Below are 144179 nucleotides of genomic sequence, written 5' to 3' on the forward strand. Positions count from 1 at the left end.
GTATATTGTGAATTGGGTTGAAGGCCAGGAAGGAGAACTATTAGGCAACAGCTTAATTTCCATTACTGTGAGAAGTACACCTTGACCTTAACTTTAACTCTGCCCAAACAATATTCCCAAGTTGTACTCCTCTTAGATGGAATTACAGTGATGAGACATGAAATTCAGGCCAACAATTTGGAAAGCTCATCACAGACCCAAAGTAACCCAGCAAAATATTACCTGTAAGCAACATACAATTCTTCTGAAACAAGAGGTGATAAGTCAACTATTTCCTTTGTATTAACTTGAACACTATTGTAACTGTCTTTACAGATTAAGATTTGACAGTTTGTCTCCAAGTGGGCCTCTTGAGGTCAAAACATAGGGAGAAATACAAAATAGAAGACGAGATTGATAGACAATGGCCTTGAACGTCAATTTATAACATTTGGAGTAAATTCTGCAATATATTTGCATATAACCTATGCATATTCTTCCATATACATTAAATCCTCTCAATTACTTGTAAGATCCTGTGCAGACTGTTACCTAAATGGGTATTGTATTGTTTAGGCAATAAGACAATAAGGTCTGTACATGTTTAAGTACAATTACCACTTCAAGTATTTCTAGTCCATAGTTGATTATATGCATGAATCTGGAATCCAGGTATGTGGGCTGACTGTAGTGCCATTTTATTCTACCAAGAAAGTTGGGCACACAATTTCAGGTGTTAGTTTTGAGTCTGAAAACTAGAAGCGATGTACAATCAAATAGAACCAATGAGACAAAAAGCCAATTGTGTACCCACAAGTAGGGCAGCACATTTCAGTGACACAAATGGCAAGCCTGCTGGCCATGATGATGTGGAAGCTGTCCCATAGTTTTAACAAGGCCAGATATTACCCTGTTGTCTAATGGCATTTGGAGCTGTTTGATTTAGTCTGTTATAATAATCAACGTTCAGTGAGTAAAGCTATTGCCTTGAGGATTAGAAGTATATGCCTCACCCATGGTGCATTAGTATATAGTTCCGAGGTGTTGTTCAGACAGGGGACCAAATTGGAAGCAGCCTTGGGCATACTAACAAGTCCAAATAGGTCTTGTCACCCAGCATTCCAGGCTCTCTGTGAAGTATGTCTCTGGTCTCCCTAACTGGTCTCTGGAAAGGACCAACAAAAGCGCTCCTTTTCAGGCCTGCACTGTGGCTCACTAGGATAAGGCTCCACCTGCGGCTACGGCTTCCCCTATGAGCGCCGGTTCATGCCCTGGCTGCTCGTCTTCTAATCCAGCTCTCTGCTTATCTGACAAAACTGTGGAAGAGGGCCCAAGTGCTTGGCCCCCTGCAACTGCATGGGAGACCCGGAAGGAGCTCCTGGCTCTGGATGGGCTCGGCTCTGGCCATTGTGGCTATTTGGGCACTGAACCAACGCGTGGAAGGCCTTTCTCTGTCTCTCCCTGTCTATGTCTATGTCTCTCAAACTCTTAAAATGTTTATTTTCATGATTTCCAACTTTATTCTAGCTGCTGACATTTTTATCCCTTTGAAATAAATTCTGGACAGCGACTTCAATACAGATAATACATAGAAGTCAAGTCTTTGGTCTCAGCTCCTGTTTCCAAAAATGTGAAACTTTAAGATCACTTAACTTCTGAGTCTCACTTATTTTTAATCTTTGAATGGAATAAGACCTGCCTTACTTCACATGGCGGTTGTAAGAATCAAGTAAGTCATTCATGTGAAAAGACTTTGAAGATTAAAAATATCATACATATCTGAAATATCATTAGGGCATGAAAATGTAAGCACTCAAGGGGACACACATTTGAAGGAATAAATGGCTTTCAAGCCAGGAGTATTTCACAAGTGGCCAAGGACATAGTCTTGGTAGTTTACAGAATGACCTGGCGGGCGCCGCGGCTCAATAGGCTAATCCTCCACCTAGCGGCGCTGGCACACCGGGTTCTAGTCCCGGTCGGGGCTCCAGATTCTGTCCCAGTTGCCCCTCTTCCAGGCCAGCTCTCTGCTGTGGCCAGGGAGTGCAGTGGAGGATGGCCCAAGTGCTTGGGCCCTGCACCCCATGGGAGACCAGGAGAAGCACCTGGCTCCTGCCATCAGATCAGCGCGGTGCGACAGCCGCAGCACGCCAGCCATGGCGGCCATTGGAGGGTGAACCAACGGCAAAAGGAAGACCTTTCTGTTTCTCTCTTTCACTATCCACTCTGCCTGTCAAAAAAAAAAAAAAAAAAAAAAAGAATGACCTCTTGGTAAGGGTTCTCTTTATGAACAAGGACTTGGCATTTTTCATGTTTGGGGATCATTGTGCGTGCTTTTTGCCATTTGTAAGGGGAGAGCTGGGCATTGGTCATCCTCCTCCTGGAATTTTCTTCCTTTTACTTAATTCTATGTCCCCCTTTCCACATTCTCGTCATGTTCCCTGTTAGGGCCCATGCCATTTCTCAGACTGCCTCAAGTACATCACGTGTAACATTGTAGTATCAGGGTTCTCCAGAGAGACAAACCCAGCAGGATGTAGACGAATACATAGGAGTACTTCAGAAGACTTGTGGAAAATGGAATTGAGATTTTCAAAAAATTCAGCATATGTGTGTTTTTAATGTTTTCCACGAACTTTTAAAACCTGTTATTTTGGGGGCAGAGACAGCTCCCATCTGCTGGTTCCCACCCCAAATGTTGTCAACAGTCCAACAGCAAGAAGCCATGAACTGGGAAGTCAATTGAGGCCTCTGGTGTAGTTGACGAGAATTCAAATATCTGAGCCATTACTATTATAATGGTCTGCATTAACAGGAAGCTGCAGTCAGAAGCCAAATGGGGCACCTAAACCAGGCACTTTGTTATGGGGTGCAGGCATCTTAACTGCTAGTTTAAACACCCACCCTGCATGAGCTTTTTGAAGAGGTGATTTATTTGGCAAATTGAGTCACATAACTGAGGTTTACAACCCCACATTAATGCTCTTTGCAAGCTCATATACCTGTGATTCCAAGTCTAAAGGCCCCTCAGAACCAGGAAAGCCAGTGGTAGGATAGAAGATATTTTAAGTCTACAAGATAGAGGAAAGGATAGGCATTTGGGGGCAGCAGCTTACTACCACTTGGGACTCCTACATTCCATGTCGACTCTAATTCTCCACTTTCCATCCAGCTTCCTGTTAATACACCTGGGAAGTAGCTGATCACGTCACAGGTGCTTCAGTTCCTGCCACCCACATGGGAGACCATGATGAGGTTCCTGGCTCTGGGCTTCAGTATGGCCCCATCCAGGCTGTTTGTCATTTGTGGAGTTGGACAGTGCATGGTGTTCTCCTCTCTGCCTTTCATATAGGTCTCCAAGAATGATTCTGAAGTCACCTTTGGAACTAGAAAGGTGGTTGAGAAGCAAAGCAGAAAGGGAGAAGGGGATGAATAGGACTTCCCTTTTTATCCAGGTAATCACCTTATTTGATGGTGCATGTCCACATTGGGTGAAGGAACACATTCCTTGCTCAGTCTACTTATTCAAATGTTAATCTCTTTGACAAACACCCTCATAGCCACACCCAGAAATAATGCTTTCCCAGCTACCTGGGTATCCTTTAACTCAGTCAATATGGTATCCAAAATTAGCTATGGGCAAGACTGGGAATGATCACACTCATGGTTTTGTTAGCACAATCTGTCTTTGTGCCCATAGTCTCAACACTGAATTCTAATGAGTGTGTATATCTCCTTCGAGCTGTTCTACATGGTGCACTCTCAACATCATACCACAGTAAATCAGCTAAGGTGGTAAAGTTCCATTGGAATCTGTGTCACATTTCAAGTAGAAAAATCAAGAGCAATGTGTACAAAGAGGGAGGCTATCCCAAATAAACGTCTATCAGGAGAGGAGAGAAATAACGACCAAGGTGGGTTTTTATCTGTGGATCATGGCAAAACTTTGTGTTATGGCTTGCTTTGGCTTTAAGCCTGGCCCACCTCCACTGCTACCTTGCAATGGAACACGATAATGAGAGGCAAAACCCTATAGGAAATTCCACAAATGAGAAAGCAAATGTCCCACACTACAGGGACAGCCCTGGTGACTCCGGATGTTACACTTCTATGTCCTGTCACTAAGCCTCTGATAGATTTGCAGACATTTTAATACTCATAGCAATAACCCAAATTATGCCTAAGGAGTGACTGTGGCAACAGTGTTTCTCTTTCCATTTTGCCCCATAATTGTGGTTCATGTGATACTGTGGCCATAAGTCTATCCTTGGAATCAGCAAAAAAACAACCATTTCTTAGTTCTGAAGCAAGCACAATGACTGATTGAAGTAGGTATAAAAATCACTTTCTGCTTTATGATGTGTGGATTAATGAAAGTATTAAAACCATTCTAATGATAGATAAGGAAATTATTTCCACTGTAGCTTAAAGAAATAAAATGGCTCCATCTTAAATTAAACAGGTCTAAAACTTTGCAAGCTCATCAAAAGTGCATGGGCAACAAAGAGGTACAAGTTTATAACCCATTCTAGAGCACCTTAATTTCCTAACATCCATCATTTTTCTGCTTCATTACTGTTGGCGTGCTTCTCAGAAGCTGCTGGGAAAACTAATCTTTGCAGAAAATAAATATGACTGAGGCTACTGTCTAAGAAAAAGAATTCCGAGGATTCCCCCCATTGTGTTAACACGCTGCACTGTTAGTTTTATTTCGTTGACACTGCTGCCTTTGAAACAGCTGTGTCCTAAGCTTAAGTGGCATGATTGCAGCCCTAAGACTAAATCTACACATTGATAAGAACCCAGCCATTACTATCCGAGGTCATCCGAGGTCATGCTTGGTACACATGGTCCCCTGAGTTTTAGTACAGTTTTGTTCAGAGAGGCAGCATAGGATTTTTCCTGTGGAAAATAAGGAGTGATGTCAGAATATGCTTACCGGGTACTTCCCATGTACTGCTTTTTCTCTGAGCCCTTCATCTTATTTCAGTCACAGTTGTGGACTCCAGGTCACCAGACTTTGGGCAGTTTTCTTCATTGTCAGCTTCAGGTCCTAGGCTTCATAATCCTTGCTTAATGAAGTTGAGTCCTAGTGAAGTAGGCAGGCGTACAGGTTAAAATAGATTAGGTTTGTGAGCTGGAAGACCACACCTTTGCCGTACCCCTGTGTGACCTCACGCCCTACCTGATACCTTCACCACGCCCCTGTGTGACCTCATGCCCCTACCTGGTCACACCTGGGTGCCCACCAGCCAAATCAGATTAATTAACCACTCCCCTTTGGAAATGGGTTAAAAGCCTGGAATATGGTGTGTCCAGGCCCTCCTCTCTTTTCCCTGTCCTCTTGCCAGGAGGGGGCTTGCTGTAAGCCCTGCACCTCCAGGGCACATGGCCTTTGGGCCACCTGCCCTAGGCTTCCTGGCCTAGATGCTTCTCCACGTGGCTGGTTTCTGGTGCTCAGTATGAACCCAGATTTACCTCTTTTAAATAAAGCTCTCTCTCTCCTATGCACCTTTTGCACTAAAAGCCTAAAATACACCATGCTGCCTTGTTTATCTGTGCCAGTATTTAGAGTTATTCTCTAAATATTAGACAAGAACCCTCTCAAGCTTATTAATATTGGGGTTTAAAAAACATGGCGATATCGTATGGCACCCCAAATCCCCATAGCATACCAGATGGCGCTTCTGGGGAACTTTAAAGGGCCACATTTTCGTATAGATTTTAGGGGGTCATCTCCAATTTCACTAGATTTTACCAGGACACTGACAAGAACCAAATTGGCATTCATGAGCCCACAATGCACAAGTCCAATGAACGGCCATGGACCTACAGTTCAACAATGGGCCAGGACTGGAGGATTGTATGCCCTCACAGTTGTTCACTCTAACAATTCTGAAAGCCATTGTGCTGCACCTCATCTCAACAGTGAGTTTTCCTCTTCATTTCTCCTTTCCCTTAAATCCACTCTATGAAGTTGCTTTCATAAGCAAACTACCTTCTTGCAATTGTTTTTCTCCCCCTTCATTGTTTAGCTTTAAATAAAGACAAAACTTCTGTTCTTCAGTGATGGTAATTAGAAGTCACTGGTACAGATGTTCTCTTCCCTTGCTCCTCACTAATTAGTTATAGAAGCATTTGGCACTCAGCCACGGAATGACCTCACAAATCTTTTCAGTATCCTGTCCAAGTAGGTTTGTCGCTGGTTTTTATTTGGTACCTGTTAGCCTTCTTTGCCTTAGGTCTCCTACCAAGGAAGGGATACAAGGTCAACATGGAGCTCTGTCTCCCTTCTTAGAATCAGTTGTTCTGTAAGTGCTTAAGAACTAAGGACACTGACCCCCACTAATAAATGTAATTCTCGTGTATGTCCCAGAATGGCTACCAGACATGGGTAAGGCTTCTCCTTAACTCAGTTTACTTCATAAGTTGTCAGTCACTGATATTGAGTATTCAAATTTCTGCTTCAAGGTATCCACTTTTTAAGTCCATTGGTATTTCAGACTTCCAACAACCTCTAAAGCAACGTGCTTATACAATCACACACACAATTTGTTCCTTGACTAAGATCAACCTCTATTACTTCTGATCTCAGAGAACATATGTTTTAGAGACCAATATTGTTTATTTATAGATTTTTCTCCCAGTTGCTCATTTAATACCAAGTTTTTGGCCTGAATTTAATGAAGTTAGGATAATGAAATGCTAATCCAACTCCATCTGTTTTCTTCTTCCAGCTCTGAAGCAATGGAGTAGTGTTCTAACTCAAGTTAGATTATCTTTACCCCAACTTACTACTTAGTCTGTCTGCATTTTAATTCATTCTGCCTAAATTTGTTGTATGCAAGAGTAAATTGATAGCATCTTGTCTTTATCACTTGTTTCTACCCCAAATCCTTTCTGATGACTTCAAATTGCTAACTACAGAAACCCACTCAGGTATTTTGATGTATGCACAAACCAGGGGATGGAAAATACTTAACACCTCAATGAGAAACTGATCAATGGGAAAGACCTAGCAGGAAATAGCCTCTTCTCAGCCCTTTGGGGGAAATTCTTCTAAATTTTACATGATGCTTCAAAAGATCTGTAATGGGGTTAAGACACAGTTGTGATAAATTCAGTTTATTCATCATTCTTGAACTAGATTAGATTTCCCCCTTCAATTTTTCTCTTGGGAATTCTGATCTCCAATTTTTTGCAGTCACTTCTCAAAACTAATTGCATAAAAGTCAGATCCTCAGGCTCTGCTTTTGAGGGGGACCAAATTTAACGTAGTTTGAAAAGTGACCTACAAAGCAGAACCCTGAAAAAGAATTCTGGAACAAGATCACTCAGTTTAGCAACAGTAAGTTTCCTCCATGCTGGTGTTAAATGAAGAGGTAACACACTTCACATCTAAAAGCATTTTGACAACTAGGATTGTCACTAGTGGCAAAATTGCAATGATGAAGCATGGTCTGAAGAAATATTTGCCTGTATTGTATGGTGAGATTTACAGCATACGTGGACAACTGAATTGTTACAAGTTTGATTGACAGCTTTAGAAGACATGAAAAAAATACAACATACTCAAAGTTAGTCAGCATTAACTCAATGCATAACTTGAGAATGCCTTTATGGAAGTGTTTACCTAGACCCTAAATTCCTCTAACAGTTTGACAGTGCTGAGTATTGTTAATTTTGCAGTTGAATCCTAACTACAAAGTTGAACAAATTACAGCCTCAAATATATGTTATGATAATCATAATTATGGGAGGAAACAAATACAACCCTGAGACTTCAGAAAGGGACATTTGACCATATAAACCTAAGTAAGTTCTCATATTCCCCTAAGCCCTTATGTCCAGAAGGAGCACCAACAACCTTTTTAAGAAGCTTTGAAATGTAGTCCATGTTCTCCGAGTCATATCTAACAAACTCATGTTTTCAACTTTGGTCCTATCTTCTCTAACCACACCAACCCGTATCACATCTCAGCAGTGTCCAAGTACAAACAGTACATAACAATTTATACCTCGTCCTCCCAAATATTGAACATGTATGATTTATTGTTAAAACTGCACGACCCTGGGTCAGAACAAATGTGAGGGTATTTCATCAGTGAAGCTAGAGCATCATGGCTAGTGGGCTGTCTACAGGTGCGGGGCGGGGGGATTTTTCCAAGTTGACTGAAAAGACGGCCGTATCTGCTTTAGCAAGGGCATTGCAAGGCCACCTCTCATATATGTATTATATCCCATTTCTTTCCTATGGTACCTGTGATTGTTTACCAGAAAAAAAAATACACACTAGAGAAAGTAGCTTGCTCATTACTACCATTGGTTGTTAGCAAACTATCTGAATTATTACCAGTGCTCTTGCATAGGATCCTGGAGGGCAGGCTTGTGGTAGTCATAGTTCTGGCCCACATTCATCTCCCAGTAGGTTCAGTGGGTTCAATGACCCACCCTAGAATCTAACATAATGGGGATATAGCCCTCCCTCGGCAGCACCCTATTAGTTGTTTAGCCTATGAAATAAGGGCTCATCTCCTTCCCTGTTCCAGTATTTCACAGGACAGCCACACTTAGACACAAGGCCTCATTTCAGGTTATGGTTTCTGAAGGGAATTTTGTCTCCCACTAATGTCTTGATGCACTATAGGAGTCTAGACTCATTTTTAAGTCATCTGATGAAACCATAGGGAAAAAAAACATAGTCCCCAAATTTGACATTATTATTCACTTATCACTTCACAGGGCTGTTTTGCGTGTAAATTTGCTTCAAAATGAATTCATGATAAAATCCAGAGGAAAAAATACTTAGAAGCAAGCTTGTTGCTTTTGAAAAATATTTTAGTCACAAAGCCAAGTTTAATTTATTGGTTAGTTTTGCCAGTAGGTCAATTTGTGTGAATAATCATGTTCATTAAATTTCTGCAAGAAATATTCACAAGAAACCCAGATGTTCATTCAAGGTACCTGTATATACCTGGCTATGGTTGCTCAAACTGCGTACTGGCAAGTTAGACATTCTGTGCCAAGAATGACCCAGGATATTAACCGACTGGTAAACACCATCTGCTTACGAAGTCCCCTTAACAAAGCAACACCATGGTATCTGGTGATCTGGTTCAACTGCTACTGCCTATGTGAAAGCTTTTTTCACATGCTGATCTATTAGCATGAGGCAATAGTGACCAAATGCCACTGCAGTGTTACATTAAAATTGTATCCCCTGGTTACAGTAAAACAACCAAATCCGTTTGCCAGGAGTGGAAGGCATTCTGGGAGGCAAGACCGTTTTAAAACCAATATGGGGGGGGGGGGGTGTAATGCTGTGACACAGCAGGTTAAACTGCTGCCTGCAGCACCAGCTTCCCATATGAGCTCTAGTTCAAGTCCAGCTCCTGCATTTGCAATCCGGCTTCCTGGTGAAGTGCCTGGGAAAGCAGTGGAGGATGGTCCAAGTACTTGGGCCTCTGCACTCATGTGGGAGACCTGGAAGAAGCTTCTGGCTCTGAATCAGCTTAGCTGTGGACATTTTGGCAGTTTGGGGAATGAAACAGCAGATATATATAGCTCTGCCTTTCAAATCTTTAAAATATATATATTGTCCCAGGACTAATATACTAATATATATATATATATATACATACATACATACATATATATATATATATGTACTTGTCCTGGGACAAGTTCAACACCCTACCTTCTGTCAAAGTGCACCCTCAGTAGGAAGTAAGACCCCTATGTCTTTACAGAGAATACATGAACATTTCAAGTGGTTTCTTAGGTGTGCTGGGAAACACTCATCTTTGTCCCATAGATTCCAGGGTCAGGTATTCTACATATGGTGATGACAATGGTGTTACAGAAACCTGGGGTGGACGAACTCCCTTTGTTCAAACGGGTACCGGAGACAGTGGAGGATCCAAGCAGTTCATTAACACCAGTGGGCTTCATTCCAAGAACTGAGCAACAATCCCAAGTTTCTACAATATTTAGAGGTTCATCAGCATCATACCTTAACTGTTACAGCACTAAGTTTAAATTGCAGCCTACATGTCTTAGGGCCACGCTGCCAATGGTTGGTGGGTCCAGTATGTTTGTAAAAGATAAAGAGGGCATATTTGTTAGGACAGATGTAAGACTGGAGTTGACAGAAGTTAGGACATCTTCCCTCCCTGGGCAAGGCCAACAGTGGGCAGCTGTTTCACTGGTTAATTGCGAGCAGCCACTGCTCAAGGTTTGTGTTGGGGCAGGGAGGTCTGCTTTTGTCTCTGCCTGAGGCCCGTATTTCCTCTACAATGGCATCTAATGACTGTGGGGTTAAGTCTAATAATTTTGACCAATCCTCAGTGTCAATTCAAGCTGGTGCATTAAGCTGCGCCTTTCAAAGTCAACAGTTATTCTCTCTTGTTTCAACAGTACTGCTGCATTAGTCTTTTGGAGATTAATGGTTTGTTAGAACTTAAGTATTTTCATGTACTGGACTTAGTAAGCACACAGGTGGATCCGATTAGCCCTAGGGATGTCCTTTCTGATGTTGTGCCTGTTCCCTGCTAAAGAGGATCAACAGGAACCCAGTCACCCATCCCGGATATCTGTGCAACTGTCAACATGGGAAGAATCTCAGAACTCTGTAAAGAAATCCATGTTCAGAGCCAATTGGCGAACTTTCTCCTCTTCTATTCCTTTCGAGCACAATACAGAAGCTCATTCTACATGGCTTCTCGAAAAAAAAAAACACACACACACACACACACAGAATTCACATTTATTTACTTAGGGCTGACAAACTTCACAACACACTGTTAGGTTTGTGTCTTTTGTGTCTTCTTCCCCAATTTCTCCTCTCTATTCTTTGCGATTAATTCTCAGAGTAAGACACCTGAACATTATCCTTATTTTACACTATGATTCATGGGGTGAGAGTGGAAAGGTGGCTGTCAAGACTAAGACCAACAGCTTAATACCTTGTTACAACTCTGGCTACAAGTGACGTAAGTCTATCCCAAAACATTTTAAATGTACAATGTAACTCGTAAGACAAGTCAGTGAACGTATAGGCACTTATCCAGGGGATTGGATAGTTTTTTTGGTAATTGGCTCTGTTGCATCTTTCTGCTGTATTTTTTAAATGGTAGATCCATTTTGATTCTAGTTCCCAGTCATGACGGCCCTGCACATTGACAGATACACAGCCAAAGAGTTTCAGGTTCAGTAGATAAGGTCGTTTCAAATCATTCTAATTAAAGGCTTGGAAATGGATCTTACATAAGTCTGGGTGATGTCTACCCCAGAAAACAATCCTACATGAGGATGATGTCATGTTTAATTACATACTTCATGCCCTCCGATTTTATGCTCCAGCCCTTTTTCCTGCGTAAAACTTGTGCTCACATACTTTGCTCACCTAGAACTCAGAATTTTCATGTCTTTTCTGTTCTTGGTAAGCACACATCCCTTAATAAATTGACCATTTTTTATTTGCCTCTGTGTTCACACGACCTAGGTAGCTAACACCTACAAACCTAACCCCAGTGCTCTCTGAACTTCTCCATATCTTTATAGGACCATCACTCATAGCCATTCATTTTATCAATGTCCCTTAACTCCATCTGCTTCTGTGCATATGTGGGCATTCAAGCAGCAAGGGAGGCCCACTGAGGTCACAAGAACCCAGTGCCACAATTTGTCAGGGACCAGCAGGCTCCACAATAGACCGAGGCTGACTGCTCAATCCATCATATTACTAACAGGACACACCTTAGTGTGTGATGGAGAGACCGAGGGGAAGAGAGTGCCACGAATGTCAAGTACAGCATTGTTTATATTTTTATATTTATTGTAGAAGACTGAAGAATGATCCAGCTTTTCAGGCTCTCATGCAATGATTTTACTTTGATTACCAAGTGAAGTTAGTCTCTTTCCATTTTGCTGCTTGTCAGCTGTGCAGCAGGGGAAACTCGGCCATTCCAGAATAGATCAGGTAGTAGAATTTGCAGAACTTTTAAGTACTTAATTACATCTTAAAGTTACATTATTTGTGTTCCTTCTATTGTCATTTTATTATTTGTCTTTTCCTTCCCCCCCTTTAATCGTGTGCAAAAGTGGAAAATAAAAGCAACTATACAAATGTGTATATATACATATGGTATATATACTTATGTATAAATCCATCCTCCTGTGCTGGGGGGGAGGGGAAATCTAGATTCCTGACCTCACAGTATGTTTGGCTGGCACAAGACTCCAATTCTCATCGAGTATGTTCAGCAGCGCTATGGCCTATGGAAGTAAGGCAGATATATTCAGAGTGAACAATTTAAGAAAAAAATCATGCAAAGTTTCACTGACGTGGTTATGTCCGAGACAGGTAATGGAGACACCTATAGCTACCTGGGAGATAAGCAAGCGCCAGAAGCAACAGCACGCTTGGTGTCTTGTGAAAAAGCAGGATAGCAAATCAAGCTCCAGTAACCTAAGCATAACACCTAATGTGACAGACACACTCAGAAGCCTCATCCTAGATTTGCATAGGAGAAACATGATTCAATAAGTTAGCTAGTGCTATGCAACTACTAACCCCCAAACTTGTGCTTGAACCTGACATCCATTTGTTATTGTTCATGGATCTCCTGAACTCAACAGTAAAGCTGCTCTATGCTGGTTTGGCAACTACCAGCTGGGCTCACTCACTCATATGTCTGCAGTCTACTGGCAACGGAATATAGGGCTTGCAAATCTTGGATGGCACCTAATGAGATAACTTGGCTCTTATCTGAATCATTTTTCATCTTCCAGAAGACTAGTTAATCCTTTTCCTTGTGATGGAAGCATATATGCAAGAAAAATATGAGAGGCAGTTTTTAGACATGGCATAATGTCATATCTATCATTCTAGAGGCCAAAAAATCTTACAACAAAACAGAATAAGTGTAGTAAAATTCTCTACTTGATGCAAGGACTTACTAGTCTCATTGAAGATACACATTTTAAGGTGAGTAGCTAACTTTCACCATAAAGTATACATAAAGACACTCTGGCCACAGTGATTCACATCCCCACCTACCCAAAACACAAAGTACCCATCCACTCAAATCCCTCCTGAGCTCTAACTTAATCATGCATCACACTCAAAATCCACCATCTATTTCACATCCAATTATGGTCTTAGTTTGAACTGCTATAGGTCATACATGTTTTCTCTAATGTCTGGCCCCATTACATATTCAATGGGCAACAGGGGGAAAGTATCTACAGTATAGTCTCACATTAAAGAATGGAAAAGGTGGATGGTGCTGTGGTGTAGCTGTTAAAGCCGCCACCTGCAGTGCCGGCATCCCATATGGGCACCAGTTCAAGTAACGGCTGCTCCACTTCTGATTCAGCTCTCTGCTATGGTCTGAGAAAGCAGTGGAAGATGGCCCAAGTCCTTGGGCCACTGCACCCACATGGGAGATCTAGAGGAAGCTCCTGGCTTCAGATCTGCGTAGCTCTGGCCATTGCAGACAATTGGAGAGTGAACCAGCAAATAGAAGACCTCTTTCTCTATGTAACTCACTTTCAAACATTTTTTTAAAAAAGGGAAAGAATTTGAGGGACTCATTTCCTAATCCATACCAATTTTAGGATCATACTGTATAGATGTTGCAAGATGCATCTACTTTCAGGCTTGGAAGTACTACTTCAAGACTCATACAATGATAATATTTTTAAGTAGCACTCTGACCACAGAATCAGTACTTAAGGCATTTTGTTCTGGCTGAAAAGCCCAGCCCAGGGAAGCATTTCAGGCATGGAAAGCCAAGACACTGTGGCAAAAAATATCCCACATAAAGGACCACTGTGGGTGAAGTCCCAATGGAAAGAAACAACCAAATGAGGATGCACTTTTCTCTGAAGGGAAGAGTTCACTTCTACTTTGCTTATGGCCTTCTTGAGCTAATGGAAGCAAGAGGCTTCCATAGCCTAGGAAGTTCATGTCAAGAGCCTTGATGATCATGTCATTCTTAAGAGTATTAATTGTTAAACAAGAGTCACTGTGCACTAACTATCCAAGCAGGTATCTCTGTCCCCAAAGTTGTATCATGAGGGCTAATAGTAAAACTTGTTTAGGAATTAACTTCTGGCCGATGCTGCAGCTCACTAGGCTAATCCTCCGCCTGCGGCACCAGCACCCTGGGTTCTAGTCCCAGTTGGGGCACCGGATTCTGTCCTGGTTGCTCCTTTTCCAGTACGGCTCTCTGCTGTGGCCCAGGAAGGCAGTGAAGAATGGCCCAAGTGCTTGGGCCCTGCACCCACATGGGAGACCAGGAGGAAGCACCTGGCTCCTGGCTTTGGATCGGTGCACTGCGCCAGCTGTGGTGGCCATTTGGGGGGTGAACAAACCAAAGGAAGACCTCTAAAAAGAAAAGTTAAAAAAAATCAATTACTTCCTTGGAGCCAGCACTATGGTGCAGCAGGTTAATGCCCTGGCCTGCAGTGCAGGTATCCCATATGGGCAACCGGTTCAGGTTGCTCCATTTCCAGTCCAGCTCTCTGGTATGGCCTGGGAAAGCAGAAGATGGCCCAAGTCCTTAGGCCCTTGAACCCATGTGGGAGACCCAGAAGAAACTCCTGGCTTTGGATTGGTGCAGCTGCAGCCGTTGCTGCCAATTGGGGAGTAAACCAGCGGATGGAAGACCTCTCTATGCCTTTCCTCTCTGTGTAAGTCTTTCAAATAAATAGATCTTTATTAAGAAAAGAATCACTTCTTTTTAATGTATTAAGTGGAGGATATGTCTCTTAAGTTATGTCTAAAAGTTCACAAAAGATTGATCGAGTTTTTTGACAGGTAGAGTTATAGACAGTGAGAGACCGAGAAAGGTCTTCCTTCCACTTGTTCATTCCCTAAATGGCCACAATGGCCGGAACTGTGCCAATCTGAAGCCAGGATCCAGGTGCCTCTTCCTGGTCTCCCATGGGATGCAGGGCCCAAGCACTTGGGCCATCCTCCACTGCCCTCCCGGGCCACAGCAGAGAGCTGGACTGGAAGAGCAGTAACCGTGACTAAAACCCAGCGCCCGTATGGGATGCTGGTGCTGCAGGTGAAGGATTAAGCAAGTGAGCCACAACACCGGCCCTGTTCATTCAAGTTTTTTTTTTTTAAAGATTATTAAAGTCCAAGTTAGAGAGGTAGAGACAGAGAGGTCTTCCATCCAGTGGTTCACTCCCCAGAAGGTTGCAATGGCCAGAGCTGCACCAATCCGAAGCCAGGAGCCAGGAGCTTCTTCCATGTCTCCCACGTGGCTGCAGGGGCCCAAGGGCTTGGGCCACCTTCTACTGCTTTCCCAGGCCATAGAAGAGAGCTGGAACAAAGGGGAGCTGCCTGGACTAGAACCGGAGCCCATAGGGGATGCTGGTGCTTCAGGCCAGGGCGTTAACCAGCTGTGCCACAGCGCCGACCCCTCTTTGAGTTCTTTAAAGATAATAAAGTTTCTAAAAGGAAAGAAGTGGGGGAAGGAAGGAAGAAGGGGAAAAACGTTAAATAACCTTTGAGATGCAATAACTTTGAAGAACCCTTGTCTGGACTGTTGAACAGTTTTCTTCCTCAGATACATTGAACTCTTTACCTAGAGTAGAGCTAATCCTCTAAATTTGAAGCTAAATGAAAACAGATCTTGGTGAAGAGGGGTTGGAAGGCAGTCACAAAGGGAAAAGTTACTGTGTCCCTGATGTCATATTTATGATACACACAGTACTGCTTGACTGGGTCCAAAAACTTCCTGAACGTGGTATCCATTCATTATCCAGCTTGGCTGTGCTTTCTCAACTTTACCTTCCCTTGTTTGTCACATGTGAAGCGGGTATTGGACAATCTTGGTACAGTTTTTAGCTGACTTCAATCCATAGTAGTTCAAGATCAAGTCAGTTTCTCATATAGGCTAAGACAAAATGATTTGTATTTTGTTATTTGTTAAAACTTGGTTGAATTTTTTGTGGATCTGATATGAATTTACTCAACTCAAAAATGGCACTTCCTCACTATTTTGTGAATAAGCTTTTTTTGTTTAGCCTTTATCAGTTCCATGTTGGATGAGACAGGCTCCTGTGGGGAAGGCTCCCTTCAAATTCTTTGCAATCATTTATTCCAGATACAGGGGTATATTACTCAGTACTCTCCAGATTAATACAGTCAACAACAATAAAAAAAGAGGTGTATATTTTAAGAAATCTTACTATACATGATCACATCCAGAATCTGCAGGGTGGATCATCAAGCCAGAGACTCAGCAAAGATCCCATTTTTCATTCAAATCCCCTAGACTGCACACTGAAGAATTCTTGCTTGAGAAGGGTGTTTTGATCTAGTCATCGTTCATCTGAATACTTTTCCCTAAGTTAGGAGGGTCTCATCCCATCCTTATTAAAGAGCACTGAACTGAATGTTAATCACAATCAAAAATATCCTCACAGGAACGTGCAGAATAATGTTGACAATTATCCGGGCTCTTTGTTATTGTTTGCTAATTTGTCTGGGCCAGTCATAGGGAATTATATATTAAATCTTAACAAAGGACACTATAGCTATTCTCTTCGTTTCATGCCTGACTTCCAGACATTTCACTGAGAATCTTACAAGTGGCAAGCCAGCTATCAAACTATTGTCATCTCCCAGATGTTTATTGGTTATCCTATATTCCCCTCTGATTTTGGCTTGCCAATTCAAGAGTTTGCTCCTAAGAGCATTCTCCCATGTAAAGGAAGTCTCATAAGGTTGTTAGGTTTATCTTTTGTGCGCCAAGTTACTGCAAGTAGTCATTTTCCATGGTTTCACCACTGTACGAAAGTATCTTCCCAGCTACTTGTAAGAACTTCCCCGTATTTCCCTGTTTGTTGCTTGACTTCAAAGTCACTGGTACATATTAAGTTTTTGTCCTGACAGCATCTTGCATATTTTTAACCAGTTAATCTATCCATTAACTATGTTGTCTAACAAAGCTACCTCTATATGTGTCTTAAAATGTGATTACTGATTGAGTTTATTAGTTGGCTAGGCTGTTTTACCAATTTGGGTCAGACTGAAATATCTCATCTGGACTTAATGTGCTGTCTGGTCAGTGGGTGTGTCTGTTGGGGAGGTGTCAAAAGGAGGGAATCACTGAATAATCAGCAGGCAAGAAATACCTTCAAGAACAGAAGGCACAACTCAACGTGCACTCAACTTTGCTAAAAAAAAAAATTTAAAAAAAGATTAGAGGATTGGATTTTTAAACTTTTTAAACCTTGAGGTGATACGTTAGCTTCCATAGTTCCACTAAAATGTCCTAGAGAGACTAACAAGGAGAGAAGGCTTATTTTGGCTTACAGTTTGGAGGTTCACAGCCTTAGGTCAGGCAACCCTGTACATTTGGGTATGTGATGATGCTGGAGGATGGTGGAAGGAGAATCACATGGCAATCCAAGAAGCACACCTGCCACCACCCTCTACCCTCACCTTATAATGTCATGGTTCAATCATGGCTATGGCCCCAGCAACAAAAAACAACCTAATTATTTAAGTTTCCACTGTCGTACACCGATTTGGATTCAGCTCAATCCATTCACCTATTACTTCAGAAAACAACACCCAAATACAAGGACATCTGTGGGACACCTAGTTATTTTAGGACTTCTTTATTTGAAAGGCAGAGTTACAGAGGGTAAGAGACATAAACATTCCTTTAGCTGGTTCACTGCCCAGGTGCCCTCAATTGCTAGAGCTGAGCCAATCTCAAGTCAAGAGCTTCTGCCATGTCTCACACGTGGGTCATCTTCTGCTTTCCAGGTACGTTAACAGGGAGCTAGATCAGAAGTGGAGCAGCCAAGACTAACTGGTGCCCATATGGGATTTCAGAGCCGCAGGCTACAGCTTTACCCGCTACACCACAGGGCTTGCCCTCCCACCCTCCCACCCCGAAACTATTATTCTAATAGGTAAGCTAGTTGAAATGTTCTAGAGGATGTTAGGAAAAAGGCATGGATCATCTGTGTTTGCTAATGGACTTTACTGGGAGAAAAGATAAATTCACTTCAATAATAATTTTACACCTTGAAGCCTGGTGGCATGGGACTGAGGCAGTTCCCACAGAGGCTGGGCATGAGGGTGCTACCTCCCTGATGATTTTCAGTGGGATGATTTTCACATCCCTGGGTTGTAAAACTGGCATAAGGTTTCAGAAGCTTTAATATCTGGGTCCGGCGCCATGGCTCACTTGGATTAATCCTCTGCCTGTGGTGCCGGCATCCCATATGGGCACAGGGTTCTAGTCCCGGTTGCTCCTCTTCCAGTCAAGTTCTCCTGCTGTGGCCCGAAAGGGCAGTGGAGGATGACCTAAGTGCTTGGGCCCCTGCACCCGCATGGGAGACCAGGAAGAAGCACCTGGCTCCTGGCTTCGGATCAGCACAGTGCCAACCGTAGCAGCCGTTTGGGGAAGTGAACCAACGGAAAGACAACCTTTCCTCTGTCTCTAAAACTCTACCTGGAAAAAAAAAAAGGCAGCTTTAATATCTAAGAATTTAGTAGTTTGCTTTAGGAAATGCTTTAAGAAAAGGGTGCCAAGTACCTTAGCTCAGGAAAAAAGTTTGTCCAAATTTGAGGCAATTTGTAGCAAACACTAATGGCATTTAAGTCTGGGATAACTAGGCTACTCTTGAGACATAGGTGTGCTCTGCTCAGCTGTCCCTCATCTCTCCAGAGATTAGCTCAAGCTTTGTTCTCCTGTCAGATGCCGGAGAGTTGGAGTAGAAACACGAAAGGCCTCTTGAGGCCTAGGCTCAGAACTGGCACGTTATATTCTACTGTGTTCCATTAGCAAAATTGCAAAGTGATTTATGTTATAGGACTAAAGGGGAAGACCAGAACTCTACCTTTACAGTGGTTAAGAAACTATGGCTGTTACAAGTCACTTTTTGACAGGCAGAGTGGACAGTGAGAGAGAGAGACAGAGAGAAAGGTCTTCCTTTTGCCGTTGGTTCACCCTCCAATGGCCGCCGCGGCCAGCGCACCGCGCTGATCCGAAGGCAGGAGCCAGGTGCTTCTCCTGGTCTCCCATGGGGTGCAGGGCCCAAGTACTTGGGCCATTCTCCACTGCACTCCCTGGCCATAGCAGAGAGCTGGCCTGGAAGGGGGGCAACTGGGACAGAATCCAGCACCCCAACCGGGACTAGAACCCGGTGTGCCGGCGCCGCTAGGTGGAGGATTAGCCTATTGAGCTGTGGCGCCACAAGTCGCTTTCCATTTATTGTACATATGGACTGGGTAGGAAAATTGGAGCATATTGACATGTGATTGATCACCAATTCTTCTTGCAGACCTGTCTGAAAAATTTTATGTATACACACACAAAGTCCTTTGAAAACACACACTTGCCTATAATCTTGGAGGATGGATATTTACAGAGGCATATTCTAAAGTTTTTTTGTAACTGCTGCCATAGAAAACACTTAGTACTCCATGAAATATGTTATCAGGCACATTCTAATGGAGCTTAAGCTTCGAAAAACTAACGTGTCCCCTATGCTTATTGACACCTGGGGGTAGCTGAGTATTCAATATTGTACACAGTGCACAGGGCAGGCTGATTTATACTGCATCTACCCATGTCTGCCTTTTTTTACTCCGTTTGTGTTGTCACAAGTTCAACCCCTTTATATGGATGTCAGAAAGTTTGGAGGAGGGTAGATGCCTGTGGAATCTCTCAATTTGTTTGCATTCAAGACAGTCTCTTGAGGCATGCTTACTGGCATACTAAGTTATTGATACTCATTCAATACCTGTGAATAAAAGATATTAGACTTTGCCATCCATCAGAAAGTGTTCATGGCAAGTTACACAAAGTCTACGATGTTCCTCAAAATGTATTTGAACTTTTTTTTAAAGATTTACTTGAGCCGGCGCTGCGGCTCACTAGGCTAATCCTCCACCTTGCGGCGCCGGCACACTGGGTTCTAGTCCTGGTCGGGGCGCCGGATTCTGTCCCGGTTGCCCCTCTTCCAGGCCAGCTCTCTGCTGTGGCCAGGGAGTGCAGTGGAGGATGGCCCAAGTACTTGGGCCCTGCACCCCATGGGAGACCAGGATAAGTACCTGGCTCCTGCCAACGGATCAGCACTGTGCACCAGCCGCAGCGCGCCGGCCGTGGCAGCCATTGGAGGGTGAACCAACAGCAAAGGAAGACCTTTCTCTCTGTCTCTCTCTCTCACTGTCTACTCTGCCTGTCAAAAAAAAAAAAAAAAGATTTACTTGAAAGTCAGAGTTACACGAAGAGAAGGAGAGGCAGAGAGAGAAAGGGAGGTCTTCCACGCGCCAGTTCACTCCCCAGATGGCACCAATCCAAAGTCAGGAGCCAGGAGCTTCTTCCAGGTCTTCCACACAGGTGCAGGGGCCCAAAGACTTTGGCCGTCTTCTACTGCTTTCCCAGGCCATAGCAGAGAGCCGAACCAGAAGCAGAGAAGCTGGGACTCGAGAACCAGCACCAATATGGGATGCCAGTGCTTCAGGCGGCAGCTTCACCCTTTACACCACAGCACCAGCCCATGTGGGCTGTTATTTTGTAGGTGCCTTACCTGGGATCATCATTGCAGTCCTTCATTGAGTTCTTATAATGTATCAAGCACACATTGAGCCCTTCCTTCAAAGTCTGAGGTGTGCATTTTTCTAAAGATACTACTGAAATTAAAAGCAGCAACTTAAAGTAGGATAGAATTTGTCCAAATTCCCAGAGCTAGGAAAGACAGGATCTTTGCTGGGTCTAGGTCTATCACATCCACAGCTCAAGCTCTGTTCCTTTCATGTCTATTCCTCCAGGCAGGCAGGACAACTACTGTCTGAACCCTTCCAGGATTCTACCAGATCCAGCAACATGACAAGTTGCCTTTCTTAAAATACAAACTTGTCAGACTTACTCCTTAATTTCTTTACACAGAAGATAGACCTACTCACTATCTGATAGTCACTACTAAAGATGAGGGAAGGCAAATTGTTCCACACAACAGCATAGAAATCATTTATTACCATCCCTAGATGAAGTGAAGCTAGAAGTCTGCTGGAAATAGTTTGCCTATGGTGCTTGCCTATGTTTTTAACATGCTTCCCAACACTGTGCTGAACCTTGATTTATATCTAAAAATAACTTGGAGATTTACACTGACTTTTACAAATTCAGAAAAGGTGTATTTACCATGTCATTTATCAGAGTAAGTGACATAACAAAAGTAGAACCCTTGGGCCAGAATTTGGTAGTCATGTTTCCCAAGTGCCCAACTCATAACTCCAGAATTTGTAGTTCTATTCTTGAGCAATTTTCTGTGTAAATATTGATGCATATCTTATTATATAGTTAACAAATCATACGAAGTATTACATGCTTTAGAGATCGTTTCAGACAAACCTTATGAGGTTAGTATTAACCACACTTGAGTGTCCACTAAATGATTCACTTACATTTTTAAGTAGATAATCCATGTATTTAGTACGCGTTGTGGTACATGCTGTCAGTGACAAGAGGAGGCTCTAGTGTTACTGGGAAACCAAGTATGACATGTAATCAGTGACAAATATAGTTTGTACAAAGTTGGATGTTACAAGCTATTAAGTTTGTAGGGGACAATTTTTTCCAGGAAATCTCAAGTGCAAATACCATAAGGAAAGTGTTTACAGCTATTTAAGAAATAAAAAGTTCCACTTTCCTCCTTGATAAGGTTGTTTACCTCATGTGGTACAGCTGTGACGTTTCTGACAACCGATATGCACTCACTACACGATGCTTGTGAGTATTATGGACAAGCTAAGTATGCAGCTGATAAAGTCAGGGCGCTACCACCACAGGACAGAATCCAGCTGAGAAATCCATGCAGGTGCCCGAAACACTCATAGTAAAAACTTAGTTCTGGTGATGTAAGACAATCACTGGATACAGCTTTTTTCCAAAGTGTGCTTTCTTTTATCTGCCATGAAGGGCAATTTGGCAATTTACTTTCATGGATCAAAAGACTTATTTCTAAGTGAAAGGTAAACCAGAACAGTGGTATTTATGACATCCACAATCAGTGTTGCTTCACTTAGCCTTACTTGGAAATACTAACAGGTTAGAAATAGAAATAGCTACATTTTTCAATAACCAAGTATCATTTAACTTGCACTTACGGCTTATTTCTCTTATAGGAATAATTTCACATACTGCTGCTTTCAAGAGAATGGCTGCCTCTTTCCAACTTCTACCCTTCCACCATTTCCCCAAACTCTTTCCCTAATCAGTCTGTCCAATTATGTTTTTCCCCCTATACATTATTTCCTCTAACAGAATGTTGTATCTCTGAGCCAGGCAAGTGGTAAGTGATGTTGAAATTTATCTCCTTAAAGAGACTGAGCTGGGGCCAGTGTTGTGGTACAGGTGGTTAGGCTGCCACTTTCCACACCAGAATCCCATACAAGTGCCAATTCAAATCCTATCCACTTTCCTCCAGGTCCAGTTTCCTGCTAATGCTCCTGGTAAAGCTTTGAATGATGACTCAAGTACTTAGGCCCCTGACACCCACATATGAGATCTGATGAATTTCTTGGCTCCTGGGTCTAGCCTGGCTTATCCCTGGAGACTGCAACCCTGTTGGGAGTGAACTCAATCAAGATCTAATAAGTATTTAGAAAGGTTGTAGAGGATCAAGTTGTTTTTCTACATACTCATTATTCCTTGTCCTACACCAAAGAATAGTAATGGTTGGTTACCTCGTTTCTTCTGATTGTAACTCAGAATAAAAGTCCTAAGTAGAAGGGAGGTAAATTTGGATTTCTCCTCAGGAGACTGATACTTTCACTCCAGATGGATCTTGCACACTGTGCAGTTAGTATTAAGAGACTCAACATCCAAGGAAACACACATAACCTTGCTATAAACATCACCCTGGGCTGAATCTGAGTTCAGAATGCCTACACAGGCTCTATTGTTGAGTCTTTGGGACAGGAGATTGGATGAAGAATACTGAGGTTGCAGTTGACAGTCAATTGTGTTACCAAGCATCCTCAGAAACAGGTTCTGGAGGAACTATCACAGCCATTAAAAAGTTGGAGGGCAGGGCCAGCACTGTGGCACAGTGGGTTAAAGCACTGGCCTGAAGTGCCTGCATCCCATGTGGGCGCCGGTTCTAGTCCCGGCTGCTCCACTTCCGATCCAGCTCTCTGCTATGGCCTGGGATAGCAGTAGAAGATGGCCCAACTCCTTGGCCCCTGTGCCCATGTGGGAGACCCAGAAGAAGTTCCTGGCTCTGGATTGGCGCAGCTCCGGCCCTTGCAACCAACTGGGGAGTGAACCAGTAGATGGAAGACCTCTCTCTCTGCCTTTCCTCTTTGTAACTCTGACTTTCAAATAAAAAACAAAAAGGAGGGCTTACTGGATCTGAGAACAGCTTCAGGTTAAATGAGAATTATTCTTATGTAACAAATGTGCAGTCACTAACCTCAGTAAGTTCTGATATTTAAGAGGGAATGAACTTCCCATGTGCCTGGAAAAAACTGGGTTACAAAGTAGGAAAACCTTCCAAACAGTAGATGAATAGGTCTGGGCAGAAGTGTGTCACCTGTGTAAGTCACATGTGTCTAAGATCTTTCCTCATTACAGAAATAGGGTGTTAGGCTTATGCAAGGACTCTCTCATCCTCCTCTACCTAATGTGTGGCATTGAGAGTAGGAAGAGGGACATGCAAGTGACAGTGAATGTAGGAATAGTCAGTGAATGAACAAGAGGCAGGGTAAGAGGGGAGGAGGCAGAGGAGGGTAAGAAGGCTCAGAGAACACAGGCAAGAGGAAGGCAAGATAGGTGCAATTAGATTGAACTCAATGTCAACAATATGAAAGAACAGGAATAGAAGCTATGCTACAAGGTGATAACTTTCAGCTGGGAAGGTGGCATGTAGGCCAGGGGAGGGAGATTGCTACATCAAGTTCTGTTCTCAGGGTTGGGGACAAGATAGACCTAGGGATTCCTTTTGTTACATAAGTCAGTTATTTTTTTGTAACTTAATAGCAGTTTTCCACTTTCTCCCTCTTTCAGTTCTTCCAAGTTAGTCCATCAAGGGGCTAGTATTGTGGTGCAGCCTATTAAGCCACAGCCTGCAATGCCAGCATCCCACATGGTTACTGGTTAAAGTCCCAACAGTTCAAGTCCTAACTGTTCCCTCCTGTTCCAGCTCCCTGCTATCGCACCTGGGGAATTCAGTGGACAATGGTCCAAGTACTTGGGTCCCTAACCACAAGTTTGAGACCTTGATGGATCTTCAGGCTCCTGGCTTTGGCTTGATCCAGCCCCAGCCATTGTGGCGTGAACTGGCAGATCAGACATCTGTGTTACAAAGTCTTTAAAACAAGGTACATCAAACCTGGTCTTGAAGGCAGAACGGGGCTTAGCCAGGTATTCCAGTTTGACACATGCCGATTGTTGCTGGGAAATAAGGAATCAGCATGTGCAGCAAGTGAAGTGGATTGAGAGAACAGTCACACATCTACTTGTGTTCCCCCTTTCATTACCATCTATAAATGCTGTGTTCTTGGCAAGGTCTCAGACTGTTACCTTATCATACATGCATTCTTAGGATAGTAAAAAATGAAATACAAAGTGTTAACATAGCTCTTGGCGTTGCATACTACAGCAATCACAGAAGAACACAGTATATAATGAAACCAAAGTTAAATTCCTGATACTGATAAATATGAAGAGGCTTTGGCTTAGCATAGAAGCCATCTTCAGTTAAAATAGCCATTCAATGTCCCACCTTGTTACATAGTACATGCCATTTAAATGTCCTGTGTTTGTGTCCATCTGACAATGGAAGGGAGGCACACATTGACAGTTTAAGCTGGTACTTGTGATACCTCATCATGTATCCAAAGTCATGAGATGTAGTACTATCTCTACTGCCAAATTCACCTTCCTACTAATGCATATCTCAAGAGTCAACAGATAATGGCTCAAGTGCCTGGGCCCCTGACATCCATGTGATGATCCGGTTGGACTTCAGGTTGGCCCAACCTGCTACTGTGGGCATTTGAGGAGTGAGCCAGTAGATGGAAGATTTCTGCTTCCCCCACACTTCCCCTATTCTACTTTTCATGTAAGAATATTTTATCGAAATTAAGTAAGGTCTACCTGTACTTTGACAATCTGTCATAAGAAAGCAGTTTGCACAGAGGAAGGGAGAATATCTCTTGCCCCCTCCTTACAAAGATTGGATTGATCATGTGTGGTCCAGGTATGGAATGCCAGTCCCTACATAGAAGCTGAAGTTGCTTTGACTTGTTAACTGAAGCTGCAGGAGTATCTTTCACTCAAAGTAAACTTATCTAAATGCTGGAGATGGCAAAACAGAAGCATAGTCAAGTGTTCAGTATTGAGATCTAACTCACTTATGTGATTTACAAATATTTATCTGTCAGATTCACTTGAACTTACCTGTTTACATGTACAGGCATGCAGCCAGGACTCCAGAAATAACCTAGATCCTGAACATTGGAACTGTCCCGAACCTGCACTGCACATTTCTTTCCTTCCCTCATCTGTATAATCATTTTCTGTTACAGAACCCTCATCTACACATACTTCCCTCAACTATCATTATATGTAGAACTGCAGTATGTCTAATCAAACATACTTGCTACATCCAATTATTTAAGTCTTTATTCACAACTCCCAAGAGGTGTTACTGACTCAACTTGCATCAAAGCTCAATGGATAGGTCAACCTGCTAAGGCCACAATGAAAGTGACACTTGGAAGTACCAACAGTGTTTAACTAAAAAAATTAAATGGACAAGTTAAATCCTGGTTGTAGTGGAATCTATGCTATATGTTGTCAAGTAGCCCATTTCACAGCAATATTTCATGAACTCTAGTGTTTTGATAATTGTGTATCCATCATTGCCAGCCCATCTTAATAAAGCCAACACTATGTGCAAGTGAAGGCTGTATGTGCCCCCTCACTTGTTGGAAAAGGCAACAACTAGGTTTTCTAATGTGTTTTCCTTTCTTTTGCATGGCATTTCATCACATAGTTAAGCCTTTGAGGAAGAAGCCCCTTTTGGCACAAAAGGGATTCATTTTCTGTACCAATTTTCTGGAGTCAGAAAGGCTTATATCTAAGACATGACAGAAGGGGAGATAAGTCAGTGTGCCAAGTGGAAAGCTGGAACTGTGCCTGCAAGCCAAACAGCAGGAAACAAGGCTCTGTAGTGCAGAATAAGGGAGGGTTTTTATAAATACACACCCAGGATCAAGTCTTTTTCATAATTTACCATCAGTAAAACTCAAAACCAAGTTATTTAACATTGCAGAGGCCATATTCACTTTAGAAATAGTAATCCAGATTTTCAGGATAATTTCAGTAATACCCATAATATTTTGATTTCCTCACTTGTACTATCCAGTACCTCAACAGAAACTGATACTTACATTTGGCTTTTAAATGCATTTAACAAAAATCTTTTCTGGCTAATTGCCAGGTAACATGGGAAGGATGGTCACTCTTTAGTTGAACAGTAGCAATATTAGGGATAGTATTTGTTTGCATGCACACACAAACTAGATTTTTCCACTGATTGTAGTGACAAAGATTTTGAGAGCCAGCGTTAAAGGAGGAGAGGCAAAACGAGAGAGTCTATCTTCTGGTTCACACCCCAAATGACCACAGTGGTCAGGATCAAGCGGAAGCCTGTAATCCCACTTAGGTTTCCCACATGGGTGTAGGAGCCCAAACACTCAGGTCATCCTTATCTGCTTTCCCAGGCACATTAGCAGAGAACTGGATCAGAAACAGAGCATCCAGTGGCAGTTTAACTTGCTCTGTCACAATGCTGGCCTCTAAAATATTGCTTTGTCATGCCATTTCTATTTCCATTTTAATCTTTCTACCTCTACTATAAAGATTTTATAAATTCTGTCCATGTAAGCCCAGCCTACAATTTGTTTTTCACCATTATGTTTAATAAAAGCCTTTATTAAGTAGCTCAATATTTGTCAAGGCAAAACAATAGTAAAACACGCATTTACTGACTTGTTCATTTTCTCAGTGAACGATTTTTTGAGCTCAGAGTATCTTGCACTAGGGAGGATGCATACAAATGCAACCTCCATTCTTAGGGAGCTCACACAGGACTGCTTACCAGTATGGATTCCCAGGAATGGAGCCTGTTCCTTTACACATGTTGTGTTTATATCGCCAGAAGATGAAATATCAAGTGCTTTAGTATTTAATCATTGCTTGATGTGTCTACTCCATGCCATATGAAAACTTATTGCAAGAAAGGCCATGGAGGAGGGATGCTATGTGTGTATCCAAGTCTTCATAACACCTGCTTTGAAAATAGTCTTGTTCTAATGAGTTTCAGGTTGTTCAAAGCCAAGCATACACTACCCCCTCTATGACAGATCTGAGGAAACTCCCAAGTCTGGACTCCTGAGGTGGGGTTTAGTGCCAGCACACAAGACAACGCCAAGGATTCAGTGCCATCAACAATGTGAGCACATCTCTTCACAGAATGTTTAATTGTCCCTTCTGGCTGCAATGCAGAATGATAAATCCAGGAAGAGGGAAGATGTTTGCTTTAGTTGAATCAACTCAAGTTCTGCTATATTAAGAGGCTTGTCTGAGTCAAAATTAGCAAGTGAAACTTGATCAATAAATATTTCAACAGAATGTGAGGAAGCATTATGTGTTAACTGCTTTGAAACTTATCTAAATGTTGCTTTCATCATGGGGTGATTTGCTTTATTGGTTCTTTTTCCCAGTTTATAGATGGGTTTTAGTCCATCTTTACCAGATTTTTTACTTTGGGGGGATCAAGGTGCTTAGTTTATGTACATTACTGTTGTGATTAAAAATTGGAGATACTCCTGGAGTTGAATTAATTGAGGATGCTGAGCTCACCGTGGGCATCACCTCAACCAATTTGAGTCATTCACTTTTCTTCTAGTTGAGTCCCGAGTCACAGCACTCCATAGCACTTTTTCCAGGTTTGCGATCATTGAGGACAACAGTAGTCTTATTCATTATCATTGCATGTGTTCAGTTAGTGTGCTTAAGGAAGATGTCTCAAATATTTCCATTTCAACGCCACACATTTAAGGGCAGAAAAGTATTTGTAACTTATAGCCTGTGTGCATCGAAATTTGATTCTGACTTTAGCCTTCCCAGTTGTTTCACTCTTTGTCGTCTTCAGACAACAGCATGTTTTCAGTCATCCTATGAAGCTTTGAGGGAAAGTATTGGAGCACACCTAATTTTCTACCAGGAATATTGGGGAAAATAAAGACAAATCTGGTTTAAAACAGAAAAATAAAAAGACTATGAAGGCGGTATGACCTTCTGCTCACTGTCCTATGATTCTCTACAAAATACAGACAAGATTCCTGTCAGAGGATTCTCCCTTCTGCTGTTTACTCCATAGAAACAGCATTGACTTTTCTGTCTGGACGCAACTGCACTGAAACTTGTCTTCTGAGGCAAGATGTTCCAACCGAAGGGACAAAAAAATTGATTCTGGCATACTCAGCCCCAAACTTGACTGTTTCCCCATTTCTCATTTTCTAAAATTCAAATTCTTCTGAACTTGGAAGATAATCCTAAAAACCCTGAGGTCAAGTACATTGAAACGTTAACCCCAAGACTGCCTTCAGAGGTATGGATAGCCCATCTTCCTTGCAAGCTAAGATAAATGTTGATCTATAAGACAAGGACAAACCTAGTATTTAAGACAAGACACTTGAATAAGGCCTTGCTCCAAACCAATTCGGATGACACTTTGAGGTAACTCAAATCCAAGTTCAATATCTACAGTTTGGCATTGGGGAGATTTTTCATGGAATAAAGTTTCTTAACTAAGTAACATCTATCTGCTAACAGATGAGTGATAAGTAAACCAGAATTAACAAAAGATGCAACAGGAAATTAAACCATTGATGGTAGACCAAGACTCACTCTTCACTGCTTTATACCCCTGGTGTTTTCCACCCCAAAGCTTGTGCTTATGCTGAGACCCATCTATGGAAACCCCTGATATTCAGGTCCTATTGCACATGTGCCCACACCTACCCATTTTTAATGGAATGAACTCAGACTTCCTAATTTCCTACATCTTATCTCACAGGAATATTCATTCAACCAATATCTACCCATTCTCACCTTTATACCAGCCATGTTAGCCAGTGGCTGTACTTGTATCAAACAAAGGTATAAAGTTCCGACAGTCTACTCTCCAACTGTGTCATGTGTGTGTATAACACATGAAGACATTCCATTATTCACTTAAGTATATTTACACAAACCTAAGTGTATTACATTTACATATACACATAGGATTTTTGGACAGGCAGAGTTACAGTGAGACAGAAAGGTCTTCCCTCCGTTGGTCGACCCCCAAAACGGCTGCTAAGACCAGTGTGCTGCACCAATCCGAAGCTAGGAGCCAGGTGCCTCCTCCTGGTCTCCCGCACAGGTGCAGGCACCCAAGCACTTGGGCCATCCTCCACTGCCCTCCTGGGCCACAGCAGAGAGCTGGACTGGAAGGGGGCAACCAGGACTAGAACCTGGCGCCCATATGGGATGCCGGCACCGCAGGCAGATGATTAGCCAAGTGAGCCACGGTGCCAGCCCAGCATAGGCTATGTTGTTAGGAACATACTTTGAACAGAATGGACCATGAAATCAGATTTCTACTACTGCTAGTCTGTTCCGGTACTTCCATGAACTTCAGTTTTCTCCACTGAAAGATGCTTACCACCTCATGGTGAGCACCAAATTCAAGCATGTGAATAGCTTGATCTGTGTGTAAGATAAAGAATCAGTAACTAGATGCTAAAAATCTGATTTTTAGCAAGCTCAATTTTGCGATCTGACACTCAATTCACTGTTTTATCAAGATTACTTCAGCTTGTAATAATCCTAGGTGTTACCATCTGCCTTTCATTTCTTTGAGGGTTGTTCTCAAAGACCATGCACACAAGAACCCAGTGTTCGTAGTGAGACTTATTTAAGGAATATCTGTTCTCAGCTGGATCAGTCTCATGGTGGAAGAGTTCTGTATGGATGTATGACAATGTCAGATTATTCATGAAGTCAGAGAGTTCTTTGAAATTACTATCTTCTGCCTTAAAATACTTCCATCATTCAAGTCCTCTCTATAGATTTGTCTTCCATGACACCAAACATTATAGATAGATGTTACCTGTGGTCTGGGGATTCATAACGGGCAGTAATTACAGGTTAAGAAAATAAAACCAGAAGAAGTCGTTTTAAAGTTCTGAACAGATACAGTCAAAGGTTGGAACTAAACTAATTGCTTTCCTGATAAAGGTTTCAACAGTGGTTCTGAGATCTTTTATTTTAATGAGTATTTGCCAAGATTAGAGGTTTCTTACGATACTGCCATCTAGTTAACATGGAAAAAGGCTGAGGAGACTAAAACTAACAGCCTCAGGATTTGTTAAATCCAGTAGGGATAGAATACCAAGAATTACATTGCATTGCACAGGTAACTTGTTTGCCCTTCTCCAAGGCTACACCCAAGGGATCTTATTTTATGCATAGTGCAGAGACTCCAAGTGGATGAAATTTTCTCTATCAAGTTTCCTAATGAGAGGTGAAGCTTTCTGATCTCCATATCTGAGCTTCTACATATAATTCCACTTAGCCAGCAACTAATGAATCTCTACGACTTTCAGAAATGAAATTTGGGCCCTGTCAAGAGTTAATGAGTCAACCATTAAAAGGTGTTATCAAAAGCTCATTGCATCCTTTTCTATTGGGGAGTTAGGATGTGGATATTCAAAATGTTACTTTGTGTCACAGGCAGTAAGCATAGGCATGAACTGTGGAAACTAGTCCCAATATCAGTGGTTTTGACAGAAAGAGAAGCCTTCTAAAAGAACATCACATCATCCAGACCTAGTAGATGGTATCTGTTACTGTAAAATCTTGAAAGCTTAACAGTTTTAAAGTTGTTGTACTACCCAACACGTCCACAGTTTTTCTACGCCAAAGTTGGAGTCTAATTACACGCCCCTTGGAAATGGCCTGGTTTTAGTGACACTTTATAACCAATAGAATGTGAGAACTGACGAGTATGTCTCCTGAAGATAGGTGATAAAAGCTCTGACAGCTGCTGCCATAGCCCTCTCACCAGGCAAATATATCTGGAACCCTGTTCTGTATAAAATCGTGCTTACAACAGCTGCTAGGACCACATGGACAGACCATACAAAGACAGGATGACTTGCAGAGGCAGAGCCAACTCATCCCGACTTGTCAGCTCATATACCCAAACTTACAAATACAGAAACTTTCAAGATGGCTTCAGTTCCAGCTGCCACTTGTTCTTAATTGTGAAAGGAAAGCTTACCTTAGACGCAAAAGCTCTGAGAATGATTGCTGCACCTGCCATTAAGTATGGGGATTTCACAGAAAACAAAGTTATGGGGTCACTCGGGTTGTAGAAGAGGGCTCATTATGAGAGATGAGTCAAGAAAACTGGAAAGCCTCCTGATGGCAGACTCCAGAGACCTTGAGTGTGTGCTTTTAATGCTTAGCTTTTTGTGTTCATGTAAACCTCTGGGTTTCTTCAAAATGTCAGAGTAGCGGGAGAGCATAAAGGCAAGAAGTGCTGACCAGTAGTACAGTAAAAGCCCTCAAAGCAGAGAAGTGGTAGAAATAGATACAGAGATCATAGCCACACTTTTCAGGTGGGCCAAGGGCTCATGCCTTAGTCTCAATTCCTTACCCCTGCCTCCTCCACACCTAGAGTAGTTTATGAATACTGTAGCACATAGTGGGCTCCAGCAGCTATTTACAGGCGTGAAGTCATGCGTCGATAGAAGCATTTTGATTGAAACCAGGAACTTATTTGACTTTATTTCAAAAACTTACCCAGCATGTAAAAGTTGGCTAAACTCCAAGGGGCTAATTTCTATTAAAATTGGAATAATATCTGCCCCATTAGATTTCTGCAGGCACTGCATCTTAATTTTAAACTTCTCCCTTGTCAAGTGTAACAATTCTCTGGGCTTCTGTTACTCTGAACAGATTATTTGAAATGTAGTTGGCTGAATTATTTTCTGAATACTGACCAGTAGACTGATATTCCCATCTGAAATGGCCATAGACAATTCAGAAGTCAGCATTAAATAACATCTGTCCTTGTTCTAGACATCCCTTGCTTTCCACTGGTATATTTTCCCAAGTTTTCTGGGAAGAGGTTTTAACCAAAGCTAAACTTTGATGATAAACTAGTTCTTAGAGATCAGGTGAAAAGTATATACATTGCAAACTGTCAGGCACCACTTCTGCTCCCCACCCTCAAAAACATCTAACTCCTCCAACCAAACTTTGGTTTCGGTTACCCTATTGCTGGTTCTGTCTGAGTGCTTTAATAACTGGAAGGTTTTACTGTAAAATGTATACGTGTCATGAATTTAAAAGTCAGGCCCATACTTATCATCCTCGGTGCACCAACAGCCATGCTACAGCTCAAGAACACTTAAGCATGGTGCTAAGATACCACATTGACTATTTTAAGCTCCTGTTTGTAAACCATCTCTATTTCCTAACAGAAAAACATAGGCAACTTCCTTAGAATCACAGAGAATTCTAATCACAAGGGACACAGGACTCCAAGGTATTGACTTGGATGTTGTTTAAAGAAAAAGCTACTTAACAGTTTAGTCTTTCAAGACCTTAGTGCATATGGATTCAAAACAAAAGATAAGAGGGTGTAATTGCTATCGTTTTCTCCTGCTGAGGACGTCTTAAACTTGGAAATGGATACCCAGCTTCTCAAAGTTCCCTTAGTGAGCCTTCCTCAGTGATATCTCTGGTCAAGCATAACCCTTAGAAACTATTACAAAATCAATCTCAATTAAGATCCCAACCTAAATAACAGTTTCCCTTCTAGCCAGAATGAAACTTGTACTATGGCCAGCGCCTCGGCTCAATAGGCTAATCCTCCACCTAGCGGCGCCGGCACACAGGGTTCTAGTCCCAGTCGGGGCGCCAGATTCTGTCCCGGTTGCCCCTCTTCCAGGCCAGCTCTCTGCTGTGGCCAGGGAGTGCAGTGGAGGATGGCCCAAGTGCTTGGGCCCTGCACCCCATTGGAGACCAGGAGAAGCACCTGGCTCCTGGCTTCAGATCAGCGCCGGGTGCAGCGCGCCAGCCATGGCGGCCATTGGAGGGTGAACCAACAGCAAAAAGGAAGACCTTTCTCTTTATCCACTCTGTCAAAAAAAAAAAAAAAAAAAAAAAAAGGCAACTTGTACTCAGTGTTGGCTTGATACATTCTTTCAAACAAGGAAGAGCAAACAAGTTGTAGTCATTGCAGAAGCAGCTGTCTCAGGTCATTGGGGTGCAGAGTTTCTAAGACTTCTTTTTTTTAAGTAGTTTCTTCCTTTTCTCTTGCTTCCCTCCCCCCACCCTTTTCCTCCCACCCCTCCCTTTCCCACCCTCCCCTCCATTCCTCCTTCCCACTTCGTTTTTTGCAGCTTGATCCGATTTACACTTGGCAGGTCTGGAGATAGCTGGGACAGAGCCCAGATTTACTGACAGTGACTCGAAGAATTATAAGCTGATGGAAAAACACGAGCCAAACTCTAACCTGCACAAAAGGAGACAAGGTTTGACGCTACCTAAGACACCACCTGCTCCTGTGGACACAGCTCTACTGCTGTTCTGCTTTTCTGGCCATTATCTATGTGCCCCTGTTGTCAGCGGCCTCTGGCTAGGTATTGGTTCATCTCCTTACTAACACAAAGAAATTCAAAGTCGAGATGGAGATAAAAATCACCAAAGAACCAAGATTTACTAAAAGCCAAAGACCAGCAGCACACAAAAGTAAAGACAGACAAACTCCACAGAAAGAGAAAAATCTCACTCAACAAGACGCTGGCTTTCCTTTTATATGATCTGGGGCACAGAGCGTGGTGTTTGGGATGGGGCTTAATTGAATATTCAAAAGGGTGGGGTTTGGGGTGGGGCTTCATTATCACCTGTCTCCTTAACCTGTTTTGGAAATCTCAGAAGGGTCACAACATCAGGGGTATGATGAGATTTTGGTGTTGGTTATTATAATTTCATTATAATGAGATAACAAGAACTACAGGTCATGTGGAGAAACAACCAGCAGCTGTAGTAGATAGTTTTAGTAGGCACCGCTTCTTTTTTTTTATTTATATTTCATTTTATTTAATGAACATAAATTTCCAAAGTACAGCTTATGGATTACAGTAGCTTCCCCCCCCTCATAACTTCCCTCCCTCCCACAACACTCCCCTCTCCCACTCCCTCTCCCCTTCCATTCACATCAAGATTAATTTTCAATTATCTTTATATACAGAAGATCAATTTAGCATATATTAAGTAAAGATTTCAACAGTTTGCACCCACACAGAAACACAAAGTGTAAAATACTATTTGAGTACTGGTTATAGCATTCATTAAACACCTAAGAGTAACTGTGTATTAATTACAGAGTTCAACCAATAGTTTTAAGTAGAACATAAAAAATACTAAAAGGGTAAAGTATTAAGTTCTTTTTTTTCTTTTTTTTGTTATATAGTTTTTTTATTTAATAAATGTGAATTTACAAAGTGCAACTTTTGTATTGTTGCGGCTCCCCCCCCCCACCTCCCTCCCTCCCTCCCGTCGCCCTCCCCTCTCCCACTCCCTCTCCCACTCCCATCCCACCCTTCATTGAGTTTCATTTTCAATTACCTTCATATACTGAAGATCAACTTAGTATACACTAAGCAAGGATTTCAACAGGCTGCACTCACACAACCGCACAAGGTATAGGGTATTGTTCGACTAGTAGTGTTGTTTTTAAGTTTCAGAGTAAAACACATTAAGGACAGAGATCCTACATGGGGAGCATGTACCCAGTGACTCCCGTTGTTGATTTAACAATTGGCACTCTTATTTATGACGTCAGCAATCACCCGAGACTCTTGCTATGAGCTGTCTAGGCTATGGAAGCCCCTTGAGTTCACCGACTCTGAACTTGTTTAGTCCAGGCCGTATCACAGTGGAGGTTCCTTCCTCCCTTCGGAGAAAGGAGCCTCTCTCCTTGATGGCCTGTTCCTTCTGCTGGGGTCTTGTTCACCAGGATCTTTCATTGAGATTGTTTTTAGGCACCGCTTCTTAAGGACGACACCTGGCCCCTGAGGTTTGCACGGGAGTGGGTGGAGCTTGGGCAATGCCCACGAGGCTGCGGCCCGGGGCACACTGCGGGCAGTACAGGTACTGGCAATCCTCAGCTCCTGTTTGAAGCTACCTCCCTATTACATCAGAGATTCTGCTGCAGGTAAGTCCCAAGTATAAGAAACTGTCAGCTACAAATGTGTACTTGACATGAAACAAGTAAAATAATTTTTCCACTCAAACCCCTTCAGAAATCCATCCTGTAAAAGCTGGCTAAAAGGCCCCTCCATTGTAATAGAAAGATTGGAAAATTGATGCTTACTAATTGTAAGAAAATATTTAAGTGCAGTTCAGGGCAAATACTGAGCAAAGAGAGCCATTTAATAACTACCTTTGGTGAATTTTATTTATGCTAAGTAGCTAATATAAAATAGAGCCTCACCAGAATGCTAGAAACAATTATTTTAAAAGCATGGTTTTTTTTTTTTTTTTTTTTTTTTTTTTTTTTTTTTTTTTTACATAGAGTTATAGGCAGTGAGAGAGAGAGACAGAGAGGTCTTCCTTCCATTGGTTCATTCCCCAAGTGGCCGCTACGGCCGGCGCTGCACCGATCCGGAGCCAAGAGCCAGGTGCTTCCTCCTGGTCTCCCATGTGGGTACAGGGGCCCAAGCACTTGGGCCATCCTCCACTGCCTTCCCAGGCCACAGCAGAAAGCTGGACTGGAAGAGGAGCAACCGGGACAGAACCCGGTGCCCATATGGGATGCCGGTACTGCAGGCAGAGGATTAACCAAGTGAGCCACGGTGCCGGCCCCTAGAAGCATGGTATTTCTTAAACACAAGAAAGAGGAACTTTAATAGGTGAGAAAGAGACACCCTGGAGTGTCAGAACTGGAAATGGAATGAGCTGCTTATACTTCAGTACCATCACAGCACCTGTATTACATCAACTGCCCCTACAGAACATGGAAATCTCTGGAAAAGCTGTACAACTGGTTTCTGGAGAACAGTGAGAAAAATCAAACACTGGAGGCCATTTGACCTGTGAAGGAAGGAGATGGTACTGTGTGTTCTACAGATCCACAACCTTGGGTCACTTCACACTCCTGGGGTGTGTGTTTGTTGAAACTCATGTAGAAAACTCCAGGCTCCTGCAGGCTTGTTGGTTTAATGTGTTAAGAGGCTGCAGCTGAGATAATGGCAGGCAACTGCAAGACGAATCCTGTGGCAGAGAGAGCCACAGTGGGGCAATCCCCAAATGTATGCACGAACTCCTCTCATATCTATGGCTGATGCCAATGTTTCACGTCTCCCAAGGGCCGTGCAGGCTGCAATGATGGAGTAAAGGAAAGTCTGGAGTAGAAATTTCAATGGGTCACCATGGGAGAAGAAAGTTTGTAGTTTGAATTCTACCAGGTTAGCCAGGTATAGTAATCATCACCCTGTGCTTTTTATTGGAACTCTAGAAGGGCCAAGCCTTAGGAGTAAAAGCTAGGTCCCACAACTAAGGTTTCACATCGAAAATCTTAAGGAAAAAAAAACTAAAAAAATAGTCAACTGAATACTGCACAGGTTCAATGTGCTTACCCAGTACGCTAAGTGTTTACTGGAGTGGAAATGAATACTCTTCGGAGGAAGGAAACTGAGGTAAAGTGTACTATGGAGCATTCGTTCATTGTGTCCAGTAAACAAAGTTCACCAACTATGTGAAGAAACAGGACAACATTAGCCAAGATTAAGAGAAAAAGCAGTCAGCAGAAAAAGTGCCCGTGTGTCCCAGGTGGGATTAGAGAGCTGAAGAAGTAATCTCAAAGTGAAACTCAACATGTAACACGTTATTTTAAGAAACAAATGGAAATGATAGAATTGCAAGGTAAAATTAATTAATTCAGAAATAGTCATAACCATCAATTGGAGAAGTAAAATAAAGTAGTAATAAAAATACCAATAGAGGTGCCAGCGCCGTGGCTCACTTGGTTAATCCTCCACCTGCGGCACAGGCATCCCATATGGGTGGCTGGGTTCTAGTCCCAGTTGCTCCTCTTCCAGTCCAGCTCTCTGCTGTGGCCTGGGAAGGTGATGGAGGATGACCCAAGTGCTTGGGCACCTGCACCCCCATGGGAAACCAAGAGGAAGCACCTGGCTCCTGGCCTCGGATCGGTGCAGCGCCGGCCGTAGCAGCCATTTGGGGGGTGAACCAATGGAAGGTAGACTTTTTTCTCTCTCTCTCTCTCACGGTCTAACTCTGCCTGTCAAATAAAAAAAATAGAAATAACAATTTGTAAAAAGTGAAAAGACAATGAGCAGGGCATGAGTGATATGTGAACAATACCCAGTGTTTCAGCAGAGGTGTAACAGGACTCCTAAGAGCAGATGACAGAAAAAAAACTGGTGGCTTATTTATTTGTGGCTGTGATAATTGTCACTAATATTTACTGAAAATTTACCACCTTCTAGGCATTATGTTAAGCCCTTACATTACAAATCATCAATGTAGTTACCTTAACTCTATCACTTAAGTATTAGTAAACAACTGATTTTGTGTATGTGTAAATAGAACTCAAAGATCTTAACTGTCTTTCCTAAGTTCCCAAAGTGTTAGAGAAATCCAAATGCGGCCCCATAGATCTTAAATCGTTCTGATACCTACATGACTACTCCCAGCACATCTTACCTTTCACCTCTAGGTGTTCCATGAAATTTTTCGAATATTCTAAATCTGCCTCCCTCCTGTTTTGATAGAGATGTTCTATATCCTCTTCTAACGAACAGGAGAAAATGTTCCAGACATGATCATACCATAGTCATGTTTTCCATATTGAAAAAGGAGAGGGGTAATGTTTCTAAAACAGGTAATACAAGCCAGTGGAAGCAATTCTCTCTGATTTATTGAAAACTTGCTTACAATACGACCAGTGATGTGTTAGAATCAGTTCTTTATGGCTTGCAAGGATGTGCGTGTGTATTTTCCAGACCTGTGTTCAGTGACCCCAAGCTGGTAGCCTGAAGTTGGTGTGGAAGAGGACACGACAGAGATTAACAAACCCCATAAATCAGCGCTTTACCCTCCCCACCAGCACACCAGAGAGAATTGATAAACATTTGCCAGCATACTGCTGACATGTACCAACATGCCACGGAACCCTATTTCAGTGGCTTAAAATAAGACTTTATTCCCTAACAAAACCACTTGAGAAAGGTAAACTCAGTCTAGTTGCGATGCATGAATCTGGGGCATGCGATTTCATCAGTTTATTTTCTCTCTATATGCAGGCTTAACTTCTGTCTGCATTGCCCCATTCTCAGTCTCTTCCTTTATAATGAAAAGATGACTACAGAAATTATAGACAGGAAAAAGGGCATGTGCCTTTCTTAGTCTTCCAGATCACATCTTAAGACTGGTTTTTATCAGCTCCGATTTATTTCTCCCTCCACCTGTGCATGCAATTTTGTGGTCAAAGGAAAGAGTTAGGCTTCTCTTCAGAACTGGATGTGGTACTATCTCTACAGTGTGGCATTAGAGAAGCTATGGTTCATTAGAGAGGAAATAAGTGCATTTTTTAACAAGGGAATGGATTCTAACTTGTGTGGCTAAAATAATAACATATATATTCTAAACTCCTAAGCTACATGGATATTCCAGGTTAAACTATGGTGTACAATTGTAATCACACAATAATTCTCAAACCAATGCGTGCACTAAGGATGCTGATGACTTTCTATGATTATGGAGTTCTTTTGTTCTTGCTATGCATGTAATTATTTTAAGTTTACCAAAGGCCTTTGTCAGGAAATTAGTACCTTCCTTTCCAGTGAACTATTTCCCTAGGATTCCAACTGAATTCCTTAGCACCTAATCTTGTCTACAGTTGCTTAAGATAACTCACTGTGCCCCCTAACACTGTCCCCTAGCAGTGAGAATGAATGGCATTGCCCTGGTTAAAAGATTTAAAAAAAAAAAAAAGAAGGGGGAGAGTGTTAGAAATGTTATTTTTCTGATGTTGCTAGAGCATTAAAAGAAAAAGAAAAACCATGAGTTTAATCTTCTGTGGGTTTTTCAAGTGATCAGGGATTTAGCATAAGAAATATTAAATGGAATCTGAGACCTTGAGAAGAATGTGATTCTATGTTTTAGTCTTATTTAAAATGAATGAGGCTGCCAGTTTCCATTTCAGCAACTATATTTTATAAAGCTGTGCTTTGCAGGCTGATGGCTGATCCTGCTGCATACAAGGATTACTGGAGAGGTGCTGTTCAGCTTTCGGATCCCGGGAGAAGCCCCTGGAGACACAACTAAGCAGACAAGCAGAGACAGGTAAAACTCTGGCTTTCAACTTATTTTCCTCTTTTTCACTTTCCCCTGTTCTTTGAACAGGTTTATATCCCCGTCAAAAAATGCTTCCTTCTATCTTGGATGTGGTTTCCCTATCCTTGTGCCCAAAGTAAAGCTGGTCTACACATTTCCAGATCGGTGTAGGTGGAGAAGGGACTCTGTTGGTAACCACTGGTCACACCTCACAGTTAACAGAAAGGTTTGCATGTGCTCTGTGCTGCATCAAGAGATCCCATTTTCATGCAAGTATATAATGTACTTACAGAAAAGATTTATTTCTTCACTGGAAACACAAAATGATGGAGAGAAAAGGATCTTCTATCAAGTAGTTCACTCCTGGATTCACTGTAGCAGTCAGGGCTGGGTTGAGCCAAAGCCAGGATCCCGAGCTCCCACACAGGGAGCAGCCGAGTCTCCCACACAGGGGACAGGGACTCAAGTACTTGGCCAGCTTCCATTGCCTTCCCAGGCACATTAGCAAGACACTGGATTGGAAGCGGAACATCCAGGACTAGAACCAGCCTCTGAAGTGGGATGCCAGTTTTACAGGTGGAGGTTTAACCTGCTGTGCCACACCACCAGCCTCAGGGCAGTTTGATTTGTCTCAGGCCTTGTCTTTATTACTTTTTAGAGCACCCTCATGCATCTCTGTCCTTCTTATCTTCAAGTCACCTTCTCAACTCTCTATTACTCTAAATCCCATCTTTATGACTATCTCATTTGTTCATATGATCCCCATGTCCCATCAGAATTTCTTATTCACCCAAGTAACTATTGATCTTATATTAAGATCCACCTTATATCATATCCCCACTGTCCCAAACTATTTCCTCCATGTTTACTTGGCTCACCATTGAAGCTGTGTAGTACACATCAGCCACATAATCCAGTTCAATACATAACCATGAAACTACTTGTGTTCTTGTGTATTTTTTATTTTTATTTTTTACATGTTTATATTTAAAGCAGCTTTAACATTCCTAGAGCACCATGGCCACAGTTTTGTACTCCTCATATATCTAAGTTCATAGCAAAACTTGTTGCTGCAATGATCCCAACTCTCTCTTCAACTCCATAAGTAGTACCTAGGCTACCATATTTCTCCTAGCACTAATTTATTAATTTTCAGACTTAAGTGTGCTTCAGTATTATCTACAGGATTTGAAAAAAGAAAAAGACACTCTTAGAATCTACTTCTGAGTTTATAATTTAGAAGGTGTTAGATAGATTCAGATATTTTGTTTTTATGTTTATAAGAGCAATCCACATTATTCTGAGGCAGGTGATACAAAACCAAACTCTGAAAACTGTTGGTGAGGAAGTTTTGAATGATTGTTTCCAAAGCTTTTCCGAGGCATGAGACAATGCTATGGGCAGAAAAAAAAGGCATCTCACACAAGCAAAGCGTCCCCAACATTCATAGCCTTGACAAAAAGATCCTCTGCCTGAAGATGCTGAGTGGCCCTGGTTTCTCTGACAAGTTATTTTTCCAGGTTGAGGATTCAGCAGTGGAAAGCCATGCACATGTGTGTTGACAAGCTCTATGAGACCCTGAGGGTTTGCAAAGGACATCCATCAGCTAGGATACAAGGCTACTCATTTACCTAACAAACCATGTAGTAAGATTCTCTCATGTTTTATTTCTTACCAGTTGTTGTTAAATGAACATAAAAGCATGTGATCCTACCCACAGTCCAGCTTTTGTGAATGATCAGGGGTCATCTCCTGTAGCACCTTCCTCATGCTGATCCTGCAAATGGTTTAGCTGGGAAGCCTGGAGAAGAGATGTTTCAGTGGCTCATCCAGTGCCAACCAGCACCGCAGTGAGGAGTTTTCACGTGAGGCTCCAGTACCTGGGGTAGGGAAGCGCATGAGAAGCAGCTACAGCAGAATGACACAATAAGCCCTGTTCCATTTGAGGTTAAGGGAGTGGAGGTTCTAGCACCTAATCCATACAAAATAATGGCAACTAAATTTATTAAACCCTTTGCTTAAAGTTTTCACTCCATGCCTATTCTCACTTGAGCTTCCCAGTAATGTTAAATTGTTCATTTGAAAGATGAAGAAAACATATTTCATACAAAGTAAATGATTTGCTTGATATTTCAGAGTTTGTAGGTGACAAAAAGCAGATTCTAAGCAGGAAGGCTGATTTCAGAGATTACTCTGAACCACTAAAACCGTGTGCCACTACTTCACATGTTCGGGTTATCAGCTTAAACTCTACACAAGTATTGGGGTATAAGGTTATACCCCAATAAGCCCATTGTACTTTGAAAATGTGTTGAGCCTACTGAACATGGTAGCTGAGCAACACAGTACACTACAGAATGTCAGTTGCTCGTCATCTTGTGGCTGACTAGGAGCTGCAGCTCACTGCCACTGCTCTGCCTCACAAGACAGACTCATACTGAATACCATAGCCCAGATGAAGATCAAAATTTGAAGTACAGTGTCTACTGAAAGCATATTGCTTTAGTATCATTGTAAGGTTGAGAAATTATCAAAATTTGAAGTACAGTGTCTACTGAAAGCATATTGCTTTAGTATCATTGTAAGGTTGAGAAATTATAAGTTCATTTTTAAAGAATTATTTATTTGAAATGTGGAGTCAGAGAGAGAGAGAATTTTCCATCTACTAGTTTACTCCCTGAATGGCTATAATAGCCAGGGCTGGACCAAGAGGAAGCCAGGAGCCTGGAACTCCATCCATGTCTCCCAAGTAGGTGGCAGGGACACGAGTACTTGGGCCATATTTTGCTGCTTTTCCAGGCACATTAACAGGAACCTGGATTAGAATTGGACCAGCCAGTCCTCGAACCTGCACTCTTGTGGATCCTGGCATAACAGGCAGTGATGTAACCTGCTGCACCAAAATGTGAAGCCCTGTAATTGAATTTTTTAAGTTGTCATTTCTGAATATCGTGTAAGATGAACCTGCAGTTCAAGTTAAAATACGCATACGAGAGGCAAGTTAAAATTAAGGGCTTGCAGTGTTTTTAGGTAATACAAAATATGTATTTACCAAATAGAGTATAACATTTACTTTTAACCTACTGTAATTATATGGGACTGCAGAGTAGTACATGAAATCCTTCACTTGTAAATATTAGATGAAAAATTTCCATGATGAATAGGAAAATATGTTTTTGGCTGCTAGCCTGAATTAAGTGAATCATATTCACATATTTTATAGTAAATAGCATTTGTGCTAAAAATAATATGAAATTACCTATTCTACCATTCTCTGATATCTTATCTATACAATGGTTCTAGGAGTAGGAAATCAAACCATATATTTAAAAAGTGCCTTTAACTCTACCAAATCTTAAATTATTAAATTTTCTTGTGAAAAAATCATTGTACTAAAATTTAGCAACTGCTAATATGATTGAAGATATGGGAATCATATACATAAAAACAGACCTGAGATTCCTTTGCAAAGAATAAGACATAAGAATATATTTCCAACTCATTAGGAGAAGTAGGGAATAGGACTTAAGAAAAACAAAACTTCAGAATGGACTGTTACCAGAGAACTGCAAGGATAAGGCCACTGAAATTTTAATATTGACCATCCATTCAAGAAAATTTAGTAAACCAGAAGCTGGGATTCTGGGACTAGGACTTTTTTGGGATGCACTATTTACATGGGGAAAAAAAAGTCAAAGGGAGATTTTTTTTCATGCAACTGGAGTGTTTTAGAAAAGGGAAAAGGACTAGCTTCTATCAGTGGAAAGTTTGGAGGGCTGTCTTTTTATGCATGGAGGGAAACATTTCTCAGATCTGTCACACTTAGCATCAATTTGCCATCACTGAAGACATTGAAAGAGAAACTAGAACACCCAGAGGGGTTCCTGAAAGAGGGCTGTGCACACTGGAAAGTGGGGTGATGAGCACGGGTTCTTGAACCTGCTTACTTATCAGAATCATCTGGAAAATACTGAGACTTGAAAACATGAGACAGTCTGAGTCTCTTGCTGTGGAGAGAGCCTGAGAACTTGTGGTTGGGGCACGTAACCCTAGCTACTCTGCTACCGCCACCTGCCAGGACACCCACTGGACTGAGATCTCCTACGGGCTCATTCAGGTTTATGATTATCTAAAATAGTTTTGAAAATATGGACCTTGTATGGAGCACATAAACTGTGTGAAAGACTTGCCATTTGCATTTCATTATTTATGTTTTCAGATGTGTGTTGCATCCCATGGGTCTGATTCTCTTTTATAAATGACTAAAATTATATTTTGTGAGGTATTGTAGTGATGAAGTAGAAAATCCACAACACATCCTCCCCAATCCACATTTCCTTGCAGTCAAGAAGAGAGTCCCTGGTGGAATAATGGCATCTGGAATGCAGAAGGGAGGTGCCTCAGGAAGGTAGTACCACCTGTGCCAATTTTATAAGCTAGAATACCACAGACAGCATTTCATCGCCAGGCTCCCAAACCACCATGACTACTGAAGTGCCTCCTGTAGTACATGACTTAAAATAACTCAAGGAGCAGGAATAATGGGGTAAAGGGATACAAGAACAAAATTGGGGAAAAAGTATTTTCCAAATGGAATATTTGTCTTATTAAAGCCTTGGGCTCCTGCCAATCTTGAGCGCATAACTACACATAAAGCCAAACAGAAATTCCTCAAAAGAAGCTGGTTGAACAGGAGAAGATAGGAAATATAAAGCAAATGCTGTAATACAATCAGTCAGTATGACTGGTTTCTGACATGGGACAGTGCCCAGGATATTAATAGCTTAAATTTCTGATGCCTGCTGACCTGAAGAAAGATACAGCAGGCACATCGTTTATTTTTTCTTCCAGGATAGGATAAGAAAGAAAGTCATTTTTTTCCAATTCAAAGCAGCCTACATGTTGCTAAATTAAAATCATTTCTGGATAAGGTATACGTCACTCAGGTCTTCAATCTCTCCCTTCATTAGCAACAAATCAATATCCAGCACAGTTGCTTGCAGCTTTTTAAATATCAAACACAGCTGCTAGTGGATGCTGTCAGTAAGGCCAGTGAGGCAGGTACTATATTACCAGAACCATAAAAAGCCAGGGCAAGAGCCAATTATTGCATTGCAAGAGAGGGAGAGGGAGATGGAGGAAGAATATAATAGAATAAAATAGCCTTCTGGCTATAAAATAATACTATTGGGGTGGGAGTTTAGCACAGTAGACAAGTTCCCAGTTGAGACTCTCACAACCCATAGTGGAGTACCAACTTTCCAGTTCTTGTTCTGCTGTGGATCCCAGCTTCTTGCAAATGCATACCCTTGGGGGCAGCAGGTTGGGGCTCTAGGACTTGGGTCTATTCATATGGAAGACCCAGATAAAATCCCCAGCTCCTGGCTTTGGCCTGACCCAGCACTGGCTGTTGTTGACATTTAGACGGTCAACCAGCAGATGGGAGGTGGATCTCTTTCAGCCTTCAAGATAAATAAAAATAACTAAACAGATTATTTTTTAGAAATAAAACAATTATTGACACTGGAGATAGGGAACTTTCTGGAAATAACAATAGGGAACTTGTATTTTACAATTTTGCTCATTCAAGTATTTTGTGTTCTTCTGCAACAAGACAATAAATACCATAGGTGACTTCTGTGATGTGATACAGTAGTCCTTTCTGTAACTATGGGTTGGTATAGACATACTCTGATACAAAATATCTGAACTATCAAGAAGAAACACTTCAAATCTTGTCAATAAATGTAAATTCTATGGTTTAGAAGAAATTAGAAGGGAGACCAAGAAAGAGGCACGTGAGCATAGTTGTTTACAGAGAATGGAGAGAACAAGCATAAATACGGGCATGTATATTGTGTTTATATATGGTATGGAGGCATACTAAATGTGTTAATATGATTTTAGTTCTCTGCAATCCTAACTAAGAAAAGCCTGGTCTATGTGAGTGTGTAAAAGAAACTGGACATCCATGTGCGTGAGTGGTTCTTCACTCTTATCCCTCACTGTTTGAGCTTACACTATGATTGTAACTTGTATCCCAAATTAATTGAATTTTCATTTATTTTTAAAAATGATTATCTCACTAAGTATAAATCAGAGTAGTACAATACATTATTATATAAATGTTATAAAAATATACTATGCAAAAATACAAGGAAAAAGGCAATGAGAGTTAATTATTATTACCTTGTAAACTTCATTCTTTAAATAGTTTATCATTCAGAATAAAATAGAATATGGGAACCCGACTAAAGCAAGCCATTTGTCTGTCTAGTAGCAAGAGTCAAGGTCACTCAGTGTTACTCTTTTTACCTATATCTCTTTGTTCTTCCTGTTCAGGACCCCAGAAAATAGCCTGCAGATGGTAGCCTGCAGAAATTGAAAGAAATCAGAAATGATTTTTTGAAACAAATATTTTATATAAACCATGTTTTCTAGGATAAAGACAAGCAGATAAAATGGATTACACTGGAAAGATTTTAAGACAGATAAAAAGATAAGCAAGGAGCAATGTTTTGAAAGACAAGCTGTAAATTGGCAGGCAGGTATTCTGGACTTCCTCAAGCTCCTGGGTTTACGAATAATTGTACCACTAATTGCCACATAAGTCAGAGCAGTCAGGACAAAGAGCTACAGCAATAATTTAGAACCAATAGCAAGGATTTATGAAAATGAGATTTGTGCTTGAAAATCCTTCTAGAAAGTCTGAAGTATGAATACATTGCTAAAATCCAGCACCTCACAAGATTCCCTGATTGTATAAATTCAAGGAATACAGATAAGAAGTAAAAGGGGATACATTTTCTCTTTCAATTGCAGATGCTACCTCAGAATTAAAGAATACATTCTTAATTCTAAAAATAGTGATCTTTCTAGATAGGTCAAAGTAGTTAAATTAATAAAATACATATTTTAATTCATCCATGGCTAAGATGGGAATTGGGTCTCAATCAAGTTTAGATTTAATAATATATGGTCATCCTGCTTCCATCAGACATTGTTGTTGGTAACTTTCCCCAAATTTTGGTTTTCCAGTGTTGATATTTTTCATAACAAATGGGCCTATACAGGATTCATTGACTGACACTGGGTTTGGAATTAACTAAATGGTTTAGAATCAAAGGCAATTGTCCTTGTCTTAAGCCAAGTCTTGGCTGAAATCATCATTGTTTTAATCTAAGTTTTTTCAGAGGTGCCAAAGATACCAGCTGTTATGTTGGTCAATTCTCACCTGTCAGATTATAACCTGGAATTTGAGTAAATAACTTCCCATGAGCCAAAAATTTCAATTTCTTGGCAATGTGCCCGCCTATGGCTACACACAGTAATTTCTGCAAATACTTGGTCCTGATTCTGTAACTTCAAAATAGAAACTCACATTCATTGTGCATTTGTGGTGGACCAGACACAAACAAAAGGAATTCAAAGCGAAATATGACATAGCTAAATATGACATTGTCCATAGGTTGCTTACAGTCTGCTAAGGAGCAGTAGATATGGGGAGGAGGGGATTGCCACCTTATGTCATAACTGCATATTCAATTATGCAGTTTGAATATTTGAATGAGTAAAATTGGTATAGTATAATCCTATTCTATTCCAAAACGGATCCTCAAGGATGCATGATGTATAAGGACTTCAGTGATAGAAAAAGTAGCCTATAGAAATACTAGTTTCAATACTTCACACGGTGGAGTACTTATTTGTGCTAGTAACTATGCTAAGTTATTTCCATACATTATTACATTTTAAATCTCAAACAAATTTATCAGGTAGAGGTCATTACTATTTTCATTTTACTGGTAAGTTAAAGGGCAGTTTAGTGCAACTAAGTGGGAGCCCAACATTAAGAATTGGGCTACACGTTTTCTGTCGAATATGATAGGCTCTTCTCCCAGTGATGATGCGGGGTTGGGGTGGAGGCTGGAACAACTGGAAGCACCTGTGCTTAGTAGGGACTGGAACAAGAACTCAGCAAAGCAAGCAAGTGTAAATCCTCTAGAGTCAAGAAGAGATTAGATCAGAAAACACTGAGTCCCATAGTAAGATGCCTGGGCTTTTAAGTGGAAAGCAATTAAAGAAGACATTTAATAGAGAGATGCAATGTTCAGATTTGCATTTGAGTGAACATATCCCAGCAGAACTGAGGATAAGTAGATTAGAGATAGAGGAAACTAGCGATAGAGTTGGGACAGCAATGGCAGTGTAATGTAGAGTGAAAGCAGGACATAACTATTTAAAAGTAGAGTTGTGGGACATTTTGAAGAACTCAACCAAGATGATAAGTGAGATCAGGAATTTCTGATGCTTCTGTGGGGTCACAGGTAACTAAATAGATTGTATCACTTATTGACATATTGCATACAGTAAGAAGTTGGGAAGTTTTGGTATGTATTTTTTTGTTGTGTTGTGTTGTGTTTGTTTTGTCCATGTAAACTTGGAGGGATTCTTAGGCAGACATGAAAACATGCGTTGGCTTATGTGGGTCTAGGATTCAGCCGAGAGGGGACCCAGAATACACTGTGATAACATCTTTGAAAGAGTCGCGTTGGTGGCAAAGTGAAGAGGGAATTAAATCAAAATAGCAGGGTTTGATTTAGATGCCACAAATGTTGTGTTATTACATTATAAATGTCAGGATACAGTACCAGAATATTTATTGATAAATCTGCTTGCATTTTGACTAACAGTGATGATAATACACATGGGATTTAGATAAAAGAAACAATGTCCACTATGCTAGATTGATTTTTTTAATGGCTTCCATTTACCGAATTCTTGAAATGTGACTCTGTGACTCCTCAATTACCTTCAACGAATGAAGAATGTTTCTTCAACCTTTGAATCTGGAGTATCTTTGAATCATATGCCCCAATAGAATGTACAAGTTCTAAGCCTTGATCACAAGAGGGCTTGCATGCTTCTACTTTCTCTGTCTCTTGGAATTCACAACTGTCAGGGTAAGAAACCAACCCTAGTGGTAGGCATTTGGCCTGTCGCAGTCCTGCTTCAAAGAGCCTGGGTTTGGTATCTGTCTTCACTACTGACCAGCGTCTTCCTAATGGAGACCCTGGGGGCAGCAGTGGTAGCGCAAATGATTGGATTGTCTCATTCATGTAGGATACCTGGGTTGAGTGATCCGGCAGATGGGAGCTGGTGCACTTTCCACTCTAGCACTCTATCACTCTATTTCTCTGTACCCCTCAAAAAAAAAAAAAAAAAGAGCTTACCAATTAAAAAAATAACAAGCACTAATCTGCTGGAACGTGAAAAGTAACTTGAAGAGAAGCTCCACTTTTTTTTAGCCAAGGTCTTCCAGAACAACAAACAGCAGATACCACATGCAGAACTGGGTCCTATGGAACTTCTCACTAACCAGTAGAGTCATCAGCAAAATTTTGTTGTTTCAATAAACTGTATTTTGAAATATCTTGCTAACAATAGCCAAAAGCATCCTTTTAAACTTCAGATTATTTTTTAAAGTTTGCTGTAGGAATGCAAAGAAAAAAATAAGATCTGAAAATATTTCCATAATATTAGGTGTACAATTAAATGAAAATTTGACATTTGTGTTTTACTATGCATATAGTTATTTAAGTATGCCATTTATACTTATGTGGTTTAAGCCATGTAGAGGAAAATAATATCACCATCAAAAAGGGAGCTTTTATCCACAGTCTGATTCACTTGTCATTTAGCCAGGGTGATAACAGTGCAGGCTCCTGGAGCAGGCAGGTAGAAAGCTAAATCACACTCTACACCCTCATTAGATCATGACTCTGGGCAAGAATCCTTGCTCCCCATTTTCCTCTAAGCTCATGTAATTTTTTCTTTCTAAACATTTGGACAACTTTTTAAAGAAGAACAAATATATTCAGATACACTTTCATCCAAATAGAGAAAGATTCCATCCTGCATCCTCAATATTCTATCCTTCCAAAACTTACCTTTTTAAAGATTCTCACGGAAGTTATTAGATTCGCTACACTGGGATGTCTTTGAGGAAGAATCATGAAAGCAGGACTCAGGATTTCAGTCACTGCACAGCTTTAGGTTCTATGTTTTAGATCCATTTGGGCACATCTGACCAACTTGGAAAGGACTGTTTATTTATTTATTTTTTCAATAAAAGATCTGTGGCATAGTGGGTTGAACTGCTGCCTGTAGCACCAGCATCCTATATGGGCACTGATTCGAGTCTCGGCTACTTCACTTCCAATCCAGCTCTCTGCTAATATGCCTGGGAAAACAGCAGAGGATGGCCCAAGTACTTGGACCCCTGAACCCACATGGGAGACCTGAAAGAAGCTCCTGGTTCTTGGCTTTGGCCTGGTACAGCTCTGGCTATTGTAGTCATTTGAGGAGTGAACCAGAGAATGGAAGATTCTCTCTCTCTCTGCCTGTACCTCTTTGTAATTCCACCTTTCAAATAAATAAATATTTTTAAAAGAGATTTTCAAATTCAAATCAGTTTGCCAGGCTTTCTAGGCTGAGCTCAGCTGACCTATCCAATATGTATTTGAACTGCACTGAACTGTTACTGTCATATAAGCATGATCTATTCTTCATCACTACTCAGCCGGAACTGCAGAGTCTAGATCATTGATTCCTGTAACCTCACTTTCTGATGGAGGCCCCAGCCTCTTGAGATGGACAACCCCCTGTGATGAGGACACAGAGGGAATACTCTCCTCCACTCGTGTCACCATCATTCTATTGAACTGTCAGATTCCAGTCTCTCTGGGCTTGAGAATACTGTGTATTTCCTCATCTGCCTTTGTAATCCCAAGTCTGAATGATGCATTTCATAATGGTAAGCACAAATATACAGGGTCTTGGCACTCACAGGGCTTGTTCCTGTTTGTAAGATAGGATTAACTTTCCTAAAGGACATTTTTGTGTTGCCAGAGGGAATGGCAAGCTCCCACAGATGCTAACCTTAACACAATGAATTTCATGTGTCCAAGAACAGAAGCGAAGCCTTATCATTGAACTTCTACATTATAAGCAGGTACAACTGATTTGATCAAAAGCCCAAGACTTTACTATGCAATGCATATCTAAATCTGTTTTTTCTTATTCAAAAACATTTATCTGACAAATTAAAATTGTACATATTTAAAAGGGAATTACCACATTCAAATATTTACAAAGTCATTGTTCTTCACAAGGCAAAATGGCAGGTAATATCAAGTCTTAATAATTATTTTCAGAAATTAGAGAACTTGTACACTGAGGTTGGGAATTTTATAGGGTATGGCTGCCTTGGAAAGCAGCTGCGAAGTTCCTCAAACAGTTAAACATGGAGCTACCATATGATCCAACAACTCTTTCACTAAATATATATCCAAGAAAATTAAAAATTAATGTGTACACAAAAACTTGTACATAAATGTTCACAAAAGCATTCTTCATAAAAGTACAAATCTATAGCAACACAAATGTCCATCAACTGATGAATGGCTAAATAAAATGTGGGATATACATGTGATGAAATTTTATTTGGCAATAAAAACATGATGGGCTGATACATGCTACAATATGAATGAACCTTGAAAACATTAAGTGAAAATGAGAAGATATAAAAGGCCACATATAATATATACATGTGAAACACATATTTGTATGAACATACAATATTATATACATGAATATACATAAAATATCAATAATAGGCATATCTCTAGCCAGAAGTACATTACTGGGTAAGAGTGCAGAAAGAGCAGATTTGTTTGATGGCTAAGGAATGCAGAGCGTCTTTTCTTTGAACAATGAAAATATTCTGAAATTAATTATGAAGGATGCTTCATTGTGTGAATATATTAAAAGCCACTGCATTATACACTTCAAAGTGCATAATTTGAAAGTGTATAATTGTACAGTATATGTGCAATGTCTGCATAAACCTATTTTTGAAAATAAGGAAACAAAAGGAGTCTTAAATTTTCAGATTATTCACAGCAGTTTTCCCAAAAATATTGAAATGTCCTACAGAATTACCCTGATGGATATAATCAGATTAAGTTTATAAAACCTGTTACTCTTGCACAAAGCAAGGCCCTGCAGTGTGAGGAATGAGTGGAATACATTGCCACCTGGGATCCAGCAGGGTCTCTTTTTCTCAGAGAAATTCCATAAATCTGTCAGTCTTTGTCCCCACAGGACTTTCTGGAGTGCAGTAATACGCTGCTCCAGGAAGGTTTCTTACAACTACCTCTCTGGGAGTGAGCCTTTGATGGCTGCCCATCCACCTTTAATGACTCTTGACAGAGAATTAGAGAATTCAGCAAATACACAGACAACCCTGGGATCTAGGAAGACCCCACCACTGGCAAAACTGTGCTACCTGCAGCTTTTAGTGCTTTTTTAAAAGAATAATGTTTGGTTGCTGTACCCCCAGAGGATGGTGTCTCTTCCTCATCTAAATTTGCAGACTTAAAAAAAGGCTATGGACCTCAGGAAAGACGATGTGTGTGATCAGGCTGGGGAAGCCACAGTATGGAGAGAGTCTGGGCCTAAGGGAGGTGCTGTCACAACCCAGCCCATTCTGCTCACAGAGATTTAAATCTGTCCATCATTTTCATTCCTATGGAAATGAATAGATATTTATGGCTGTATGTTTCCAAGGAAAGTTTGGCTCCAGTTAATACTGAGTTTTAAATAGCAAATCTTGGCTTTGGTGCTTTATTGGAAATATCTCCAATTATTTTAATAAAATTTGTATTTTGAGCTGTCATGTGCTAGTAATGTGAAGAATACAAAATATAAAGACCTTGCATGCTTCAGGAAACTCTTCAACACAGATACAGTTAAATCTATGGATCCAGATCCATGGTGTATGTAGATCATCACTGCCTAGTACCGTGGTGCACTTAGCAGTCACTGATCACCAGAGAAAGTTCTCACGTTCTCTTCTCCAGTATCAAGCACATGTTCTGAACTTTTTGGGTATCCTTCTCACATAAAACCACCAGCTTTGTACTATACTCTGACATCTATGTGGGAAGAGGATGAGCAAGAGAGAGAGTATCAAAGGAATAGGGAAACTAAAGTTGTTTGGAGGTATACTAAGAAAATCGGAACTTAGAGTCCGATAAGCTGAACAGTAAAGCATCTTGAAGTCATCTTGAACTTTGCATCATCCCTTAGTAGAGGGATAATATAGAAATAGCCACTTTTTCCTGTAATTCTCATTTGTTTGATTTGAGAAATGGCCATCAAGATTGTATCACTGACAGTCTGGCCATGAAGATGAAGAAATATAAGATAAAGGAAAACATTGCAGATACAGGGCAGCCAATCAGAATAGCAACATGCACTCCTCAGTTCAGCTTTGTGTTGATCCTAACCAGGGGTATGATTCCTCAAGTGTGTGGTACCCTATCAGTGACTGTTTTCCTACACAGAACAGAAGTCGCCCTCCATTCCCACAGTTGCAAACCATAGAGTGATGAAGGCATGCTCTGAGCATCCCAAAGTGTGAATCATCCTGCCACTTTCTGCTCTCTTGTCATTTTCAGTGGGATTCAGGCAGTTGACCATCTTGGAACAGATTTCAGTTGTAAAGCTAAATTATATGAAATATGTATCCTAGAGTATTTGCAACTGCCTGTGAAGGAAATTTGGGAAAGTGGATTGGGAAACTGGAATGAAGTAGTTAAATCCTGCCAATTCGCATACTCCATGCTTCTAGAGAATACAAACTTTTTTTTTTTTTTTTGGACAGGCAGAGTGGACAGTGAGAGAGAGAGAGAGACAGAGAGAAAGGTCTTCCTTTGCCATTGGTTCACTCTCCAATGGCCACCGCGGCTGGCACACTGTGCTTATCTGAAGCCAGGAGCCAGGTGCTTCTCCTGGTCTCCCATGTGGGTGCAGGGCCCAAGGACTTGGGCCATCCTCCACTGCACTCCTGGGCCAGAGCAGAGAGCTGGACTGGAATAGGGGCAACCGGGACAGGATCCGGCACCCCGACCAAGACTAGAACCCGGTGTGCCGGCGCCGCAGGCGGAGGATTAGCCTATTGAGCCACGGCACTAGAGAATACAAACTTCTTAAAGGATTAATACATGAATGATAATAACATAAAAACAAAATGGTTTTTATCCCCTGTAAGACTTGTGCTATTATTAACTGCATTTCCATAAAAAAGACCAATCTGTTCCATGCAAATAGCATTCAGCTGTCCAAATGCACATGAACATATCATCCCCTTGTCCCACTGAAAGAGCCATGCCAAAATATGGCATAAATTGGGGTAGACAGAGAAACTTGTTAGACATCCCCATACGGTTTGATTACTTGGGCAGTGTATCTCTACCATCAGTTAAGAGTGTAATATGCTGCAAGAACATACCCTGGTTTAGGATGGCTATATCTGAACCTAATTTTAAGATGCAAATACAGTTTTCTATCAGCAGATAGCATGATTTATTATAAAATTTGCAAGTGATGTCTTTGAGATCCAGAGGCATATCTCACAGATGCTGTCTCTGTGATCATGAGTCTCTCTCCTATCAGTCAGTTTGCAATTTCCTTCAGTTTTTCCTTTTTCCAACTTAACTTTCCTATTCTTGTTTACCTTACTCCTACTAACTGAAAAAAACCCCTGAAATAATATGGTAAAAACTACATGCCTTTACAGTGACTTTCACTTAAGCAGAAGGAATCACTATGACAGCACCTGAGTTTTTTATGAGCATCCACTCATAGAGGTAGTGATGGTCTGGAGAATTTTATTAACAGAGATCCTGAAGCAGCATCTAAGTTCAGAGCAGGAAGTACATGGCAGTGAGGAAGGTACAAAGATCACTCTCTGTGGCTGCTGTATTACAACTTTAAGCTACATGTGAAAGGATCTTCTAATAGATTCCTCCGTTTCATCAGAGGGAAATATGAGAGCCACATGTTGTCATGGCTGCCACAGATGGAACACTTAAAAGGGTTGTTCACAAGCTTTCAAACCAAAAGAATTCTACTTCAAGGCAAGAGCTCAGTTTGCCATCATCAGAATTTATTCAATCATAGCACAAATCTTATCCTCAAAAAACAAAATTGTATTCTGTACCTTCCTTCTGCCACCCCTTAAAAAGCAGCCTTCTTTTAAGATGTGGGTCCAAGGGCTTTCTGCTTCAGTGTGAATCATAGGAGGAAATGTATGATATTAAGGAAGTTTTCCACGTGTGTTAAACCTGCCTGGAGTGATGTATTGAGGAAAATCTTAAGAGTGTGTGTGTGTGTCCTGCCTTAATCAATGGATTATCAGCAACTACCTTAGGAAAAAAATGGGGAGTGGGAAAACTGATGTCTTATATTTTTGATTGATGTGTAGTGAGACATCCAGAACTGCTTTTTACAAATTGTCTGACCTTGGTCATGTGACTGGACTGTGATCCGGGCTAGAAGACTATTTACTAAAATTCATAGGAATGAAGAGTATTTGGTGTTCTGTTAAACTTGATTTGAGCATAATTTCAGACTTACAAAAAGTTGTAAGACTTGCCCAATGAAGTTTCACATATACTTCACACAGATTTCTCAGATGTAACATATTCACTCTTATGTTTGTTTTTTTTTTATTATTGTTTGCAGTAATCTAAGGATTTCTCTCTCTCACTTGCTTTCTCTTTAGGCCTTCTTCCTCCCTACTTTCTCTTTCTTTCTTTCATGTCTATCTGCATGTCTATCAATACCTACACACACATGCACATTACATATATTGGATAAACTTAGTGACATTTTTACAAAATGTATCACCAAACTTACAAACGTTGTCATTTCTGGGAATCAATGGTAAGTTTAATAGGGCTTCCCTGCCCAAATGAATTGTGCTACTATATATATATATATATATATATATTTTAAAGGAAATTAGAAATCTTAATAAAAGATTAAAATATAAATTTTGTATTGTTCGAGAACATGTGAGGATATTTTTAGAGAATGTGGGAGGTTATTGTAATTTTTCTAAAGGAAAACAAAATGAACTGGGATTTAAAGGATGAGTAGGCATTGATTAGGAGGTGGTTGATAGGAAATACAAGAGTGGGCCACAAGGATGACACTACATCTGAGAGATTCTGATGGATGTAAGAGGCATAAAGCAGACTGAGGTTTGTCACAGCAAGCAAAAGCAAAGTGTAGAATGTGACAAATATATAAAGAGCAATTTATGTTGTTATTAAGGATCAAAAATTTTTAAGTTATTCTACCTGGAAAAGGAGAATGATATCTTTGGAACACCCTTTTATAGAATAAACTGTTGCCCAATTCTAGAATAAAAAATAAAGACAATTAAGATCATCAGAATAAAAATTAGCAGAGACATAATCTTATTTTGTGTAAGGCATTGAGTTTAGTGGTAAAATAGAAAGCTATTTTTAGTGGGGTGAATCTGGATTGAGGAGACCAGGTCAGAAGTTCTTGCCTCAGGCCAAGCTTCTACTGGATCATGGATGATAGGTATTCTGTAATACAAAATTTAATGTTGAGTTCCTCTTATATGCCAAATCCTGTGTTAGGGGATGAAAATGAAAAGGGGTGGGTAGATACAAATGATATTTAAGAAATGAATCGATCATCTATGTTGACATATTGGATATAAAATAAAGAGGACTATTTTCAAAGTATCAGTCAAGTGTCAGACTTGTGGAAAAAGAAATATAATGCTTTTAGAGTTTCCACATTCAGGAGGAAACTCCAGTACTTGAACTGGACAATTAGTAAATTTGTGAAGACCTTGAAATATATTTTGGTAAATGTCACAAGCCCAACTAGTCAAGTGAGTCTAGAGCTTTGAGAAGAGGACCAAGTTAGAGACACAGGGCAGTTTGTAAGTGATCTGCAAATAGGTGGCATGCAATGTGATAGGTGTAATGAATTCTTCTAAGATGAGAGAATAGAAGGAGGTTAAGGATTGAGTTCCTACTGATCCTTACCCTCAAGTATTTAATGGCTGGTTTGAGAGGAATGAACTTGGCAAGAGATATACAGTAAGTAATCATAACAGCATGACTTGTGGAACTATAGTTTTTAATGAAGCCAGGACTTCCAATAGTGTCAAATAATTATAATACGGCACATAAGCAGAGCAATTAACTATTCATTGGACTACTGACATGGAACTCATGGTTTTAACAAAAATGTTTTGCTTAGAGTGATGGGACTGTAGCTAAAATGTGGTTTGCTGGGAAGGGGCAGGTTAAAACATCAGGGAGATTTTCTAGTGCAGTTGACTACAAAGAGAAAAGAGTAAGATTAGACCCTGGATAATTTCTCAAAGGAAATATGTAACTGCCCTCTGGGTCTAAGACTAAGGGTTTTCTTTTCTTTCCTTTAGATTCCATGCTTCAGCAAACCACACAGGTGCAAATCTCAGGTCTTCACAGGAGGTATCCTCAGAGGTCAGTTAAGAGAATCCATTCTAGTTCTGAAACACAAAATGATCATCTCACATAAACAAATTTCTCAGCGAATAAGTGCCTAGGTTGCTGTTGGAAGGGTTCCCAGGATGGAACGATAACATTTGACAACCACCATAGGGGTTTTATCTTTATTAACCAACGTGCAGCTCTGGGGGATGTCTCAATATGAATAAATGATGTTTTTGCTAATGCAGCCAGTATTCAAAAGTAACAAATCCACTGCTTTACATGGCAAGCAATAGTGACAGTTTTGTTTTCCTAAATAATCTGTCTCATTAACTGAAGCTATCTACTTTCTTAGCATTACCTCACTTAATGCTGCCACTTGGATAAACACAAACTGCCTGAAACATATATATTCTTTATGATCCCCAAACTCTGCTCCTCTATGGCTCCTTTTGTTTTTATTGAGTGCATTTTATGGTGGTAAAAGGGTACAGACTGAAACATCACTTTCTGGTGGCTGTAATTTAGCCTTTAACAAGCAAAGCTCCCAAGTCTCAGAGAAATGTAATAGCTCAGGAGCGGATGCTGGGGGCGCCAATGGGGTTGACTTTGGTAAAAGCTGAATGCTACTCAGACATGAAAATGAGGCTGCAAAAGCATTCTCCAATGTGTATGTGAGAAGGAACAAAAATGGAATGTTAGACGTAGATAATTGGAAAATTTTTAGCTAAAACAGAGGCAGCTGATGTCATGTAATAATCAAATAGCAATCATAATATTGGTAACAGCTCTCATTCATCAAGTACCACAAAGTATGGTATCTTGTACGATGCTAAGCACTTCTCAAGCTCAACTCATTCTGTCATTACCTTATGAACTGCACAAACCTCTTAGTCTTTAAGATCTAGTTTATAAATACGAAAATTTAAAAATAAGGATGAAAATCACAAAGCAATTTCAAGTCATAGAGATGGATTTTAATTTGGAGTCTATTGATTAACCTCTTAACTATTATGTTCATCGTTCAACTAGTAGTAAGGATCCTTCCATACATGGCTGCAAAGTAACTAGATTGTTCCACGTATCTTTTGATTATTAAACAGTGGTTGGTTATAACCCTGTAAATTTTGGTTTATATTATTTGAAATATCACTTTCCATAGAGTTATATTTTTTTCTATGGCTGATACATGCATTCATGTGTCTGTACTGAAAATTTTACAGTCTTTTTCTGCCAGAAATTCAGGTATGCATTGGTCCTGCGTGAGCATTGTGTTAATATGTCAAATAGAAACTTCAGATTCATGTGAGAGTCTTACAAATGTGAGTCACAAGTCATTTGTTGTCCAGCGATGAGTAAGACTTTTTCAGGTTCTTTTCAAAAGCTCTTTCTATGCAAATACTATCACAAGCACTGGTTATTTCAGCAGCAATTAAAATAGGGATGATTTCATCAACTTGGAAGAGAGGGAAGATGAATATCGGAAGTAAATTAACCAAGGTTATTAATAATCTGATAAGAAAATTTCAAGAGGTTAGCCTAAATTTATCAGCTTTTAGTTACTTCATATGAACTCATGACATAAGTGGAAGGCACAGTCAGTATGGGACAAAGGATGAAGATGAAAAGTATTAATTAGCTAAAATCTTAAGGAAAAAGTATGTTCTATACCTTTTGAATGAATAATTATGTCCTTTGAATTTCTTCTAAGGATAAAATTGGAGATTTGTGTGGAGATATAAGAATGTTTATCACAGAATTGTTCATAATATTGGGAAAATTTCAACATAAGTTTCTATTAATAGGTACAATGGAATATGATAAAGCTATTTAAATGGCGTTATATAAATCTATTTGCTGAAGTTTAAATATGTTCATAGTTTTTAAAAATTGCAGTTTTGTATAACTCCATTTGGAAAGAAAAAACTGTAGAAATAAAATATATATAATTTTGGGTATCAAACTTTATAGAGCTTATTTTTTGACAGCTGGTTTATGAATACTTTTTATTTTATTCTTCATGCTTACCTTGAGCTTTTGATTTCCCATAATATCCATGATAATTATACAATAATACAATTTAAGAGAATGAAGTATATATTAATGATGGGTTTAAATGTTTAAATTATTTTTCTGAGTTGGATTTTGCTAGAATTACTGCTTACAATTGGCTAATAAATATGAAAACCTAGTATTATATGATTCTGTCCTTTCCAACTGACAACCACTTAGTCAAGCTAATTTTCTGCTTTTGGAATTAAACTATGATCATTTGAATAATTCACAAATAAGTTTTTTGTGCTTCCCTGATGGGGTCATGTAACCACCAGTGGGCTGACCAGAATGTGGAGAAAACAGATAATGCCTTCCTTTGGATGGATTGTCATCTTAATTCTCATTGTGAATCATTTTGCATCCACTCAGGTCTCCTCCTGACACAGTTAATGTTAAAGCACTCCTTTTGTGGGGTTCTGATTACACAACGTATTACCCTTTAAGTCTATTCCTCCATCAAATATGACCTGGTCACTTCGAGAAGCTATGACTCACTGAGCAACTAATTGCCCAGATAGAACTTCCTACCAGAATAGAGACAAGTCCCAGAGCCCTGTGAATGGTTGTTTTCTGTCTCTTTCTCTGTGAGTGAAGTCGTGGCTGAGAGTCATAACTGAACATGCACTGGCTTATATGAAGAATACAAATTCTAAATATGGAATGAGTGATGTAAAAAATGCTACATGACAACCAATTAACCCTTTACATATAAAACCATGCATTTACTCAATTTGTATTGAATTTTAATGTGTCGTGCTGAACAGAATTGACTTTAGAAGGCTAAATGCCATGGATGAACCTGTAGATTAACCTCAAAATCAATCATCCTCAAATGGTGGGAAGGGTATAACCTTTAGAAACTCCTTCTCACCCTTCTTACTTTTTCTGTCTCTTTCTGGCTTTCTACTTTATAATTCTCCCATATTCAACTTAGAAAAAATATAGGTTAGGGCATTTATTGCTCCTGTCCTGGACTTGACTTACGCTATTTATCCAACTTTTATAGACTATTTCTTATTTAGATCTAAGTATCAAATATTGCTTCCTACAAACATTGCTTGATTAGCTTGCCTCTAACATGCAGGTAGGGATGCTTACTTTTTAGAGGTGCAGGATCTCTTTTTTCATTTTTTTAAAAGGATTATTTATTTATTTATTTGAAAGGCAAAGTGACAGAAAGAGGTGAGATGGAGATAATATTCTTCCAACTACTGCCTCACTCCCCAAATATTCCCAATAAGGAGGAGTGGGCCAGGCTAAAACCAGGAACCAGGAACTCCATCCTGGTCTCGAACAAGGATGGCAGAGGCCCAATTACTTGGTCTATCACCTGCATAATAAAAGAACAGCAAATCACAGGAAAATAAGATGGAAATTTTGAATCTTATTAAGCACCTTGTAATGAAACCTTTTATCATCTTGGTTCAGCAACAAGATGTTTGTCTTAGCAAATGTATGACTTCCTTTATTTCTTTTTTGATTTTTTAATTTTCAATTTTTTAACATCTATAAGGTGAACAAATGTCATATGTTTCATATATACAGGGTTAGGAGCATAGTGATACTTCCCACCCTACCATCTCTCCTGCCCACACTCCCACCTACTCTCTTTTCTCCTTTCTTATTCTTTCTTTTAATGTTGAAAATGATATACTTTCATTTTATTTTATAATCTTAGGTTTAAGCCTCCAGTAAATAAAGAGGAAGTCATATTATCCGTGTTTGCAGATGATATAATGTTGTACGTGGAAAAACGTAAACTCTCCACCAAAATCTGAATTGATAAACCAATTCAGTAAGGTTGCAGGTTAAAAAATAAACATAAAAACAATAGTATCTTTTTTGTATGCTAATGATGAACTTACAGAAATAAAAAAAGAAATCCCATTCATAATAGCCACACAAAAATCAAAATATTTAGGAATAAATTTAACCAAAGAAGTGAAAGATGTCTACAATGAAAATTATCAAACAATGATGAAAGAAATCACCAAGGACACAAAATATGGAAAGATGTTCTTGCTCATGGATAGGAAGAATCAATATCATTAAAATTTCTGTACTACCTAAAGCAGTCTGCAGACTCAATGCAATACCTATCAAGATACCAATGACTTTCTTTACAGAATTAGTAAAAGCAATTCTAAAATGCATATGGAATCACAGTAGACCCAGAACAGACAAAGTGATCTTGAACAAGAAAAATCAAGCTGGAGACATCATAATACCTGACTTCAAATCATACTACAAAGCTATAGTAATTAAAACAGCATGGTACTGGCATAAAAACTGATAAATAAATCAGTGGAACAGAGCAGAGAGCCCAGAAACTAATCCACATACATTACAGCCAACTGATTTTTGACAAAAATGCTCAGATCATACAGTGGAGTAAAGATAATATCTTCAACAAATGGTGCAGGAAAAACTGGATATGTATATATAAAAGAATGATATTAAACTCATCATTATATACAAAAATCAACTCAAGATGGAACAATTACCGAAATTTAAGATATGGCACAAAGAAGATACTGTTAAGAAATGCAAAGGAAACACTCCAAGACATTGGTGTAGGAGACCACTTCATGGACAAGAACCCCAAATCACAGACAACAAAAGCAAAACTAAATAAATGAGACAATTTCAAACTCAGAAGCTTTTGCACAGCAAAGGAAACAGTAGAGTGAAGAGACAGCAAACAGAATGGGGAAAAAAATGTTTGCAATCTACCTGACAAAGGACTGATGTCCTGTATATATCAACACCTTTAAAAATGCAACAATAACAACGAACAGAATCCAGTTGAGAAAAGGGCAAAGAACTTCAACTGAGTTCTTAAATGAATTAAAATTTACTATATATGGGTGAAATGGTCACTTTTACATTCAAGTATATTGTTAATAACCATTGTCTATATCACCACTAGGCTCCATTTTACTTTTTTGCTTTACTTTGCTTTAAACTTCTTATTCATGAAGTATTAAGCCTTCTTACTGTAATGCATATTTAAAATAGGTTGTCTCAAAAACTAAAAGAAAAGAAAACAGAGAGAATGAAGGCATGTAGAAGGGAGAAAAGAGGAGGGAAGAAAGGAATATAATTACATTCATAGACTTGTATCTACACATCACATTAAATCTGTTCAAAACTAATTAAAATAAAAACTAAATAGAATATAATCAAAAATAAATTTACTTTAAAACATCATAGGATAATATCTTTGTGACATTAAGTTTGCCATTACTTTTCAAAGTGAGCTATAAACAGAAGGTGTTAATACACTGGGCTATATTAAAATCATTTTGTTAATCAAAAAGGACATTTGGAAAGTAAAGGGAAATTTTTAGTTAAATAGTACTGAGTCAATTTTCTGTGTTGATACATCTATCTATATATTTATGTGCTTATATATCCATCTATAGATAGAGATATAGTTATAACCTTGACCCAGTTTTCAATGTACATGAAAAAATTAAATGTAATGAATCAGAAGTTAAAGTTTTGTTTTGTTTTGTTTTGCTTTTTAATCATGTTCTATTTTTTTAACTTTTATTTAATGAATATAAATTTCCAAAGTACGGCTTATGGATTACAATGGCTCCCCCCCCCATAACGTGCCTCCCACCCGCAACCCTCCCCTTTCCCACTCCCTCTCCCTTTCCAATCACATCAAGATTCATTTTCGATTCTCTTTATATACAGAAGATCAGTTTAGCATACATTAAGTAAAGATTTCAACAGTTTGCTCCCACACAGAAACATAAAGTGAAAAATAATAGATGATTTTTTAAATGATGATGAAATAAGATCAGACCTATTGTCATGTTTAATCCCAGTGAGAGTCAAGTTGGGAATTGATCATTTCTTCTTATTTTTTTTTTACAGAAGATCAGATTAGTATACATTAAGTAAAGATTTCAACAGTTTGCACCCCCATAGAAACACACAGTAAAATATACTGTTTGAGTACTTGTTATAGCATTAAGTCTCAATGTACAGCACACTAAGGACAGAGATCCTACATGAGGAGTAAGTGCACAGTGACTCCTGTTGTTGACTTTACAAATTGACACTCCTGTTTATGGCATCAGTAATCTCCCTATGCTCCAGTCATGAGTTTCCAAGGCTATGGAAGCCCCTTAAGTTCTCTGACTATTATCTTGTTTAGACAAGGTCATAGTCAAAGTGGAGGTTCTCTCCTCCCTTCAGAGAAAGGTACCTCCTTCTTTGGAGACCTGTTCTTTCCACTGGGATCTCACTCAGAGATCTTTCATTTAGTTTTTTTTTTTTTTTTTTTTTTTTTTTTTTTTTTTTTTTTTTTTGCCAGAGTGTCTTGGCTTCCCTTGCCTGAAATACTCTCATGGGCTTTTCAGCCAGATCGGAATGCCTTAAGGGCTGATTCTGAGGCCAGAGTGCTGTTTAGGACATCTGCCATTCTATGGGTCTGCTGAGTATCTCACTTCCCATGTTGGATCACTCTCCCCTTTATTTATTCTATCGGTTAGTATTAGCAGATACTAGACTTGTTTATGTGCTCCCTTTGACTCTTAGTCCTTTCATTATGATCAATTGTGAACTGAAATTGATCACTTGGACTAGTGAGATGGCATTGGTACATGCCACCTTGATGGGATTAAATTGGAGTCCCCTGGTATGTTTCTAACTCTACCTTTTGGGGCAAGTCAGCTTGAGCATGTCCCAAATTGTACATCTCTTCCCTCTCTTATTCCCACTCTTATATTTAACAGGGATCAAATTTCAGTTAAATTTCAACACTTAAGAATAACTGTGTATTAATTACAGAATTAAACCAGTCATATTAAGTAGAACAGACAAAAAAACTACTAAGAGAGATAATGATTTAAGTTGTTCATTAACAGTGAGGGCTATGCTGATCAAGTCACCGTTTCTCATAGTGTCCATTTCACTTCAACAGGTTTCCTTTTTGGTGTTCAGTCAGTTGTCACCGATCAGGGAGAACATATGGTATTTGTCCCTTTGGGACTGGCTTATTTCACTCAGCATGATGTGTTCCAGATTCCTCCATTTTGTTGCAAATGACAGGATTTTGTTGTTTCTTACTGCGGTATAGTATTCTAAAGAGTACATATCCCATAATTTCTTTATCCAGTCTACCGTTGATGGGCATTTAGGTTGGTTCCAGGTCTTGGCTATTGTGAATTGTGCTGCAATAAACATTAGGGTGCAGACCGCTTTTTTGTTTGTCAATTTAATTTCCTTTGGGTAAATTCCAAGGAGTGGGATGGCTGGGTCGAACGGAAGGGTTACATTCAGGTTTCTGAGGAATCTCCAGACTGACTTCCACAGTGGCTTGACCAGTTTGCATTCCCACCAACAGTGGGTTAGTGTCCCTTTTTCCCCACATCCTCGCCAGCATCTGTTGTTGGTAGATTTCTGCATGTGAGCCATTCTAACCGGGGTGAGGTGAAACCTCATTGTGGTTTTGATTTGCATTTCCCTGATTGCTAATGACCTTGAACATTTTTTCATGTGCCTGTTGGCCATTTGGATTTCCTCTTTTGAAAAATGTCTATTGAGGTCCTTGGCCCATCTCTTAAGTGGGTTGTTGGTTTTGATGTTGTGGAGTTTCTTGATCTCTTTGTAGATTCTGGTTATTAACCCTTTATCAGTTGCATAGTTTGCAAATATTTTTTCCCATTCTGGCGGATGTCTCTTCACTCTCCTCACTGTTTCTTTTGCAGTACAGAAACTTCTCAAATTGATGCAATCCCAGATGTTAATTTTGGCTTTGACTGCCTGTGATTCTGGGGTGTTTTCCAAGAAGTCATTGCCGGTACCTATATCTTGCAGGGTTTTCCCAATGCTCTCTAATAATTTGATGGTGTCAGCTAGTAGATTTAAGTCTTTAATCCATGTTGAGTGGATTTTTGTGTAAGGTGTAAGGTAGGGGTCTTGCTTCATGATTCTGCACGTGGAAATCCAGTTTTCCCAGCACCATTTATTGAATAGACTGTCCTTGCTCCAGGAATTGGTTTTAGATCCTTGATCAAATATAAGTTGGCTGTAGATGTTTGGGTTGATTTCTGGTGTTTCTATTCTGTTCCATTGGTCTATCCATCCGTTTCTGTACCAGTACCATGCTGTTTCGATTACAACTGCCCTGTAGTATGTCCTGAAATCTGGTATTGTGATGCCTCTGGCTTTGTTTTTGTTGTACAAGATTGCTTTAGCTATTCCAGGTCTCTTGTGCCTCCATATGAATTTCAGCATCATTTTTTCTAGATCTGAGAAGAATGTCTTTGGTATCTTGATTGGTATTGCATTGAATGTATAAAGTGCTTTTGGGAGAATGGACATTTTGATGATGTTGATTCTTCCAACCATGAGCATGGAAGATTTTTCCATTTTTTGGTATCCTCTTCTAATTCTTTCTTTAAGATTTTATAATTCTCATCGTAGAGATCTTTAACGTCCTTGGTTAAGTTTATTCCAAGGTATTTGATTGTTTTTGTAGCTATTGTGAATGGGATTGATCTTAGCAGTTCTTTCTCAGCCATGGCATTGCTTGTGTATACAAAGGCTGTTGATTTTTGTGCATTGATTTTATATCCTGCCACTTTGCCAAACTCCTCTATGAGTTCTAATAGTCTCTTAATAGAGTTCTTTGGATCTTCTAGGTAAAGAATCATATCGTCTGAAAAGAGGGATAGTTTGACTTCTTGCTTCTCAATTTGTATTCCTTTAATTTCTTTTTCTTGTCTGATGGCTCTGGCTATAACTTCCAGAACTATGTTAAATAGCAGTGGTGAGAGTGGGCATCCCTGTCTGGGACCAGATCTCAGTGGAAATGCTTCCAACTTTTCCCCATTCAATAGGATGCTGGCTGTGGGTTTTTCATAAATTGTTTTGATTGTATTGAGGAATGTTCCTTCTATACCCAGTTTGCTTAGAGTTTTCATCATGAAAAGGTGTTGAATTTTATCAAATGCTTTCTCGGCATCTATTGAGATAATCATATGGTTTTTCTTCTGCAGTCTGTTAATGTGGTGAATCACATTGATTGATTTGCGAATGTTGAACCATCCCTGCATACCAGGGATAAATCCGACTTAGTCTGGGTGGATGATTTTCCTGATGTGTTGTTATATTCTATTGGCGAGAATTTTATTGAGGATTTTTGCATCTATGTTCATCAGGGATATTGGTCTATAATTTTCTTTCAATGCTGCATCTTCCTCTGGCTTAGGGATTAAGGTGATGCTGGCTTCATAGAAAGAAGTTGGGAGGATTCCATCTTTTTCGATTGTTCTGAATAGTTTGAGAAGAAATGGAATAAGTTCTTCTTTAAATGTCTGGTGGAATTCAGCAGTGAATCCATCTGGTCCTGGGCTTTTCTTTGTTGGAAGGGCCTTTTTTACTGTTTTAATTTCTGTCTCGGTTATGGGTCTATTTAGGTTTTCTATGTCTTCATGGTTCAATTTAGGTAGATTGCATGTGTCCAGGAATCTATCCATTTCTGATAGATTTTCTTGTTTGCTGGCATACAAGTCCTTGTAGTAATTTCTGATGATTCTTTTTATTTCTGTGGTGTCTGTTGTTACGTTTCCTTTTTCATCTCTGATTTTATTGATTTGGGTCTTTTCTCTTCTTTTTTTAGTTAGTTGGGCCAATGGGGTGTCAATTTTGTTTATTTTTTCAAAAAACCAGCTCTTCACTTGGCTGATTTTTTGTAATATTTTTTTGGATTTAATCCTGTTAATTTCTTCTCTGATTTTAATTATTTCTCTTCTCCTACTAGATTTGGGTCTGCTTTGCTGCAGTTTTTCTAGGTCCTTGAGATGCGCTGAAAGCTCATTTATTTGGTGTCTTTCCAATTTCTTGGTATAGGCCCCTATTGCTATAAACTTGCCACTCAATACTGCTTTTGCTGTATCCCATAAGTTTTGATATGTTGTGTTGTTATCCTCATTTACTTCCAGAAAGTTTCTGATTTCTCTTTTGATTTCTTGAATGACCCAGTGTTCATTCAGGAGCATGTTGTTCAGTCTCCATGTGTTTGCATACTTTCTGGTGTTTCCTGAGTTGCTAATTTCCAGCTTCATTCTGCTGTGGTCTGAGAAGCTGCATGGTATGATTCTAATTCTTTTAAATTTGCTGAGACTTGCTTTATGACCTAGTATGTGATGAATCCTAGAGAAGGTTCCATGCACTGCTGAGAAGAATGTAAAGTCTTTAGATGTAGGATTGAAAGTTCTGTAGATATCTGTTAGATCCATTTGGGCAATAGTGTCGATTAAATCTGCTGTTTCCTTGTTGATCTTCTGTCGGGATGATCTATCTTTTTTGAGAGTGGAGTATTGAAGTCCCCCAGTACTATTGTATTGGAATCTAAGTCTCCCTTTAAGTCCCTTAACATATCTTTTAAATAGACCAGTGCCCTGTAATTAGGTGCATATACATTTATAATAGTAATATCTTCCTGTTGAATTGAACCCTTAATCATTATATAGTGCCCCTCTTTGTCTCTCTTAACAGTTTTTGTATTAAAGTTTATTTTGTCTGATATTAATATGGCTACACCTGCTTTTTTTTGGTTTTTGTTGGCATGGAATATCTTTTTCCAACCTTTCACTTTCAGTCTGCATGCCTCTTTGTTAGAGAGATGTGTTTCTTGTAGGCAACAAATAGTTGGGTGTTGTTCCTTAAACCAGTCAGCCAATCAGTGTCTTTTAACTGAAGAGTTAAGTCCATTCACGTTTAATGTGACTATTGATACATAGTGACATTGCCCTGCCATTTGCCAAAGATAAGTTCTAATATATGCTTTGAGCTTCCCATGCTCTTTTACTGGTAGGTGTTCTTCCTTTCCCTTCTTTCATATTGATGGCCGTGTTTCTGTGTTTCTGAGTGTAGCACATCTTTAAGTATCTTTTGCAGGGCCGGACGAGTGGCCACAAAGTCTTTCAATTTCTGTTTGCTATGAAAGGTCTTTATTTCACCTTCATTCACAAATGAGAGCTTAGCAGGATATAATATTCTGGGCTGGCAATTTTTCTCTCTTAGCACCTGTGCTATGTCTCGCCATTCCCTGCTAGCCTGTAGTGTTTCTGATGAGAAGTCTGCTGTGAGTCTGATTGGAGATCCTCTGAGAGTAATCTGACGTTTCTCTCTTGCACATTTTAGGATCTTTTCTTTATGTTTCACTGTGGTGAGTTTAATCACAACGTGTCGTGGTGAGGATCTCTTTTGGTCATGTTTACTGGGGGTTCTATGAGCTTCCTGTATTAGGATGTCTCTGTCCTTCTCCAAACCTGGAAAGTTCTCTGCTAGTATCTCACTAAAAAGGCCTTCTAATCCTTTCTCTCTCTCCATGCCTTCAGGAACTCCTAGAACCCGAATGTTGGGTTTTTTAGTAGTATCCTGTATATTCCCAGCAATATTTTTCAGATTTCTAATTTCCTCTTCTTTTCTTTGGTTTGACTGTATCCTTTCCTGTTCTCTGTCTTCTAAGTCCGATATTCTCTCTTCTGCTTCACCCATTCTGTTTTTAAGGCTCTCTAATGTGTTTGTCACTTGATCTATTGAGCTCTTCATTTCATTTTGATTTCTCTTCACTATCACACTTTCCTGTTCTACTAGTTTCTGCATTTCATTTTGATTCTTCCTTAAAATTTCATTTTCATGAGAGAGATTTTCAATCCTGTCCAATAAGGATTTCTGTAGTTCAAGGATTTGCTTTTGAAAACTTGTAAATGTTCTTATAAATTTTTTGAAATCCGTATCTTGCATTTCTTCTATCTCATCATCTTCATAATCTTGGCTTGGGGTGTTCTGTTTATTTGGAGGCGTCATAGTGTCATCGTTGATCTTGTTCCCTCGATTTCTATGTTTATTGCTTGGCATGGTTAATTTTTTTTCCCTCACTGTGAGGTGTTTTTTTTATATATATACTATGTCTGTGTTAAGTGGACTGCCTGCTGTTGGAGGAGCCTTGGAGGCTTGAGATGGGTGTGGCCTGAGAGCTCTGCTTGGTTCTTCAGGGTTACAGGTGTGCAAAGGTGACACCCTCAGGTTATGCGTGGTAAATCTCTATTTATTTATTTATTCATTTATTTTATTTTATTTTATTTTATTTTTTATTCAGGAGGTAAGTAATATTGCAAGGCTGAGCAGAATGGATGGTATTTAGCTTCCGATCTCTGGCTTCTACCCAAAGAGTCTGTGCAGGCTCGGTTTCTCCTGCGGACTCCCACTGGGTTGCCTAGGCTACTGAATTGTAGCCTTAACTCTCCCCTTTATTATGTATATCCCAGCTCTTTGTGTCTTGCTTGCCTTTGCAAGGTTGGCGGAGAGAGGAACTTGTCTGTACCAGTATGCCCCCACCTTTTTTTTTTTTTTTCCCTTCTCTCCTGTAGTCTGTTGAACTTTCCCGCTTCAAAGCCTGCTTCCCTCTAAAATTCTGTCTGCCATTTCCCCACCAATGTCTCCGGTTACTGAGCTCACCTCCGCTTCCAGCGCTGATGTGTGGACTCGGAGCCCTGGGCGTCCCTCCTCTCCCCGCTGGTGTCTGTGTCACATCGACTCCCCTTCCCGCACTGGCGCTCAGACTCTGCGCTCGGCTTCCGAGTGGTGGGCGACCCTGCTCTCCCAGTAGGTCCTCTGAGTCACCGCCACTAGCTCCGCAAGAGTTTCCTCTGCAATTTTTTTCCTGATCCTTTTTCTGAGGCTACCATAACTCCGCTTTTATTAAACTAAATTTTCCCGGACTATTGGTGTGCACCCTTACTATTCCGCCATCTTGGCTCCGCCCCCAATCATCAGAAGTTAAAGTTAAAAACAGAACTCCTCATGTGAGACACTTAGCCTAATCATTAAGATGCCAGCTAAGACATCTACATCCTGTATCAGAGTATCTGTGTTTAGTACCTGGCTCCAACTCCTGACTCCAGCTTCCAGTTATTGCAGACTATGTGAGGCACCACGGATGGCTCAGGTGGTTGGGTTCCCACCACCCTCAAGGGAGTTCTGGTTTGAGTGCCAGGCTCCAATGCACAGTGCCCGCATTGGCCCAGCCCTGGATGACTGTTGTGTGCATCTGCCTGTATGTCTTTCTCTCTTTTTGCTTCTCAAATAAACAAACATAATTTTTAAAAGAATACCAAAAATTATATCAACTCAATAAAGAAGAATGTTTTTATCTGAAGAAGACAAAGATTAACTAAATATAAAACATGAAGCACTAACCACAGGATGAAATATTAATTATATGTACTTAATTAAAATATAGAACTTATTTTCATCCAACAACCATATAAATGGGAAGAAAAGAAAACTACAGATATGGAGAAAATACTGGCAACAAGTATATTTATTTGAATAAGGAACACAGAATTTGTGAATAGCTCATTAAAATTAATGATCAAGAGACTAAGACAAAATAAAAAGCTGATAAGATAATTGAATCATCACTTCACAGAAGATGACATGACATCCCAACCACAGGCAATGCTGTTAGTTAAAGACTTCCCTCTTTTGTCTCCCTAGCAGGTATGGTTCGTGACAACAGGCTGGTGTTTCACTATTTGCTAGTGTAACAAATTGGAGTATGTGCTATAATCACAAAATATGCTGTACCTATTATTGACAACTCAAGTGCAGTGAAATGATATCTTGAAAAAAAATATAGCAAAGTTGAATGTCTATACTCTTTGTGCAGGTGGATCAACTCTAAATCCGCCTGGGTAGCAGAAAATGATGCCTTCTAGGTATCACCTGATTTCTATATCCCTTACAACCCCTAGTGACCATAATTTTATTTCTAGTTTTCAGCCCACGTCTGTTCAACCTACATATTAAATTTGTCTTCTCTGGAATACAGCGATTCCACATCAGAACGATGGTAATCCAAGGGCTCCAGTCATTACCAAAATCTGGTAATAAACCTGTAGCTTCTCCTTTTAAAACTCTAGATCAGTTTGCAAGAGTTTCTTGTCCCTTGGCTAAGCCAGAATAATGTCCTGACACAGCATGAGAAGTCACAGAATATGACCTTCTTCCTTCAGCCTCCCAATAAAATTAAGGGATGAAAATCCCTGAGAGGGGAAGGATGTTGTAGGTAGAGAAACAGGGATTAGACAAGGAGTCAGAGAAAATATGTCAGCACACCCTTACCAAGGCTGTTTCTAAAACTCCTTCCATGAATGGCAACCCAAAATCCTTATTGTAGCAATACCATAGTCCAGAACAGGTACCAACTAAAATTACCCAGCATGGCTGCTGACCATGCCCTATAATTGCATATAGCCTATTATAATACCATTATATGATAACCATGGCTGACTCTCCAGTCCCATTATGTACCTGACATCATAACACTTCTGACACTTCCTCAAGAAGCCAGAAATTGGGTAGTCATCAAAGTCCTGGAAGTCTCCACACTTCCCTGGAAAAATCTGCCCAAAGAACTATGCCTCCAAATCACATAAATGCATGACTCTGAAACTTGTGAGTTGCCACTCATCCTGGAGCAAACCCATCCTCCTTGAGTGTGTACTTTCTGTTTGCTAACATTATATTCCTCTGCTAAATTAAAAAAAAATGCTATCACAAATAATTATATATAATAAAAGGACAGGTTTGTTAGTTAACTTTGATAAGTAAACGAAAAATACTGTGAAATTATACACACATCAAAATTACTTAATATATTAAAGACACAAGATTGTATATAGATGATGATGAATAACTGCAATGCTTACTCACTGCTAATGTGGGTGTAAATTGGCAAAAACACAACTTAAAATGTTTAGACTGCCGTTAACCATTTCTATTTCCACATGGAATGAGCTAAGAAGTCACCACTCTATCAAAGCAAGTAAAAAGCGGAACAAAATGAAAAATCAACAACTCCTGTTGGATCAGGAGAAAGGTAAGGGCAAAAGAGTAAACCTTCTTTGATCCCTGCCCCCTAACATGAAAGACATACAGGCAAAGAACTCAAGGAAACGGAGAACCAATGCTTAGTAGAGCTCACAGAGTGAAACCACCACTAGAACAAATACCCAGGTAGTAAAACCTGAACTGTACTTGACAAATTGCCAAATTGCTGGGGGCCCTGGATAGAGAAGGCTGAGAGTTAAAAATTCAGGAGAGAGACCCAGTCATAACTGCCCTTCCTCCACAGGTTCTTGAATTTTAGTTCCAGGAGCTCTAGCAGGTTGTCACAGTAAATATCACAAGGAAATCTCCTTTGCTTCCATCGCAGGAAGGAGCAAGATACCATTCTGAAATACAATAGGACACTTTTTATGGGTAGCTCGACTTGCTAGGATATTATCAGAGCCAAACTGACCAGTGGGGAGGGAAGTCTCCATCGCTCTAGTCTTTCACATGGGAAAAGGCAAATAGCCAAGGAAAGCCCAATCTAACCTGCCACATGGGAGAAGGCAAATTTACAGCTTGAGTCCTTTCCCGCTATCCTGTCCCACTGAAGGAGACGGATAACTGAGAAACACTTGTGAAGTTCACAGTAGAGAGGCATAAACACACTAATAGACTGACCTAATCATAGACTATAAAATCCTCCCCTTCCCACATGTCTTGCCACTGTATTACTAAGAGCCTATTTAAAGAAGTTTCTTTTTCATGATATATCATGTCCTGCTATGAAGAAAAATACAAAACAAAGTGAAAGGCAAGAGCAGAATTTGAATAGGCAGAGCAATCATCAGGAAGAGAAGTGGTTGAGATGTTGGAATGATCAGACCAAGAATTCAAAACTGCTATGATTAACATGCTATGGGGTTTCATGGACAAAGTGGACAATGTACAAGAATGAGAAATGTAGGCAAAAAGATAGAAATCATTAAAAAACATTTAAAAGAAATGTTAGAGATTGAAAACACTGAAAAAGAGATAAAAATTGCCTTTTCTGGTCTTACTAGTAGCTCGGGGATGTCTGAGGAAACAGTCTCAGAGTTTGAGGATAATACACCAATAGAAATTTCCAAAACTGAAAAGCAAAGAGAACAGAGACTGAACAAACAGTTATAATATACCAGGACTATAAGACATTAGAATGGCAAAACACAGTGTAATAAAATCAATGCAGAAAAGAAAAAGAAACAAAAAAAAATTTGAAACAATATATGTGAAACTTTCCTCCAGGTAACATCAAACACCAAACCACACATCCAGAAACGAGGGGAACATCAAATGATATAAATGCCAAAACGTTTATTGAGATAATCATATGGTTTTTCCTCTTCAGTCTATTAATGTGGTGTATCACATTGATTATTTTGTGCACATTGAACCATCCCTGCATACTAGGGATAAATCCCACTCGGTCTGGGTGGATGATCTTTCTGATGTGTTGTTGCATTCTACTAGCCAGAATTTTATTGAGGATTTTTGCATCTATGTTCACCAGGGATATTGCTCTGTAATTCTCTTTCAATGCTGCATCTTTTTCCAGCTGAGGAATTAAGGTGATGTTGGCTTCATAGAAAGAATTTGGGAGGACTCCCTCTTTTTCGATTGTTCTGAATAGTTTGAGAAGAATTGGAGTCAGTTCTTCTTTAAATGTCTGGTAGAATTCAGCAGTGAATCCATCTGGTCCTGGGCTTTTCTTTGTTGGGAGGGCCTTTTTTACTGTTTTAATTTCTGTCTCGGTTATGGGTCTATTTAGGTTTTCTATGTCTTCATGGTTCAATTTAGGTAGGTTGCATGTGTCCAGGAATGTATCCATTTCTGATAGGTTTCCCTGTTTGCTGGCATACAACTCTTTTTAGTAATTTCTGATGATTCTTTTATTTCTGTGGTGTCTGTTGTTATGTTTCCTTTTTCATCTCTGATTTTATTGATTTGGGTCTTTTCTTTTTTTAGTTAGTTGGGCCAATGGGGTGTCAATTTTGTTTATTTTTTTCAAAAAACCAGCTCCTCGGTTGACTGATTTTTTGTAAATTTTTTTGGATTCAATCCTGTTGATTTCTTCTCTGATTTTAATTATTTCTCTTCTCCTACTAGATTTGGGTCTGCTTTGCTGCAGATTTTCTAGATCCTTGAGATGCATTGAAAGCTCATCTATTTGGTGCTTTTCCAATTTGTTGATGTAGGCACCTATTGATATAAACTTTCCTCTTAACACTGCTTTTGCTGTATCCCATAAGTTTTGGTATGTTGTGCTGTTATCCTCATTTACTTCCAGAAACTTTTTGATTTCTCTTTTGATTTCTTCTATGACCCAGTGTTCATTCAGGAGCATGCTGTTCAGTCTCCATGTGTTTGCATATGCTCCAGGGATTCCTGAGTTGCTAATTTCCAACTTCATTCCTTTATGGTCTGAGAAGCTGCATGGTATGATTCTAATTCTTTTGAATTTGCTGAGACTTGCTTTATGGCCTAGTATGTGGTCAATCCTAGAGAAGGTTCCATGTACTGCTGAGAAGAATGTAAAATCTTTAGCTGTAGGATGAAAAGTTCTGTAGATATCTGTTAGATCCATTTGTGCTATAGTGTCATTTAAATCTACTGTATCCTTGTTGATCTTCTGTCCTGTTGATCTATTTCTGAGAGCGGGGTATTGAAGTCCCCCAGTACTATTGTATTAGTGTCTAAGTCTCCCTTTAAGTCCCTTAACAAATCTTTTAAATAAACTGGTGCCCTGTAATTAGGTGCATATACATTGATAATTGTTATATCTTCCTGTTTAATTGATCCCTTAATCATTATATAGTGCCCCTCTTTGTCTCTCCTAACAGTTTTTGTGGTAAAGCTTATGTTGTCCAATATTAAGATGGCTACGCCCGCTCTTTTTTCATTTCTGTTGGCATGGTATATCTTTTTCCAGCCTTTCACTTTCAGTCTGTATGCATCTTGGTTGGAAAGATGTGTTTCTAGTAAGCAGCAAATAGATGGATTTTGTTCCTTAACCCAATCAGCCAATCGGTGTCTTTTAACTGGACAGTTCAGCCATTAACGTTCAATGTGACTAATGATAAGTGGTAACTTTGCCCTGCCATTTGCCAAAGATAATTTCTAATATGTGTTTTGAAATTCCTGTGATTTTTCTTGTGAGGTTTCCTTCGTTTGATTATCTCAATAGACGCAGAGAAAGCATCTGATAAAATACAACACCCTTTCATGATGAAAACTCTAAGCAAACTCGGTATAGAAGGAACATTCCTCAATACAATCAAAGCAATTTATGAAAAACCCACGGACAACATCCTATTGAATGGGGAAAAGTTGGAAGCATTTCCACTGAGATCTGGTACCAGACAGGGATGCCCACTCTCACCACTGCTATTCAATATAGTTGTGGAAGTTTTAGCCAGAGCCATTAGGCAAGAAAAAGAAATTAAAGGAATACAAATTGAGAAGCAAGAACTCAAACAATCCCTCTTTGCAGATGATATGATTCTTTATTTAGGGAATCCAAAGAACTCTACTAAGAGACTATTGGAACTCATAGAAGAGTTTGACAAAGTAGCAGGATATAAAATCGATGCACAAAAATCAAAGCCTTTGTATACACAGGCAATGCCACGGCTGAGGAAGAACTGCTAAGATCAATCCCTTTCACAATAGCTACAAAAACAATCAAATACCTTGGAATAAAATTAACCTAGGATGTTAAAGATCTCTACAATGAAAATTACAAAGCCTTAAAGAAAGAAATAGAACAGCATACCAAAAATGTAATACTTTATCCATTTTAGTATTTTTTTTTGTTCTAGTAACATTGGTTGAACTCTGTAATTAACACACAATTATTCTTAGGTGTTTAAATTTTAACTGAAAAGTGATCCCTGTTAGGAATTTGGAAAACATTATGCTGAGTGAAATAAGCCAATCCCAAAGGGACAAATACCACTTGTTCTCCTTGATAGGTGACAACTAACTGAGCACCAAAAAGGAAACCTGTAAAGTGAAATGAACACTATGAGAAACGGTGACTTGATCAGCCCTCACCCTGACTGTTGATGAGCAGCTTAATATGTTATCCCTCTTAGTATTTTTTTGTTTGTTCTACTTAATACTTTGGTAGAATATTGTAATCAATACACAATTCTTCTTAAGTGCTGAAACTTAACTGAAAAGTGACCACTGTTAAATATAAGAGTGGGAATAAGAGAGGGAAGAGATGTGCAATTCGGGACATGCTCAAGCTGACTTACCTCAAATGGTAGAGTTAGAAACATACCAGGGGATTCGAATTCAATCCCATCAAGGTGGCATGTACCAATGCCATCTCACTAGTCCCAGTGATCAATTTCTGTTCACAATTGATCATAATGATAGGACTAAGAGCCAAAGAGAGCACATAAACAAGAATAGTGTCTGCAAATACTAGCTGATAGAATCAAAAAGGGAGAGAACGATCCAACATGGGAAGTGAGATACACAGCAGACCCATAGAATGGCAAATGTCCTAAACAGCACTCTGGCCTCAGAATCAGCCCTTAAGGCATGCGGATCCGGCTGAAAAGCCCACTAGAGTATTTCAGGCATGAAAAGCCAAGACACTCTGGAAAAAAAAAAAAAAACCTAAATGAAAGATCTTCACGAGTGAGATCCCAGTGTAAACAATGGGTCATCAAAGGAGGACCTTTCTCTGAAGGGAGGAGAGAACTTCCACTTTGACCATGGCCCTGTCTAAATATGATCAGAGTCAGTGAACAAAAAAGGCTTCCATAGCCTTGGCAGCTCATGACAAGAGCCTAGGGTGATTACTGATGCCATAAACAAGAGTGTCAATTTGTTAAGTCAACAACAGGAGTCACTGTGCACTTACTCCTCATGTAGGATCTTTGTCCTTAGTGCTGTACATTGAGATTTAATGCTATAACGAGTACTCAAACAGTATTTTTCACTTTATGTTTCTGTGTGGGAGCAAACTGTTGAAATCTTTACTTAATGTATGCTAAACTGATCTTCTGTATATAAAGAGAATCAAAAATGAATCTTGATGTCAATGGAAGGGGAGAGGGAGTGGATAAGGGGAGGGTTGCGGGTTGGAGGGACATTATGGGGGGGGAACCATTGTAATCCATATTCTGTATTTTGGAAATTTATATTCATTAAATAATAGTTAAAAAAAGAAAAAACAATGGAAAAATATTCCACGCTCATGGATTGAAAGAATCAATATCATCAAAATGTCCATTCTCCCAAAATCAATTTATAGATTCAATGCAATACCAATGAAGATACCAAGACCTTCTTCTCAGATCTGGAAAAAATGATGCTGAAATTCATATGCAGACACAGGAGACCTTGAATGGCTAAAGCAATCTTGTAGAACAAAAACAAAGCCAGAGGCATCACAATACCAGATTTCAGGACATACTACAGGGCAGTTGTAATCAAAACAGCATGGTACTGGTACAGAAACAGATGCATAGACCAATGGAACAGAATAGAAACACCAGAAATGAATCCAAACATCTATAGCCAACTCCTATTTAATCAAGGATCCAAAACCAATCCCTGGAGTAAGGACAGTCTATTCAATAAATGGTGCTGGGAAAACTGGATTTCCATGTGCAGAATCATGAAGCAAGACCCCTACCTTTCACCTTACACAAAAATCCACTCAACATGGATTAAAGACTTAAATCTACGACCTGACACCATCAAATTATTAGAGAGCATTGGGAAAACCCTGCAAGATATAGGTACCGGCAATGACTTCTTCGAAAATACCCCAGAAGCACAGGCAGTCAAAGCCAAAATTAACATTTGGGATTGCATCAATTTGAGAAGTTTCTGTACTGCAAAAGAAACAGGAGAGTGAAGAGGCAACCAACAGAATGGGAAAAAATATTTGCAAACTATGCAACTGATAAAGGGTTAATAACCAGAATCTACAAAGAAATCAGGAAACTCCACAACATCAAAACAAACAACCCACTTAAGAGATGGACCAAGAACCTCAATAGACATTTATCAAAAGAGGAAATCCAAATGGCCAACAGGCACATGAAAAAATGTTCAAGGTCACTAGCAATCAGGGAAATGCAAATCAAAACCACAATGAGGTTTCACCTCACCCCAGTTAGAATGCCTCACATACAGAAATCTACCAACAATAGATGCTGGAGAGGATGTGGGGAAAAAGGGACACTAACCCACTGTCGGAGGGAATGCAAACTGGTTAAGCCACTATGGAAGTCAGTCTGGAGATTCCTCAGAAACCTGAGTATAAACCTACCATACAACCCAGCCATCCCACTCCTTGGAATTTACACAAAGGAATTTAAATTGACAAACAAAAAAAGCTGTCTGCACCTTAATGTTTATTACAGCTCAATTCACAATATCTAAGACCTGGAACCAACCCAAATGCCCATCAACAGTAGACTGGATAAAGAAATTATGGGACATGTACTCTATAGAATACTATACAGCAGTCAAAAACAACGAAACCCAGTCATTTGCAACAAGATAGAGGAATCTGAAAAACATCATGCTGAGTGAAATAAGCCAGTCCCAAATGGACAAATATCATATCATCTCCCTGATTGGTGACAACTAACTGAGCACCAAAGGGGAAACCTGTTGAAGTGAAATGGACACTATGAGAAACAGTGAATTGATCAGCTCTTGTCCTGACTGTTGATATACATTGTAATACTTTAACCATTTTAGTCTTTTTTTTTGTTCTAGTACTATTGGTTGAACTCTGTAATTAATACACAATTATTCGTAGGTGTTTAAATTTGAACTTAAAAGTCATCCCTGTTAGGAATTTGGAAAACATTATGCTGAGTGAAATAAGCCTGTCCCAAAGGGACAAATATCATATGTTGTCCCTGATCAGTGACAACTAACCGAGCACCAAAAAGGAAACCTGTTAAAGTGAAATGAACACTATGAGAAACGGTGACTTGATCAGCCATTGGCCTGACTGTTGATGAACAACTTAATACGTTATCCCTCAGTATTTTTTTTTGTTTGTTCTACTTAATACTTTTGGTTGAATACTGTAATCATTACACAGTTATTCTTAAGTGTTGAAACTTAATTGAAAAGCGATCCCTGTTAAATATGAGTGGGAATAAGAGAGGGAAGAGATGTGCAATTCGGGACATGCTCAAGCTGACTTGCCCCAAACGATAGAGTTAGAAACATACCAGGGGATTCGAATTCAATCCCATCAAGGTGGCATGTACCAATGCCATCTCACTAGTCCCAGTGATCAATTTCTGTTCACAATTGATCATAATGATAGGACTAAGAGCCAAAGAGAGCACATAAACAAGACTAGTGTCTGTAAATACTAACTGATAGAATAAAAAATGGAGAGAACGATCCAATATGGGAAGTGAGATACACAGCAGACTCAAAGAATGGCAAATGTCCTAAACAGCACTCTGGCCTCAGAATCAGCCCTTAAGGCATGCAGATCCGGCTGAAAAGCCCACTAGAGTATTTCAGGCATGGGAAGCCAAGACACTTTGGCAAAAAGAAAAAAAAAAAAAAAACAACTAAATGAAAGATCTCCGCGAGTGAGATCCCAGTGGAAAGAACAGGTCATCAAAGAAGGAGGTACCTTTCTCTGAAGGGAGGAAGGAACTTCCACTTTGACCATGGCCTTGTCTAAAAATTATCAGAGTCAGTGAACTCAAAAGGCTTCCATAGCCTTGGCAGCTCATGACAAGAGCCTAGGGTGATTACTGATGCCATAAACAAGAGTGTCAATTTGTTAAGTCAACAACAGGAGTCACTGTGCACTTACTCCTCATGTAGGATCTTTGTCCTTAGTGTGCTGTACATTGTGATTTAATGCTATAACTAGTACTCAAACAGTATTTTTCACTTTATGTTTCTGTGTGGGAGCAAACTGTTGAAATCTTTACTTAATGTATGCTAAACTGATCTTCTATATAAAGAGAATTGAAAATGCATCTTGATGTGAATGAAAGGGGAGAAGAAGTGGGAAAGGGGCGGATTGTGGGTGAGGGAATTTATGGGGGGGGGGGAAGCCATTGTAATCCATAAGCTGTACTTTGGAAATTTATATTCATTAAATAAAAGTTAAAAAAAAGAAATAAAATCAGAATACAGCTCTGCTAAAATGTTGACGTTGTATAAGGAAAATAAAAATGTTAATTTAAAAAAATACCAAACGAATAACACCTAACCATATCATTTTCAAAGATAAAGGAAAATCCTTGAAAGATGCCACAGATAGAAAACATATTGCAATTGGTGTAGCAGATTAAGTCACTGCCTGTGAGGGTGTTGATTTATGTTCAACTGCTCCACTTCCAATCCACCTCCCTGCTAATGTGCCTGGGAAAGCAGCAGAAGATGGCCCAAGTGCTTGGGCTGCTGCACCCACATGGGAGATGTGGAAGAAAATCCTGGCACATTGCTTCTGCCCAGTCAAGCCCTGGTAGTTGCAGCCATTTGGGGAGTGGACCAGTGGACAGAAGATCTCTCTCTTTCTCTCTCTCTCTCTCTCTCTGCAACTCTGCTTTCAAATAATAGATACATCCTTACAAAGAAATATATTCTTACAGATAGATGGACAAATTTGAGAATTGAATCTTTTTCAGAATATGTGGAAACAGTAAGATAGTGGAGTGAAATATTTAAGAGAAAAAGAAATCTATCAACCTAGAACTTGGTACCCTGTAAAATTAAATAAAAAACAAAAATTGAGACAATTTGCTGACAATAGACTTGTGTGCAATAATTGATAAAGCTTTAGGGGGAAGGAAAATAACTACTGAAAAACTTACATCTGTGAAAAGAAAGATAAAGACTGGGTATGCTCATGCCTGAGTATGCTGGTTTGGTTATATATTAAGTGAAACTGACAGAAATTCGATTATTTTTAACACCCCCTGTCTTGTCTGTTGAGGAACAGTGTTTTCTTCTTGTTGCTAATTGTCTAACTCTTTACTTAGTGAAGGGTTAGTCTTACAAGAATAAAGTTAACCGAAAATTGATCTTTGTAAATAATAATAATGGGAATAGGAGAGAGTGGAGGAGGAAGTGTAGGAACAAGGGTGTGTGGAAGGGCAAGGTGGAAAGTATCACTGTGTTTCTGAATTTGTACATATAAAATTTGTATACCTTAAATAACATTTTAAACAAAGAAAAAAAGATGTTTTTGCATGACCAGAGAGGGCAAGAGAGAAAGTAAATTACTCCAGTGGTAAAAGGGACAGCAAGGAAGAATTAGAGTTACTTTATTATTGTTATTCAAGGATGTATTTATTTTAAAGGCAGAGATACACAGAGAGGAGGAAAGACTGAGATTTTCTATCCACTGATGGCCACAGTGCCTGGAGCTGGGCTGATCTGAAGCCAGAAGCCTGGAGCTTCTGGGACTCCCATGCAGGTGCAGAGCCTTGGGCCACCTTCTGTGCTTTCCCAGGCCACCACAGAGAGCTGGAACAGAAGTAGGGCAGCCGAGACTTGAATCGGTGTTCATATGGGATGCCGGCACTGCAGATGGAGGCTTAGCCTTCTATGCCACAGTGCTGCCCCAGAATTACTTTATTATTAAGTACTCACACAACTCATGAAGTGGTATAATATTATTTGAAAGTGGACCTGGTAGAGTTAGAAACATACCAGGGGATTCGAATTCAATCCCATCAAGGTGGCATGTACCAATGCCATCTCACTAGTCCCAGTGATCAATTTCTGTTCACAATTGATCATAATGATAGGACTAAGAACCAAAGGGATCACATAAACAAGAATAGTGTCTGCAAATACTAGCTGATAGAATCAAAAAGGGAGAGAACGATCCAACATGGGAAGTGAGATACACAGCAGACCCATAGAATGGCAAATGTCCTAAACAGCACTCTGGCCTCAGAATCAGCCCTTAAGGCATGCGGATCCGGCTGAAAAGCCCATGAGAGTATTTCAGGCATGGAAAGCCAAGACACTCTGGAAAAAAAAAAAAAAAAAAAAAAAACTAAATGAAAGATCTCCGTGAGTGAGATCCCAGTGGAAAGAATGGGTCATCAAAGAAGGAGGTACCTTTCTCTGAAGGGAGGAAGGAACTTCCACTTTGACCATGGCCTTGTCTAAAAATTATCAGAGTCAGTGAACTCAAAAGGCTTCCATAGCCTTGGCAGCTCATGACAAGAGCCTAGGGTGATTACTGATGCCATAAACAAGAGTGTCAATTTGTTAAGTCAACAACAGGAGTCACTGTGCACTTACTCCTCATGTAGGATCTTTGTCCTTAGTGTGCTGTACATTGTGATTTAATGCTATAACTAGTACTCAAACAGTATTTTTCACTTTATGTTTCTGTGTGGGAGCAAACTGTTGAAATCTTTACTTAATGTATGCTAAACTGATCTTCTATATAAAGAGAATTGAAAATGCATCTTGATGTGAATGAAAGGGGAGAGGGAGTGGGAAAGGGGAGGGTTGTGGGTGGGAGGGAAGTTATGCGGGGGAGAAGCCATTGTAATCCATAAGCTGCACTTTGGAAATTTATATTCATTAAATAAAAGTTTAAACAAACAAACAAAAAAAAACTTAAGACATAAAAAAAAAAGAAAGTGGACCTGGGACTGGCATTGTAGTTTAATGAGTTGAGCTGCCACCTGCAATGCTAGCATCCTATGTGGGCACTAGTTGGAACCCTGGCTAAGACAATTCTGATCCAGCTCCCTGCTAATGCACCTGGGAAAGTAGCAGAGGATGCCCAAGTCCTTGAGGCCCTGCACCCATGTAGGATACCCAGATGAAGCTCCTGGCTCCTAGCTTTGGCCTGGCCCATCTCCAGCCATTGTAGCCATTTGAGGAGTGAACCAGCAGATAGAAGATCTCTCTGTTTTGTAATTCTGCCTTTCAAGTAAATAAAATAAGTCTTTTAAAATAGAACTGGACCTGGATTAGTTATAAACTTCATTATACAAATCATTAAAATGTATTTTTGAGGTAAACCTTGCTATACTAAGTAAGGAGAGAAAATGGAATCATAAATACCCTATTAGAATCACAAAGGAAAAAAAAGAAATGGAAGCCAAAAAAAAAAAAGAACAAAGACAAGAAATGGAAAACAGTGATAAACATGATAGATAGAATTCATCTATTCAACAGTCACTTTGAACCTCAGTGATCTGGAAGCATCAATTAAAAGACAGAGATTCTCAAAGTGAATAAAAACCAAGACCAACTGTGTTGTCCACAAAACCAAAATTAAATATAAAGACACATAGATTATAAGTAAATGGATAGAGAAAAATATACCATGCTAACAGTAATCAAAACAAAGCAAAACAAAGCATGAACTGCTGTACTAACTTCAGACAGAAGAGATTTCAAACCAAGGAAAGCTTTTAGGGACAAAGTAGGGCATTGTATCATGGTAAGGGTATAAGTTCTCTAAAAATACAGCATCTTTAGTGCCTTTAACAACAAAATGTCAAACCACATGAAGCAAGGGCAAATGAAATACAAGCAACAATAGATGGATCCATTATCTCAGTTGGAGACCTCAATACTCCTTTATCAGAAATAAAAAGATGGAGTATGCAAAACTGCAGTAAGGATACAGTTTACCTAAAAAAAATCAGTCAATGGAATATAATGGCATTTATAGATTTTTTTTAAAACTACAACATAGCACATATTCTTCGCTTGCACACATGAAACACTAAATGAGATATACCACATTCTGGGCCACAACACACACTTTAACAAATTTAAAAGAAAATAAATCATATAAAATCTACTCTCAGACCACAGTAAAATTAAACTAGAGAATCAGTATCAAAAATGAAACTTGAAAATTGTAATATACGTGCAGATTAAGCAACACACTTGTAAATAACACATGCTTCAAAGATTAAATGTCAAGAGAAATTGTAAAATATTTTAACTGAAAATGAAGATAGAACTTACCAATATTTGTAGGATACAGTGAAAGTAATATGTAGGAAAATTTATAGCAGTGAATGCATATATTATAAAATAAGAAAAATCAAAACTGAATTTTCTAAGATTCCACTTTAGGAAACTAAAAATAGAAGAGCAGAGAAAGTGCCAAGTAAACAGAAGAAACGAAATAACAGTTAGAGATCAATGAAGTTGAAAATAGGAAATTAATAGGGTAAAATTTAAAAATCAAAAGCTGGCTGTTTCAGAAGATAAAGTCAATAGACATCTAATCAGGTGCTAAGGTGTCGGCATTTGTGTCCCTTCAAAACTGGTATGTTGAAATCAAATTCCCAGTATGTTATTAAGAAGTAGAATCTGGGTGGTGACTATATCTTGTGGTTGGAGACCTCACAAAGGGGATTATTACCTTATTAAAACACTTGAGAGGGGCTGGCATTTTGGTACAGCAGGTAAAGCAACCACCTGCCACACTGGTATCCCATATAGGCACCTGTGGATGTCCTGCCTTCTCCACTTCCAATCCAGATAATGGCCTGGCACAACAAGGAAAGATGGCCCAAGTGACTGGGATCCTGCTACCCACATGGGAGACCAGAATAAAGCTCCTGGCTGGCTTTAGCCTGGCCCAATGCTGGCTATTGTGGCCATCTGAGAACTACATCAGTAGATGGAAGATCAATCTCACAGTCTCTCCTCCTCTCTGTCTCTGTAACTCAGAATTTCAAATATATCTTTTTTAAAAGACTTGAGAGAGCCTTTCTTCATTCTGCCATCTAAGGACAAATAGAAAACACCAGCTGTGAGGAACAGGTCCTCAGTGAGCACCAAAGGTCCTGCCATCCTGATCTTGGACATCCTGTCCTCTGGAAGTAAGAGCAATAATTTTCTGATATTCATCAACTGTCCAGGCTAGAATGTGTTGTGTAGCAGTTGGAATGAGCTAAGAAACCAAGCTAAGAAAAAAAAAAGAATGAAACACAAATCACTAAAATCATAACTGAAGCAGGGGCCAGTACTGTGGAATAGTAGGCTAAGCCTCTGCCTGTGGCATCAGCATCCCATATGAGCACCAGTTCGAGTCCCAGCTGCTCCACTTTCAATTCAGCTCCCTGATAATGGCCTGGAAAAGCAGTGGAAGATAGCCCAAGAAGCTTGGGCCCCTGCACCCACGTGGGAGACCCAGAAGAATCTCCTGGCATCAGATCAGCCCAGCTCGGCCCTTGAGGCCTTTTGGGGAATGAACCAGCAGATGAAGACCTCTCTTTCTGTCTGCAACCCTGCCTCTCAAATAAATAAATCTTTAAAAGAAAAAGTCAAAGATCAAGATGTTGGCAGGTTTGGATTCTGGTGAGGCCATTCTCCTGGGCTCACAGCTAACTGTCTTTTTGTTGTACCCTTTTGTGGCCTTTTCCCTTTGAGCATGCATCCTTGGTATCTTTCACATGTACAAATCTCTTTCTGTTATGTTCATAGCTGGTTGGCTTAGAGCCTACCCTAATGGCTTGGTGTTAATATTAGCACCTCTTCAAAGGCTCTGTCTCCAAATATGGTCACAGTCTATAATACTATGAGTGAGGACCCCACCTATGAAAAGCAAAGCAAGTATCTTTGGGGGTGAAACAGATCATGGTGACTGGATGGAAGATTTAGAGAACTTCAGTAGTATAAATAAGACCATAGCAGAGTTGACCATTTTTTTTCTTTTTTTTATATCTGGGTACCTGGTTACCCAAAAAAAGTTGAATTTCTCAAATCTTTTTGTAGCTAAATGCAAAATCAAGGCAATCATATATGGGATAGGTATATGTAGTACATTTAAGTGGTGACCTTCATTTATCAAGACATTCTATCCTCTTTCTTTTGTATTTGACTTTGGATGAGATAAGGATGTGGCTATGAACTGTTTTGGACCATAAAGATAGCAGCTGCACTCATGATAATTAGTTTTCTGTTGCTAGTGACAAAATCCTACATATTGGGTAAATTATATTAAAAATTTAATTTGGCTCCCAGTTCTGGAGGTGCAAAGATGAGGGGCCACATCCTGTGATGGCCTTCTTGCTGGCAGAGTCCTGAGGAGGTTCAGGTCTCACCCACCAGAGAACGGGAGCCTCCATGTGCTGTGCCTCTTCTGATCTCATTTCAAAGCCATTAGGGTTCAACCATGAGTCTCCTCCCTAATGACCTCATCCTCATCACTTCCCAAAGACCCCCGCTTCTAAGACATCATAGTTGGATTAATTTTACACACTTTAGAAGCATTAATTTTTTTAAATTTTTTAAATTTACCAATTCAAAAGGCAAAGAGGTGTGTGTTGGGAGGGAGTGTTGCAGAAAGAGATCTTCCATCTGCTGGTTCTCTCTCCAAATGGCCACACAGCCAAATCTCGGCCAGGAACCAGGAACTCCATTCTGGGCTCCCACATTGGTAGCAGGGACACAAGTACTTGGGCCGTCCTCTGCTGCTTTCACATGCATATTGGCAGGCAGCTGGATCCAAAGAAGACCTGCTGGAGCTCCAACTGGCACTATGATATGAGATACCAACTTCACAAACAGAGGCTTAACTCACTGAAATACAACACTGGCCCAGTGAGTATTAAATTTCAAGACATGAAGCTTTGAGGAATACAGTCAAACCATATCCAAACCTCAGCAGGGGATAAATAATAAATGGAAAACTAAAACAATAAATACCTGGGTTCTGGAGACTGTGAAACTTTACATTGCAGCCCTGGACTGCTAAATCCAAAATGGGAGATGAGGGGCCAGCATAGTGGCGCAGTGGGTTAAGCTGCTGCCTGGGACACCAGCATCTACTATAAGGCACTGGTTCGAGTCCTCGCTGTTCCACTGTCAATCCATCTCATGACTGATGCACTTAGAAAAGCAGCAGAAGATGGTCCAAGTACTTGGGCCCTTGAATGCCCATGGGAGACCCGGATGGAGTTTTTGGCTCCTGATTTGGCCTGGTCGAGCCCCAGCTATTGCAGCCATATTGGAGTTAACCAGTGGATGGAAGATATCTCTCTTTCTGACTTTCAAATAAATAAATAAATAAATAAATAAATTTTTTTTTAAAAAAAAGCTAGATGACAGAGAAATGTATTTTTATATGTAAAATAATAATGAGTGGGTTTTTGGGATTTTGTTTTTTGTTTTACTTTTTTGGGGGGTGTAGGATGTAACTATCCTATAAGAGCCCAACCTACAGCTCAAGCAGAAGAGAGAGAAATCTCGTCTAGTTTAAGCTGGTAATGAGAAGTTCCTATATCAAAGCTAGTACCCATGAGTAGAATGCCTGAATAAAGTTGACCTAGCAAGAGTTTCCTAGTAGGAAGATTAGAGATAGGAAAAATGCATTTTATTTTTTTTATTTTAATTTCAGATGTTCTATGTGTTAAAAAACTGGAAATTTTTCTACAAGAAATAAGATCTGATTAGAAATGTCTTGACCATCATTATCTGGGTTTACATGTCTAACATCTGAATGTTCAGATTTAGAACATGGTCCTCTCTCCAACAGGTCTGCCATTTAGTAATCTGGCTAACCATAGCCTGAGATTTTTCTGCCCATAATTCACTGAGTGGACATATGAAGAAAATCCAGAATAAGATGGTTCCAGGCCAGAAAAATCTGTAAGTATCCATAAGGATCATAAGAGCTCTCTGCATGTCTTTTCCTTTAATTATTTTTCTCTTCATTTTCTCTGTATCAGTTTTTTCATCAACTTTTCTTTTTCTTTTACTTTGTCTTATGATTCTCTCTGTTTCATTATCTGCCTCTGCCTCTGCCTCTGTCTTATCCTGCCAGCAACTGAAGTTCATGTGTTTCCTAACTGAAATCTCTCTGCTTCTCTTCCTGTGGAGAGTGTCCTGAGCCCGACTCTGTTTCTGTATTCAAATTTAAACCTTGAAGTGTAGGGAAATAAGGCCACAATCAGAGAGAAAGGAAAGAAAGCGAAACCCCATCACTAGCCTTGAACAGTGGCTGTTCCCAGTTATCTGGTGAAGCAGCTGTGCACAGTTATCTTGTCTAGGGGGGGAAGATGTCCTAAGCTCTGCTTCTGCAACTCCAGTCATAAATCTGTCCTATAAATCTACCGCAGTATCTCTTTTGTAAACATACCAACCCAACTGCCCATTGGCAGTGTGGTCCTAAGTCATGTAGGCTGCAATCTAAGCCCACCAATAGGGTATGATGCTGATGAACCTATAAATAATGTAAGAAACTTGGGTTTGATGCTCAGTTCTCAGGAAATGATTCCCACTGAGCCGGCTGGTGTTAAAAATCTGCTTTCCATCTTCCGCTGTCTCTGGTGCCTGTTTGAACAAAGGGGGCTTTTCCATCCCAGGTTTCCGTAACAGAAGATCAGCTGAACCCCCATTTCCACCATGAATCTTTCCCCCTATTCTTCAGCTAACCGTATCCTCTCCTTTTCTGAAAGCCTGTCCCTCTGGGAGTCTATCCTGTACGCACCCCACCCCAGCATTGCAAACATGGTATGTGCACCTCAATATGTGCCTCTGTAAGTGCGTGTGTGACACATGTGCCCAGACATTAGTGGATGATTATTCAGTGTTTGCTGCTGTGTCCCATGGGGGCTGGTGAGAAGTTTAAAACGGGAAAACCAGAAACACTTCCTCAACAGGCCTCTTCTCTGACCTGCCTCCTGTGCTTTACCAGAGCATTCACTGTACTCGCTTTCTCAGTTTTAAACGACCCACCTCGTCTTCTCTCGGCTGTCTGTCTGATTCTCTGACTTCCTTCCTCTGCTGACAGGTGGTCACTTATTTTCCTCCCATCCCTCTTTGAAAGAGCCAAAGTCTCCTCAGATAGTTCTCCCTTCCTCTGTCTACCTCTCGCCTCCTTTTTCCTCTTTGCATCTCTTCTTTTTCTTTGTCTTTTTTGTCTTCTTTCCTCTACCACCCACCCACACACTCTGAGTAATTCAAGTTTTATTTAGAATGGATAAAAATAAAATTGCTTCAGGGCTCAGACCATGTAGGCCAAGCATTGCCTGGAGACAATGTTTACAGCTGAGTGATAAATTGGGATTATTATCAAGGGGTTGACAGCCTGTTAACTAAATCAGGACTGGAAATATTGCCATAAAAATTGCTGACTTAGGAAAGTAGATGCTTAATGGCTCTTGTATAAAAAACAAGTTGGTCAACAGCAACCAACAAAATGAGAATGTGGTCATTTTGAGGATGGAGTTGTGATAAAGTTAGGGCTGTCAAAATAGACTTTTTCTTCTGAAAAGTAGGACAAGGATTGGCTGGGAATTCAGGCACGAAGTTTGCACAATGGGGTCTGAGAACTAATTCTTATTAAAGTAGAGGCTTAGGAATCTTTCTAAAGCTATAAGATGTCCTGCCTTGATTTATTTGGGACCATTATAAAGATTGGGAATATGCACAGAGAGTAGGGCATGGAATTTATTTCTTATAAATGAACATAGTTCCCCCTCCCCAGTAAATAAAGAGAAGTCACTTAATAGCTTCAGTGAATCAAGTTAAAGCTCCTACTGTGCTCATGTACAAACTACATTTCTAGGCTCCCTGGCAATTATGTTTAACCATATCTGACCAAAGAAATGTAGGTGGAAGTCATATATACACACCCAATCCTGTTCCATCAAACCCATGTATACTTCCGTCCTCTATGCACTTCCCTTATCTTTGTCTGGCTGGAAAACACTTTGATATGCCAAGTCTGAAGATAAAAAAGACTGGTATCCTACATCACTCCTTGAGGGAGAGTCATACCGTCCAGAGAAGTACAAACACCTGTGGAGACACTGCCCCATCACAACTACCAAGAAAGCCTCAGTCGGGCTATAGATTAAGAGAAAGTCATTTTTATGAGGAAAATAAATGATGGATAACAACTAGTCTGCAGTTGGTTGACCAGGATGAACCGGGCTGACGTTATTCTTGTTTTGCTATTCCCTATGTTTTTTGTTTGTTTTGCTGAGAGTCCTCACTATTCTTGGAAAATAATTGCCATTGGCAGTCTGTGCGATTTGGGTTGGTTACCTCTAATTCTCTACAAATCTAGAAATGACACATAGGCCTAGATAATCAGCTATTCAATATCTAAGGGTCCTAGTTAGATACAACCTCAAAACCTATGTATGTCCTAACTAAAGTGAAACTTGAGATTCACCAGAGTTGATAAGTGTCTCTAACATGTGTGTGTAGCTACAAGAACATCATCCTGATCTTATGGTCTCCAAGAAGAGAAACTTTCCTTGAGAATTAAGTCAACATAGTAGTAAGCAAAACTGGTTCAGACAGCTTCCTGATGGTGACTTTTTTTAATATCCACATCCAGCTGTTCCTAAAATAAGGTAGCATTGAACTTTCTATGTATGGAAGGCAATAAGTTCCATTTTCCCTTAAAGTCCAAGCTGAGTTTATAAGAATCAGACTGGGGCCAGCTTTGTGGAATAGCACATAAAGCTGCTGTCTGCAATACCTGCATCCCATATGGATACTGATTGAGACCAGCTGCTCCACTTCCAATCCAGCTCCCTGCTAATGTGCTTGGGAAAAGCAGAAGATGGTCCTGCCACCCACATGGGAGACCCAGAGGAAGCTCCTAACTCCTGGCCCAGCCCCAGCTGTTATGGGTATTTGGCAAGTGAACCAGCAGATGGGAGCGCTACTCTCCCTCTCTCTCTTCCTCTCTCTCTCCCTCTCTCTCTTTCTCTCTCTCCCTCCCTCCCTCCCTATCTCTCTCTTACTCTCTCTTCCTCTCTCTTTGTAACTTTGACTTTCAAATAAATAAATAAGTCTTTTTAAAAGAAATTAAAAAAACAAGAATCAGACATAAAGAATTGTTTTGAACACTTACCTGAGATCCTTTGACTCTACATCTGCAGGTTGGGCAAAGTGGCCTTAGTTGAAGATGAAAACATGAAGAGAAGATACATGAGTCAGAGAATCTCCCTGTCAGGACATCATTCAAAGGACCATGTAATACTGAGTAATAGAGGACACTTAATAAATGTTTCTGATGGATCCTCTACATACCCTACACCATGTAAATAATATTGACTATAACTCCTTGATTTCTATGTAAACTCAATCATACAACTAACTCCCTTATAACTACTATGAAAATATTCCTCATCCAAATGAGACATTAGTGTGAAAGAGGAAGTTATTAATTAAACCAAAATAACAGGCATCAACTGGAACTTTCCTGGACAAAGGAGGGCATGTTTTTCTTACATACAAATTTTTTATAAACTTTCATATAAATTTATTTATTCAAATCTTAAGAATATTCAGTTTTGGTTTCTGCTCCCTAGCAAACAGACAACTATGAGTATGGAAGTATAGGTATAGAAAAAAAGCATTATACAGTATTTTATTCCTTATAAGATAGACAGTAACTTGTGAATGTATGTAGAAAACTGAATTTTCATGAGGACAATAGTTCTCGTAAAATTGTCAGTCAAGGTATCATCTTTAAGAAATAATTATTTCTCAGTGCACAATATGTTGAAACTGGTGCATCTAATGCATCATTTATCTCTTTCCTCACTTCCTCCTTCCTTCCATCCTCCCTTCTTCCTTTCCTGTCTTCTCCCTTCCCCCTTCTTCCTTCCCATCCTTGCTTTCTTCTTCCTTTCTTTGTTCTACACTCCCTACCTACCCACCCACCCACCTTCCTTCCTAACTCCTTTCCTGTCTCCTGTCTTTCTTCCCTTCATCCACGGATTAAATATTCATTGACTCTTTAACATCCCATTCATTGCGCTGAGACATCCATCATGGAAACTTAAGGACAAAAAGAGAGATAAACACAGAAAATTGAAGGGAAAAAACAGAGAACACCAGGGAGGTCTTCAAAGAAGGGGAAATGAACAGATTTGTTACATTTAAAGAAAAAGCCATGTTCATGACGTCTCATATTGCATGAAATAGGAAGTACTCAAGGAGAGAAATAGAATGCATATCTATCTTAAGAGGCCTGAGACTGAGATTTTGCCTTTGAATCTGTAACCAAGTCAGTAGAGAGATTTTTATGCATATGAGGGATATGGTTCTGAAAATAATATGATATTTGGAATAACATAATTCTGGTGCTCATGAAAATGTTAATATTTCTGGGCCCCTAATTTTTCTGGGCATTGGTAAATGAACTTACATGTTTTAACTCTACAATACGCTTATTATTAACTCCATTTTATATAAGAGGAGAACAAGACACTAAGATATGTGAAAAGTATTCAAGTTCATAAAGATTTCGAGTACTGTTGCCGGGATTCCAATCTAGGCTCTCCTATTTCCTATTTAATTATAAAACCTCCCTGTAATAAATAACCCCTCATCTAATGGGAATAAATTTGAGAAATATGAGGGGAAAATTTAGGACAAAACTCTGAAGTGGCAGAGTCTTGATTTTTTTCCTTTTTTTTTTATCTTGTGGCAAAATGGTTGCAGAATACAGGAAAAGGAAGGAATTAGGAGTACTTTGTACTTTTTGAGGTATAAAAATTAGAATATTTGTTGGAGGGGTTTTGAAAAAGAAATGAAAAACCCAAACTGATAGAGCAGGGACTAGCAGTACTCTGAAACAGGAGTAAGCCAGGAAGCAGGTTGGCTTGCAAAAACTCCATAGTTTCAAACAGTAGACAAGCAGATTTAATGGATCAGAATAAGAGTATTAATCACTGTGCAGCAAACAGATGGACTATAATCATAACCAGTCCTCTATCCGCAAAGACCATAAGTGATATGATAGGCCTTGGTAGCAGCTACGCGTTCAGTGAGTTGCACTGCAGCTGAAGCACCTGGTGCCGAGGGCCTTGTACATTTTATAGAAAGCAGTAAACAGGGAGCCCCCAGTCTACAGAGTGTAGGAGCCTACATAACTAGCACCAGATATGACTCTGGGTTAGTGGACCCACTGGTATTCCTGCATACACAGGAAGAATGGGCAAAGACGCAGCTGTGATGCATAGCCTCTCCTACCAGCTAACGATGACCAAGCTGAACTGAGGAGCCATACGAAACCCTCATTTTTAAGAAAAGATAATAATACTTTCAACATGTGTAAGAATGTGTTCAATTTCATATATTATTGGCATATCTAGTGAGCACTTGTGTCCCAGAGCCATGAGAGGAGATGAGGTCAAAGGCAGGCATGTGAAAACTATCAGCAAGTACAGTTACATCCTTAGTTAAGGAAAAATCTAATGGGACTGTGTTTCTTCTTACTCTCCTAAATACACAAGGAAATGAATTTCAGTTTCTCATCTCCATGTATTTCTATTTACCCAACTCACACAGCATTGGCATTCACTAACATTAGTAATTGTCTGGCAGAACAATGTATGAAACAAAAAATATGCCTTTTAGGTGAAATGCTTCCCGCAGGTCGTTCTGCTCCAGGATCTCAGTTCCTGCTCCAGTTTTCATCTGGACTGTTCTTTAGGTCCCATGGGTGTACCACCTTTTGCAGCTCATTTTTTTCTGTCCATGTCTCACTGATTTGGAAGGTTTTAAATACAAGGGCTGCTAAGTAAACGTCATTGTGTTCCCAACTGCTCCTAGCAAACTGCCTTGCCCAGTATCAGCACTAAATAAAGGCCTTCACTTCGACACAAGCTGGCAAAGGCATAATGCATATTTTATGTTTGTGTCGATGTTCCAAAAGAGGAAAACACATCAAAGTAACAGCTTTTAGAGATTTGTTTGTTTATTTGAAAGACAAAGAGAGAGAGAAGAGACCTTCCACCCCTCATTCACTCCCCAAATGGCCACAGCAGCCAGATCTGGGCCAGACGGAAGTCAGAAGTCAGGAACTCCAGTCCAGCCTCTCACATGGGTGACAGGGGCCCAAGCATTTGAGCCATCTGCTGCTGTTTTTCAGGACATCATCATGGAGCTGGACTGGATGTAGAGCAGCAGAACCTTGATATGCTCTGATAGGGAATGCCAGCACCATGCGGTAGCTTAGCCTGCTGCACCACAACATGGCCCACTCGAAGTAATCATCTGTATTTGAGCACGTAGTGTGTCTCCATCACAAAAGTCACCTCATTGTATATATTATCTCACTTAAGAATACTTAATTGTAACAGACCAGAAAGACTAGCTATTTAATCTCCTTTACACTTGATAAAATGGAGCCTCAGAGAAAATATACTGTTTGCTGAGAAATATAAAAAGTACCCAATAGCAAAGCTGCGTTTTATATCCTTGTATGCCTGATTGCAAAATCTGTGTTAAGCACAAGCATAGCCTATTTACCTTTTTTATGCTGCATTTTTCTTATAGAAAGACATAATTCTTGCCATCTTTATTTATGGAATCTGGACCTCAGGGACAAGCCTATGTGTTAGCAAGCTAGCAGGTGTCTGAACCATAGCCACTGAGCAAGCCGCTGGGGCAGCCAAATATTAAAAATTGGCAAGCTCCACAGGGCTCAGTGAAGTCTGTGACTGCATTCCAAGTGCTCCTTCTGTCCAGTTCACCCCTCACAGCAAGATACTGCTGTGTCTAGTCTCCCAAGAACGGAAGTCTGGAGAATGATGAGGAAGCGCCACTGTTTCTCCCTCCTCATGATATTAGGAAGAGCAGGGAGTTGTCTATCTCATAACTCCAATCAGGACAGCATTACTGGTAAAAGAAAATATTATTCCATCCACCAATTCCTCTTAACCCTGTATCAATGGAAGAACATTTTCTTTGTATTTTTCTAAAAACTTTTGTTTTTTATTTGTTTGAAATAGAGATGGTCATGCATGAACAGCTGGACTACAAAAGAGGCACTGTAGGTTGACGTCTACTCTGTCTCCTGTTTTGTTCACACAACTGTGAGTTGAAAATATCATATTATACTATATTCTTCAATCTTGCATTGACACTGTCTGACAATTTGTAAGACTTTCAAAAACTCAGTTTGTTGGAATCATCATAGCAATTTAAGTGAGAGCAATGCTAGAAAGGGAAATGCAGCCATTTTCTGTCCTACCCACACCATAGACTCAGTATATGCCACACTAAATAGAGATATGGACATGCTGATGAATATTTGGTGACGAATGAGGAGGAAGACCCTTGAATCCCCTTTCACAGCCTATTATTCCCACAGTGGAAGGTCTTGTACATTCAAGTTACAGAATCTGAACTTCAAAAAAATGTCCAAAGTTGTCTATGCATGTCCCACCTAGTTCAAGATTGATGTATGATGATTTTGGTGTTGAGAATTTCTCTGTAATCTTAAGTAGACTTTTCCTGTGCCAGAAAAAAATTTTTGAGCTTGCTCAAATTTGACTCCAGGCCCAAACTCCACCATTTCCCACAGGATTAACTTAGTTGTCCTTTTTTAATGCATCTCTACAAGAGGAACACATTGCAGCCAAAAGAGTGTACCAACAGCTATTAAATACCTCTGCCTTCCAAAATGCCATACTCTGCTTAGTTGACTTCTAGTTTTACAATGTCCTTTCCTACCTTTTAATCCAGGCATGAAGTTATCATATAAGGTCTTTATTTTTTTAGTTAACTAATCTATTTGAAAGAGTAATATAAGAGGAGAGACAGAGAGAGAAAGAAAGCTTGTATCTGCTGGTTCATTCCCCAGATGCCCACAGCCCCCAAGTCTGGGCCATTCCAAAGCCAGGAGCCAGAAACTCCTTCCCACTGGCCCAGGTAGGTGGCAGAGACTCAAGTACTTGAGTCACCATCTGCTGCCTCCCAGCACATTAGCAGGAAACTGGATCAGTAGCCATGACTTCAACCAGACACTCCGATATGTGATGTGGTTATCCCAAGTGGCTGCTTAACCTACTATGTCACAACATCTGCCTCAGATCTTTTATTTTTTTTTATTACTTATTTTAAAAGCAGAAAGAGAAACAGAGAGACAGATACAGAAAGGCAGATTCATCCTATAAGATCTATCTTAGAGTGTTCCCTTTTAAATGTCTACTGTATAACTCATACCAGTTTCTCCTTTGAATTTGAAACACCTATCATATACATAGTCATCTTGATGATTAATCATAAACAGGATTTTGACTTCATTAACATGTATTCATGCTTTCCTGTCCTACTAATGTTGCCTGCTTCTTCATTGAGGGAGGGATTATTTTAACTTTTTGTTGCCTGCAATTTACAGGTTGGTTCCTTGTATATATTAAGAATTTGATAAGTATATGTTGATTAATGCATTAAAATTAAAAATGAGAATAATGTATATTGGTACTGTGATTGATTTAGCACAGAACTAGTGCCCCAGATAGTTAATAATGATTGTGTCCAGTTGTTGGTTCCTCATTATATGACATGGTCTCCAGGGATTATCTGAATTTATAGTTGCAATAATTAAATTTGTGACAAAACAAAAGGAGGGAGGAGTTAAGTGGGTTATCCAAAGAAAAGATCCGCTAAAAAGAGAGAACTGAGCCTCACCCTCAAGTCTTCTGAATCCATAACACACATTGACTTGACTGACCTGTGATACTTGTAGATGTGGGAGTTCCTCGACAAATGAATTTTTTTGTTGGTCATTGTGTTTCCTCCAAGATGTCCCAGAGGAAGCCTACCCTCAGCTCAGAATCCTGGAACATAGCTGTATCTGAATAGAAGATTTCTAACCCAGTTTACTTCTGTCATATCTACAGTGGGAAAAAGTGATATCAGATGTATCTATTTTTATGCCTGTTCCCACTAGATTAGCCCCAAATCCCCTTTCCATAATTATACATATGTCTTTCTTGCAAAATATGCAAATACTCAAAAACTTGAGTAGAATTTCATCTTCCATGGCAGCTCCCTTCTAGCCATAATAGGCCAGCTGGCAAATTTCTCCAGAGCATGCTTAAAACATATATTTTTATCTGTAATAGAAATGCTACTTGTCCTAGTATTCCCTTGAAGAGAGGGAGAGGGAGAGGGAGAGGGAGAGAGAGAGAGATATTTAGTGTGACTATGCTTTTAAAATGTATGGCATTTCTCCCCCTCCAAACTAATTTTCAAACTTTGAAGACTTTTTGGGTCCTAGGTCCAAATTATTCTTTCTCTCTTTTTTAAATCACTTGCAAATATTTCTGTAGTCTTAAATTATTTGGAATTCAGGGTCCTATTTTAAAAACAAAGAAAAAAGAGAGAGGGAGGAAGAAAGGAAGGAAGGGAGGGAGGAAGGGAAGGAGGGAGAGGCAAGGAAAAGAAAGAGAAGCACATTTTCTTGGAATGTTTTGCTCTGGCAGGTCACAGGCTAGTCCCTTGTTAACTAATGTAGCTCTGCAGACCCCAGCAGAGTAGTTTTGTGATCCAGCTCCATGACTGAATACAGTCCTAGCAAAAAAGAATTCATAGTCAAAGACCCCTTTGCAAGAATAAACTGGGAAAAGCTGTTTCCATGTCCTATCAATCCACTAATTCTACTCACCATCTTGAAATGGAGGAAAGGGGAAATTTTTCTGACTCCAAGAAATAACAGAGGGAAGAAGAAAGACTAAAGAGAGTTGCATTTCTCTGCAGTCACTAGAAAGCCTGTCAGTCCTTTACGTGCATTTCCCTTTGTGACTTAACAATCAGCCTTACATATATTTCTATTTTTTAATTAATTAATTAAGGTATTGAAAGGCAGAGTTATAGAAAGAGGAGGGGGGAGAAAGAGAGAGAGGGAGAGAGTCCATTCACTGCTCTCCAAATGGCCCCAACTGCCAGGAATGTTTCAGGCTGGAGCAAGGAACCTGGAATTCCATCTGGGTCTCCTACATGAATAGCAGGGGCCCAAGCACTCCACTGTCTTCCTCCACTGTCTTCACAGGAGCATTAGCAGGGAGCTGGAAGAAGAGCAGTGAGGACTCAAAGCAGTGCTCGTGTGGGATTCTGGCATCACAGGCAGTAGCTTAACCTGCTGTACCACAGTGCTGGCCCCGTGTCTCCTTCTCTTGAATACTGTTTCTTACTCGTGTGTGTCTCGGCATGCTCTTACCATCCACATTTCAACTCAGTTACTGCTTTAACCATCCATTAGCCATCCATGCAATCATTCAGCATGTCTCTCACTAACTCTATGTTGGGCACTATCCAAGACACTGTGGGTAGAGCAGGGAACAGGACCAAAGTGTCATCTTACACATTGTATTTCAATAGGAGGAAGTCAAAGATCACATAAACAAATACATGTGCTAGTGCATGCTTAAGCAACAAATGAAAGAAAGACAATAGGGGATTATTTTGTTTAGGTTGCTAAGGAAGATTGGAGCTGAAAATGGAAGAAAATGAGACCATGAGGCGGGCCAACCAGTATTTGGAAGGAAAGTTGTCTTGGCAAAGGGTACAGCAATTTCTAAATACATTGGGGTGATGGCATCTTTGATGGGCTTGAGATAAACCCAAAGGTCAGGGTGGTTAGAGGGGAGTGCTTGCTGGAGATGCGGTGAGGTTAAAGAAATAATTGGGGTTAGATTATAAGGAAGGGTATAGGCCATGGCTAGGGCTTTGGACTTTACCCTAACTGCAGCAAGAAACCATTGGCAGCTCTGAGGAGAGGTGTGATCCAGTGTGACCTAGAGCTTGAAGGGTTGCTGAGAGGCAAATAGACTGACTGTGGGGTGGACAAGATCAGTGTGGCAGTAACTCAGTGCACAGGGTGAGAGCGGACCCACAACCCAGAGTAACAGAGGTAGAGGTTGTATTGTGAGCTAAGCACATTTGAAAGTTGGTCTCCGCAACAATCATGATATACATATGAGAATTAGGAGTAATTTTCAAAAATTAAGAAATTTATAATGGAAAAATGAAATTACCTTTCACTCACAAAAGAGCAGAGATGATTTGGGGTGACAACCAAAATTTCAGTTTTGAAACTATTAAATTTAAGATGCCAATCAGATGTGTAAGTGCAGAATATCCCCTTGATTTCTCAGAATATAAATGTCATACCATTAAATATTTTTATATAACAAAGACAAGTTTGAAACAAATGACATTTCCCTATGACCCTCAAATGCACGGTCTTCTCCAGAACTTTCTAAACCTGCCCGTTCATGAGATACAACGGAAGACATTCTTGTACTTCTGTGTCAACACTTTTGTCTCTATTTGTGTCCCTAACCCTGCCATAATATGTTTCAGTAGTATACAAATCAACGGTAAACTCAATGCTTCTCTAGAAAGACTCAAGAGACTCAACATACAATTTTACTGCTGGCTGAGATTTAATTCAGTAAGTAAGCAGATCAATAAGAGGAAAAAATCAGTATCTAGTATCTCAGTTCATGTATGGGCTTCTTTTTGGTGTTATTCTTTGCTTGTTTGTTGAAGGGAAGAGCCACAGACAATTAAAGAGAGCTTCTATCTGCTGGTTTACTCTCTCAAATTCCCACAAAAACCAGTGCTTGGGCCAGGCCCAAACCAGTGGCCAGATAGTCAATGTACATATTATACATTGATGAGAGGACTCAAGACATCACCTACTGTCTCTCAGGGTGTGCATTAGCGGGAAGTTGGATCATACTCAGAAACCAGACTAGAAACCAGGCATTTCAATATGGCACACAGTTATCCCAAGCAGTGGCTCAATGGCTCTACTACAATGCCCACACTTGTGTATTTGTGTTTTCCCTAAAGGGACCACTAGTATGAGGTTCTCCCCCTAGCCCTGAAATACAGTAACCTGTATGCACTTATGTCCGTGGAAGCCCGTTTGAAACTCAGAGACCAGGATTTTATCAGGGGCTGGGAACAGACACAATGACCAGTCTTAGCTGTGAAAACTCTAGAGTCCTAGAAGGAAATCAGGTAATCAGTGCCTCAGGCAAGCAAGCATTCTTGCCACTTAGAGAACTTTACAAAATCCAATGATTTGGACATCATTCAAGGGTCAGTCATAAGGAAATCCTTCTACAGGTCAGACTTCTATAATAGCTGTTCTTTTGCCATGACAGATCAGTTTTTTATTCATTTTCCTCCATCCAATTACAGATTCTGGGACAGACACCCTAGAACATATTCTGATATCATGAGATATGGACTATGTACTGGCAACAAATAGATTTTTTTGTTTGGTTAGTTGGTTTTGATTTAGAGCTGATTCAGATAATCATCCACGTTTGGGGATCACAGATTGAAGCCACATAGGCTTTATCACAGCTGAGTCCACCTGAAGCAAAAGTCCCATTGAATGAACAGCAAAGCATGGAAGAGGTGGACAGTTATGTAGCTGAGCCTAGGCAATCACCTCATCACTGTTTTTCTTCATTTGTAAAATAATGGGGAGTAGGTTAAGTGATCTCTATTATCTCTTCATTTCTATTCTCTGTTGTAGCTCAGAGAAAGCAGTATAGGGTGAAAAGATACTGGCTTTGAAGCCAGTACCCTTCCCCTGTCCCTCATCCAATTTCTCCTTGAAATCCAAAAAGTAAAACCCATGCTATTCTTTCTTTGTCTGCACTTGAGGAATGCCTTGACTGAGGCGTGCTGCAAGATCAAGAGAAGCCTTTAACAGATTAATCTCTACATGTCACAGATGACAAGACAATTTTACAGTGGAAGGAGGAAAAGTAGTTGTTTTGTAGGAACGAAAGACTGAGATTAAAACTTGAAGATCTTCAAGGATCATTTGGGGAATTTTCAAGACAAGTTTACAGTAAGACCACTCTACAGACAAATCTTAAATTTCTGGTTGGGGGAAGGGCTCTTTATCCTATTTCTGTCAATGATTTCCTGTAGTCTTTATGAGAAAACCAAGACTGTCAGAAAAGAAGTAATCAAGATGAAATAAGACACTAGAGTTTGTCACCCTGTCATAGAATTAGGTCACAATGGCTCTTTTATAGCAAGGGTTACTAAAAGGTTCATTGGGCCCAATTCCCCCAGCCACTAAAGACTAGATCAGGACTAATAAAATTATAACACCTGACATGCATTAAACCTCTGCTGATGGAGAAACTTGCTAATACTATAACAACAATTTCTTTTTTGTTTTTTTTTTCAATTTTTCTAACTTATATAAGGTGAAAAAATTTCATGTGCTTCATATACACAGATATAGGAGCAAAATGATACTTCCCACTCTATCCTTCCTCCCACCCACACTGCAACCCACCCTCCTCCTTCCTTATTCTTTCATTTAATTATTACAAAGACATACTTTCAGTTTATTTTATAATCATAAGATTAACCCTTCATTAAGTAAAGAATTCAACAAACAGTAGTAAGAGAAAATCTCTGTTCCTCAACAACAGGAACAAGGCTGGTATACAACAGTCAAATCTCAAAATGTCAATTTTGTTCACATATATTATATTTTTGTACTTTGTTACCCACTACAGGTCAGGAAAAACATATTCTCTTAGTGTTTTGGGACTGACTTATTTCACTAAGTATAATGGTTTCCAGTGCCATCCATTTTTGTTGTGAAAGACAGCATTTCATTCTTTTTTATAGCTTGGTAATATTTCAGGGTTTATATATACCACACTTTATTTATCCAGTCATCAGTTGACAGACATCTGGGTTGATTCCATATCTTTGCTATTGTGAATTGGGCAGCAATGAACATGGGGGGTACAGATAACCCTTTCATATGCTGATTTCATTTCCTTTGGGTAAATCCCCAGGGGTGGGATGGCTGGATTATACGGCAGATCTATTCTCAAATTTCTGAAGAATCTCCATACGGTCTTCTACAATGGCTATCTAGTTAACATTCCCAGCAACAGTGGATTATGGTACCTTTTTCCCACATCCTCACCAGCATTGATTATTTGTTGATTTTTGTATGACAGCCATTCTACCCGGGATAAGGAGAAACTTCATTGTGGTTTTGATTTGCATTTCCCTGATGGCTAGCAATCCTGAACAATTTTTCATGTGTCTGTTGTCCTTTGAATTTCCTCTATTGAAAAATGCCTTTTCCAAGTCATTTATACATTTCTTAATGATTGTTTTGTGCTGTTGAGTTTCTTGAGCTCTGTATATATTCTGGATATTAATCCTTTATAAGTTTCATGGTTTGCAAATATTATTTTCTCATTCTGTCAGTTGTCTCTTCAGTTTGCTAAGAGTTTCCTTTGAAATGCAGAAGATTCTTAGCATGGCTTAATCCCATTTGTCTGTTTTTGCTTTGTTTGCCAGTGCTTCTGGGGTCTTTTCCAAGAAGTCTTTGCCTATGCTAATGTCTTTCAGAGTTTCCCCAGTGTTCTCATCTAGTAATTTGATGTAATCAGATCATAGACTTAGATCCTTGATAAATTTTGAGTTGATTTTTTATAAAGTGTAAGGTAGGGATTTTGCTTCCTACCTGTGCATGTGGGGATACCATTTTCCCAGTCCCATTTGTTGAAGACATGGTCCTTTCTCCAGGAATTGATTTTAGCTCTTTTGTCAAAGATTAGTTGATTATAGATGGATTGATTTCTGGGATTTCTATTCTGTTCCATTCTACATGTCTATTTTTTTGTGCCAATATCAGGCTTTTTTATTCTAACTTCTCTGTAGTATATCTTGAAATCTGAAATTGTGATGCCTTTGGCTTTGTTTTCATTGTGTAAGATTGCTTTGGCCATATGGGGTCTCTTGTGTTTCCATATGAATTTTATGGTTGTTTATTTTCTAGATCTGAGAAGAAAAATGTCATTGTTATTTTGGTTGGGATTGCCTTGAATCTGTAAATTGTTATGGGTAGTATGGAACTTTTGATGATATTAGTTCTTCCAATCCTTGAACATGGAAGATTTTTCCATTTTTTGTGTCTTCTACTTCTTTAATGTTCTGTAATATTCATTATAGAGATCTTTCACCCCATTGGTTAAATCAAGGTATTTAAATTTTTTTGTAACTATAATGAATGGGACTGATCTTACAAGTTCTTTCTCGGCCATGGCATTGTCTGTGTATACAAAGGCTGTTGATTTTTGTGTGTTAATTTTATACCCTACAACTTTATCAAATACTCTTATGAGTTCCAACACTTTCTTTGTGGAGTCTTTTCGTGCCCCTATATATAGAATCATGCCATCTGAAAATAGGGATAATTTGACTTTCTCCTTTCTAATTTGTATCCCTTTGATTTTGTTTTCTTGCCTAGTTGCTCTGGCTAAAACTTCTAGGACGATATTTAAAGCAGTGTTGAGGATGGGCATCCTTGTCTGGTTCTGGATCTCAGTGGAAATGCTTCCACCGTTTCTTCATTCAATAGTTTGCCGGTTGTGGTTTTGTTGTATATCGCCTTGATTGTGCTAAGGAATGTTCCCTCTATACCCAATTTCTTTAAGGTTTTTATATATGCCTCTCATTCTCTTATTCTTCATCTCTTCTGCTATCTGAATTTATCTTGCTTCTGAGATTTTTCTTATCAATATAAAATAATATGTTCTCCCTTGTGCTGTCATCACCAATCCATGCCTCTATTATTCTTAACAAAGTCTTCAAAAGTGTTATTTAAACATGATACCATCTAAAATTTATTACCACATGTTTAACTGTTAGATCTACTCCAAAATGAGATTTCTTCCCAAGTATTTCCATAAAGAGTACTCTCATCAAGTACACCAATAACCTCTGTGTTGCTTGATTCACTACAAACTTAACATTTTTACCTTACTCAGTATTTGACTACATTCAGCAGAGCTGGTTGTTATATCTAGCTTCTGTGATACTACATTCACCCAATCTTTGTTAAACCTCGGGGCTATTTCCCTTCTGATATTTGCATGTGCATGTACATGTGGGCTTGAATTTGTAAGGAGAGAAATACTATACATGATTGTAAATACTTAATTTTGGGGCTCAATGAATTTTTATACAGCTCACAATTGTGTAACTACCACCCAGATAAAGATATACTGCTTTCTAGAAGGCTGCTTTCTGCCATTTCCAAGTTAGTGCACTCCTGCCCAAAGAAATAAATGCTATTCTGACTTCTATAAATATAGTTTTCAGGGGTCCCAGCAGCAGCAAGAGATGGCAAAGTCCATTGCATGCCCGTGTGTGAGACTAAGGAACATTTTTTCTAATATCCTCTTGACCAAATCAAGTAAAATAGACAAAACTAGATTAAATGAGCAGGGTAGGAGAACTCACTAGTTGAAAAGAGCTGCAAAACTACATTGTGAAGCATGATTCCCACTTCTGCTGAAACTGAGTAGGGATAGAAAATATGCCTGTGTATGGTCTCCCCATTTCCACCATTCCCATTGTGAATCAGGTTACATCATGTGATGGCTCAAGCCAGCTTTGTTCACTTACTGGTCTCCAGAACCTAGGCCATTGACTATGACAGCCTCGATAAGTATTTTGTTGAAGGACTGAGTAACAAAACAAGTGATATGTACTTAAACCCAGGTTTCATAATTCCTGTTTGGTGACTTAGAAAACTGCTCTCATCAAGTCTGTGACTGATCTCCATTTTTCTTTTACCAGTACAAATGTAACATTGGCATCTTACTTTGCCTTTGATCATGTTTGTTACAGTTGGTCATTATTATTTCTAGCGTCTGTGATATTATACTTACCCAATGTTTCTTACATATCACAATTTCCCCTCAGTTATGTGTGTAACAGGAGTATTATAGATGTACAGAAAAAGGAACCTGAGTTAGAGTTCCAGAGTAAGAACATGGATTGTTATTACAAACAGATTGATCTCATAGAAGAGTTTGGCAAAGTAGCAGGGTATAAAATCAATGCACAAAAATCAACAGCCTTTGTATACACAGACAATGCCATGGCTGAGGAAGAACTTCTAAGATCAATCCCATTCACAATAGCTACAAAAACAATAAAATACCTTGGAATAAACTTAACCAAGGACGTTAAAGATCTCTACGATGAAAATTACAAAACCTTAAAGAAAGAAATAGAAGAGGATACCAAGAAATGGAAAAATCTTCCATGCTCATGGATTGGAAGAATCAATATCATCAAAATGTCCATTCTCCCAAAAGCAATTTATAGATTCAATGCAATACCAATCAAGATACCGAAGACCTTCTTCTCAGATCTGTAAAAATTGGTGCTGAAATTTATATGGAGGCACAAGAGACCTCGAATAGCTAAAGCAATCTTGTACAACAAAAACAAAGCCGGAGGCATCACAATACCAGATTTCAGGACATACTACAGGGCAGTTGTAATCAAAACAGCATGGTACTGGTACAGAAACAGATGGATAGACCAATGGAACAGAATTGAAATACCAGAAATCAACCCAAACATCTACAGCCAACTTATATTTGATCAAGGATCTAAAACTAATTCCTTGAGCAAGGACAGTCTATTCAATAAATGGTGCTGGGAAAATTGGATTTCCACGTGCAGAATCATGAAGCAAGATCCCTACCTTACACCTTACACAAAAATCCACTCAACATGGATTAAAGACTTAAATCTACGACCTGACACCATCAAGTTACTAGAGAACATTGGAGAAACCCTTCAAGATATTGGCACAGGCAAAGAGTTTCTGGAAAAGACCCGCGAGGCACAGGCAGTCAAAGCCAAAATTAACTATTGGGATTGCATCAAATTGAGAAGTTTCTGTACTGCAAAAGAAACAGTCAGGAGAGTGAAGAGACAACCGTCAGAATGGGAAAAAATATTTGCAAACTATGCAACAGATAAAGGGTTAATAACCAGAATCTACAAAGAGATCAAGAAACTCCACAAAAACAAAACCAACAACCCAATTAAGAGATGGGCCAAGGACCTCAATAGACATTTTTCAAAAGAGGAAATCCAAATGGCCAACAGGCACATGAAAAAATGTTCAAGGTCACTAGCAATCAGGGAAATGCAAATCAAAACCACAATGAGGTTCCACCTCACCCCGGTTAGAATGGCTCACATTCAGAAATCTACCAACAACAGATGCTGGCGAGGATGTGGGGAAAAAGGGACACTAACCCACTGTTGGTGGGAATGCAAACTGGTCAAGCCACTATGGAAGTCAGTCTGGAGATTCCTCAGAAACCTGAAGATAACCCTACCGTTCGACCCAGCCATCCCACTCCTTGGAATTTACCCAAAGGAATTTAAATTGGCAAACAAAAAAGCGGTCTGCAGCCTAATGTTTATTGCAGCTCAATTCACAATAGCTAAGACCTGGAACCAACCTAAATGCCCATCAACGGTAGACTGGATAAAGAAATTATGGGATATGTACTCTGTAGAATACTATACCGCAGTAAGAAACAACGAAATCCAGTCATTTGCAACAAAATGGAGGAATCTGGAACACATCATGCTGAGTGAAATAAGCCAGTCCCAAAGGGACAAATACCATATGTTCTCCCTGATCGGTGACAACTGACTGAACACCAAAAAGGAAACCTGTTGAAGTGGAATGGACACTATGGGAAATGGTGACTTGATCAGCATAGCCCTGACTGTTAATGAACAACTTAATACATTATCCCTCTTAGTAGTTTTTTTGTCTGTTCTACTTAATATGACTGGTTTAATTCTGTAATTAATACACAGTTATTCTTAAGTGTTGAAATTTAACTGAAATGTGATCCCTGTTAAACATAAGAGTAGGAATAAGAGAGGGAAGAGATGTATAATTTGGGACATGCTCAAGCTGACTTGCCCCAAATGGTAGAGTTAGAAACATACCAGGGGACTCCAATTTAATCCCATCAAGGTGGCATGTACCAATGCCATCTCACTAGTCCAAGTGATCCAAGATGACAATCTGTTCCCTATCCTCTATTCCAGGCAAGGGAATGATCTGTATCCTTTTGCCCTTCTCACATCCTCTGTACTGTTTGGTAGTTTTCTGAGGGAGAAATTGTTTATCATACCTTTTTTATTCAATTGTGTTCACTGATAATAATAACAGGTTATATTCATTGAATGACTACAATATGGCAGACACTATGCTACAGACCTTTATTAAATTCTCAACTATCTTTATGTAATTATAGTGTTTTTATTTCCACTCACAGGCAAAGAATGGGAGACTCAGCAAAACTAAGCCATGTTTTCAAGGTATCAGAGAAAATTTGCGACAAACTGGGGCTCAGTCTAAGACTGTGAGTCCAAGCTCATCATCTTTAGTCTGTGCCATCTCAGTGCCAATAAATGTTTCTTTGGAATAGTAGGGTGGAAAATTTCATGGATTTGATATACAAATGACAGATTATATACAACATTCAGTGTCCTCTCATTCAACATTCAAATTTTGCGACTTTTCTCCAGTACAGCTGGTAAGCACTTGCCTAGTTATTTTTGTTACACCTCCAGTAATCAGTGTGATAACATCTTAACCAGAAAACCTATGCCACTTGTAATTTATAAAATGTACTTCCTAATCTGCAGTGAGTGAAGGACAGAATTCTAAAGGGATGACTTCCCCACTCCCTGTATTTCAACACAGTGCCTGTGTCTTCCGATTGAGAGAAGCCAATTGATGTCAGAATATCCCATGATCTCTTCTCAAATTAGCAATTCCTTTTTCAGAAGGAGCAGAGAATGAGAGAATTGGTGAAATAGAAGTTCATTTTTATACATGCATGTGCGTTTGTGCATGTTTGTGAGCCTCAGGGGAGAGCAAATGAAAATCTTGTCAGGCAATCAAGAAGCAGGAGGAGTAGCTCTTCCATCCCCACTCCAGCAGACACTCACACACCATCATTCGCAGAGGAGTGGGGCTTTTCCTTGCAACAAAGCTGTGGTCAGGAATGGCAACTAGGCTGGCACCGCAGCTCACTAGGCTAATCCTTTGCCTGCAGCGCCAGCACACCAGGTTCTAGTCCCGGTTGGGGCGCTGGATTCTGTCCCGGTCGCTCCTCTTCCAGTCCAGCTCTCTGCTGTGGCCCAGGAAGGCAGTGGAGGATGGCCCAAGTGCTTGGGCCTTATACCCCCATGGAAGACCAGGAGGAAGCACCTGGCTCCTGGCTTCAGATTGGCGCAGCACACTGGTGGTAGTAGCCATTTGGGGGGTGAACCAATAGAAAAGGAAGACCTTTCTCTCTGTCTCTCTTTCTCAATAACTCTGCCTGTCAAAAAATAAAAATAAAAAAATAAAAAGAATGGTAACTAAATAAGGGGGCAGGGTGAGAAGAGGAGTGTTATTTCTTTAGATCTGTTTTACAATACGTTTTCTCTGTGGTAGATCATAGAAGAAAATAGTTTATTGTTTTTTTCCTCTATGGACAGAGAAAACTGAAGAATATAATTATATTCTTGTTTAGGAGTTTGTAAAACACAATAGAGGTGGGGAATCTTCTTTTCTGTCAAGAGTTATTTGGACACTTATAACATCATTACAGGGCCAAATGAAATTATCAGTGTAAACAATGGTCTGCTATAGATTTATTGAATATCTAGTCTCACCTGCATTTGCCTTGGCAGGGCCAATCCAAATGATTTTGCAGACCTTATATAGCCCATGGGCAAGACGCTCCCCGCCCCTGCACATGGTAAATACAACAACAAAAGCAAAGTAAATATTAAACATAAATAGCAACAATCTGCTTTCCCATATAGAACTTTTTATTAGCCTGTGAAACTAGTGATTGAGAGAAAACAGGCCTTCACTTAGAGTTGTGCAAGTTGTCTACTGTGTAAGTCCAGAAGATACAGACCTTTCATCTTCTTGTTTTCATCAATGTGTCTAGCTGTTTTTCCAACTTCTTGACAGAAGGAAATATAGTTTCTTAAGGAATAAATGCCTTTTTATCCTTAATTCACCAAAATTCACTCTTCACAGATGTTAAGAAAATATCACCAAATATCTCAAAAATGTTCTTCACTGGTATTGTGAGAATTCTGCAAACCAAGTCATAGGGCTTTTAAGGCAATAAGCTGAGTTGTATTCCTTCAGGGTTTTTTAAAGACATAAAATTGGTGTTCCAAGAAACATTAAATTCAATTGCCCTTAGATAGTCCAATGCCTTCAACTGGAGACATTTTTTTTTCCTTCTTTAGAACTTAATAAAACCAATCAGCAAACAAATGGGTTTCATCTTTGACCTGGGACAATGAGCCATGCCAAGCATCAGGGTTCTTTTTCCCAAAGTAGTGGGACTTGTGGACTTCATTGCTTTTAGGAGTCCAGTTACTTATGAATTTATAGAAGTAGCCTGCTGCAATTATTAGATGATGGGCTGATAGATGGCATGGCTTAGATGTAGCTTTGACTTTGGCACGTCGGTGGCTTCTATCTACTCTTGTCTCCTTACATGGAAAACTGTAGTTCACCTAGATGTAAGAGTTAATAGGCTACTGACTCTCAATTTCAAACCCATTCCTCCTTACTATTTTATGATATTAGGGCTGAAGCCCTGGGTACCACATTTTGTTTTAACCAACAACTATAGACTCTGTGCATAGGGGGCACTAGAGGAAAACTGGAAAGCTGGAGGAGGAGGAAAGAATTGGCTCTTCCCATTTGCTTCCTGTTCCTGTTGTATGTCAGTTCGGGCTTTCTGTGTGTTCTCGTGGTATCAGCATGGCAACAGTTCTCCATCCCAGGACAGCTGTGCATTCCAGAACCAGCAGTGCATTCCAGGTTGTCCTGCCTGGTGCCAACTCAAGGACTCCACACCAGCCAATGCTCCTTTGTGCAGAGGTCTGGTTTTAGCCTCACAGAGGTGTCCTCAGGGCTACATTTTGTCTCTGCAGGGGTCCTTCAACAGACCTTCAGATTTTAACAAATACACCCGTTTCCCTGTTTTTCTCCCAACCCCAAAGGTGGCAGCTACATTTGGCAGTTGTTATCTTTGTGTTACCTTGGTGTCCCTTTTACTTGTGTTTAAATACTTCTATGTTCTTTCTAATTTCTTCATATTAAATGTATCTATTAGAGTCTCTTAAGTACTAGTTCTTCATTGGCTCCTGCTTGACGCAGAAAAATACACTAGCTAAGCTCGATGCATGTATTTCTTGTGTATCCTGTGTGTTCTTCCATATCTACGTTCTTTGTTTGGTGTTTGTTTTGTCATGTAGGTTGGTTTTTTCCTACATAGTTTACACATCTGCCTTTGGCCTGAAGAGTAAACATCGATTCCATTTCTACAGATCAGACTTATAGGCTCTTTATATCACTCTTCCCCCCTTCCTTTTCTTTTTCTTATTGAAGCACACTATTCTCTTGCACTAGCAGTAGCTTGTTTGCTTATGCTAAAAACATGTTTCCAAAAATATTTCACTTTTCTCTTAGTATTAGTGGAAAAGATAAGCAAACCACAGCCCTCCCTGAAACTCAGGATGGAAGGAGTAGGAGGAGAAGTAGGAAAAGTGACAAATAAAATCATGCATTCTGCAGGCACCTGTCTGAGCGCCTCCTGATGTTCCAGGGAAGATATGGAGCTCAGTGGTGCCATATCCCCAAAGCTTTCGTGAGAAGGCAGAAATTCAGTGTCAAATGTCCTGAATGTAAATGCTTACACTATTTGAGAAAGAATATTAAATAGTGTCCTTGATGAAAGTGTGAAGTACAAATAATTATTGTGCATCAGATCTTGCCTTGTGGTTACCAAAATTTCTTCAAAGTTTCCAAAGCCTGTTTGTGTCAGCCAGATGTTTATGCATACCCACAGGAGAAGTTTGTTTCTTCAAAGAATAGTGGAGAATAGTGATTGTAGGAAAAAATAATCTTATTTTTTTAAAAAGATTTATTTATTTATTAGAAAGGCAGATTTACAGAGAGGCAGAGGCAGAGACAGAGAGGTCTTCCATCTGCTAGTTCACTCCCGAAATGACACCAAAGGTGGGAGCTGGCCAATCTGAAGCCAGGAGCCAGGAGCTTCCTCTGGTCTCCCGCTTGGGTGCAGGGGCCCAAGGACTTGGGCCATCCTCCACTCCTTTCCCAGGCCATAGCAGAGAGCTGGATGGGAAGTGGAGCAACCTGGACTTGAATTGACATCCATGCGGGTTGCCGGCACTGCAGGCGACGGCTTTACCCACTATGTCACAGCACCGGCCCCTAATCTCCTCATTTTATATTTTAAATTACCCAAACATAATTGACATATCTCTCCAAATTCTATACTCACAGCAGTGGTTGCAGATTGCAGACTCATGAATGGTGTAGCAGTCAGCTGCAGAGGGCTGCTGCTGTTCTCAGAGGGACCTCTAACAAGTTTTCGAGAATATCCATGAAAACATTTTTCTGTAGCATAAAAATCTGGACCTTTCCAATGGCAGTGATTTGAATGCACCTTGGATTAATGATATCCTTACATATGACATGATGGTGGATTGCAAATATAGTGCTTACATTGAGAAGATTCTAGTTTTGGTTTGAATTTAATTTATCAACAATCATTAATTTAATGGTACTGTATCATCCCTGGCTGATTGATTAACTCTGAAGACTGCTTTTCTCCCTCTTCATTTTTCAAGCTATTTCAGTTCCGCTAATTTCTTTCCCCATTTTGCCAGATTTCTACCTGTCAGTGTATAAGGGGACTTAAAAATTTCACGAAAAATGTATATGAAAAAAGGTACATAGATTTGAAAATCTCTTCCACAAAAATAAACATATTTTAATTGTTTTTTTAAAACTTTTGTGCTTCCCCTATATTACTGAATTTTCACTACAAACTTACCTAGATAATCTTGCTAATATCTTCCACCGATATCCTTAAAAATAATAAAGTATTATTTTTCTTTACCTCCTTCAGTAAACTCTTTGTATAATTGGCATCTATAATTCCATATTTTTGTTTCCTTCTCAAAATTTAAGCAAGGCTTTTCCATTGTCTTTTCTGAAAACTTTATATTTTTAATGCTCATTCATAAGACTATTTCTCTTTTGCTACACCCTTTTCCTATAACATTTTATTGCATTTTAATCTTTGATTTTAGTCTATGCAGTGATAGATCCTTAAATTATACATTTGGATTCTACCTCTTCCTACATGACTGTTGGACATCTTCAGATGGCTGTCTAGTAGGCATGTCTGCTACCTCAAAGTCACAAAAATTGACCCTATTGTCTTTTTTTTAACAATTTTTCCTTTTGCCCATTGATTTTTTATCTCTTACTGTTAAGATTTTTTAATTTTTAATTTTTAAAGCTTTTATTTAATGAATGCAATTTTCATAGGTACAACTTTAGGAATGTAGTGGATTTTCCACCCATACCTACCCTCCCTCCCCCACTCTTGTCCCACCTCCCACTCCCTCTCCCATTCCATTCTTCTTTAAGATTCATTTTTGATTAGCTTTATATGCAGAAGACCAACTCTATACTAAGTAAAGACTTCATAACACACAATGTAAAAAGCGTTGTTTGAGAACAAGTTTTACAGTTAATTCTCATAGTAAACTCATTAAGGACAGAGTTCTACAGGGGGTGCAGGTGCACAGTGACTTCTGTTGTTAATTTAACAATTAACACTCTTATTTATCACCCGAGGCTCTTCCCATGAGCTGCCAAGGCTATGGAAACCTTCTGTGACCACAAACTCCATTAGTATTTAGACAAGGCCATAAGCAAAGTGGAAGCTCTCTTCTCTCTTCAGAGAACAGTACATCCTTCTTTGATGGTCCCTTCTTTCCACTGGGGTTCTGTTAGATTCCTAAACTTGGGTATCCAACTTAATTTCTCTCCTTCTTTTTCTCCTATAGATAGCCAGTAAAATGGTCTTTTCTATCCTTACCTCTTAGTATTTCTCAAGTCTCTAATTTCTCCCCATTCTAGACATGGCTATCATTTTAATTGAGATAATAACTCCTTTCACCTATATTCCTTGCATCTTGTGATACAACCTATATATTGCATCTTGTGAAGAAGTACTTCTGGCTCAAGTTCTACTTTAAATCAACTTATTCTCCATACTGTAGCCAAATAAATTTCTATGGAATCACAACTTTAACCCATACTCATGCATTGACTTGGCTTATAAGGTTTTTGTTCTCTGTCCTATGATGGACTATACAGTCTTTTTCCCCCTGTATTTTCCTTTACTTCCTCACTGCTTTGTTCAACGGCATTGTCTTCATTTCAGTGAATGTGCCTTGTCCTTGATACTCACATATTAACTCATCAGAAAGCCATTCCTGACTTTATCCTGCAACATGTTTTATATTCCCTTCTGTATTTCCTTTCTTTTACTTATTGGAGTTGAAATTATTGATTTGCTGGTTTTTTAGTTAGACAGGAAGAATATAAAGATCATAAGCTATGTAGAAACTTAAGTTAGCCCATATAGATTATACAAAGCTATATGTTGGACATTTTCTAAAGATTGACTGAACTCATGGGAGGAAAATAATTAAGATTGATTATTAATGTCTACTTTGAATCAGAGAGTAATAGGCATATTTTTTCATCATGTGTATCACTTTACACATGATCATTCTCTATGCAGCATTATCTCATTTTTTTCAAATGAGAAAAATAAGATTGTTAAATTATGATAGTAGGATACATAATAAATGATGAAGAGTGGTGTTCATTTTCTTAAAAGATTTTTTTTTATTTACTTGAAAAGCAGAGTTATATAGAGAGGAGGAATGGGGGAGAGAGAGAGAAAGAGAGAGAGAGAGAAATCTTCCATCCATTGACTTACTCCCCAGATGTCCACAATGGCTGGAGTTAGGCCATGCTGAAGCCAGAAGCATGAAGCTTCTTGCATGTCTCCCACATGGGTGGCAGGGGCCCATGTACTTGGGCCATCTTCTGTTGTTTTACCAGGTGCATTAGCAGGGGGCTGGATTGGAAGTGAACAGCCAGGACTTGAACCAGCACCCGTAAAGGATGCCAGTATCACAGAGGCTTAACTTGCTACACCACAATGCCAGCCCCAACTTGATGTTCTTTAATCAGAAGCCCATATAGTTTCCAGAAACATGATTATCATTCAATATTTACAGAATTAAACAGATTAATGTTAGTAACTGATATACATCCAGCTCAATGTCAGATATTATAAGAAAAAAGGCATTGTTCCTAACCCCAAGAAAGTCTTGTGAATGTGACAAAATATTTGAAGTAATAGACTGGACTCTATTCTGCATCCTGATTATCAGGATAAACCCAGTAACAGAAAGGAAGAGGAGGCATTTAGAAACTGCAAGGCTGTGATAATGGTAATGTACAGGCACATGCTGTGTAATCTCTTGGGCAGAGTTAATTATTCTTCATTAAGATAAATCTCATTCTGTTTAAGAAAAACCAATTACCTCACATCCACTGGGCCCTACAGTTTCCAGCATCCCTGTAGCTCTCTACAGTGACTTTGCCTTTGTCTTTGGAGTTGCAGTTAAATAGAATTATCCCCTTTCCCCTGAACAAAGGACCAAAGAAAGTACTAGAAAGACCTTTCATTCAAATTCAGCAAGGTACACATAGGATTCTTATTTAGCACTTAATAGCTTCAAATTTTGTGTACCTGACATACTTCCTTTGAGTCTTACTTCATCTGTGAAATTGAGGATAAAACCTACTCCCTAGGATATTTAGAAGATTACATGAAATAATAACTTCTAATGGCATGAAATAGATGACCATAAAATAGTGAGAACCACGACCGTATTGACAATGATGATGATGTCAATGATAATAATGACAACGGGATATGCATGCTGTTTCTGCCAGTGACCTTGGTTAAAATGTAGACTCACGTGCTAGTATTGTGGCATAGCAGGTAAAGCCACCACTTGCAATACAGCATCTCGTCTAGGTGCTTATTGTAGATGAGATCACTCAAAGGGACTAAATAGAAGAAAATCCAAAAAAGGCTCCCAAGTGTATAAACATTGAACTTGGAAAAAAATTAGCATAAAGAAATAGCACATTTAGAAGTCAGCTCTGAATGATGAGAGGGCCAGCAAGTGAAAATTGTTTAGGAGAGCCTTCTGAAGTTTTATGGAAGAAAGAGAAGTTCAATGCTGCAAAGTATGAATGCAGGGTCAAGTGCTGAAACCCATAAGTGATAGGATTTCCTATTAAAATGTTATCCATAGCCTTCATTAGAGCAAGAGCAGACACTGTGCTGAATCTTTATGTACAGTTGCATTTAATTTATAATCAACTGATTACACAGGTAATGCAATCCTAATTTTACAGATGAAGAAACAGTAGCTAATCCAACTCACAATCATGCAACTAGTTTTGGATAAAGCTCTCATTCATTCAGACCTAGGAAAGCTGATGCTAAAACCTGCACTATGAGTAACTAAGCTCTACTGTGCCACCCACTGACACATTTAATTATTTTTCAATTCAACACATCTCTGAACAGTTCAGAGGGTTTTTTTTTTTGTCCTCTAATTTTCATAAACACAAATGCTAATTCTCCAATGTTATTCTCAAGCACCATCAGGACTGAGAACGTATGTTGATATATGCTGCCCCACGTTTTTATCCCAAGCCAAGGTACCCCAATGTGTCCTGTAAATTTCATTCAATAGATGATATTGAAAAGAATTGGGCATTTAGAGTGTTAGAGTAAATACAGACCAGACAGACTGTCTTCCAATGACATAAGTAACAGATCAAAGAACAGTGTGACTATTAGCTATGCTTCCTGCTTTGAAGTATTAGATCATTGTACTTCCCTAAGATTTGTGTGTGAAATTTCCAAGGTTGTAAGAATAGGACACACACTGATCTTGATCCATCCATAATGGGTTAATAATGCATAGTCCATACTTAATGCATGAGAAAGCAAACCACAGAAATTGCACAAAAGAGGTCAGACTTGCATCTCTGGTGGGCAGTTCCTTTGGAGCCTATAGCCTAGGACAAGCTATTGTGGAAGAAAAATGCTTTTCATCTTCCTGCTAATAAATAAATCACCAGTTGTTTTATATTTTAAAACATCTGAACAGTACTCTAGGGCTTCTTAAAGGCTCATTCTCTGTTTCCATTGGTGTGAAAGCCATTCTTTTAATTGTGTACATAATCACCTGCATAAGCAATGACATGGGTTTTGCATCATTCTGAAAAGTTGCCTCACATATATCTTTTGCATAAGGCTGGCTGCTATGGTGCAGTCAGAAGAGAAATAAATCTAACCATCTTGGTAACAGCCTGAGCAACCAAAAGTGGGCAACATAGATGTCTTTGAGAAAATGCAATCTTGGATTCTTTGACAGTATAATTATTACATTCTATCAGCTTATTCGACTTTTTCATAAAAATCACTTACTACTTCACAAAGATATTATTTTGCCATCAAATATCACTTGGAGAAATATTAATATTTTAGGAACTTCTATATTAAAAATGGTTAATGCTCTAAGTATGTAAGATGCACTAACCTGAGAATCCTCCCATCTGGAAAGTTTTTCTCTCCCAGCTTTCTTGAAGTATAATAAGTACATAAAAACTGAACATGAAGTGTACAATTTGATGAGTTTATATGTATGTGTGTGTGTGTGTAATGTTCATTTTACCATCACAATGATCTATCTAGTAAATGTTTATCTCCTCTAAAAGCTGGATACCTCACTCCCAATGTATCAGAAACAGCAAGGGGGGTTGGATTAAAAAGCTACCATCTGCTCTTTGGTGATCAAATAATCAATAACTCAATTAGAAATGATTTTAACATCAGCGATTATGAAATTGAAAAAATTTTCTTCAAAAATGAACTTATATGTTATTTTATGCTATTTTTAAACAAATCTACAGCTTTCTCTTATAAACACTTTTCTCTTTGTGTTGAAGTACATGAGCACTGGAAAAATAAATATTTATATTTTCAGTTAACTTTTAAAATGCATTTACCAAAAGTAAAATTCACCCTGTGAGTTTTGATGAACACATTTAGTTTTGTAACCACCATCATAATCAAAATACAGAGCAATTCTTTAACTCTCTCCCCAAATTTGTGCTACCCCATTTATAGTCAGGCTTTACCTCCATTCACAGCTCCAGGAAACCAGTGATATGTTTTCTATTTCTGCAGTTTTGCTTTTCACACTATTGTATACTAATCCCTGTTTCTGACTGATGAATAGTAGTCCATTGTATGGAATATCACAGTTTGTGTTTCCTGAAAAATCATTCGTGATAGCATAATGATCATGATTATATTGGTGTCTGACATTGTGTTAATAATTCCTATGTGTCAGAAATTGGTCTAGCTCTGTCAACATACTGCTTCCTTTAATTTCCTCATCATATGTGATAAGCAATACCCTTATCCCACTTTAGAGAATAGCAAAAGTAGATGAAGAATATTAAGATTCTTCTCTAAGATCACACAATTTGTAGATGCCAAAGCCGATATTTGAATCTGGGTAGTCTGATACCAGAACACAGCATAGTATCCACTGCCATCAGCTGCTTCCCAGCTATGAATTAATGATCATTTGCCCTTGGACTCCGTGGCAAATAGTTCAATTCATTTTCAATGAATAAGATAGGCTAAGGAAAATGAGGCTAACAGATATTATGAAATTTGCTCTAAATCACTTTGACAATATTACCTAATTTTCAACTAAACTATGAACTCTGGTTCTTGTACCTTTAAGGTTATTTGATTTTTATCGTTTTCTATATTTCAATTTTTTATTATTTCCTCCTATGACATCACATTTCCAATTCATCTCAGCATGCACAGAGCCTTTTGGAGTTGAAATTACTTGTTGGGCTTTGGTACAAATCGTCTTCCAGGCTTTAAGATAAGATAATAAAATATATTTGGTACAAAAGAGACCCTGTCTCTATCTTGATTTATCTCTGCCTGTGAGAAATTGAAGGGATAAAAGGAAAAAAAAAAAAAAAAAAAAACAGCTGTCCTGAATCCAGCTGCATGTAGCTTATATATAGAAATAAATATGTGTGTGTGTGTGTATTCATTTTAATTCTGGGTCATTACTCAAGAGGTTAAATCTTTGTTCAGAATAGAGATAAAAATAAATTTTGATGCTGGATTGCATACATTATCACCTTATCATGGACACTGTAGAACACTGGAAGCAACAACCTCCAATAGAGACATCTAAAGGGAGAATGTGATTGTATTTTTCATTTGTAGTAATAATGATGTACTCAGCTTACATCTTTAAGTCATTAAGCACGTTAAAGAAGCATGTCTTCACTATTTTACATGTTTTAATTAACCCTCACATTATTTAGGACATAAACAGTATGTCGATTTTATTGAGGCACAGCACAGAGCAAGCAAATTGAAGGTATTAAGGTCAAAGTCATGACATACTAGAAATAATAACATTTCACAGTAGAGACAGATCTGTGAAAAGAAAGACCAGGAAACAATCCAGTAAACTCCATAGCCTGAGATTTCAAAAACATTTCACCCTTGAACATTCCAGAAGTCCTTCAAAATATTAATTTCTCAGTTTCCACATAAGAAACATGCTTGTATCTTGAACACTCCCTATTCTGAACAAATTGAGTTTGAATTTGAAACATGAAGGAATCTATGAAGTCTGGAAGGTGCCTGCCTTTTCTGAAAAAACCTGAACATTCTGTACTAGAAACTACGCCAGAGGACAAAAGGAATTTTTTTTTTCTTTTTAAGATTTATTTATTTATTTGAAAGTCACTGAAAGAAAAGGCCACCACAAAACACACCAAACACCTGAGTAAGGGAGAAGGTTTGTTGTCGAGTGGGGGAAACCCGACAGGGAACCTCCCCCTGCACAGAGAGAACAGCAGCCTGTACTGGCAGAACAGGTCTTCTACAGCTTTGCAGAGGTAAGAAAGTGGGAGTGGCAAATCCCATTAGGGTGGGGTTGGAGCTGACACTTGTGATTGGGCCCTCTGGTCACCTGACTTCTAGTAAGCCAGGCTGGGTTTAGGAAGATAGCACCAGTTTACTAACACTCACAGTTACAGAGAGAGAGAGAGGCAGAGAGAGAGAGAGAGAGGCAGAGAGAGAGAGAGAGAGAGAGAGAGGGCTTCCATCCGCTGGTTCACTCCCCAATTGGCCACAACAGCCAGAGCTGTGCCAACCCAAAGCCAAGAGCCAGGAGCTTCCTCTGGGTCTCCCATGCTGGTGCAGGGGCCCTAGGACTTGGGTCATCTTATACTGCTTTCCCATAGCATAGCAGAGAGCTGGATGAGAAGTGGAGCAGCTGGGACTTCAACCTGCATCCAAATAGGATGTTGGCACTGCAGGCGTTGGCTTTACCTGCTACGCCACAGCACCGGCCCCAAAAGGTATTTTTTGAAGTGGGATAATGACAAAACCAACCTTGAAATGGAGCAGAATGGGATTATGGGATCATTTCTAGGCCTTCAGACTAGTGGTATATATTAACTACTTGTGTTATGACCTTTATCTGAATATAAGCAGTTTTTGGGTCTTGTTTTGGTTTTGGTTTTGGTTTTGGTTTTGGTTTTGGTTTGTTTTGCAGATAAGCAAAACAGTGCAGAATGGGCTAGCTTGTCATGAAAGCAGTGAATTTAAAGACTACTGCATCCAGTGGGTTACTGGGCCAGATGCAAAGCAAGGTTCCCTCCACTTCTGAGACTAATGTGGAAGCTAGTTTCAACTTTTCTCTAACAGTTTTATTGTGCTAAATTTGACATATATAAACTGTTCATATCTGAAGTGTACAATTTAAGTGTTTTTGTTTTATCATTTTAAATCTACAATTCAATAGTGTTGATACAAGGGTATTTCAAAATGTTCATGGAAAAATAAAACTAAGAGGCAAAAGTATAAAATATAGACTTTATTTCTAACAATAAGATTCACCAATTTCCAGACACTTTTTTAAGTGATAATGGGAGAAGTCATATTAGTGAAATGGTGCAGTTTTAGCTATGGCATGATCTATACCTTGGACACCATCCTAAGCACTAGCCCCCACTGCCACTGCTGGAAGCCAGGAGACCATAAGGCATAACCACTGGTGTCAGCTCCACCCCCATCCTCATGGGATTCGATGCTCCTACTTCCCTGCCCTCCCACAGGCAAAGTTTTAAGAGGATCTATTCCTGAACATGTGGCTCGCTCTCTCTCTCCATCTCCTGATCTCTCTCCCTCTTGGTCTCTGTCTCTCTCTTTCTCAATCTCTCTCCCCCTTGTTCTCTCTCACTTTCTTGATCCTTCTCTTACGTTCTCCTCTCTCTCTCTTTCCCTCCTCGCCCCTTCCCTCTGGTTTGTTGTGTTTCTCCCAATAAACCCTTCCCTTTACTCTGATGTTTGGTGTGTTTTGTGGCAGCCTTACAAGTCAAATGGGTAGTGGCAGTCAGGGTGGTCCCCTGGTAGAAATTTGGAATAGAGAGAGAGGTTAATTGGGCTGGTGGGCGCCCAGGTGTGGCAAGGTAGGGGCGTCACACAGGGGTGTGGCAAAGGTATCAGGTAGGGCATGAGGTCACACAGGGGCATGGCGAAGGTGTGGTCTTCTAGCTCACAAGCCTAATGGATTTTAACCAATATGCCTGCCTACTTCCCTTTCAACTCTTTGTTACCATTCTTTGAGGAAATGCTTCAGGATCTTGAAAATTCTGTTCTTTTCTACTGTTGATCTAGGTATAGTATTTTTGCAATTTGTTGAGCTGACAGTTTGCTCACTTTAATTTTTTAGTCAGAATTGTATTGATTGTATTGAGGGAACCAGTTGAGAGGCCAGTGGTGTAGTTATTATTTCTCTATTGTTGACTCACTTCAGCTATAGTATGTACAAGATTATTTTTTACCTCACAAATTGATGTGGATGATCTTCCACTGTAGCCTTGATCTTTAACATTAATTCATCCCTTTTAATGGATTTATCAATTGTTAAAATGTTAATTTCTTTCTGGGCATTGTCCCTATAACATTTTTGTGAAGTGTCAAATTAGTTCACAATTCTTATTTTTCCTAGTGCTCAGATTAGATCCTGTTCAGACATGTGATACAAGTTAGTACATGTTTATTTAGATGCAAACAAATTGAAGTCTAAACATAGTTCCTTAATAATGTTATTTTTGTCAAAATTTTGAAAACTCTTTGTATATTCATATTATTGGGCAACAATTCTCCAGAAAGTTATCATCTTACAAAACTGAAATTTTGCACCCTTTAAATAATAACCTTAATTTCCCCTTCCTACTAACATTTGTAACCACAGTTCTAGATTCTGTTTTCTTGAATTTGGTTGCTTTAGATACTTTATGGTGGAACTGCATAATTTTATAAATAATTTATTTCACTTAGTACAACTCCAAATTTCATCCATGTTGTAGCATATAGCATACTTTTATTTATTTTTATGGCAGAATTCTATTCTAATACTGTATACACACACACACACACACATATACACCACGTTTTGTTTATCTGTTTATCCACAGAAGAAATTCTGGGCCTCTTCTTCCTCTTGGCCACTCTGAATAATGCTACATATATGGATGTGCAAATATTTCTTTTTGAGATCCTACTGTCAATTATTTTGAATATGTTCCCAGAAGTGGGTTGGTTATATCATTTGGTATTTCTATTTTTAATTTTTTTGAGGAATCATAATACAGCTTATCATAGAACCTACATAATTTTTCATTCCCATCAGTAGTGTATAGGGTTCCCTCTAACCAAGATTCTTTTAGCACTTGCTATTTTATAATTTTAATATCCATTCTGAAGGGTAGTTTAAATTTTTATAATTAGAAAATGTGTGAATTAAAACAATGATGATTTTTATTCCATTCCTAATTATAAATCTGATCTTTTAAACCAATTTCACCTCTCCTTACAAATTTTTAGACATTAAATTAGAAAAATAATAGTGCATATCATAAAAGCAAACATTTTAAATTTGTTCATATATGTGTGATGAGATTTGTGATACACTCAACTATATGTAATATCTTTAATGCAGTTAAATATATAGATACTTATATAAATAACTACAACTACATGAAGAGTCTTTTAAAGACTTATGAAAAATGCATGTTATTAAAAGACTATACATGGATTTCAAAATTTTTGCACCAGAATAGCTCATCTTTTATTTCCAATTTTCTATGAACTTTCTGAAGTACCCTTCTATAACCAGTTATATTGGGAGCAATCTAAATATAGATATTACATGTGATAGATGATTGATTATATGTGTTTTAATTTGCATATATAATAAGATTTGCTAAGTGGCAATATGGTAATTTACTTGGTAAGCATCCCTGTATATGTCCCATTTTTTTCTCTGTTTTACTGCCCTACTTCACTGGAATCCTCTATTATATTACCTTTTTGCCTAGGGTCCTGGTCTGAGGGCCTACACTGGGAAACCTGACTACAGTAAATATCTAATCACTTATTTAGATATAATACTAAAGTTTGAATTAGGGGAAGCATATTTGATGGACCTAGTATAGTTTTTGGCTGTTATCTTTGTGATGTTAATTATTTCATTCTTACATGCATCAAAGAGTTGAGGAATGGCTCATAATTCTATCTCAGCCACCATCTCCTCTCATAGAGGATGAATAATAGATACAAATGGAGCATCAGGCAATCAGGGGTTGAGAATCTCAGGCCTGAGTGAGACAGGATTCGGTATATGGGCATTTTCTGCACGTCTATTAGCAAGCATTAGGTCTGTGCTTGACTATCTTATTTTTTCCTCGGGATTTTCTCTTCTAGTAATCAGAAGACAAGCAGTGGTGAAAACAACAGTGTTAGAGTGTGAATTAATACTGTGCAAGTGTACGGAGTATTTGACTTTAGTGAGGCTTAATAACATGACTTTAGTGAGGCTGATTTCTGGAAATTAGTGTTTAGAAGGTGGGTTTTCCTATTGGCCTGGCCTACTTTTAATACCTCGGTCTTCTGAAAATGAGTAGGAGATAAATGGCTACCAGTCAAAATGCACTATGGATATGAGGGTGTAGCCTCAATTTTGTCTTATTTTTTATTTTATTTATTTATTTATTTGACAGGAAGAGTTAGTGAGAGAGAGAGACAGAGAGAAAGGTCTTCCTTCTGTTGGTTCATCCCCCAAATGGCCACTGCGGCCGGCGCTGCTTCCTCCTGGCCTCCCAGGCGGGTGCAGGGCCCAAGCACTTGGGCCATCCTCCACTGCCTTCCTGGGCCACAGCAGAGAGCTGGCCTGGAAGAGGAGCAGCCGGGACAGAACCGGCGCCCCAACTGGGACTAGAACCCGGAGTACCAGCGCTGCAGGCGGAAGATTAGCCTAGTGAGCCATGGCGCCAGCCTCAATTTTGTCTTCTAAAATCCCTCCTTGTGTTGATTTCTGCCTGTTCTAGTCTATCTCAGTAATCTTCTAGATACTATGCCTGAAGAAACAAACATAGAAAAAGAAGTATGCTCAACCTCTGCATTATAGCAACCTCTGCATGACTCAAGGTAAAAACCAAAGCCTCTGCCACTAAGTAATCCCTTCACTTCACCTAAATGCAGGCCAAATTCACTCTTCTCTCCTACTTCTTTCCACTGCGTTCTCTATCTGGTTGTGCCAAAAGAACTAACATTTTCTGTTAAACTCCATTGCTTTCACCCTTGTTTGAATGCAAGCTCTTAGAGGGCTGGAGTCAAACTCTTTTCTTCTTTCCTTCTCTGAGAAGGAAATGCTGGGTGCACTGCCTCATCGCCTTCCTGTCATGGGGACTCATCAGAAGCTTCATGGATTGACTGTGAAATATCCAATTTCCTAACTCATTCAGAATCTACATAATAGAAAACACTAAGACATGTACCTATTCTCCTTCTGGCCTTCCTATGGAGAGTTTTGCATTAAGCAACTACATGGTCAAACTCAGAACTTAGCATTAGGCCACTTGCATGATAAGTTTATTAGCATCAATTTATTAATTCTTGGTCAGTGTATTAACCTGATTTTACTGAAGAAGAAGCCAAGACTTATCTATGATGTTAATAAACATTCCTATCAATAAAGATTCCTATCACATGGGGCTTTGTGAAAATTATTAAGATAATATACATAAAATACTGAGCTCTAGTCTAGCTCCTAAGGCCTTGACAAGTAACATTAATTTTTTGTCAGTTCCATGATGGTTTCTATTCTCAACATACAAATTAAGAGTCTTATAATCCAAATACTTCAAGGTTGCATAAAACTCACTCCAGATCATGTGGTGCAACTTAAAAAAAAAAAAAAATGAACAGTCCTGGATAGATCAATCAGCCTTTCAATGGTCAGGGCTAAAAGTCAGATTGTATACCTCCCAGTTCTATACATACTATCTCATAAATGAAACCAAAGTAATTTAAATCTTGATCATTTATCATGTTGATGGACCACAGAAAGCAAATTGAATATTCGCAGTAGGTCTGGCTCAAATCTGTCACTACTGTCAAAAAAAATCAATAAATGAAATAAAAGATTACCAAGAATTTTTAGTAGGAAGCCTGAGAATGTCTTGTCTCAGTTGATCTTGGATCACTGAATTAAGCTTTAGAGGGCAATTTGCAGAGATTCTTGTAAAATAAGATGAAAGTAAGCATCCTTTCTCTCTCTCTCTCTCTTTTTTTTTTTTTTTTTTTTTTTTGAGTGTTGCGTTGAATCATCACCTAGTTACCTAGAAGGGGGTTTGGAAAATCAACTGCAAGCTAGAAGAGATCCACAAGCATAACTCTGGCTTACAGTTAGAAATAGAATCTTAACTCAGACATAAATGAGGAAGGAGTTACAGAGATGGAATCAACTGATAGCTGGGTGCTTAGCTCTGAGAGAAGCAACCTCTCTGTGATCATCAGTGGTGCAGTCAATATTCTGGATCAACTCTTTAGGAAAGAAAGATAACCACTGGCATTGAAAGGTATGCTTCCATGTGCCTATGAGCAATGTAAATCACAGGAGGAGAGTCTACACATGAATTTACTGACCAGAGGATTACTGGGCTATAAGGGGTGCCAATCCAGAGACTGAGATTTTATAATACGATAGGAAAAGCATACAAATATTACATGAAATTAAGGACACATTTAAGAGAATCTGCATTCTCACCAACACTTAGATTCCTTAATGATAGTAGCTGGTTTTAGTCTATCTATATCGTCCCTGTGAACAACACAGATTTTCCCACAGATGAATTTCTTATATCCTATCCTTGCATCTAAATATTTATTTTATAGCATCTTTTTAATACAAGTATAAATTTCAACAGGATTTTGCCATACCATATTAATGCATGATTGTGAGTGAAGAGGGCATTCAAGGTAACTGTTTATAATTTAATTGTAGGGTTAATGAATAAAAATAGTATGAAAGAAGCCTGGGCATATTATGAGTGTGATAACAGGCCAGGATTTCGATAAACTGACCTACAAAATTGAAACTCAAGATGGATGTGGGTAAATACCTTTTTTGACCAGTTACTTAACTCAGAGGCACACACAGCAATTCTCATCTCAGAGTTCAAGTCCAGCTTTCATTTGACATGGACTTTCATGAGCAACCTTTGGGATAAGTTCATACTGTGTACATCCTCTTGGGTCAAATGTAGAGTAGGGAACTCTGCAAGCATTGAAAGGTGCAGTCAGTTCAATACCAGATATATATTCCATTTGAAGAGTCTAATTTTTGAAACTTGATGGTGAATCTACGTTATCAGGAACACTAAACACTATCTTCAGTAAAATACACCAGACAGTTTTCTGCTTTGCATGTCTCCTGTTGGCAATCCCACAACATCCTATTCTGCTAAGTTACCATCTCTTCACATGGGCCAACAGTCCTTTTCTTGTTTCACAAACACTTGACTTCTTTCTGGGATGTATAATCAGAAGAGGCAAGTCAGTGTTCACACTGGGTGGAATTTGCTATATCTTTTCCTAGACCTCTCAATGTTCTTTGTTATACCAACTTATTTTTCTCCTTCTTAATACATATTACTCCAATAATTCATTTTGTTACTACTTTGTCAACTACCCATATCAGCCACTATAATATAAACTCCACTAAGGAGTGAGGTATAATAAATTATTTAGTACTGTTTCCCAGAGCCTTGCACAGGGTTTGAGTCAGTGCTAATAACACATAATATTTCATAATTAAAGAATGAACAAATAAATATGAAAATAAGTAAATGGATGAAATACTGTCAAAACTCTTCATTATGGTCTTTGAGGTATAATTCATTCAATTATGCCCAGAAACCATCAAAATAAATTCCTGTCATCCCATGAAGAAAAAAGAAAACAAAATTGGAAGGCAGGAATTTAGCCTAGAAGTTAAGATGCTATATGGGACATCTGTGTCCCACATTGGAGTGGCTGGGTTCATTTCTTGGCTCTAGCATCTTACCAATGCAAACCCTAGGAGGCAGTGGTGATGGCTCAAGTCATTGGGTTCCTGTCGCCTTCCTGGGGGACTTGGATTGCGTTCTCATCTCCTGGCTTTAGTCCTGGCCCAGACCCAGCTGTATCTGGGGAGAGAACTAGAAGATAGGACCTTGCTCTCTTGCCCTCAGCTTCTTAAGTAGATAAATAAATAAGATAAACTAAAAGGAGGTATTAAAAGTACTATTTACTTCATATTTTTCTCTCTTCTTCCTCACCCTCCTCTACCACCATTTCAAGTATCATTTCATGTAAGAAATTGCTCATAACACAAAATGTTTGCTTGTAGGAGTCAAGTAAGCGACTTTATGCCTCTAAATCGGGAAGGAGTAAAGTTTAATCAGTCTGAAATCTTTCAAGAAATTTATGTAGATATAGAAAGCACTTCAGCACTTTTACCTCTCTTTAGCAGTCTGAGGAACAGGAAGGTCAATTCCAACGGACTTCACAATTGAATCCTCTCTTTTTTGTTGTCAGAAGCCCCCAAACCCCTTTTCTGTGGGTGATGGTGCAGTGCCTGCCACAGGTATCTCTCTGAGAGACTCAGCACCATTGAAAGCATTGTGGGAATAATGTATGTTGTGCCTATTTTTAGAGAAATGGGCAGTACAATCCATGGGCAGGCCATGAAACCAAATCCATCCCAAACTGTCAATTCAAATTCTAAGGCAATTTTTCAACAGCAGAGAAAAATTTTGTTTAAATTACTATACCAAAGTACCCTTCATCTGAATTGCCTCCCAAACTGAGAAAAAGAACTAGGAAGAACTAGGTGTGATTACAGAATAGTGTCTTTTTATGGTCAGTGTGTGCAGGAAGTTTAGTAAGGAAGCCCCTTTCTAGGGAGAATAAGAGACAAGATGGGTGACCTGTGGACGGATGCCCCACCCCCCGGTACGGTGAATGCTTAGTGGTCTGACAGTCAGCAGCTTGGTGACAGCTGGCAGAGGTGGGAATTGAGACCAGTCACACTGATGGGCACTGACTGGAGGGTAGTCCTTCTTATTCCAATGGAGTAGCCTAAATGACTAAAGATTGTGTGATGCTTTTAAACTATATACATAGAAACTTAACCTGAAATGCAATTTTCACTCTATTCAAGAATACCACAAAGAACATGGGAGATTTTCACGGCAACAAAAAAAGCAGTGTTGTGGTAGCCACATAAAGTACCACAGAATTGTTTTATTCAGTTGATTGCTACATGTATTTGTTCAACAGTGAAACATAAATAATTTTACCCTGAGTGTAGGAACTACTTAAGATCCCCAAGGTTTTTATTAATAAATTTTATTTTTGTTTTTGTTATGTCTCCAAAAATTGCTACCCATTTGGTTCAGGGGATCTGCATTAGACCAGGAGAAGGTAGGAAACTGCTTAGGAGACTATAGTGAGATTCCCAGAATCTATGGGATTATTGGTGGAATGTGGTGTGCGAGGATGAATCTAAAGAGGCTGGGACCTTAATTGTTCTATAGGAATCATAATTTTACAGGTCATTATGTCAAAAGGGACATTTTGGGGGATTGAATATTGGATTTTTTTTCTTAAAGATTTATTTTTAATTGTTCGAAAGGCAGAGATATAAAGAGAGGAAAGAAAGAGAAAGGGAGAGGGAAGAGGGAGAGGGAGATAGAAATAAGGTGGGGGGGCGGTGCTGTGGTGCAGTGGGTTAATGCCCTGGACTGAAGCCTGGCATCCCATATGGGCGCTGGTTTGAGACCCAGCTGCTCCACTTCCAATCCAGTTCTCTGCTGTGGCCTGGGAAAGCAGTAGAAGATGATCCAAGTCCGTGAGCCCCTGCACCCATGTGGGAGACCCGAAAGAAGCTCCTGGCTCCTGGCTTTGGATCAGTGCATCTCCAGTCCGGCCATTGTGCCCAACTGGATAGTGAACCATCGGATGGAAAACCTCTCACTCTCTCTCTCTCTCTCTCTCTCTGCCTCTCTCTCTCTCTTTCTCTGCCTCTCCTCCCTCTGTGTAACTCTGACTTTCAAATAAAAAATAAATAAATCTTTAAAAAAAAGAGAGAGAGAAAAAGAGGGAGAGGGAGAAGGAGAGAATCTTCCATCCACTGGTTCACTCCCAAGATGGCCACAATGGACGGGGCTGGGTCAGGAGCCTGTAGCTTCTTTCAGGTCTCATGGGTGTATGAGCCCAAGCACTTGGGCCATCTTCCGATGCTTTCCCAGTCCACTAGCAGGGAATTGGATTGGAAAAAGCTCCTGACTCTTAGCTTCAGAGTGGCACAGCTCCGGCTGTTTCAACCATCTGGGGAATAAACCAGCAGATGGAAGATCGATCTCTCTCTCTGCTTCTGCCTCTCTGTAAATCTGCCTTTCAAATAAATAAATAAATATTTTTTTACAAAGGGAAAAATGTAGTCCTTGTTCTTAATATTGATGGTTTATTATTTATTAAGTACTTATTGTATGTCAAGTACTGTTCTGAAAAACTTTTACAATTCTTTTGGTTGTTTTAGTTTTGATCGGCACATAATTATGCAAATTTATGGGGTAAAAGGTAGTGTTTTGATGCATGCACACATTGTGTAATGATCAAGTCAAAATGATAGAATACTCATCACCTCAAACATTTATCATTTCCTTGTGTTGGAGAAATTAAAAATGTTACCTTAGCTTTTTGGAAATTCAAAATACATTATTGTTAACTGTAGTAACCCTGCTGTGCTGTAGGATATCTGACTTGGCTCTTCTGAGCTAACTGTAGCATTTCACCCCTTGAGTGATCTCTCTCCCTTTGCCCTTTCCCCTCTCCTCCACTCTTCTGGTAACCACCATCCTACTCTCAAATTCTATGAGATCGATTTACAGATTACACATCAGAGTAGGATGTGCAGTATTTGTCTTTCTGTACCTGACTTATGTCACTTGGCATATTATTCTCTAGGTTTGTCCGTGTTGTTGCATGAGATATTTTTATGACCGAATAGTATTACATTATAAAAATATGCCACATTTTTGTTATCCATTTGTCTGTTAATGGACACTTACATGCATTTCCATTCCTTGGCTATTGTGAATAGTGCTACAATGAATGTGGGAGTAAGGACGTCTCTTCAACATACTGCTTTTATTCCCTTAGGACACACAGGGGCACTTCACAAAGTTCGTGGAAATTAGAATTAAAAAGCAGTTTATTTTGTGCAAAACAATTCAAAACAAAACAATGGGAGTACATATGTACTCCCATTCATGTTTTTTCATAATATACAGTTTTCAAAAGTTGTTGAAGAATCCTCAGTTGCATGGATTTCAATATTTAACACACCAAAGCAAACTTATCTTCTAATTCTATTTTTCATGAACTTTTTGAAGTACCTCATACGTCTTTAGTGGAATTGCTATATCAGAGGGTATCTATTTTTAATGGTTTGAAGATATTACAGAATTTTATGACAATAATCTTGGCAATTTTGTGAAGTGCTCTGTTTTTTTTTTGTTTTTGTTTTTTTTTCAAGAATACAGATTCAGGGACTGGCATGATGCAGCAGTCAGGCTATCACTTGCAACGCCAGTATCCAATATCAGAGCACTGGTCAAGTCTCAACTGCTCTGTCTTGGATGCAGCTCCTTGCTAGTGTGTCTGGGAAAGCAGGAGGTGGGGGCCCTGCCATCCACATGGGAGATCTGGGTGGAGTTTCCAGTGTCCTGGCTCCAGCCTTGCCCAAGCTCGGCCACTCCACCAATGCAGCCACTTGGGGAATGAATCAGAATATGGAAGATATCTCTCTTTCTCTCCCTCCCCCACTCCATCTCCCTCTCTCTTCCTCTCTTCCTCCCTCCCTTCCTCCTTGTTGCTCTCCCTTTCAAATAAATATTTTTAAAATCACAAATTCAGAAAATTGAAAATGGAAAGAAACTATTTTAATAACCACCTATGTATTTAAGATATTAAATTCCTTTTTAACTCTTCCCTAGAGGCAACTTAAGGCCTAAATAGTTTCATTGATGATTTCTACTTAACATTTAAAGAAAGAATAATAGTACAATTTTTTCTCTCAGAAAATAGACTCAAATGCTTTCCAACTCATTTTCAGAAAATAACATTACCTGATATCAAAACCTAATGAGTGAAAGAAAAAAAATTGCAGAACTATACAGATTAAAAAAAAGTTTAAATGTATAGCAAACAAACGACAGAAAAAAGTAAATAGTCACATGAACTATTTGATGTTCTTCTCTTCCTGTTTCATTTCATTCTCATATCAATGTAATGGACATTATGATCTGCCCCCAGCTTCCTTATGAAAAAATGGAGGCGCACAGAGTGTCCCAATTATTTGCCCCAAATTAGGTGACTTGCAGGAGAAAGAGCTGGGTTTTGAATTCATGCAGTTTTAACCAGAGCCCATGACTGGAATCCTTGCACTTTACTACTAACAAGTAGAAGGAATGTGATATGTGCACACAATCATCTTTACACTGTGTTGTCAAAACAATGAGATAGTTCACAAACATTTACTTAATAGAAAGGAGATGGGATGGTCCAGAATGTCTTAAAGGGACTGGAATTGAACTGGGTAAGATGAAACAAAATAGAGTATTTTCTTTCTTTCCTTCTTTTCATTTCTTTCCTTTATCTTTTTTTCTTTTTGTACTTGGTGGAATTTCTATAAGTGTGGATAGATGGGAGCCATTACCAATTAAAGCAAATCATGTGAGCAAGTCACCATAGTAGCAGGAATAAAAATAAAGAACTGTGTAGTTTATTTTTTTTAAGTTTTATTTATTTGGTTGAAAGGCGGAGTTACAGAAACAGAGGCAAAGAGAGAGGGGGAGAGAGAGGGAGAGAGAGAGATCGGTCTTCCATCCGCTGGTTCACTCCCCAGTTGGCCACAATGGCCAGAGCTGTGCCAATCTGAAGCCAGGAGCCAGGAGCTTTTTCCAGGTCTCCCACATGGGTGCAGGGGCCCAAGGACTTGGACCATCTTCTACTGCTTTCCCAGGTCATAGCAGAGAGCTGGGTCTGTGTGGAGCCGCCAGGACTCAAACTGGCATCCATATGGGACGCTGGCACTGCAGACAGCAGCTTTACCCGCTATGCCACAGAACCAGACCCTGTAGTTTAATTTTTTTTAAGACTTGTTTGTTTATTTGAAAGGCAAAGTTACAGATAGGCAGAGAGAGAGAGAGAGAGGTCTTCCATCCACTGGTTTACTCTCCAAATGGCCGCAATGGGTAGAGCTGGGCTGAACCAAAGCCAGGAGCCAGGAGCTTCTTCAAGATCTCCCACGCAGGTGCAGGGGCCCAAGGACTTGGGCCATCTCCAGCTGCTTTCCCAGGCACATTAGCAGGGAGCTGGATCAGAAGTGGAATAGCCAGGACTTGAACTGGATGCTGGGCCTGCAGGTAGCAGCTTTACCAGCTACACCACAATGCTGGCCTCTAATTTTTAACTTTCACATTCTTTATTCTTGTGACAACATTTTAAGACAGATAGTTTTATCATCATCTTCATCTTGCAGACAAGGAAGCTAAGTTATAATAATCCATTTTTTAAAATGATTGTCGTTTTATTTCAAAGAAGGGAGAGTGGGAAAGTGGCAGACAGAAAGAGATCTTCCATCTGCAGGTTTCCTTTCCAAATGCCCCCAGCAGCCAGGGGCAGACCACGCCAAAACTAGAAATCAGGAACTCAGTCGGCGACACCAGTATGGGTGGCAGAAACCCAAACACTTGAGTGATCATCTGCTGTCTCCCAGAGTGCATATTAGCAAGAGGCTAGGATCAGAAGTAGGGTAGCTGGGATTCAAGCCAGGCACACTAATAGGGGATGTGGGTGCCCCAAGTGGTAACTTAAACCTCTGCTCTAATCACTTACTCCTCAGTGAGTCATTGTGTGGAGTACACGGGATCTATGCTGAGCAAATTAACTGGATAGAAAATTGGAATAAAAATGGAAAAGAAGACAAGACTGAAGTGGCTGTGTGCACGCTGCTTTTTGCCAGCCACTGAGTATCCAAGGAAGGAGGTTGTTGTCTACCTTTGTTTACCTTCTAACCTGCCTTTGCGTTTTCATCACACCCAGAACATACTGCTCTCATTTCACTAAATACTGGTAAACATTTATTAAGCATTTACTACAAAATCGTAGTGTTTCAAATGTTTTGTTTAATCTTCATGGCAGTAGCTTTTGTTTAAGGTGAGTGCCTGCAAATTATTCAAGGCACACAGCAGAGACTGTGCAGCACCATCACTTTTTTAATGCCAGAATGTCCACATTTTCTACCTTCCACCACACTGCAATGTGTTTGGAGCTTGATGTATATATAATATTTAATATATAAATAGAGAAAGCAGACTGTAAGTTCTTTGAACATATGGGTTTTTTTTTTTTTTTCGTTTTGTAGCACCAGTGCCTAAGTAACACTTCAGGGTAAATGGTGGATGACCAGTACCTCTTGTGAGTATAACTAAAAAACTGGTGAAAGAATAATTAACTAAATAATTAAGTAATCAGGCAACAAGAAGTGTGCAGAATACTATTGAGACATGGATGAAATGTGTTTAGAAACAAATGCAGCCTTCCAGCCAGGAGACACAGATATAAATGTGTTTCATTTAAATAACATTAACTTGCTTGTATTGAAAGTGTCTACTACTTTAATATTGGTGATGGAATCACAGATGTTTGCCTATGTCCAAACTTATCAAATTTTATATGTTAAATATGTACAAGCCTTTCTTCATTATCCATGTCTCACTAAAATTCTCATGACTGTTCAAGTTCGTGATTTCAATTCTGTTGGATAAGAACCCAAAAGTTAGATTGCTGGATCATATGTTGGTTCTATTTTTAATTTTTGAACAACTTCTGTACTGTTTTACATAGAGGCTATACCATTTTGCATTCCTACCAACAATGTAGCAATATCAAGGAAATGAAAATAAAAGCCATGATGGGATATCACTTCTCAACTCTTAGGATGGATAGTATCCAAAACCCACATAAAAACTAGTATTGGCAAGGATATGGACAAATTAAAGTCCTAATATTTCCATCTTCATGTGTTAAGAATTCTTCAGTGCTTTGTAATTCTGGCTCTCAGCAACCACTCACTTTTTAAGCATAAATTTAAAAAATAATTTTGTACCACGCATTTGCCAGACTGCTCCACTTCATTGCTTCATGAAGATTTGCCTGCCATCTGGGATCATTTCCATTTAACCTAAAGAAATTCTTTTTGCATTCTGGCATTGAACACTTTAATCTATTATTTTCATGAAGTTAACTTTATTACAGTTTCATTTTCTCTCCCACAATATAGAATTTTAGATTTCATTTTTTTAAATAATCATCCTATAGGTTCCATTTCATTGTCTTTTCTTCCTGATAAAATGTCAAATGTCATTCTTATTTTTGTTCTGTGAAATGTAGTATGTCTATCTTTCTCCTGCCGGTTTTATGACTTGTTCTTTGTTTATGATTTACGTTGCTATAACAATCTTTGAAGGTTGCTGGGAGATACTTAGACCTTTGGGTTGATGTCATTCTTTGCTTTTGGTGCTTTTCCCATTGTATCTTCTAAGTATCTGCATGTGCAACTCTTAGTCAAAGAATTGACTTATTGTATTTAATCCCATATGTATCTAATGGCCTGCTTTATTTTATTATCTCTCTATATTTGACTTTCAGTTTAGATCATTTCTATTTACCTATGTTTGAGTTCAGCTATCTTTCTGCTTCAGCATCATTTTGATGCTAAGCCTTTCTAATGAATTTTCTTCTAAAGATTTAATTATTTTATTTATTTGAAAGGCAGAGTTATAGGGAGAGGGAGAGAACAGCAGAGACAGAGGAGAGAGAGAGAGATTGATTGATTGATTGATTGATTGATTTTCCATTCAGTGGTTTAGGTTTACTCTCCAAATGGCTACAACAGCCAGGGTTGGGCCAGGCTGAAGCCAAGAGCCTGAAACTGTCTGGGTCCCCACCATGGGTATCAGGGGCCCGAGGACTTGGGCTATTTTCTCCACAGGCACTTTTGAAAACTTCCATTTTTTTCTACCTAAATTCCTCATATACTCACCAGTATCTACCTCTTGCCCCAAATTCTTTTCCATGTAGGCAATATGTACCTATCAGACCCTTGCCTGCTTACTTCAGTGTACAGGTTGGTTGTAAGTCAGATTTAAAAATCTACCTCTTAATTATGAGTTGTATTTTCATGCTTCATTTCCTGTCCTACATCCTATTTTACTATATGGCAAAGATTGTTATCAAATATTACAGAATGAAGTGGAAGCCATGAGCTTCTTCCAGTTCTCCAACATGGGTGCAGGGGCCCCTGGACTTGGGCCATCATCCGCTGCTTTCCCAGGCACTTTAGTGGTGAGTTTGATTGGAAGTGGAGCAGCCAGGACTAGAATAGGCACCAATATGGAATGTGGAATCTGCAGGGCAGGGCTTGACCCCACTGAGCCACAACACTGGCCCCAACAAGATTTTTCATATGTAAATGCTCATTTGCTACCATATTTCTTCTCTCATTCAATCACATAAAAGACCCACCGAACAAGGTTTTTGAACAAGAGCAATACTGGTCTGCTCCCTGTTATACCATCACAAAACACACCGAACACCGGAGTAAGGGAAAGCATTTATTGGGGAAGACCCAGCCGACCGGAGGGAAGGGGCGAAGAGGGAAAAAGAGAGAAGGAGACTATAAGAGAGAGACAGAGAGAAGAGAGACAAAAAGAGGAGAGGAGAACAGAGAGGGGCCAAGAGAGCAGGAGAGAAGAACCAAGAAAGCCACGTGTTGTGTTCGGGAACAGGTCCTTTTAAAGCTTTGCCCCAGGCCGGCGCCGCGGCTCACTAGGCTAATCCTCCGCCTTGCGGCGCCGGCACACCGGGTTCTAGTCCCAGTCGGGGCACAAGATTCTGTCCCGGTTGCCCCTCTTCCAGGCCAGCTCTCTGCTGTGGCCAGGGAGTGCAGTGGAGGATGCCCCAAGTGCTTGGGCCCTGCACCCCATGGGAGACCAGGAGAAGCACCTGGCTCCTGCCATCGGATCAGCGCGGTGTGCTGGCCACGGCGACCACTGTCCACTCTGCCTGTAAAAAAAAAAAAAAAAGCTTTGCCCCAGGGCAGGCAGGGAAGCAGGAACAGCGAATCCCATTAGGATGGGGGTGGAACTTGACAACAGCGCTTGGGCCCTGTAGCCACCTGGCTTCCAGCAATGGCAGCGGGGGCTAGGGCCTAGAATGTAAATCAGGGTATAGATCGCACCATACATAAAACTGCGCCACTTTCCTAACACTCCCAACACTTGTTTGTACATTTCTTCCCTCATCCATCCACAAAAAATTTGCATTGTCTTCAGCCCCCTTTTCTATTTTTTTATAAGACTTATTTATTTATTTGAAGTCAGAGTTACAGAGAAAGAGAGGGAGAGCCGTGGGGTGGTGGGAGATCTTCCATCTTCTGGTGCACTCTAAAAGTTCCGGTGCACTCTAAATGTGGCCCCACAGCCAGGGCTGGGCCAGAGCAGACTGAGCCAGAAGATTCCTCCGGGCCTCCCACGTGGGTGCAGGGCTCCAAGGACTCGGGCCATCTTCCACTGCTTTCCCAGGGAAGTAGATCACAAGTAGAGCAGCCAAGACTCTCACACCTGAACTGGCATATGGGATGCCAGCACTGCAGGCAGCGGCTTAACCCACTGTGCCACAGCGCGAGGCAGGGAGGTGAAAGAATTCAGGAATCGGGTTTGGATTGGGTGATTTATAGGGTCCCTTATAGCACCGAGGTCTTTTGACAAACAATATGACTAAATGAAAGTTTCCCCACTGAATCCTTGCCTCTAGGGAAAGGCACATGTATTTTCAAAGTTTAGCCAATGAAGGGGAAGCTTATCTCTTATCAGCAATGTTGTTTTTGCCAAGCTATTCTTTCTTCCCATAAATATAGTTGGCAAGCAACTGGTGAATCTATCATGTCTTGGGACTTGGTAAAGGCAGGAAATATTGACCATTTCTAAATACATTTTTTTTTTTTTGACAGGCAGAGTGGACAGTGAGAGAGAGAGAGACAGAGAGAAGGTCTTCCTTTTGCCGTTGGTTCACCCTCCAATGGCCGCCATGGCTGGTGCATCGCGCTGATCTGAAGCCAGGAGCCAGGTGCTTCTCCTGGTCTCCCATGGGGTGCAGGGCCCAAGGACCTGGGCCATCCTCCACTGCCCTCCCGGGCCATAGCAGAGAGCTGGCCTGGAAGAGGGGCAACCAGGACAGAATGCAGCGCCCTGACCAGGACTAGAAGCTGGTGTGCTGGCACCCCAAGGCAGAGGATTAGCCTAGTGAGCCATGGCGCCGGCTCTAAATACATTTTAATAAATTCTTCAGTTACTTTATAATTCACTTGCATGTCTAATTTTTACAGACTGTGATGTACAAGTCAGGTATTTCTGTTATAATTAATAGATACTAATTGTATAATCTGATCAGGAAATAAATTTACCTAAGGATATTGAATAACTCACCTAACTTCCTAGAGAATTAAAACAGTCATGCTTGTATAACATGTAACTGAAGATAAATGGATGAAATCATGCCCTATGGCCCATGAGGATATCATTGTATATAGATGTTAATGGTGAGTGAACTGTTACCACTGATACCACTTCTGCCTCTCGCGTTGGGAGTGGCTTTTTCAGCAGTTGCTCTTAACAAAACAGATTCCACCCTGTTCTGATGTCCCTTCTCTCCTACCAGCTATAGAACTAATAGTTAGCATAGACTAGGTCACATCTCTGCCTTCTAGCTATCCGACAGTTGAGAGATGATTGTTTGGCATTTTTGCCTCTTATTGGGAAGGGAATTCTGTCTTCTACCAATACTTATGAGCTGGGAAGTTCCCCAGACACAGAAAGGGAGTTCAGATACTTACCATACGTGTGCTTGGAAAGGCTGAGTTGAGTTTATAAATGGCAGGACTGGGAATCCTTGCTGAGAGGCTAGGCTACGCTTAACTATGATTTTGGATCTCCTTCAGGTATCTCTCAGGGATAAAAGGTGGTATACTATTAGCACATCTTCATAAGAAGCCATTGAGAGGTGACCCTGAGTCTCATTTTCCTCTCGAATCTATCAAACTTCTTCTTTGTGCTAGCCATTGATGTAGGCAAATGAGACCCAGTGGTAAGGGCAAGAGACACATGCCAGCACTGACAGAAATTATAGTCTAAGGATAAAGTTGTTCATTTATAAAACATGTAAGTACAGAAGTATCTAAGTATCTTAAAAGTGTTATGAGCAAGTGTAATTAGGGATATGACTGCGACAAGCTGATCCAAAAATGATTCTGTGGGTAAGGAATTACTGAACAAATATGTAAACAGTAAAGAGAAGATAACTAGATAAAGGGGTGGATGAGAATACCAAATGAAAATTATTCATGGCAGTGGAAAAGCATCTGCAGAGGTCAAGAAGGGGTTGGGTATGGATCCTCTGAGACAAATGAAAGAAGACCAATTGTCAGATTCTACAGAGTTTTAGATTCTACAGTTTCAAGATGCAAGAGGAGATGGAATAAAAGACGGCATTTTACAGAGCATATTAAAGATATGTACTTTTACCATAGAAATTATGAGAAGTCATTAAGGGGCTTTAAAGCGATGAGCTCGGCCTGCGGCACGGCTCACTAGGCTAATCCTCCGCCTGCGGCACCAGCACCCCAGGTTCTAGTCCCGCTTGGGGCACCGGATTCTGTCCCAGTTGTTCCTCTTCCAGTCCAGCTCTCTGCTGTGGCCCGGGAGTGCAGTGGAGGATGGCCCAAGTGCTTGGGCCCTGCACCCGCATGGGAGACCAGGAGGAAGCACCTGGCTCCTCGCTTCGGATCAGAGCAGCACGCCGGCCATAGTGGCCATTTGTGGGGGGTGAACCAACGGAAGGAAGACCTTTCTCTCTGTCTCTCTCACTGTGTAACTCTGCCTGGCAAAAAAAGAAAAAAAAAAAAAAGACGAGCTTACCATTTCTTATCTTATTTGTGTTGGGAAATGGTAACTCAAATCACGATGATAAGACTGGGCTAGAGAGTGTGGCCACAGAACACCAGCTAGGAGCTTGTGGGACTCATCCAGTTGAGAAAGAATGAGGATTTGTCTGGAACAGTGGCTATGAAAATGGATATAACCACGTATCCATCCCCAGCTGAAGCTGAGGATGATAATGTAGATGTAGGAAATGGGAAAGGGCTGTCACCAGCTTTGCATTTCCTGAAGCCCAAGATATTGCTGCATTAAATCTGTTAATGGAACCTAGTTAGATCATAAATTGCCAATTTCACTCTTTGCTGCTATTTAACATGAACATTTGGCATATAAGGTAAAATACGGTTAGAGTCTAGATTTTTTCCCTAGCAAAACTAGAAACATCTACATGATCCAGTAAAATTAATAGCCTCTTTTTATATCACTATTTTAAAAGCCATCTTTTACATGTATTAAGTGAAATAAGCCATCTACTGACTAAATATTTTTCTAATCCACAATTACTCAATTAAATATTATTAGCTTTAAAATAAGAAACCTGACAAATAATACATTTCTTTTAATAAATATGGCAGTTTCCACTTAAATTATTTATAGTGTGGAGGAGAAAATTTAGTTCGACAAAGAAACTCTGGGATTTATTTTTATATCCTCTCCCCTGTTGCATAAGTCCAGCAGAATAGATATTTTACCAAGACAAGGAGCAAGACTGATTATTTGCTTTATTTGCTATGGGGTATGGATACGTGTATTTGTGTTAATTTGCATGCAGGCATGTGGGGTGTGTGTGTGCCCATATCAGCATATAGACTGTGACTTGTCATAAACAAAAATGTATCTCACCAGTAGGTGGGCCTCAAGTTGAGTAATTGCACAAGCGTCCCATTGACCACGAGTTATGATAATCACTTTTCTATATGACCTGGTTCTTTCTCATTCTGACCCCTACCCCAAAATATCCCTTTCCAGTCTCTACTTCAGGACCTGAAATATCAATGTGCTATTTAAAATATTCCTTAGGAAGACATCACAAGAAATTTGGAGCACCTCTTACATGCTGAATGGAAACATAACTACCAAATCTTTTGTTCTTGCCACCGGTGGAAAATAAATCACAGGGGCACGGAAGGTTCGAGGAATGACATAAAAAAATCATAACTGTGTTGGCCTTATGGCAGTTCGAGGAGCTATGATGAACAAATTAGAGTATCTGGCATTTGTTAGTGTGATAATGGTTGTAGGAACAGGCAACCAAAACAATCTTCTGTTTCACAGATTTGCTGGCAGTAGCCCTGTCTCCTCTGTTGATATTATTCCCAAAGATTATCATGGCTCATCCTTTGAGAAACAGATTTCTGATCCCTTAGAAGACAATCATTCTCAAAGTATGGTCCCCAGGGTAGCTGCATAAGTATCCTAGGGAGTAGCATTTGGTACACATATTTTTGGGTAAAATATATTTTACTTGGTATATCAGGGAAACCAGAAGAAGGGGTCAGAATGCATAGAAAAAGTCTGGTATCTCTGTACTATTATGTCTATTCCCCCCCACCTCCCCCTAGCTCTGCCCTGGGAGCTCCAAATCCATTTCCTTTAGAAGCTTATTATCACCCTCAGTCAGCAACAGGCCTCAGACTCTTTCCCAGTTTATTTTAACTAAAATCATCCGACAAATCATTGTCCAAATAAAAGGGAATCTGCTGCTCAACTGTCAAGGTGAAGCAATTTCCCTACCTCGTTCCATTTTCCTTTTTATCTCCCTTAGATTTTATACTACCTAAAAGCAACAACCATGTCTGCCTTACTCACCCCTGAATTTCAAACAGTGTGTCTTGCACAAAGTCCTGGGAATAATATATTGAAAAAGGGATTGAATCAATGTGAAGTTGATAATTAAAAATCATCACCCACCTGTGGAAGTGACTGGATTCTGTGGCTCTGTCAAATTCTTTGTCAACAAATTTATGGGGAGGTGAGCTCTGTAGGGATGAAATCAGTCCAGGTAATAAGGGAGTAGGGAGCACGCGGCAAATGCAAGACAAAACACGGTGATCAGCCAATGCAGAATAACATACATATTGGGGGATTATGAAGTCCGAGGTCAGATAAATGCAGCCTGAGTTTGTGGATAACTTTGTAAGATACAGAGGAAGTTGGGCCCATACCTTTTGAGTGGAAGAATTACATGATTTTTAATTTTGTCTAATTCTTATAAAACACCATCTCTCTCTGTATATATGTATGTGTGTGTGCATGTGTGTGTGTATTTATATATATACACACATATATACGCATACACACACACATACACATCAAACAATTTTAATTTGTACTCCCCCCCAAATACCCTGTTGGTAGGAGCTCATCTGTTTTTCAAAAATAAGAGAACTGTGGCTCAGAGAGGCTGTGTAAGTTTCCTAGGGTCAGGGAGGAAATGAGTGACAGCTCACATCTGTCCTAGATACCATGACTCCAAGGCCAGTGCATGTAACTGAGGGATTAATTAGGCAGCAGTGTGCGAGGACGCACAATTTTCAGAAAGGATGGTGATAGGGTCCTAAGTCTGCCCTCTCTTTTCTGAAGGGTGGGAGCTAAGAAATTCTCAGTAAGTGAAGATCCCATAGGCAAATACTCAGAAATATCCACGGTTCTGTCTACTCTGACCTGAGTGCCAGGGAGTCTGAGGAAGAGAACAAATCCAGGCAACTTTCTGAGTTCTCAGCACAGCACCTCTCTTCTCAGGACTGTGAATTGAGTGCCAGAAAAATCATAGCAGGGGCAGCCGTCAAGGTGAAAAATGAACATTCCGTGCCTGAAAGGAAGCAAGTGCTGCCTTGTCACTCCAAGTGGTCCCTAATGATTTTCCTGGCTGAGTTTACCTCCTCCATGGGGTTTCTTGATTTTCTGTGGAGCCTGCCATTGGGAAGGCAGGGAAGGGTATGTTGAGGGAAGGACATGGGGGAGGGGGGAAGGAGGGAAGAAAGGAAAATGGACCATGTGCAAAACGGCAAGTGCGCCAGTGAAGGGATCCAGGTGTTTACAAACGCACAGATGCAGGGAGGCAAATGTGGCAAGCAGACTTCTCTCTGGAGCCCTGTGGGAAGCCCCCCACATCAACAGGATTGTAGAGGAGTCTTGGAGGCCCCAGTGTGACAGCTGTCACTTGGATTTACAAAAGGAAAGAGGTGGCCAAAGGAAGAAATTGGATCTTGCCTCTGGATTCCCTCTGGTGGAGCCTTGGCTTCTGTTACAGCTGAGTGGGCTGCTTGCCCTCCGTGTTCCCAGAGGCACTGGCCAATCACTGCTTCTTGTTTCCGTGGTATATATCTTTCTTTCTGTCAGAAGAGTCCCTGTTCTGAAGATACGTGTGGTCCTTACCACTAACAATCGCTTTCATGAGATAGGTGGGGAAATGGAGAATATTGGCTGCTACTTACTTGTATTTCAAGGGTGGAATCAGAATATTCATAGAAGCACTGGAAACAATTGCAGTCACACAATTAGTTTTAGGTATATTTGTCATTTATCATTGTATTTTTATGAACGAAGCTCTGATTCAAATTATTTTTAAATGTTTTCATTAGTCCTAATCATGAACCTTTAAGAAAATGTTATGTTTTCTGTAAAAAGAAAATAAAAATAAAACAGATAAACAATTACAAGAATTAAAGAGAAGAGGGGATCCAAGATCATGCAGCTCACCTATGACAAAATTGTGATTGAGAATCTAGTGGATCTATTTCTGAAATTTTAACCCTGTCTACTACAGAACTCCATACGGAAACCTCAGTAAGCAAAATATTCAGAGTATAGCATAGCAAAAAGGCTATGCTTTAAATCAGGAAAACTGGGTATATTTTATAGGTCCCAATTCCTGATTCTAAGTTGTTGAATGGTTTTTATTTTTAATTTTTTTCTTCCATGATTGATGTGTTTATCAATATGATATGATTACTTCTATTCAGAAAACAGCACATATAGCAAAAATTGTTATGTAAGAATTCCCAACATATGAGTTAATGAAAATTTTAAGTACTTTTTTCATATTTTTCTCTTCATGCACAAAGAACTGAGTGCTATCTCCATAGCCCAGGTTTTCCATTTCATGTGACAGAGTCACGAAGCCTGCAAGCACAGAGTCACCAGACAAGGAAATAACTCAAATGAGTGGAAACTGGACTTCCTTGGCCTCCATAGTATAATCATAATGATGTCATGCCAAGGATCACAGGATTTCTCGTTGCATTTCAGTGGAAGAGAAGAGCATAAGAATGTTCACCAGACATAGCAGACGGGCCATGGACAGAGTACCAGGAGGCCAAAGATCAAACACATCCACTGGCTCCTGGAGTGACATTGGCAGGGAGGTTTCTATGCTCTTGACCTCAGTGAAGTCAAATATAAAGAAAATAGTTTGTTTAATTCACATTTACATCTATTTAACTTTCAGATATAATTACCAGCAAATTTAAATCCTCATTTGAAAAAGGCTTATTAAATACATCTGAATATGTATAAATGTAAAACAAAAATTACTCAAACCCCCTAGGAATTTCCACTTCATTTGTAGGCATTACAGATTGGTATGGGAACTCTAGGAACAATAATTACTGGCTAGTAAGGAAAGAGACTCCACTAATAATGTCAATTCTGAGACAATCTGAGCTCTTTGATGCAGTACATTCTTACATGATGAGGCAGCATAGACTTCTCTTGGCAGGACAGCCTGACGACAATAGAGCTCAATTGTTTTAACAAATTATATTCTGAACATTGTCATGTTATTAACAAATTAAAGATAAGAATCCCTGAGTAGAAACCCAGGATGTTACATAGACCAGAGAATCTTAGCAGCCGTGTTGCCCTTTGGGGTGTCAGGATCCCAGAACATGACATAACAGGAAATTAAGGGTGTTGGAACACAAAAAGAACAGTTGCATTGCAAGAAGCTTTCACCAAGGAGATTTAGATGAACACAACCATTTGTTTGGGTTTAAAGGAAAATTCAATTATGTCAGAACCTATGTAAAAAATTGAAACACTTTAAACAGTTGAAGGTTATGAGCAAGGAATTTTTGATCAGACATTGAGGTGGGGAATAGGTATCCTATTGGATCAAGGGAGTTAGAGACCTTATCCTCAAATCAAAGCTTTCTTGAGGGTATTGAGGCACAGCACTTGGCAAGTTTGGGGTAAATATAACCTCTGGTAGAAGTTAAGGCCCAAGATATTGTTGGAACGCTAAAATTTGTTATATGAAGATTCATGGTAGTGCAAATTGTCCAGCAATTTCATAAATTTACCTTCCTAATCCATTGTAAAGTCAGGATAAGGAAATTCATAGTCCAGCAATTGTATCTTGAAGAGTATCCCTAGGGAAATGTGCTCACATATGTACACAGAGATATTTATGACAGTATCCAATTTAAAAAAAAAAAAAACTCAAAGCAATATCAATTTACATGAATAGTAGATTGAATAAATAATTGTAGTGCAGTGGTACAATGGAATACTATTCATCACTGAAAACATAAACGAGCATTGCTTAAGGTCATGTTCCCCAGAAATCAGACTCTGAGTCATACATTGCACACAGTCTATTTATCAGAGATTACTCTGAGGGACAAAACCTATAAAGAAATAAAGCAGAATTTGGCAGAGATGTTCTTCAGTGATACAATCCGAACAAAATCTTCTGCTAATTCTAGGTAGAGCTCTGAAATCAGGACAGCTTTCCAAAGTCATTCAAACTCCAGGGAAGGGGCTACGCCTTTGCAACTTCAGCTTCCTGGCATTGGACAGTTGCTTCATTGAAGGTATAGCTTGGGGCAAGGCAGTTCCTTTTGACCAAGGGTAACTTCGAGAAAAGAAAATGTTTGGAGAAGGTTTTATTGAGAGCAATCAGCCAACATACCCAGTTGCCAAAGGAATGATTAGCTAAATTTGGAGAGTCTATCAAGAAACAATGACAGCATTCCACACTCCCAGATTAGGCATGCATAACAGTCTGATTTTATTTCCTAACATAATGTGGACTGCAAAAAGTAAGCTGCATTAGAATATATAAAACCACTATGTGAGCCAAGCATTTGGCACAGAGGTTGTGATGTCACTTGGGACACTCACACAGCATTTTGGTGTATCCGGCATTGACTTGTGATTCTGCTTCTAACTCCAGCTTCCTGATAAATGCTCACCCTGGGAAGCAGCAGTGAGGACTCAAATAGTTGTATCCCTGACATACTGACCTGGGAGACCTGA

At 39.6% G+C, this 144179-nt stretch overlaps 2 long non-coding RNA genes across 5 annotated transcripts in view; one reads left to right on the forward strand and one right to left on the reverse strand.

The window, feature by feature from the left end:
• The window catches only part of LOC103351421 (uncharacterized), a 107794-nt gene extending 102678 nt beyond the window's left edge, over nucleotides 1–5116 (reverse strand). For all 4 annotated transcript variants that reach the window (XR_007911115.2, XR_007911117.2, XR_007911116.2 and 1 more), the window contains exon 1: nucleotides 4919–5116. This is a non-coding gene — a long non-coding RNA (uncharacterized lncRNA). The remainder of the gene's footprint in view (nucleotides 1–4918) is intronic.
• Nucleotides 5117–34816: 29700 nt separating this feature from the next.
• On the forward strand, nucleotides 34817–94736 carry LOC127484242 (uncharacterized). The gene is made up of 4 exons (XR_011382713.1): nucleotides 34817–35313; nucleotides 39356–39464; nucleotides 87279–87391; nucleotides 94507–94736. It is a non-coding gene; the product is annotated as an uncharacterized lncRNA (long non-coding RNA).
• Nucleotides 94737–144179: the final 49443 nt, after the last annotated feature.

Source organism: Oryctolagus cuniculus, chromosome 15 (assembly GCF_964237555.1).
Source record: "Oryctolagus cuniculus chromosome 15, mOryCun1.1, whole genome shotgun sequence".
Taxonomy (NCBI): Eukaryota; Metazoa; Chordata; class Mammalia; order Lagomorpha; family Leporidae; genus Oryctolagus; species Oryctolagus cuniculus.